Genomic DNA, 144,179 nt, shown 5'->3' with positions numbered 1-144,179 from the left:
CTGGGGCAAGGAATAGCAACTTTATTCAGAGAGCCAACAAACTGAGGAGGGAAAAGGGGAAGGGAGGCCGGAGGGCTTAAGATTAAAGGGTAAAGGTGGGTTGCAGGCTTCTTGGAGCCACCTGGCCTTCAAAGAAAGCATAACATTTCTTTGTCCTGCTTGTTCACGTGGGCGGGATCACAGGGCTCCTGCAAAACTCCGCATTGTTAGCTCTCATCAGTTGTTAGCAGCAGTTTTTACTTTACCTGTCTTCTCTCTGCTTATTTGCAAGGTTTCTAGGCTGAAAGAAACTTCTCTACAAGTAACAGAGCTAATCGGGGACTGCGGGATGGGAGCTTTCTTAAGGGAACTTAATGGGCTACTTAGGTACAAGCAACGTTTCTCTAGTGTTTAACTCTTGACCTGCAGGGCTAAAGTAGTAGAATATGAAGGCTGAAGAATGAGGGAGGCGCTTTCAAGAAGGTGTTAGTTGTCTTCTGTTCCAGTTCCCCGCTGTCACCACCGTTCCACAGTCTTGTGGGGAAAGGGGGCAACAGCCACTCGTGCTGAATGGGGTGGAGGAAGGGGTGACTGTGGAGTGGAATTGATCAACCTGAAATTGAAAGTGTTCTTTGTGTCTGGTGTTTGCAGGTAGAGGGACCCCCCCAAACCAAAAAAGCCCACCAAATGGGTAGACAAGGCTGCTTCCCAAATATGTGGGTTCTTGCCCGCAGAGTGAGAAAGAATTTTCAAATGAGGCAGAAAGACAAAGTGAAAAACAGCTGCTTTTATTGCTTGGAGAGGGAGAAAAACGAAACACTCGAGTCGGGAGCCGTCTGCCAAGTAGCCGGTCAGGACAGCTCCAGCTCCCGGCCGGGCTGCGGGGTCGTTTATTACAAGGTCCTTCACCATGTCTTCATCCTGGTGGTGGCAGTTTCGTTCTGCTAGTCTCCATCCTCCCTCAGCTCAGCCCTGAAACAAAAGGCACTTAGCAGAAACTTAGGCAGGAACAAAGGAGGGGATATTGGGGAGTGTCTTTGGGATCTAAGGAGCCTGTTGTGAGATGAGAGAAATCTCCTGTTCCTCATCAGCGGGGCACTTCTTTCCCCTTGTTAACTGTCCAGGGTCAGTGAGCCTGCCTAGTCTCTGTCAAACATCGTTGTCACGTTTGCACTGTGATCTGTGGTTTTTGAACGACATACCCGCACTTAATGACAACACTGAGTAGGAGTTAGACAAGAATAACAATTAGTAAGAGGGACAGGCCAAGCTTAAAATACCCAAAAACATTGACTGGACCCTTTGTGGGACCCAGGAAAACAATGCAGAAAACCAACCTGCCTGATGAGACCCATTTTGATGGTCTGAAGGCTATTGTAGCCAAACTCCTGTCGAATTCTGCCAATGTGAGTTCTACATCAGAGAAAGAACTCACACAGGTGCACCATTGGAGTTTGCTACCAAGAGGCCCCCTCCCTGCTCAGCAAGCATATAACCTAACGCATAGCAAGGACCCCTAATGGACAGCAGCTCCTGTCTGCTCTATTCCCTACGCAGTCATGTGCCCGTGGCATATTTTCCTGACAACACACACATCTGTGTCCTTCTGGGGCACAGGCTACAAAACCGTGGAAGAGAATATCTACACGGCTGTCTCTAAACCAGGGATCAGCGTGATTAGCGCAGATCAGTAATGTACTTTCTCCCTTTATACCTCGCTGAAAGCGGAAATCCTCCTCAGATTCTACATACTCAAAAGCATCTTTAATGAAATAAGGAAAAGAGAGTCACTAAATAAAAACACGGTTGTTTCACAGCATCATTTAGTAGATGTATCCACCAGACCCAATAGACTTTTCTTCGGGTGGTCTGGGGATTTCTAGACCAACACAGGGAGATACTGGAAAAATCATAAATGGGGTAAACTAGGGGGTTCCCATGATGACAAACAGAATGTGATTTGGGATGCCATATCCAGCTGTGAGATGGATTAGCAGAAGAGGCTACTGATGCAGGAAATTCTAAAAAGTATCTTTCCAAGCTGAGGGAAAGGAGGAAGTTCCCAGGAGGATAGTCAAAACACTTAGAGAATAACATGCTTTCCTTATGTACCTTTTTTTGTTTGTTTTTTTTTGAAGAGAAACTAAATCATTCAGAGGCTCTCGAGTCCTCTGCCTGTTAGTTTCCTCCACCCTAGAGGGCGCCCCTTGGCCCTCTGCTGTGGATGCTGCCTTTAACAGGTGTGGCGAAGCCACAGCTTAACCCCAGCTGCTTAACTGATGACTGTGCGGTCAGCAAGCCCTCATACGGCCCCCTCCGGTCCACTTCACAGCCAGCGGATGGTTGGGTCCTTGCTTTTTCCAGCTTTTAAGGAGGATGAGGTGCCTGGGTTAGTTGAAAAGGGTGCAGGGTGACTTCAGTTGGAGAGACAGACCTGTTGGAAGCAAAACGTATAAACAGAAGTTAGTATAGTGGCCATCGATTTGACATAGTTAGCACCAGCTAGGTCCTTTAAAGCATCAATGATTTCCCCGCCTGGGCAGACACCTGGAATGGCCTGCCGTCCAAAATTTCAAAGGGGCTTAAGTTTGTTCCTGGGAGCCACTCTGATCCTTAGCAGGGCAATTGGCAAGGTCTCATCCCACGCGAAACTAGTCTCTTGACTTTTTTTTAGCAATGCTCTTTTCATGGATGACTTCTTTTCTGTTTTCCCTGTTGATTGTGGTCTCCCAGGTGAATTAAGTTTCCAGTCAACACGCAATGCTTTAGACACTTGTTGGGTTATGCTGGAGACAAGCAGATCCGTTGTCACTTGGAAGGGGGCTCGGCAGTCCGATTGGGGGATGATTTCTGTAAGGAGGACTTTGCTTCAGAGACATTTTCTGCCCTGGTGGGATATGCCTCCACTCATCCCGAAAAAGTATCCATAAACACTAACAAGTATAAAGTTTACTGTGGCTCAGGGCATTTGACTGAAGTCTATGCGTCAGTCCTCAGCGGGGCACTGTGTTCAGCTCCCATCTGCGGGGCGTCTAGTGGCAGTCTTCGGGTTATTTTTAGATCGGATCGTGCAGTTCTGACTGAGTTGCTGGACGGTCTCTTGCAGGTTAGGCCCTCTGATACACTCTGAGTCCATTGTGAGGTGGCCTCCCTCCCGCGATGGGCACCGTCAGCAAAGTGTCGTTAACGCGGTGTTCAAAGGGGCGACAGGGATCAATACAATTCTTGTGCGTGACATTTCCAGCCGGGCGAGGTGTGATCAAAAGTGAGACCCCACCCTTTGGCCCTTTCTTTGGCCCTTCTGAATGTTCTGGCTGATATTTTGACAAACCAATTTGCGGGAGCAGCGGACTCATCATGGCTTGGTGGTCACCTTCCTCTGCCACCTTCTTTGCCGCTTGGTTAGCTAACTGACTGCGTTTTTTATGAGTCTCACCTCTTTGGCCCGGGCAATGTTTATGGCCACTTGTGAGTGCTTGTGGTCCACTTCTAGCAGTGATGGGATTTCAGAAGCATGTTTCATGGTCTTTATTATTTGAGGGAAAGAGGTCCCTCTCTTTTCCAGACTGCCTTGGGAGCACGTACTGCAGAGAATCCATCACAAGCCTGTCTATATATTTGCTCTCTTCCCATTGGTGAGTAGGAGGGTCCTTGTCGGAGCAATGATGTCTGCCTTCTGAGCTGAGTTCCCCGAGGGCAGGGCCTCAATTTCTTCTAAGTTACCCCCACATACCCAGTGTGTTGACTTCCTTGATCCGTGAACCTCCTCCCACTGATGACCAGTTCCAAAATTCAGCTCAGCCAGGGTTCATCTGTTAGGCCTGGTCTGCTGAAGTATGCAGTAGCTCGATGACAGGCAGGCAGTCAGCCATGCTCTGGGGATCATGCAGCATTCGTTGGGGCAATGTGGCTGGATTTAGAGCCAAAGTGACCTGCAGTCTTACACTGGGATAGTCTGGGAGAGTGGCTTGATACTTTCCATTCTCCCAGAAGTCAGCCAATAGCCCCTCTTTTGTTCTAGTAAAGAAAGGACATGGTGAGGGACAGACACTGTGGTGAGTTGTCCCAGGGGTTAATTCCTGGATTCCTGAAGTATGCCACGAGTGGCAGCCAAAGGCAAGAGGACCCTCCTTTAACTGTCTGATCTAGTTGTTTTGAGAAGTAGGCGACAGGTCGCAGGATGCGTCCCAGAGTTTGAGTTAATACCCCAAGACTTATGCCCTGTCTTTCATGGATGTATAATTTGAAAGGGTTTTTCAAATCTGGTAGCCTCAAAGCTGGGGCTGAGATGAACTTTTTTATGGTTTCAAAGGCTGTTTGGCACTCTTTTAGAGCCTGGTAGAGGGACTTTAGTATGAGCTTCTAATTCTGTTGGATTTAGATCCTGAATCCTGCCATTCCTTAAAAAAAAAAAAAACCCCTCCGTTGTCTGCGGCCTCGGGTACTCCTAAGTCTGCAGTCGCCTGTTTTGTGTCAGGCAAAAGACCTCGTTGTCTCTGGGAGAGAGCAAAACTCTGATAAGCGACCTGCTGCTTGACAAACCTGGGCCTTTTTCGAAGAGACTTTCCATCCACATTCAGCCGAACAGTTGAGAGTTTTAATGCTATTCTGTAGACGCTTTTCATGCGTGGCGCTCACTAGCAGCTCGTCATCCGCCCATCAGAGCAAGAGCCCTTCGTCTACTGTCAAGCTCCTGAGGTCCTTAGCCAGCACTGCTCCAAACTAAGGAGGAGAGTTTTGAAACCCTCAGACTATCCAGCCACACTGTTGCGTTCCCGGTGTTTCTGGGGCCTGCCATTCAGAGGCAAAAAGCTACTGTAACTCTTCTGCAGTAGAGATGCAGAAAAGAAAAAAAAAATCATCTTTCAGTCCCCAAACTGAGAGCCAGCTGCATTCTCCCAGAATAGTTGTGAGCAGGCTGTATCACAGGGTGCAGGTCTTGGACTAAATCATTAATGGCCCTCGAGTCTTGAACAAAGAGATACCCTGCTGCATTTGGCTTTTTAACCGGGAGGATGGGGGTGTTGTATGGGGACTTGCAAGATCTGATGAGTCCCATTTTAAAAAATCTCTCAAGAATTAGCTAGATTTCCTTTTCGTGTTTCAGAGGATATCTTAGGCTAGGAGTCCCAGCGTCCTTTCTCAATGGGATTTGTGTTGGCTTTGAGTTTTCAACCTTTCCTGAGGTACCGTCAGCCCACACTTCTGGTCTTACCTTTTTGCAGACCTCAGGGCAAAGAAGTCTGTCTCCTTTTCTGGGAGAGCCATCTGTAGGTTTAAAATGTGTTCTGGCAGGACCCATATATCAAGTTGTCCTGGTGAAAGTCTCACTTGTGCATTTAGCTTTACAAAGGAGATCTCGACCCAAGAGGGGACTAGGGCGATAAGATTTATACAAGAAACTGTTTAAATCTCAGGCCTCTTAATTGACATTGCAATGGTTGTAAAAATGATTGGCTCTGTGCTTCTCCAGATACCCCAGTGATGGGGGTGGAATGGGATGTTCTGTGTGCCGTTTTGGTATTTAGCATGAAATGAGTTTCACCCACGTCTGCTAGAAGGTCAATCAGTTTGCTCCCCACTGTCAGTTGTGCCTGGGGCTCCAGTGGGGATATTTGAATTGGGTGCTGCGCATCCTGGAGAGGCCCTGGGTTCCCTCATTAATGATCCAAGCGTTCCTCCCTCACTACCCTTTTCTCCTCCTCAGCCCTCTTTTCTTTCGTCTGGGACATTCCCTTTTCCAAGGTTCCTCCTCTCTACAGTCAGTGCACCTTTCCTTGCCTAGGGGGAACTTACCTTTCTTTTTGGGAATCCAATGCTGCAGTCAGAAGAGCGGCTTTTTTTTTTTTTTTTTTTTTTTTTGTACCTCATGTTTTCTGCTTCTGTTCTCTGCTGTAGAATATCTTAAGAGCAATATCCACCAACCCAGAAGGATTGATTCCAAAGGCACCATCCAGTTTCTGTCACTTTCTCCTGATATCTGGAGCACTTTGTCCAATAAATCCATGTTTACCATTCTAGTGTTTGGGGCCTCAGGGTCTGCTTAGTGTAACGCCTGGTAAATTTTCCCCGAAACTCGGAGGGGTCTTCACTTGTTTATTGCTGAATCTCTTGAAATTTTTTAGGCACTTTTGGCTGGGTACCCCTTCCCAGAGTCCTGCCAGGATGGACTTACAGTAGTGCGTGGGGCATCCCTTCATTAGGGTCCAGTGTGGTTCAACAGTGGGTCCTGCCAAGCAGGCTTCAGGTGTGCCGTTTGGATCCACTCGGTGGTGCTCGTGCGCTACCTCTAGCCTTATAGGTGACCATCATCTCATTGCCAGTAAGCATCATACTGAGACTATGAATGCCTGCCCATGAAGGGTGGTGGGTAGCGAAAACGAAAATAACAATTCTGTCCTTTGGAAAGGGTATTTTCTATAAGAAGTTCACGGTCCTTCCAGTTAAATAAATCAAAGGTTGAAAATGGACTGTGCTTCACAAAACCCAGCTGACTGGCTGTTCTTATTGAGGCTTTCTACAGGGTAATGGGAAATTGCCCTGCCCCAAAGGTGGCTCCCGGTCTGAACTGAGTGCCCTGATGGGTCTTAGATGATGACTGGATACCAGGTCCCTTTGCTCCAGGAAATAATGCAGGATTTTCTGATTGATGCCCATAAGGAGGGGGGAGCCAATCCTGCCACTTCCCATGCCTCAGTGTCGGGGGTTGGGCTTCAGGGACAAGAGGCGATGGAAGGGATGGATGTCAGTTGCACAGGGGTGGTGGGAGCAGCTGCAGGGACAGCTGGCACGGCCCGAGGGGGATGTAAGGTTTGCAGCGACATATCCTCACTCTTGCTCTTTTCCCTGCTCTGCTGTAGAAGAGATTTTCTTGGGTTTCTTTTCAGATCTTTCTACCATAAGATGGCAACTGTCTTTTTCTCATCCTGATGTTACAACATAAATGCTTGCACATAGGGAATTTTATCTTTCCCCCTACTCTTTCACAGAATAACTCTAATTGTAAGATTGTATCATAATTCAGAGAACCTTTCAGAGGCCACCATTCTTCAGATCCCAATGAATAATGTGGCCACACATTGTTACGGTAAAATACCATCTGTTCCTTAGTCTTTGGGTTCATAGCTATAATCAGCACAGTTTTCCAAAAAGCAACCTAGAGGGCTTTCCTTAGGGACAGATCAGCCGTTCCCCATCTTTTAAAAACAAAGTCAAGAAAAACAAAACAGTGCCCCCCCAAACCACACGCTAGCATCCAAAGAAACAAACAAACCAGATTGGGCAGAGTCCGACAGGGTACCCCCCCACACACACAAATGCAAAACCAGTGGGGCTTATTCTGGCGAGGAAAAAGGAAAAGCCCGGAGTGCAGGGGACGGGAGTTTCTGGCTGCGTACGTGGAAGCAACTTACCTTTCTGCATTCAGTCCTTCGACTCCCAAATGGCAAGTCTTTGCTCCAACTGCTGAGCACCGGGGTGGCCGGCCCTGCTCCAAGGACTTTTGAAGGAGGACCTGCAGCACAAGAGGTCCTGGAAGCTGCTGGGGGCTTGCCCAGCACGATTTCCCAGCCGGGGCCAGCTGGCCTCGAGCAGCAAGACTCCTGGCTGGCTTGTCAACGTTTGTTAATGAGTCAGGCTCTTACCGCTCGCTGCTCCACAGGCCAGTAAGTCAAGAGAGGTGTCGGGGCAAAGAGGAGCAACTTTGTTCAGAAAGCCAGCACGCTGAGAAGACGGCGGGCTAACGTCCTAAAGAACCACCTTAATGCGGGGTAGGAGTCAGGCTGCTTTTATTCCAAGGAAGAAGTGGGCCGAGGGGGCTTTCAGACTAAACGGCGAAGGCGGGTTGCGGGCTGCTCGGAGCCACCTGGCCCTCAAGGAAAGCAAAGCATGTCTTTGTTTTCTGCTTGCTATCCCAGGGCTCCCGCAAAACTTCCAGTTGTTAGCAGTTAGTTTCACTTGATCATTCTCATCCCTGCTTATTCTAAGGTTTCTGGGCTGACAGCAAACTCATCTACAACAGGTAATAGCCACTTGGGACCACGGGGTCTTTCCTGAGGAGACTTAGTCAACTATTTGGGCACAATCAACGTTTCTCTAATGTTCAGCCCTTGACGTGCCGAGCTAAAGCAATAAAACGCGTAGGCTGAGGAAGGGGGGCGGTTTCCAGGCGGTGGTAGTCCTCTTCCTCCGCTGCTGCAGGCCTGGAGCAGTACCTGGCAGCGAGGGGGTTAAACATGCTCTCCGTTCTTGTGTGACAAGAGCATCTGTGTGCTCCTCCTCCCGTGAGCAAACGTTACCATGACGAGGAAGGTGAACCCGTGAGCCAATCAGAGTGAAGCTCGGGCCTGGAATGTGGCAGCGCCGACAATCGGGCCAAAGTGCAGAGTCTGGGGAAGGAAGACACAAGGTGGCGGTGCCAGTGATTCAGAGCTCCGTTCTCAGTGTCCTCATCTGCCAAACCGGGGAGACGGTCTTGAATATCTCCAGGATCCTATCCTAGTGTCCATTCTAGCCGTGTGACAAATTCTGCCCATTAAGCCAAGGGGGAGCCACAGGGCTAAGTTCCTTTCCTCATTTGTCTGGGCTTGGAGCTGGAGGGAGACGCCCTTCCCACTATGGGCAGCCCGGTGATCTACTGGGTGGCCCTCTGTCTCCTTGGAGCAGGTGAGTCGTGGCTTCTGGGAGCAAATTCCTGCCCCATAAGGTGCTGAGCTCCAGATCTAAGCCTCTCCCCGACAGCAGCGGCCCTGAGACGCCCTCCGGGGCCTTGTTTCCAGAGCGGCTCCCTTTCTTCCACAGGCACCGTGGATGGTGGAATCACACAGACCCCAAAATACGTGCTCAAAGAGGAAGGACGAGATGTGACCCTGGAATGTGAACAGGATTTTAATTATGACACCATGTACTGGTACCGACAGGACCCAGGACAAAGGCCGAGACTAATCTACTTCTCACTGTCTGCAAAGGATGTTCAGAAAGGAGACATGGCCGAAGGCTACGGTGCCTCTCGGGAGAAGAAGCCGCTCTTTCCTCTCACTGTGACGTTGACACAGAAGAACCAGACGGCTGTTTATCTCTGTGCCAGCAGTATAGACACAGTGAAGCAAAGCCACCTCCTCTTTGCACATAAATGTGTCCCAAGCCCTGCGTCCCCACCAGGTGGCGGGGCTTTTCTGTTTTTGATCCCCTGATCAGAACGCTTTCTTCCTCCTCAACCAGGCATCCAAAGCAGCGGCTGCATCAACACGCTTTGTGCAATGGCACGATGCCTCGGAGAACCACTAAGCTGATTTTTAAATTACGTGTCTAAATCTGTCTACATCAGAAAGAGGGAGAGAGGAGAGGTTAATTTTACAATCCAGCTCTTTTTTACCAAATCGTGGAAAACAAAAATGAACACAAAATGGTCCCTTCCTTCGGAAAATTAATAAAAGCCCAGCGGGGAGAGAAACGTGTAGAAACACACTGTTACCGAGTATCATATACTGTGTGCATGCGTCAGAGGTGTGAGTGGAGTGTGCGAAATAGTACAGCCAGTTCTGCCCGGTGACATCAGGAAGGGCTTCAAAGAAAAGGCAGGATGTGAGATGAAACTCACACGGTGAGCAGGATTTCACGAGATGGACAAGCACGGACAGACTGACACGGGCTTAGGGAACCACGGCAGGAGAGAATCAGGAGATAAAAATCAGGAACAGATGATCACAGCCCCCACCCTGGAATATGGCAGTAGGAGAACATTTGGAAAAATGAGTGCAGCAACAACGTTGTTCAACAACATTGGGTTTCTAGCTCCGGTGGACCTTCCTTGGATGTGTGCAGAGAAACACTGAGGAGACTCATGTAACTGTACGCTTGGCACTTGGAAAAGAGTTGAGAGAGATATTTGCATGACTAATCAGCTGGCAGGTGGTCAGTTTTGTTTTGCAAACGGTCTCAGTGTCTTCTGTATATTTTCTCCCTCTGCGGTCTGCCACCCATCGAATTGCAAGACAAGTATTGTTAGTTCTTGGGACTTCATTTTTTCACAAATATTTATTTGATCGTATAATTCTGTTTCTAGCAATGAATGACAGACAGTCTATATTATTCAAACTGCATACAGAAGAAAATGCTGGACTAGTGTATTTTAAAATAATTCTTGGAGGCATCCACGAGCCCCAGTCTCTTTGGTGTGGCCCTATGTCTCTTGGGACCAGCAATTTCTGGGGAAATGGAGGGAGCCCCTGACCATTACATATAAGCCTTGGCTCCAGGCATTTTGTTTGGATTCCCTTCTGAACCTCGCGTTAGCTCTGGCTTTCTTCTCCCACGTATTCCCCCATATATTTATACAAAGACCGAAATGCTGAGAAACAGAAGCGGGAAAGAGACACTCACCGCTGAATAGGATCTAAAACACTGAAATATGGTAGGAGGAGGACTCCAAGGCCCCCCCCCCCGCCACCCCCTGCAGCCAGGGTTCTCTGAAATAGTAAGAAAGTTGTTGGAAATGAGATGGAACTAAAATGCTTTACTTTACCAGGGCATTGGCGTAAGATAGTCATGAAATAAATATTTCATTGAGAAGATGAGGAAGTGTCCTTATCAGTGTGAAGGAACACTGAGCTTCTAGCCTGGGATTTCCTATGCTCACCTTAGTTCTAGTGATTAGCCAAGACAACTCACGATTGTTATTTGAGGATATGTTACGGAAGGCAAGAATTACCTATGGTATCATTTAATATACACAAACACGCCCTCGTCCTTACAGAAGGCTAGGAAAGTTGTTTCAGTCACTTCAATGATCTAGGTCTCCGTTTATGTTCCTTAAAATTAGGAGTCAAATTAGAACATCTGAGACCCTTCCAGCAATGCTGGTATGGTTCTTTGATTGAAAGAGTGATGGGTCATTCTAAGTGAAGTAAGCCAGAAAGAGAAAGAAAAATACCATATGAGATCGCTCATATGTGGAATCTTAAAAAAAAAGAAAAGGAAAGAAAGACAAATGAACAAATACAAAACAGAAACAGACTCATAGACATAGAACACAAACTTGTTGCCGGGGGAGAGGGGTGGGAAGGGACAGACTGGGAGTTCAAAACTTGCAGATACTGACAGGTGTATACTTAGAACAGATAAACAAGTTTATACTGTACAGCACAGGGAAATGTATACAAGATCTTGTGGTAGCTCACGGTGAAAAAGCATGTGACAATGAATATATGCATGTTCACTTATAACTGAAAAATTGTGCTCTGCACTGCAAATTGACACAACATTGTAAACTGACTATAACTCAATAAAATAAAATGTTTTTAAAAAGTGATGGACCCTGCAGCATTGGCGACGATGACCACCAGGGGGCAGGATACAGCACCCTCAGGGTTAGGCCGGCTGTCATCCTTCCTCCTAGGGGTGGAGAAGGGAAGATTGAGGGGCAAGGTCAGACCTTTCTTCAGAGGCGTGGTGCGAGGCCGGCACCTGAAGATGCTGCTGTTCCTGCTGCTTCTGGGGCCTGGTATGAGCCTTATTATCTGAGGAGCTTGGGCGAGTGTGCACACGAGCTGGCTTGGGTGATCGGTAGCCAGACTCCGGGTTGTTGATGCTGATCAAGGTGGTGGGGGGAGGGGGGCAGCCATGCTGTCTGGAGGTGCAGAGGGTAAGGCGACAAGGCACCAGTCAGGGGAGATGGGGGATCATGATCCTAGGAAGTAGGACGGGAAGATTGCACACAACAAACAGGATTCCCTGGAAGCGGGGAGAAAGGTGAGGGCGCGAGGCTGTGATGTTCTGCCTGGCCCTGCTGGCCTCTCTCATCTCCTTGACCTCTGTTTCCGCAGGCTCTGGGCTTGGCGCTCAGGTCTCTCAACATCCGAGCAGGGCTATCCGTGAGAGGGGAGCCTCTGTGACGTTCCAGTGCCGTGCAGAGGACTTTCAGGCCACGATTATGTTTTGGTATCGTCAGTTCCCGGAACAGGGCCTCACGCTGATAGCAACTTCTAACCAGGGCTCCAATGCCACGTACGAACAAGGTTTTACCAAGGACAAGTTTCCCATCAACCATCCAAGCCTAACGTTTTCATCTCTGGCGGTGACGAGCGTGAGCCCTGCAGACAGCAGCCTCTACTTCTGCAGTGCTAGTGACACAGCGCTGGGCGGAGATCAGAGACCCAAACAAGAATCCTGCAACAGCCCCTCTCCCCGACCCCGCCGAATGCAGGGAGCCCTGTGGAAAGGGGGCGTGGGAGAGAAAAACCACAGGCTCTCTGACTGAGACATCTGTGAGCGTGAGCGTGTACAGAGAAAAAAACATATCTGGGTACGGAGTGTGGAGAAGGTTTGGTGTTTGAGAACCAGCAATATGGGAAAGGACCTGGGTCTATAAGTGGCTGACTGACATGGAATTTCCCTGGGCTGAAAATGATAAAGCCTGGGTTTTTTTCCCTGACTCTACCATATGGTAATCATATGTTCTTAGATAAATCAACACATAATCCTATGGGTAGATTTCAAAATGCTTCTGTAAAACACTGTGCATTTTTGTAATGAGTGTTGGCACTAGTCTCTCCAAGACAATTCAGCGTTGTCTTGTCAACATCCCAGGCCTGCAAGATAAACAGAATCATAAGGCAGCCAAGCAGAGATACTGACTCAGGAAAGAATTCAGTGATGTGCTATATATAGTGCTGTGGTTGATGAAGGGATGGGGTAAGGCCGGGTGGGGTGCACCCTCTACACCTCGGTACGGAGCATGCCAAAAACCTTCACAGAGAAGGTGTTGGTTGAGCTGTCGCCCAACGAAGGTGTCAGAGGGAAGAGAAGGCAGAGGGAGTAAATAAAAGACTTCAGACCTGTCTACAAAGCCAGCGATTTCTATCAGAAGCCTCAAGATAGTAAGAAGAGCGTTGAATGTAAAGCCGTCAGAAAAATCCTTTCCCAGGAAAAACCATACATTGATCACAACTCTTATATGACCCAAGAAAAATAAGCGAAAGATATTAACATATATTTAATTGAAGAATCATCTATGATCAATAAACACTTATCAATAAGTCAAATGAGATATTTGACTTCACTGGTGATCAGGAAAATGTGAAGCAAGACACAAAGATATGTTAAGTTTATATCCATTTGATTAGCAAAATATAAAAAGCTTAGAAATAAAACCTGTTAGAGAGGGTATGGTTCCACAAGATTACTGGTGGGAGCGTAAGTGATGCAAACAACTGGGAAGCCCTTTGGCATTATCTCACAGAGTTGATCGTTCCTTTGTTCCAGCAGCCAGCAGCTCCACTACATCTGACATATGCGCATCAGATGACATAAATGCAAAAGCATTCTAAGCAGTACTATTCATGATGGAACCAAGGCACACATGCATTGACAAGAAAGTGAAAGACTAAACAGTAGCACATCCATGTGATGGAAAACGATATACACCAGTCAAAACGAATGGTGAACAAAGTTATAGGTCATCTTAGCGATATAATATGAGGTGCAAAAACTCACCCTGATAAGATTTTGTAAAGCATGATGTATTTTATATAAAGCTAAAACCAACTAAATCAAGCAAATTATTTTCATGACCACAAATAGATCAGAACAAAATCATATTAAAAGAAAAGCAAGAAAATAGCTGTTGTTGCGTGAGCTGGCTTTTCCCAGCTCCCAGAAGCCGCTGGTGCACATCCTCCCGACTTCAGTGTCGGTGGCATCACGCTGATGGCTTGAAATCAGCCGTAGTGGGGCTGCGTGCAGCACAGCAATCCAGGGTTCTTGATTTACTCTCCTCCAGGGAGCTGGCTGTCAAATATTTGTCAACACACACTGGCAAGGAGGGTTGACCCGAGTTCAGAATGATGTTTGTTCCTGAATTATTTATTTTGGAGCGGGGGAAGAGGTAATTAGATTATTATTTACTTTTAATGGACGTACTGGGGATTGAACCCAGGACCTTGTGCCTGCTAGGCACACGCTCTACTGCTGAGCTCCACCTCCCCCACCCCCGGAATGATATTTAATACGGGGCTTGGACTGGGAGTGGCAGGAGCTGGGATGCGCTAAACTTCAGTATTGTCAAGGTCTACCTCGCACGTCATTGGACGAGTCAGGTAACTAGTATATTTAAATAAATAAAAGAATGTGCATGATAAACAGTGCCTCTGTGTTATTAGCCACGGCTTAAGATTAATCAAATCCTGTGCCTATGAGATCAAAAAGGAGAGAAAATTAACAACAGAAGAGATGAGAGTCCGTGGAAGGGGAGGATGGAGGGTATTGTGTCGTGAGAACCAGGGAGGTGGCTCATGGACACTAAGTGTGAACATGAAGGCGTGAACACTAGACCTTGACCCTGACCAGAGTGGAACTGAACGGAATCACTTGATCAGCTGCTTTACTGGGACTCCATTCTGGAACATGGAAAGCAACTGGACTACTTTTGAGGGACCAATAGTCAATTTCAAATAGTCTTCAAATATTTTAGTGGGTTTTTTAAAATCTGTAATTATCTCTGGTTCCTTTTTAAAAAAAAATAAGTTAAGATTCTTTGGTTTTCCTAACAAAAATGAACTCTGGCTAATTTACTACAGGTGACGAGAATTTGAAGCCTCTATTACAATATATTTAATGGTTATCGGACCTTTCGGAAAAGTATGAGAAAACACTAAATATTATTCTTAATGATTTACATCAAGATTTGTGTGTAATTTACAAAAACATTACTTTCTCCTCATAACAAGGGGCAAAAAACTCTTAAAGATTCTTAGAAAGATTTTAGTCTACATTAATTTTGAGGGATGTCGAAGAATGTGATATGGAATTTAACATAAAATTTAATAGGAGACATTGAGGTTCTTTTGTAGATAATTTGTTTTTAGAACAGTCTTAGGTTCAGCAAAATTCAGCACAAGGTACAGCCATTTCTCATTTTCTCATTTATCCCTTGCCCTGGGCTTGAGGTTTTAAGTACTTAACTTCTGTAGTAATTAATGTTTGTTCTTGCTCTGTGTGTGTACACTGCTTTTTTTTTTTTAAACCATCCTGGCTACATTTGTGAAAAAACATTGGACAGTGTGGAAAGGGCTGAGGCAGAGAACAGAGTCAGCCCCTGCAGTGACCCGGGCAGGCGAAGCTAAGACAATGGTGGCCGTGGTAATAGAAATACTGAAAAAGGAGAAATATAAAACAATTAGGAAATAAGGAAGAAAATCAAAGGACTTGGTAATTGATTAGACAAGAGAGGCAATAAATGGGGAGGATGGAGAGGACTATCACAGCCAGATGGACTAGGAGGGCTGAGGGGGAAGGTTTCATGATTTATTTGACACTGGGTGTTACTTTGAGACAGAAATCTGACCAGAAATATGCAGAAAGCAGTTGTATGTTCAAGACAGGGACTCAGTGGAACTGGATGAAGGTAAAAATCCGGGACAATTTCCATAACTGGAAGAATGAAAGCGCATTTGATCCTTTGATGATAGAATACACAGAGAAGAGAGCAGAGAACTTAGGACAGCGATCTAAGGAACCCTGTTCACCTTGAATGTGGCCAGAAGAGGTTGAGAAGCAAATTATACTGATGAGCCACCAATAATACTGGATTAATGATGAATTGCGTCCCTAATTACTAGTAACAGATCTCTGCAGGACCCCAGCAGGTCAACACGCCGATGGCTGGTTCTGCTCTGATACTTGGGGTGCCTGGCTGCTGCTGCTGCACAGTGTGGAACTGGCCACTGCCCACTCACCACAAAGGAGGTGAAGGCAGTGAGAGACCAGAGGGCATGGCATGAATGTGCCCCCTTGACCACTAGGGGGGGATGTGGGTCTCTGAAATACACCTGCGTGTCAGGAGCAAGCAAAGCCTTCCTCCACCTGAGATGAGTTGGTAGCGCCTTCGGGGCACTCAGGTCAGACACATTAGACACTGGCGGTGGAACCCTGCGTAATGACTAGTCAAATCCAGTTCACCTGCCTTCACTACTCAAGGGCACTTTAATTGTTGAATATATGTATGTTCATGTATGACGGAGGCATTGTGCTGTACACTAGAAATGGCCACAACATTGTAAACTGACTATACCTCAATTAAAAAAAAAATTAAGACTTGCTGTCCTCTAAGTGGCATGCAGCCAAAACAATAAGACATTTGCCCAAGTTATTTTCCAGGAATATGGCGTCATTTGCTTGCCGTTCAGCTGAGCCCAGAGTCAGCTGTGTCTAGTTGGAGCTGAACTGGTGAAGGCTGGTTAGAACCAGTGACCTTCCAACTGAGCACATTTCCTCTTCGTGACTTTTTGCCTCAGGACCAAAGAGTCCATGCTCATTTCATGCTAACCACCTCCGTTATGAACACGCAGAGGCGGGTGGCTTAGTCATGCCTGTGTAGAAAGACGATTCACACACTGCCTTCCAACCGCCTTTCCCCACCCTCCCCATGTGCCCTGTGTCTCAGACTATCCGGCTTCTGTATTCCTTGTCCCATAAATACTCCAAGCCCCTTGCCTTCGGGGAGGTGGATTGGAGATCTGTTCTCCCATCTCCTCACTCAGCTGCCTTTACAATAAACCCTATTTTAGCTGCAAACCTCGGCCTCTTAACATTTTGGCTCACTGTGCATAGGACAATATGACCCTGGTTCAGTAACAGATGGGAGAATGTTTGCAGATGTCCTGGGATGCCAGTAGACCCTTGAAATATCAGGATCTAATCTTGAAGTGTAACTCCCATACCATGTGCCACATATCCAGTACCTGTAGTTGTCCGGGTCAAACAAAATTGATAAGTATATAAATGCTACCACCATTTCTATTCAACATTGTGCTGAATTTTCAGCCTGTAGAATAAGAAAAAAAGGGGAGAATAAGAAAAGAAAGAAAAAAGATGACTAAAGGCAGATGACAAGTTTAGAAGACCCAAAGGAATCTAAAGAAGCATTGCATTACTTATAACAATATCTAATAAATTTACTGACTTTAACATAAATAAAGTCAGTTTATTTCTATATACTTGCAACAGTTAGATATATTTTTAAAGGGAGAGCATTTACCAACAGTAAAATTAAATATTAAAAAACCCAAATCTATTAAAGACAAGCAAGACTTTAATTGAGAAAATTACTCAGCTTCAGAGGAAGGCATTTTGAAAATCTGAAATAAGTGAAGATATATAGCATGATCATGAGTAAGTTAAAGCAATAGTAAAAGCATTCCGATTTTGCACTAACATCTGTGTATTCAGCACAACACTGATAAAAATCATAAAAGATGTCATGAAATTTGACAAAAGGAATCTGAAATTTAAGTGGAAAAGAGAGGGAAATTTAGAGCAGATAATACTAATGAAGTAAAAACTGAGGTGACTTTCCAATCATCAAATTATTTTATAATTTAAGATAATGAAAGACAAATGGACAAATGGGAACTAATGGATTTAAAATAGGCCCATGCATATACAGGCACTTAATATATGATGGAGCCATCACTGCATGTCTGTAGGGGAATAATGCCATATACAGTACGGTCTTCGGGACAAGGGGTTAGCCACAGAAAGATTAAGCCACGTTTCTGCAGCATAAGCAAAAATAAATGCTAAAAGCATTAAATGCAACATTCAATATGTTAACTGGTAAAATAAAAAATGGGAGTACATCTTTATGAACTTGGGCTATGGGAGCCTTGCTTATACAGAATTAAGATGCATAACCTCCCAAAAAATAATCATAGACTCTACCAAACCAGGAATATCAACAAAAAACATTACGAACAGTGAAAACACAAGCCACAAGTTGAAAAGGTATTAACAGCACATATAACTGACAAAGTTTGGTATCCAGAATATATAAGGAATTGTTACAAATAATTGCTAATCCTCCAAAAATGGGCAAAGGGCAATGTATAGAAAACACTAGTGGCCTATGAATATAAAAATGTGTCAGCCCCAAGGTGGGAAGGTGCAACTCAGTGGTAGAATGCGTGCCTAGTATGCACAAGGTCCTGGGTTCACTCCCCAGTACTTCCATCAAAATAAATAAATAAAAATCCCAATTTTCTCCCCCCCAAATAAGAAAAATATTGTTGCTGTTAATAGTGAGGTGTGTGCATTTTATTTAATTCTTATTTTGTGGTTTGCTTTATTCCTTTGATAACTATGTAAGTTTAAAAATCTAAAGCTCTAAACATTCTTCGAAACAATGAACAGTACATATTTGTGATGTTTTTTTAAATGTGCAGAAAAAAAGAATATTAAGTGTGCTTCAGTCCTAGAGGTGGAACACTAGAGAACACTCATGCATGTTGATGGGACTATTAATTCGGCTTAATTAATTTCGAAAGCATTTTGTCTTATTATGTAAAGCTGACATGGTGACCCTAATGCTTGATCTCAGCATTCCCAGGTACAGAGAAAATCTTGCACCTAAGTATGCAGAGAAATGTATAAGAATGCAGTCCTCTTTGCAGTAGCATTAAAAACTAGGAAAGAAAACTATGTGTATTAATTCAAAAATGGATAATAAGTTGTCCCAAAATAATACAATAGAATCCTAAATATTAGTGAAATAGAATTATCTCAAATTATATGCAACAAAGAATTAAAAAAAAGTCACAGAAAAAATATGAACAGAATGATTCCCCTTTGATAAATTAGACATACAATGGTAGATAATATCTAATTTGCAGATATTTACTTTTCATTACAGATTTTAGTATTTATGTAAGTGAATGAAAATAAACTTCAGGGTTATGGTTACCTGGACATGGTAGAAAAAAGAACAATAAAATCTACAAAAATAACCCAGGGGCTGAAAAATTCTTAGTGCTGACTTAAATACTAAGCTCATTGGTTCAGGCAAAACCAAATTGCTTCCCTAGACGCACTGCATAGTCATCATGAATATTCTTTGTATAGCTCAAAATGTAGTTTTTAACTTGAAGTAGCTGCTGTGTAATTTTTATAAGTGCAGTAGAAGCTGATAGATGTACAGCAAACTGGAGGGTTCACTGTCTAAGACGGGAGTAGGGAGGGGAGGAGACAAACTGACAGGTTAAAAAAGCAAATAAATTAAATGTGTATGGGTAAGTTGTTTTAGTTTTAAAAAAATAATGAAAAAGCAGAGTCAGGAAAAAGTCAATAAAAGCAGTTTGAAAGCCACACTAGTTGCATCAACAGCCCTCCCTGCCCTCGAGCCTATAAAATGTTTAGTTTCCTCTCCATGGGGACTCTGATGACATGGGAAGGGACCACGTCACAAGGACGTTGCTGATGGGGGATGAGGAGCCTTAGACAAAAAGCCACCTGCCCTGATTTTTCCTGAGCCAACCATGTGCCAAGGTCTCCTCTGCTGTCTGGCCCTTTTGTTCTGGGGAGCAGGTGAGTTCCTGCTGTGAACTTGTCAGATTCCAGATCCAGGAATTTCTCCTGTGGCTGCAGAATCAGGCTCCTCCTGGGCTTTGTCTCCACTTTCTGTCTCTTTCCCCCGCAGGCTCCATGGACACGGGGGTCACCCAGAGTCCTGGACATCTGGTCAGAGGAAAGGAACAGAGAGCAAAGATGGACTGTGTCCCCAAAGAAGGACATAATTACGTTTACTGGTATCGTAAGAAGCTGGAAGGAGCGTTCGAGTTTTTGGTTTACTTACGGAATGGAGGAGACATTGTGGAAGAGGCAGAAGGGTTTAAACAGCGATTTTCAGCTAAATGTCCCAAAAACTCACCCTGCAGCCTGGAAATCAACTCCACTCAGGCAGGGGACTCAGCGCGGTACTTCTGTGCCAGCAGTGAATCCACGGTGCTGAACGCTGGCTCTTCTTAGCACACAAACTCATCATGGGCCCAGCTCAGGAAATCAGTGGTGTATGAGGTGGGAAAGGAGTAACAGAAACCCAACTTGAAAGATACTAACCAGAAGGAGAAGCTGGTACATGGCAACTGTGGGTGAGCAGAAAGGGATGTTAGAACAGCTGATGGCACAGAAAGCCAGGGAAGGGGGAGGAAGCGGTAAAGGGGCTCAGATGCCCCAGCGTGCAGGGCGTCAGGCAGAGGAAAGACACAGGGTAGGAGCCTGATGGGTTTCTAACAATCTCTCTGAGAAATGTAGTTGTGTGGTTTTCCCCTCACAAAGCTGTGCCTTCAGGAAGCAGGATGACCAGCTGGTCAACTGTATTTCCTGGGGACCCTGATCCCCTGGCCCCGCACAATTCATGATCCAGACCCAGACTCTCCTTTGGGTTCATGACTGCTTCTCACAGCTGTCCCTGCCAGAGCAGCTGAGGGCGCTCTGCAACCCCCTCCCTCCTGAAGAGCAGAAATGTACAAGGGAAAAGCATCCTTCAGGTATAACATAAGGGCAATGGGACACACCCATTTTAAGTTTATATTTCACTAGATTTTGACAAATACCTTTACCCATTTAGCCAGCATGACAATCCAGACCCCGAACACTTCCCTCTCCCTGAAAAGTGCCCCATGCTGCTCTGTCAAGGTCTTTAAGTTCTCTCAGCATTGACTTGTGATTTAATTGAGCATATCCTGCACATATTTTGTTGATATTTTCCTAAATTTACTTTAAGAAATGCATTATGAATGTAATTTACAACTCATAAGGAATTTAATGATTAAAAGTATTTTCTGCCAAGACTTCACATTAGTCCACTTCAATTTAGTCTTTACATTTCTCAGCTGATGTCTGAGCCTCAGTATCTTATAGAAAAATACGATCTCCAGAGAGAGTGTCACCGGCAACCACACCTGGGTCACACCACCAGCCTCACTACCTGTGTGACCAACTGTTAATCTCTCTTTCTTTAATACAGACTATTAGTAATTCAATAGTGATAGAGTTAAAAGATGCCCCTTGCTTACGAAAATAAACCAGTCCATTAAGCACAGTAAGGAGCGTGTTTTACAGGGAGGCTCGTGGCCTGCAGTAAGGAATGCGGGTGTCCCAGCTGTGCCGCTCAAGTCTGTGAATTCACTTCTTGTTCCTCCCGTGGGCCAGTTCAAGAGTTAACATTGTTAAAAGGTATATTTTATCCAAAGCAATCTACAGACTTAAAGCAACCCCTATCATAAGACCCATGACATTTTCACAAAACCAGCACAAAGACTCCTAAGATGTATATGGAACCACAGAGGACCCCGGAGAGCCACAGCAATCATGAGGAAAAAGCCCAAAGCCGAAGGTGCCACGCTCCCTGACTTCTGCCCGCTGTACAAAGATATAATCATCAAAATAGCGTGGTACTGGCCCAGAAACCGAGGCACAGGTCGATGGAACAGAGTAGAGAGGCCAGAAGTAAGCCCACACAAATATGGTTGATTAATCTGTGACAAAATACGCAGGAACATAAAATTGGCAAAAGACACTTTCTTCAAAAAGTGGTGCTGGGAAAACTGGCCAGCCACGTGTGAAAGAAAGAGGTGAGAACAGTTTCTCACAGCCTATATGAAAATAGACACAAAATAGATTAATGACTTGCATGTAAGGCCAAAAATCATAAAACGTTGAAAGGAAAACTTAGGGTACCCTTTGGCATAAACTGCAGCAATATTTTTGTATCTGTCACCTCAGGCAAAGGACACAAATGCAAAAATAAACAAATGGGACTTAGGTAAGCTTGAGAGATTTTAATAGCAAAGGAAACCATACACAAAATGAAAAGCCAACTCACACAGTGGGAAAAGTGTATGCAAAGTGATGAGTGATAAGGGGCTAATATCCAAAATATATAAGCAGCTAATACTACTGAATATCCAAAAAAGTACCAATTGCAAAATGGGCAAGAGAGCTAATAGACACTTTTCCAAAGAAGACATACAGATGGCCAAGGGTCCCAGAGAAGGATGCTCAACACTGCTGTCATCACAGGGGCAAATCAAAGCCACAGTGAGATGTTACACCACACCTGTCAGATGGTATCATCAAAAACACCACAAAGAACAGAAACTCTCCTCCTATGTTCCTAAGCAGCAGAAGCTCGTAAGTCTTCTTTCTAAAAGCCAAAAAAAAGCCTCAGCAACCATTACCTTCTGTCTCTATGGTTCTGTTACAGTTTCAGACTCATGGGAAAAACTCTTTGAAGGGATCTGGCGTCTCTGGCCATGTTAGCCGGGCTCGGGCAGGGTATCGTGTGAACCCACTTATTACTCTCTGTGACACAGGGAGATCTGGTAGAATCACAGAGCAGCGCTTTAGAGCAAGTCATGTTTACAACGTCCTGCTAAAGATGAGCTGGGCTTCATTAGGCTCATGGAGAGGATTACCACAGCCAGATGGCTGAGAAGGACCAAGGGGAAAGACCATTTGGAACTTTGGCCACTAGGAGGGGATGTGGGTCTTTCTGTAAAAACACTTTTGGAGCTTAAAGAGCAAGCAGAGACCTCCCCTCACCTGAGGTGGGAAGTCCTCAGATACTTCAGGGAACTCAAGTGACATACTTCAGGTCCCAGCTGTGGAACCCTGGGTAACGATTAGTCAAATCCATTTCGCTTGCCTTCTCGAATCAAGGTCTTTTTAAGACTTGCGTGTTCTCCAAGCTTCAAGTAAATCTAAACAACATGTTTGTTTGAGGTATTTTTCTGGAACCTGGAGTCAGCTACATCCAGCTGGGAGGAGCCAGAGTAAGCTGTGTCTAGTTGGATGTCAGCTTGTTAAGACTGGTTAGAACCATGGACCCTCGACCTGGGTGTGCAAAATCAGAGGATCAAACCTCGACCCTCGAATCCTGCTCAGAGTCTTCCCTTATGACTCTTCAGGGCTTCTAGCTGAGTTATGCCTGCGCAGGATGAGAGTTACCACATCTTTTTCAAATCACCTCTCCTCAAGATCTCCACGCTCCCCACACCTAAGGCAGATTTACTTCTTTATTCTTTATCACATGCATACCCTGCGCCTCTTGCTTTCAGGGAGGTGGATCTGAGATCTGTTCTCGCATCACCTCGCTTGGCTGCCTTAGAGATAAATCTTTTCTCTGCTGCACACCTCAGCGTTTTGGCTTCTTGTTGGTCAGCTGAGATGAACCAGTTTCAGTAGCATCTGGGAGAATGATTTGCAAACATCCTGGGATGCCAATAGTTCCTTGAAATACCCAGGATCTAATCTTATCCTTTTAACCCCCATTGTGAGTAGCACGTATCCTGTACTTCTAGTTGTCCTGGTCACACGTAATTGATAAATGAGCAGAAGAACGCCACCACCACTTTTGTTCAGCATTGTGCTGAAATCCCAGCTAACAAAACAAGACAAAGTGTGAAATGAGAAAAGGGAAAGTCAGTGATTATAGACAGATGACAAATACAGAAGACGCAACGGAATGTAAAGAAGCATTGCATTACTTATCATATCATTTAATAAGTTAACTGAGTTTCATATAATATGAAAAGTCAACTTATTTCCATATACTAGCAACAGTGAAATATATATTTTCAAAAGGAGAGAGCAATTAAGAGTAACATACAGTATAAAATACAGAAACAAATATCATAGGATGAGTTAGACTTTAATTCAGAAAATTATTAAATTTTAGAGAACAGCATTTCAAAAATTTGAATTAAGTGAAGATATATGTCATGTCATGTAGAATTTAAACCAACAGGAAATGTATTCCAATTTCTGAACTATCATCTACGTGTTGAATGCAGCACTAATCAAAATTACAAGAGATATTTTCATGAAATTTGACAAAACCAATCTGATATTTAAATGGAGAAGAGAGAGAAGATTAGGGCAGATAATACTGAATTACCAAGTGAGGTGAATCCCCCTTTGTATCATCAAATTATTTTATGATTAAGGATACTGAAAAAGGCATAAATAAATGGACAAATGGAAAATAATAGATTTAAAATAGCACCAAACATAGAGAGGCACTTAATATATGCGAGAACCATCATGGCATGAATGCAGAGGAATGGCACAATATACAGTAAGATCTTCTGGGATGTGTGGTTATCCACAGAAAGACTAATTTTAAACAATATCTCCCTGTATAAGCAAAAATAAATTCTGAAAGGATTAAATGCTTAAATACAACACTTAAATTGTTCACTATTTGGTAAATCACATGGAAGTACACCTTTATGAAACTGCACTATGGGAGCATTTCTTATGAAGAATTAAAGAATGGATGCCCTCTCAAAAAAGAATGACAGATCTACTAAATTAGGAATGTCACCAAAAAACATAAAGAGTGTAAATTCAAGCCACAAATGGAAATATATTGGCAGCATATACAGCTAACAAAGTTATATATATTATTATATATTTTATATATATAAGTATATATTCTGGATATATAAGGAACTGTCATGAGTAAATAATAGCTAATCAACCAAAAGATACAGAGGCAAAGGGCCGTGTACACAAAACACCAGTAGCCTATAAATATAAAAAACACAGTTGGACAACTTTAGCAATCATAAAAATGCAAACTACAACTATAGCGAGGTACTATTTTAACCTAGAAGATGGGCAAATAAAAGAATATTAAGTGTGAATGACTCAGAGGTGGAACACAAGAAAACACGCATGCCCTGTTGATGGAACTATGTACTTGTCTTAATTTAGAAAGCATTTTGTCTAATTATGTAAAGTTGACATGGGGACCCTAAGGCTCAATTTTTATATCTCAGGGATAGATACATATTACACCAGGGTATCTAAAGGAATGTACAAGAAGATTGTCCTGTTTGCAGTAGCCCCAAAATCTAGGGGAAAATCCTCGTGTGCATTCACTGGAGAATGAATAATAAATCTGTCAAAGGAATAGAATGGAAGCCTACATGTTAGTGAAAATGAATTCTCTGAAAGCATATGCCACAACATGAATTAATATCATAGACATAGTGTTGAAAACAAAGAATATGACAGAAAACAGTATGAGCAAAATGAACTCCCTTAGACACATTTCAAAGACAAACAACATTGAATAATAGGTATAAAAAGATTCTTACATAAGTGCAAGAACTGTAAGGAAAAGCAAGGGAATGAAAATATAAACTTCAGGGTCATGCTTACCTGGACGTGGTAGAGAAAGAACAATGAAATCTAGAAAAATAACAGAGTGGATGAAAATTTCTCAGTGATCATCTGATTCCTAAATTGACGGTTTCAGGCAAGAGCATTGATTTTGTTGTTTCCCTAGACGCATTGTATACTCATCGCATATATTGTTTTGTATACTTCAACATGCAGTTTTTAAAATTTAAAGTAGATTCTATCTGAGTTGTAAGTGCAGGAGAAGTTATGATTGACATACACCAAGCTATATGGTTCATTGCCTGAGAAGCAAGAGTGGAGGAGAGGAGGGAAATTGACAAGTTAAGAGCAAATAAATTAATGATGTAAATGGTTTTATTTATTTATTTTTAATAATGAAAAAGCAGAGTCAGGAAAAAGGCAATAAAAAGCAGTTTGAAAGCCACACTAGTTGCATCACCAGCTTTCCCTGCCCTCCAGCCTATAAAATGTGTAGTTTCCTCTCCACGGGACTGTGATGACATGGGAAGGGACCACGTCACAAGGACGTTGCTGATGGGGGATGAGGAGCCTTAGACAAACAGCCACCTGCCCTGCCTTTCCCCTGAGCCAACCATGTGCTTCAGTCTCCTCTGCTGTGTGGCCCTTTTGCTCTGGGGAGCAGGTGAGTTCCTGCTGTGAACTTCTCAGATTCCAGATCCAGGACTTTCTCCTGTGGCTGCAGAATCAGGCTCCTCCTGGGCTTTGTCTCCACTTTGTCTCTTTCCCCCGCAGGCTCCGTGGACACGGGGGTCACCCAGAGTCCTGGACATCTGGTCAGAGGAAAGGAACAGAGAGCAAAGATGCACTGTGTCCCCATAAAAGGACATACTTTAGTTTTCTGGTATCGTAAGAAGCTGGAAGAAGCGTTCGAGTTTTTGGTTTACTTACGGAATGAAGACATTGTGGAAAAGATAGCAGGATTTGAACAGCGATATTCAGCTAAATGTCCCAAAAACTCACCCTGCAGCCTGGAAATCAACTCCACTCAGGCAGGGGACTCAGCGCGGTACTTCTGTGCCAGCAGTGAATCCACAGTGCTGAACGCTGGCTCTTCTTAGCACACAAACTTATCATGGGCCCAGCTCAGGAAATCAGTGGTGTATGAGGTGGGAAAGGAGTAACAGAAACCCAACTTGAAAGATATTAACCAGAAGGAGAAGCTGGTACATGGCAACTGGGGGTGAGCAGAAAGGGATGTTAGAACAGCTGATGGCACAGAAAGCCAGGGAAGGGGGAGGGAAGCTGTAAAGGGGCTCAGATTCCCCAGCGTGAGGGGCGTCAGGCAGAGGAAAGACACAGGGTAGGAGCCTGATGGGTTTCTAACAATCTCTCTGAGAAATGTAATTGTGTGGTTTTCCCCTCACAAAGCTGTACCTTCGGGAAGCTCGATGATCGGCAGGTGAACTTTCTTTCATGGGGACCCTGATCCCCTGGCCCCACACAATTCATGATCCAGACCCAGACTCTCCTTTGGGTTCATGACTGCTTCTCACAGCTGTCCCTGCCAGAGCAGCTGAAGGCGCTCTGCAACCCCCTCCCTCCCAAACGCTGGGGTTGTCTGAGGTTTCAAGCAACCTTCAAGCATAACATACCCACAATTAAATGCACCATTTTTAAAGTATATATTTCAATACTTTTTGCAGACTTTTACACTCATGTAACTAGCATGACAATCAAGACCCAGAACATTTCCCTCTCCCCTAATAGTGCCCTCATGCTGCTCTGTCAAGGTCTTTAATATCTCTCAACATTGCTTTGTGTTTTTATCATACATGTCTTGCACTTTTTGGATTTTAAGAAATGTATTATGATTTTATTTTAATGCTCATAAAGAATGTATTTATTTAAAGACTTTTCTGCCAAGACTTCACGTTAGTCCACTTCAATTTAGTCTTTGCATTTCTCAGCTGATAGCTGAGCCTCAGTATCTACAGAAAAATACCTTCTCCAGAAAAAGTGTTCACCAGCAACCACACCTGGGTCACACCACCAGCCTCACTACCTGTGTGACCAACTGCTAGTACTGCTCTGTGTTTTAGTAAAATAGACAATTCAAACATGTTGAAAAAGTTATGGAACTTTGGCAGTGTGCACTTAAAAAGTCTCACTGTTTCCTTATGAAAGTAAACCTTTGAGTTAAGAGTACCGAAGGGGGTTATTTGACAGTGAATCACATGACTTACAGAGATGAATTTCAGCGTCACAGCGCTGCTGGTCAATCTGCGAGTTCTCTTCTTGTTCCTCTTGTGGGCCATTTCATCAGGTTTCTAGCCCTACAAGACAGTCATCTTTCTCCTTACTCTGCTATCGAATAAATCCGCTGTCCCTTAGTTTTCAGTATCCAGATTGAAAATCTCCTCATTTTGACTGGGTCATTTTGACTGTGTCATTTTGAGTGCTTGTATTTAATATGGTTAGCAACATATTTGGATGAAAATGTCATTCTTGCTCTTTGCTCGACTTCTTTCTTCTACCCTGTTTCCTCCTTCCCTTTCTGGGTAATCATTTCTTTTTTTTTATTGATTTTTGGTTTATCCTTTCAGGGTTATTTCTGAAAATATACAAGCATTCCAGATATGAAATTATTGCATTAGAGGCATGGAAAGGGTGGAGGCTGTGAAATGTTTTGCAATACAGGAAACAGTGCTTAACAACATAACCTTTTTCGTTATTTACTCCTCGAGCTACCTCTGAAACATGACTCTCCTTAACAATGAATGCAATGAAGATCTTGAATCCACTAGAATTGTCTAAAATTCTGTCAACAAAAATAGCGCACATATAACTATTCACTGGGATCTGAAGTGTCTCAGAAATAGCACACATACCATCGTTGTAGGGGATGGTTTTAATGTATAGTCTCTGTCAATATTCTTACTGTTCCATTTGGGGGATGCTGTTTCTGATTACAGGGTTTCTCAGCACAAGCCTCTTTCTTTCACGCAAGTGTATCTCTGCCACGTCGTGTCCCTGTCACTTTCTATCCCAGTAGTGCCCCTCGAGAGTCGCACATACATCTTAATAACAAAGATGATATGGACAACAGGGATGGTGAAAGTAACTGACGGTAAAGATGGTGTATAGAAAGATGCATACAGATATTAAGTCACATTTCCAGGACTAGAATACAATCACAGTAAGTCCTGTTACTGTCATAATTTAGGTCTGTAAATCAGTCTAAAAAGAGTTTTTTTTAAATCAGGGCACCTTTAACAAATCTGAGGCAAAATATTTGAGGATACATCAACTTCCTAATCCTTCTTGTTCATGGATTTCAGTACAAAGAACATTCTGTTCTAAAGCAGAAATGTTTAACTTGGGACCCATGGACTTCCAAGGGGTGCAATAATAGAATTCAGGAATCCATAAATTTGATTGGAAAAAAATGTATCTTTATTTTCATTAATCTCTAACTAAAATACAGCATTTAGTTCATAATAGATGTCGTGAATACACCACAGCAGTGTTAGTAGAACCTGTGACAAAATCAATAATAGAAATCGCAGATATTTGCATAAATACATTTGCATATCATTCCATTTGGTGCACATTACAGTTGATATTGAAGTCCCAGGTATTTTCATATCACATTACATAGAGTAAATATCATTACTCTCATCACTTGCTGCTTGGAAATCATGGCAGTTTTCAGAATCACCAGGATATATTTTATTAAATGAACTTTAAAAATGTTTATGTATTAATATACTATACATTTTATTTAAAATGTCTTGGTAACTGCACTTCAAAATAATTGGTTTCCTTTGTAATACTACGTGTTCTATTTTGAGTTTAAAAGACTTTTTCTGAGAAGGGGTTTCTAGGATTTACCAAAATGCCAAAGGAGTCCAAGTGTGAGGAATGCGGTCCTCAAATTTGTAGACTGAGAACCTCAAGACTGGGACCACTGGTTGGAAGAGAGCTGCCAGCTGGCATTGTTTCTCAGAGTTCTACCCTGTGGCCACACTCTCTAAAGATTCCCATTCTAAATCATCTATCAGTTCCTTTCCCCTTTTCCTCTCTGGTCTCTGTCTCTGTCTCACACACGCCTTTATTCTAGACGGTGGCAGCAACAGTCAGCCACCGGTTTCCAACCAAGTTTCATCATTAAAGTATCTTTTCTTACAGATGACCCCAGAAATAAAAATAAAGCAAACATTTGTCTACCAAAATAACATTTGTTAAGAAATAATCTATGATCACATTTTTGTTTATCTAAGATTCTCGAGAATAAATGATATTCTGCAATGAATGTATACTCACTGTATACATTTCAGCTCAGCACTGGGAATAGTATTTTTGCTATCTTACACAATCCTATGTCAATAAATGTCTGAATTTCCATGACATGGTATAACTTCCTCAATCCTGTGGATCAGATAACAGCTCCAGAAAATAATCATAGCAAACACAAAGACGGTGCTTATTCTGTGTTAAGAACCCCTCTAAATTCTTTATATGATATTCACAAGTTTCGAAGTAGATGCTCATTCTACCCATTTTACAGATGAGAAAATCAAATCCAAGGGAGGTTAAGGGACTTGCTCAGGGTTACACAGCTGCTAACCGGCAGGGCCAGGACTCAAGCCCAGGTTGCCTCCCAATTCCCCGCTCTAATCCGCCGCCACTGGGGGAGGGTGGGTATAGGGATCTTTGCTATTGATTGCAGTCGTCTCTACTCCATCTCTTCTATGTCAAATATTTATTATAAATGCAGAGGGTGGAGAGCACTGACCCTATCTTACAGCACAACATCTGAATCTCTTCTTGTGTTTGGAGTTTCCCCACTAACAGTATTGGTGGGAACAGCAGTCGGTGGGCAGGCAATAGACTGAAAATTGTAGGTATTTCCTAGTTTTCATCACAGCAAGTACACAGGCACGTGACCCTCTGAGTGTGGCTCTGACCAGGAAGTGGGGGATTCAATCTTCTCACCATGTGGGCACCTGTCCATTTAGAAGGGATATAAAGCACTCCATAAGGCAGAAGAGACGATACAAACGTATTGATCTCTCTTAGTCTTATTTCTTCATCTGCAAAATCAGCTGTGACAGTCTCCTTATAGCAATGACCAATTCTGCGTCTTGAGCCAGGGGGAGCCCGAGATCCCAGCCCCTTCCCTTGGCCTCTCTCAGACTCTGTGTCTGGAGCTTCACAAAGAGCCAGCCCTTGCCATGTGCAGCTGGGCCCTGTGCTACGTGGTCCTCTGTCTCCTGGGAGCAGGTGAGCCCAACACGCATTCAGTACAATTCTACCCTGGATGTGCAGACCCTCACTCCGGCACTCTCTTCTCACCACATTGCCGGGCTCCCCTCTGGGCGTTATCCCCAGCCTCTGTATCTTTACCTTACAGGACCCACGGATGCTGAAATCTACCAGAGGAGATTCCTGCTTGCTGGAGCTGGACGGGATGTGACCCTGGAGTGCGAACAGAGTCTGAGATACAATGCCATGTACTGGTACCGGCAGGACCCGGGGCTAGGTCTGAGGCTGATTTATTACTCAAAGGTTGAAAAGGATGTTCAGAGAGGAGACATATCTGAAGGCTACAGTGTCTCTCGAGAGGAGAAAGGACTGTTTCCTCTCACTGTGAAGCTGGCCCACATCAACCAAACAGCCTTGTACGTCTGTTCTGGCAGCGCACCACGGTGGAACACGGCCACCGCCCACCGGTGCACAAACCCGCTCCAGCCCTGCGGCCCCCACTACAGCCTCTACCTAAAATGTTTTAAATGTCCCTCTGCTCAGCATCCTTCCCTTCACTCTGCATTCTGAATCAATGACTCATGGACCTAGAGATGATCATACTGAGTGAAGTAAGACACACAGAGAAAGACAAATATCATATGATATCACTTACATGTGGAGTCTAAAAAAAAAAAATACAAATTCTATTTACAAACCAAAGACAGACTCACAGACGTAGAAAGCAAACTATGGTTATCAAAGGGGAAAGGGTGGGGAGGGATGAATTAGGGGTTGAGGGTTAACAGACACCACATTATTATATATAAAATAAACAAGAACCTACTGTATAGCACAGGGAACTACATTCAATTTCTTGTAATAAGCTATAGTGGAAAAGAATCTGAAAAGAAAATATACATATTTATGTTTATACATACACATATGTATGTATATGTATAACTGAATCACTTTGCTGTACACCTGAAACTAACACTGTAAATCAACTACACTTCAAAAAAAATTTTTAAAAAAAACACAGGAGAATAGACCCAGAGGATACATTTCAGCACTTTGGGGCCTCTGGTCTTTTAATCGCTCCTTATACATTCACTTATATTTTCCCTTGACATTTTCCTGTGTCCCGCCAGTTTTCCAGATATAAAGGATAAAAAATTAAATAGAAAACAGATTCGTTCTCCAAGGAGCTACTAGTCTAGTAAGAAAGTAATTATCAATTTGAATATAAGTTAATACATTGTAATTTCATATATCACAACATGATACAATATAACACTGCAATCAGAAGCTTTTTGGTTGCTCTGGGGAAGATATGACAGTTCTGCCTGGTGGTGGATCAGATGAAGCTAAGAGAATGTGAGCTTCACCAGATGGATGTCATTGCGTGTAGAACATTCCTATTAAAGAGAGTCACACTTGGCAGAATTGAAAGATGAGAAAGTACATGATCAACTGATGTGAATTTTATCCAACTGAACAAATTTGAGAGAGTTGATGGAATGGAGTTTCGGAACAAGGTGACTTTCTGGTTTCATGGATGTGAGTATAGAAATCTCTTGTGGGCTAATGCTCAAAAGATGGAACTGAAAGGTGAGAGAAATATTCAGTTGTCATCAGCAGACAGGCGATCAACACAATTTTTCAATGGTCTCTAGAAGACTTTGGTTCCTTATAAAGGCACAAGTTCAATAAACGGGACCATGTTATCAGTAGCATTTCCCATCTGGATAGTAGAGTTTGAATTATTTATTGGATAATAAGATAAAAATTGGAAGTAGGCAGTTGTACATACAGATGTGAATAGAGCCTGGCTAGAGGTACAGGTTCTGTAGAACTCAGCACATCAAGAATTAAACTTTGGGGCCAGAAAAGTCCACCCAAAATACAGATTTCGGTTGAGATAAAATACTTGGAAACATAGATTATGGTATTGCGGTTCTTTAAGGAGATAAAAGAAGGCAGAAATGGACTATGTAGGGATTGATCAAGGTATAAAATCTTAAAACAAAAAAAAAGGAGGGAATTAAGAGAAAGTGTGAGCTTTGGGTTGTCTAACGTTGATATTTATAAGAAAATGAAAAAAGTTAAGGTGATCAAAGCAGAAAAAGCCACAAACACTTCTTGGGTAACTTGTAGGAATAAGGGAACGGTCATACATTAGCTTATTCTGGACAGTAAGAGATTTTACACTGTAGTTTCTTCAGGACATCTTTAGAAAGACATGAGGCAGAGGTGAGCTTCTGATGAACCACCAAAGCAGGCAGCGGGAAGCCTCTGTAAAAGGAGTGTGGATCTGTCTACCAATGGCTGATGCTAGAGGAGACTCTGAGGATGTGGAAGAAATAAAAGGTGTTGGAAAGAGGAGAGTGATGAGACACACAAATACTGTTCCCAACCAGGTATATTTCATGGGATATAGATATATAAATATATATATACATATATAAAGCTATATATATTATTCACATGTATATACAGATGTGAATGATATTCTAAACATAAACACCTGTATATCAGAAACAGATTTAGGAAATTAAATCAAACAAAGATATCAAATATACATACTTGGGAATAAATTGAGCAAAAGTAGTGAAAGTCCTCCACGAAAAGAAGAATATATATATGGCCTTATTAACACTATTAGAGAAGGCTTAAATAAGTGAAGAGATCCTATATTTACAGGCTGGGTAGATTTGACAAGTTTAAAATGTCCATTTTTCCAAATTGATCTGTATACCTAACAGAATTCAATCAAACTCCCAATATGTTTTCGATAGAACTTGATAGGCTAAATCTAACTTTGTATGATGCTGCAAGGGGCAGTGAGTAGCCAGGACACTCTTACAGTAGAAGATACAAGAGGGAGGACTGTAACAAGTGTTGAGAGTTATTGTAAAACCACACAAATGAAGATACAGTGTGGCATATGAACTGTGGGGTTTTCTCATGGATTTGTTTATCTAGGTACACATACACACAGAGATAGTACCACAGAAGACACAGAATAGATTTTCAACAAATGGGGGTGGGACTATTGGTTCTGTATGTATGAAGAAAGATGAAACTGGCCACTTACCTCACAACAGCCAAAATCAATTCCAGCTGTGTTCAAAGCATAAACGTAGTAAAATCGTGAAACTAATGAACAAATTGAGTGAAATGACTCTATCAAATTTAAGATATTTAATCCATCAAACTGAACTATGCAAGAGTGAACAAATAGCTCCATAGTGAGATATGATCATATTCCTATTTTTCTATCCATAGCCACACTTATACGTCCAAGATGTATATTATATTTATACATCTAAGAAAGGCCGGTGTATAGAATTTATAAAGGACACCTACAAATTACTATAATTTTTTCTATATATTAGTGAGAAAAACAATAATAGAAAAATGTATAAAAAACACAAACAAGCACCTCACAAAAGAAGAAATTTATTTAGCCATTAAACATGCAAACATTGGTAAATTTCATTATGACTGAGTCTGCAAAGTGATGACATCACAAGAAGGTTGTTGATGGGGATTACAAAACCTCATCCTTTTGCTATATTGTTTCCACCATGGGCACCTGGGTCCTCTGCTCTGTAGCCCTTGTCTTCTGGGAGCAGGTGAGTCCTAAGCACAAAAGAAAAATCTTGTCCTGGGTTTGCTAAGACCCAGACCCAAGTCTTGTCAGGATCCCTTTTTGTCTATAGCTTCTGCTTCCTTCTCTTACAGGCTCTGTAGATGCCAGTGTCCCCCAGACTCCAGGACCCTTGGGGCAAAGGACAGACAGCAAACATGGATTGTATTCCCCCAAAAGGACATACTTTTTTTAATTGGAATCAACAGATCCAGAAAAAAGAGTTGAAGTTTCTAATTTCTTTTCAGAACGAACGAGTTCTTGATCAAATCGAGTTAGTCAAGAAGCGAGTCTCAGCAGAATGCCCCCCAAACTCACCCTGCAGCCTGGAAATCCAGTCCTCTGAACCAGGAGACTCAGCACTGTATTTCTGTGCCAGGAGCCAACACACAGCGCCAAAAAGTTAGTTCCTCCTAGTGCACAAACTTATCAAGACCCAACTCAGGAAGCAGGTGATCTATTAGGTTGGAAGGACATAACAGGAGTTCCCTGGAGCTAGCTTAAGCCACAGTGCAATCTAATACAAGGCTAAAGGGTGCTTAGCAGAAGCCAAGGAGTGATGGACAGACAATGATGAGATATACTAGGTATTAGCCCCCTTTTTTATTTTAGACATTGAAATACCACCTTCCTATATGACGTCATCTGCATCCCAGACTCTAAAGAACAACTGGGCGTGGGGGAACCAGGGGTCTCTCTTCTCGAGCAGGCGCATGTTATTATCTCTGTTACATGAATCTCACCTTGTTTTCTCCCTTTCCCAGTCCCCTGGGCATCCAGACTGTGGCCTCCCCTATTATCACTCATGTCTTTGTGAAGAATAGAAAAGCTTTTCTATCATTGCTGGCCCCAAGACTACTCATCACTCCTCAACAGCCCCCTTTCATCTGAAAATGCTGAGAAAGTGCTTCATCCACTCAGCTGTGCTGTTTGCTCCCTGGAGTCAACTTGATTCAAACAAATTTCTTTCTCTCTCTTTTTTCTCAGTGGATTCTGCTGCACAGGGCAGCAAAAATTCACAAATTTTTTTTAAAGACTTAATATTTATCTGCACATTATCTACTTTTAGAGCCAAGTTCCATCCAGTACAATCATCGATTGTATTGCGCTCTTGATATGACAGCTAATTCATTTAAATTTCACCAGTGTGGCAGAACAACTCCCATTCACTGAGGCTTAAAAGGGCTGAGAAACTTTTGGGGGCGCAACACAGAATTTCAGTCTCTGGGAACAGAGGGAAGAGTAAACGAGCCATGAAAAATGTATTTCAAAGAATGTGTGTAGTTATGGCAAGTTATAGATTTTTTTAAATGAAAAATATGAGAATGTTATATGCTCTATGGGGAGTAATTATTCATTGGATAAATTAAAACAAATTCCTGAGAAATAACTTTAGGGAAACAAATTTTAAGCATTTACCATAAAGATGAAAATAATGATTTTAGAAAAGAACAAAACCAACAACTTTGTAGGAAATGAGAAAATGTGAATGGAAAAAATTTTTTTCATGTAAATTTGGAAAGGAATAATATTTGTGAGAAAGTGTTTAAGAACACTTTAAAAATGATTCAAGTTCTCCAGTTTGATAAAGAGCCCAGTCGGAGGGTTCCTTTTATAAACTACTTACAATGGTGTCAGTTTGACAATAGGAATCAAGAACCTTAAAAATGCAAAAGCATTATACTAATTCTATCGTTATAATAAGAAAAACTTGGAAAGTTGGCTTCAGGTCAAAATGGACAGTTGTTACTTACTTGCCCTACACACAGAAGCCACTATGAAACCTGACAACAGTCTTAAGGCAGCAGTGTCCAGATATTGGACAGCAGGCAGGGGAGGGCTGTCAGCACTGAGAAGCGGAGACATACAAGTCCCTGCCTTGGTACAGTTTCTGGACCGCAGCGCAAGGGCGTGGAGACCAAGCCGAGCACAGGGGCCTCGCTGAGACCCGAGTTCAGGGCTGTGGAGGTGGCTGACTTTGTAGGGGAGCGGAAGCTGCTATGGAGAAGGGAGCTGTGCACAAACAGAGCTCCCAGTATTGCATGGGGTCCTCTTTATTTATTTATTTTTCATGGAGTCCTCTGTCGTCTTTGGGCAAATGTTAACAGTAGACGTCTACCAGACAGAGCCCCCCCAAGGCCTGGCAGAGAGCAGTTCCTGGGGAGCTGTGAGAGGAATGGAGGTTCTGGGGGTCATACAATCCAGGCAGACGGAACTCCTGAGCAGCCAGAGTGGACAGACTTTGCTGACACCCTGAGAATACACTTGGCACCGCCAGGGGGAAGCAGTCACACGTCGGGAGATGGGCCACCCAGGTCCTAGAGTGACAGCCATGCCCTAACGATGCTCAGCAAGCCTCAAAGGGATCCAGCTGATTTGCCAATAAATTCACTGCCTTTTAGAGAAAAATACATCAGCACTCATTAAATAAAGCCAAAAAAAAATCTAGACTCTTAACAAGGTAGTATCCACAATTTGAATCACGCAACAACAAAGTGTTAGACTTGGGAATAAATGGGAAAATATGACCCAACGTAGGAAAAAATGGCAGCAGAAACCAACCATAAATAACACAGATGCTGGGAACTTCAGACAAGGATTTTCAAGGAGCTGTTACAAAAATATTCAAGGATTTAGAGGAAAATATGATCATAATTTGATTAATCGATAAAAGTGATAAACCCGGAACAGTCAAGACATAAAAGGAAAAAACACAAGTTACCATATCAATGATGCAAAGGAGATCATCTCCATAGATCCAGGAGACATTAAAATGGTAGAATATCTTAAGTATATGCCAATCAATTCTACAACTAGGTGAAGTGAAATTATTTGAAAAACGCAACTTATCAAACTGACTAGAGATGAAATTAGGAATGTGAAAAACCTTATATGAAGGAAATTTAATTCTTCATCAAAAACATTCTTTCAAAGAAAACTACAAACCTGAATTCCTTTCCTGGTGAATTTTTTCAAACATTTAAGGGGAAAAAATGCCAACTTTATCTAACTTTTCTTTTTTTTTAGAAAATAAGAGGTAGAAACAATTTATAACTCATTATATAAAACTAGCAAAACCCTAATGCCCAAATCTAAGATATTACAGAACGCTATCCTATATGACCATAGGTGAAAAGATTTTTCCCAGCATGTTAACAAATCCAGCCCAAATGCATTTGTGTGACGTATGCATGTGTGTATGCGTATGTATCTGTGCATGTGATAATGCATCAGGACCCAGTGAGTTTACTGCAAGAGGCACAATGAGTTAGCACTCAGAAATCAATGGGTGTCATCATGCTAGCAAAATAATGAAGAATAACCATTTCACCATCTCAATAGGTACTGAGAAAACAGTTGAAAAATCCAGTACTCTTTCAAAACGAACACTCTCAGCCCTGGTAATAGAAGAGAGCTTTCTCAATCTGATAGAGGCTATCAGTGAAAAATTTACAGCTACCACCCAGTGTAATGGTGAATATTGGACACATTCTTCCTATAATCAGGAACAAGGCATGACGTTTTCTCTCAATAGTTTCTTCAACATTATATTGGAAGACCTAAACCATGTCATAGGCCAACCAAAAATGAAATAAAAATTCTAAATACTGTAAAAGAAGAGGTGAAATTATCACTATTATCAGATTGTTTATAGTATATAATATTCATTATATTATATATGTTTATAAATTTTTGTGTATTTATAAATTACAAATAAATTTATATTTATATGGAATTATTTATATAGTTTTTATAAAAATAGATTATTTATATAGAAATCAGTGATTCACAACTAGAAACAATCAGTGACTTTAGAAAGATCACAAGATACCACATCAAAATTAAAAATCAGATGTTTCTAGACTAGTTGCAAACAACTGAAAAATAAACTTTAGGAAACAATTCCATATACAATAGTATCAATAAATTTAGCAAATGATGTTCAATCAAAAACTACAAAACATCACAAATGGAAACTAAAGAAAATACTAAAAATGAAAAGATATATCCTGTTTATGGATTGAAGATTTTAATGCATTGTAATAGCAACTTTCTCAACAAATAAGTTGAAACAAATGGATGATTACATGGGAAGGAATGGACTTTTCTGGTACCTCATCCCATGAACTAAAATCAATTTGAGATGGGTCATAGGACTAAGTGTCAAAGCTAAAACTACAAATCTTCTAGAAGAAAACACCCTTGTGAGTTGAAGGTAGACAAAATTTTCTTTTGACTGACTAGTGATAAAACATCATTTCTCCTTTGGCATCCTTTGTACCAGAGGACATTTGTTATATAAATTAACGATTCACAAATGAGAAGAGTGTTCTCAGCGTCCCTAAGATCACCTCTGAACACACAGCACATATGTGGCAAGGAGCATGGTATGTGGGTAAGACCGAGAGGTCTGTGCTCTGCCTGTGGTGGAAGGTAAGTCAGAGGAAAAGTGGATTATAGATAAGGTTTGAGAGCCATATGAGCCACCCAGAGTAGAGGGAATATTGGTCCATGCCAACAAGGACCTTCTTGGTTGCCCAGAAATTAGAATGTCTTTTTCAATTCCCTTCGCATCCGTTATGTATCTCTCCCATTCATTCCTCTGATAATAGTCTCTCACTCCTCCTCAGGCATAGATTCTGCTCCCAGAATGATTTCTGTGTCTCCGCTCCTTACCATGTGTCTACAGACTCCTCCTGTAGGACTCCACTGGACCTGACTCCTCTGTTCTCTCAACTGATGGGACCCCGCCCCCAATAACAGGTTATATTCAGCTCCCAAATCTCTCTTCACTCACATCATTGCCTTCAGCAGGGGGCAGCAAAAAAGCATGCTTAAGAATTGCAAATGAGGGCAATTACATTTTCCCATTAAGGACAAGACCAAACTGATGATTTTTATTATGATGACCTTGTTTGTGTTCATTGAACCCAAGGATATAAAATTTATTGGAACAAGTCCACATATCTAGCGGTATTATTAATGGAAAACTGTACTCAGAAAGAGAGACAAGGGAGGGAATGTGTCATATGGAATGATGCACTGGCTGTAAAATGTGCTTGGGTGCTCCAAATAAATCAGGCACTGTGCAAAATAACACAGGAGAGAGAGAAGCAAACAGGGAATAAACAAGAGATGCCATGTGTTGATGATTATTGAAGCCAGGTAATGTGGGAACATGGAAGCTCATTATACTATTGTATGTACTTGGTATGTGTTAGAACATTTCATAATTGAAAGAAAAAATATTAAAAAGGAGATTTTTCCAATGTTATGTGCAGCAGGATTGACTGGTGTGAGATGCCATGATGTATCCATGGACCGGGGGGAGCCAGGACAAGACCAGGCTGCCAACTTTGCCTGTTACGACCGTCACACAGGATTTCACACCATTGTTGTCTCACTGTGCTGTTATTTGTAATTTGTTGCACTGAAATATTGAACACTTTCCTCCTAAAATCAGGAACAATTTATGTTATGCCAAAAATATTTCTTTAAGGAACCATTTACAGTTCATTCAAAATATGAGTGAAGATGTTAAGTATTGGTTTGAAATCCCAAACCCTACCCACATTGAGTGAGTGCCTTCCTGCAATGAGCTAATACTTTTAGTGAAGATCTGCTTCTAGAAAATATTGACCAAAACAGCAGCAGCCCCTAAAGAGCAGTGGCAACTTGGAACAAAGTTATCGTGCTTCCCTTCTCTTTAAAAAAAAATCTCAACATTTATGATGAATATATTCAAATCACATAGATTACCTAGACCTGAGTTAGAAAAAATAAATGCAGAAAAAAAAAAAGAGAAATGTTACAGGGTCACAGCCTTCCAGTGAGACTAGACTCCTTTTATTTGAGAGGATTCTGACCTTTCTCTGTGCCCTATTCAGTTGGGATGGTGATGCTTCCTTGAACAACTGAAATAGAGAGGTTTTGAGAAGAGGGAGAGAGACTGCTTTCCGACAAATGGCAGAGAAGAACCAGGAAGCGGAAGGAGCAGGAGTTTCCGCATCCGCTGATAGGACACACACTAAGTAAGCCAAAGCACCACCCGCCAGACAAGTGCGGCACTGAAGGTTAGATCCTTGCGGGGTGTGGTGGGAAGGGGTGTGGTTGCAACTTTCTCTGAGACCCACTCAGTTGGGAGGGACAGTGACATCACCTACTGAATCCTTGCAGTTTCCTATTTCCATGTCCTGTTCCCCCAAACCTCAGAGCTGGAAACACCTCCATCCTGCCTCTCCCCACCATGGGCTCCATGCTTCTCTGCTGTGTGGCCTTTTGTCTCTTGGGAACAGGTGAGTTAGGGAAATATAAGGAATCCCTGCCTTAAATTTTCCGGGTCTGAAGCTTCTCCCTCGAGACTGTGGCAAGAGGAACCTGCACAGACTCCCTCCAGTTTCTGCCTTGTTTCCTCACAGGCTCCATGGATACTGGTGTTACTCAGACCCCACAGAATAGGATCACAAACACAGGAAACAGTGTTTTACTGGAATGTTTTCAGACTAAGGGTCACAATTATATGTACTGGTATCGACAAGACCCAGGACTGGGGCTCCGGCTGATCTACGCTTCCTACAATGTCAATGATACCAACAAAGGAGAGCTCTCCAATGGCTATAGGGTCTCTCGTGCAGAGAAGGCGAAATTCTTCTTGTTCCTGGAGACTCCTGTCCCCAACCAGACAGCCCTTTACTTCTGTGCCAGCAGTTATTTGCACAGTGCTTCCTGCCCACCTGCGCTCTGCACAGGAAGACCAGCACATTTGCTCAGGAGGGCTCAGAAGTCTTTCTGGAAGCGAGTTGTAGGATCCTTCAAGGTCATTCTGTGCCTGGGTGAGCCTCCATCTGAACTCAGGGCCACCTTGGGTTAGGGTTCCCAGGCCATGGGATGACTCCAAAAGCACAGGCTAGACTAGAGCTATCCTCTGACCCGTGTTACCTGTTCTGGTGGGGCTAGCCCAGTAGTGTCCTCCTAGGAGAATGAACCTGAGCATTCGGGAACACCATGATGACTTTCAATAAAAGCATCTCTTGTTGGCTCTTCTACAGTGTGGTTTTCAGTGGTCCTGTGGCACCTGTCTCCCTCTACCCACTCTGCAGCATCCCCACCCATTCTGTCCCTGCTGGTGGCTCCTCTACCCTGCCAGCCTTTCTCAGTCCTGGGCCCTCCAGATCCTGCTGTTTAGCTCTATACGTGGTTGCCTTGATACCGAGAACAGACAGACTAGCTTGTTTTCTAAAACTTCGTTCTAAGTAAATTTAATTACCGTTCAATTTGACTCAGAAGGTGGAGTTCAACTACCAGAGATAGTGATCTATAAAAATGATCTTTCATCTACTGCTCCATACTTGAATCTGTCCTGAGATTAATCTTAACCTGCAGGAGCAGAAAGACTTGTTTCATTTCCTGGATGTACTACTGAATTCAAAAAAATACGCCTACTGTCCAACATGGAGGCAAAGCTAGGAGCTTGGAGATTCCTCTTTCTCTCAAGGCATTGGAAAAAAAGACCCCGACTGCCCTGCAGGGCGAACCCTCTTAGGAGCCAGTGAACTGTGGGCACAAAGATACTCAATCAAGGACTGCCAAGCATGATGTAAGAGTCTGCCTGCGGACCAGGTTAAAGCCTTCCTAATGTGCTTTCTCTTCTTACCGTGGAAGCCTCAGTTATTTGAACAGAAGAATCCACAGGATCTGGTGATGTTCAGACACAAAGAACCAAATTGCTTTTGTTTTCTACCTCTTCTAACCTGGGCTGGGGGCGGGGGGGGTGGTCATACCTCTTTTCTGTTTTGCAGTGCCCTTCATGGGTTCTGTTTCATGTATTCCCTTGGAAAAAAAAGTAGTTTTCTCTGGAGTTTGGTTCCCAGCATTCTATACACACTTCACAAGCCATCTTACCTGTAATATAATTCTTCTCTCATGAGCTGTAACTGTTCATTTTACAGTCTACTGGACATTTTTACTAGATTTCCCTGGACTTTTCTTCTGCCTTTTTTCCCACTCAGTATAAAACTTTTCCCTTAACCTTCCCATCCATGGCCATGACAATTTCTTACATGAGTTCCTAAATGATAAATTCAGTCTTCTCCTCAACACTTTCAGCTGGATGGCCTACAATTCAAACTCAACTAATTTATTGCTGAATTTATTGCCTCCCCGCCCCTACATGCATCCACTCTGGCCCATGTACTGAACTTCTGTCTCAGTGAGTGGAATGATGGTTCTAAGTTCCTCTTTTCCATTAGTCCTCGCATTACATCCATTGATAAATCTATTACTTCTGTATTGCACATTGTCATCGATTCAGATTTCCTGGAAAATGGACTTTGCAAGGGACATTAGTGTTCAGGAAGATTATTAGAAAGTGCCCTTATGATCAACATGGGTAGAAGGGAAAAGAAGGAAGTTGCATGGGGCAGAGGAGAAGCTGGGCAGTCCTGCAGCCTCCACAAGGCCTAAGCTGAGTCCACAGGGAGCTTGGAGGCGGAGGTGGCTCCAGAATTACCCGAAGGGGAGGTGAGGCGGCCGGGTCTCATGCCCACATTCAGTGCAGCCACATTGGACACGATGGCCCTGAGAAGGGGGCTGCCCTCGGGGGAAGAGGGGTCCCTTTAGCCAAGACACCTCACAAGGAGGGCCACCAGCCAGCAGCACGCCTAGCCGGCGGGGGAGATGGCCTTCATGCCTAAAGGGACAGCCCGGAGACTCATCACGGTTTCCGACATGCACGCTTATCTGATTCAGCTGATCCTGTCCGTCTTCGTTGCTTCTACTTTACTGCAGGCCCTCATCACCTGTCACTTAGAAAAGATGCAGTGTTCTTCTCACTGGTCCGCCAGCCTCTTACTGCATCGGCTCTCCTCTGTCTTGGACAATCCCACCAGCCTGATTGAGTCCAACGTTCTCCACAAAGCCCTTCATGAAGAGATCTCTGTCTAAAAGTATGACCAAGTCTTCCAAATTCACTGCAGAACTTGAGAGTCCAGCTCTACTGACTGTTTCGTATTTCACTGAAGGGGACAAGCCGAAACACAGGGCCTCACCTTTGCAAAGGCTTCTCCTGTGTCTGAAGTGGGTCACTGCTGCTTGACCGCCTGGCTCATTCTTGCATGTCCTTACATTCTTAGCTGTGAGATTAGCTTCTCCATAAAGGCTTTTCTGACTCCTACAGACAGGGAAGACTCGGCTCCTATCCATTCTAAAACTACCACAGTTGGTGTATTCCTTCATAAATCACTTTATGTTCACCCTTCCTTAGACTGTGTTCTTTAGTTTGAGAGTGATGTCCCTCCAGTTTGACACCCCTAGAATTGAGAACATTGTTTGATTTAGTGAAGAAAAAGTAGAAGGATGGGACAGAGGACAGGAGAGGGAAATAGACTCAAACACATCTCAAGTAGTTCAGGATTTTCTTCCAAATAACATGTTTTCTGAGCTCTGGTGGGTGTTTGAGTCCTCCACACACCCCCGACCTGCAAGTCCTTTAAGCATAATTATATAAGAAGACAAAGAAGACTAGAAAATGAGACAGGGTGTTTTTACTGGACCAAAAATGCATACAGATGTATGTAACAATTATCTCTGATGATTCCTGTATCCCTAATTGTTGACATTTAAAAATTCTCGTCAGCTGCTCCAGAGACTTCCCTCGCTGGACCGGAAAGGTGGGCACGCATGAGTCATTCCTGCACAGGCAACAAGGGGCACGTGGTTTATCCCTGCCTTCAAGCATCCCTTCCTCTGAGCAGGACCTGAGCCTCTCTCATATCTAATCCCAACCCATGATCTTCCCCTCTCTATCTTCCTTCTTTCTTTAGCCATCTCTACCGCGAGATAAAGATTTTACACCCAGGCCCTGCTGAGAACTTTTATCGACTCATCACTCAATCCTAACATCTCCTCACACTTAGATCAACTGGAAGTCTCTCTCCTTCCTGTTTCTTTAAAATTCATCAGAAAGAATCTCTCCAGATCTCTCTCTAATCACCCATTCCACTTTTTTTTCCAGCAGGAGGCAGTAAAGCTTCATTGATTTTTCTCTTCCTGGCCACTTCCTATTAATGGAAGACCAGCTTTCATAGTAAAAGCAAAGACCAAATGTCACCAATGATTTTAATGATTACCTTTATCTTAAGAGAGCCCCTAATAAGAGTATTTCAGGGTCTGTAAGTCAGAAGCGTTATATTCGTTCAGGACACAGGCGAGAGCAAGAGTGAGCAGGGACCTACCGGTGTTAATACATCCAAGAAAACTGAAGAGGTGATCCTTAAACAGTGGAGCTGTAATAGCCAAAATCCAAAAGCCCAGGTCAGCAGCCTGCAAGCAGGAGTTTTATTGCGTGTGTATCCTAGTGAACTGGGGCAGAGGCAGCAGACAAAGGGGGAAGGAAACCTGGGATTCATCTTCGTGGCTCAAAGTCACAGCTAAAAACTTTTCTCAAGATGATACGAGGAAAGAGAAAGGAGAGAGAAGAGTGTTTGTTTTGGATTCTGTTCATAGCAGCAGCATCCAAAAATGTTTAGCCGATGTTACCCAAGTATGTATTGGAAAAAAGCTGCAGATCTGAATTTTCCATCCTGGCACGATTGGTAGTGCAATTAAAGAAAGATGAACCTTGTACCATGGAGCCTAAGTTGATGAAGTGAGTGAAATCTGAACACCGAAAAGTGAGAAGCGAGACGGGGAACGTTGTGTGATTATCACGCAATAATACTACATTTTCTGAGAACCCGGTGAATGCCAGTTACTGCTTTCAGCCCTTCATGCGTGTTACCTAAGGGGTTGCCCCACTTAATCCTCGCCAGATGGTCCCTGCACCCCGTCTGACTGAGCCGCGCTGCTCACCAAACGTTCTTCTCTCCCAGCTCTGCAGACTTCATTCCAGCCCGTTCCCCATAACTCACCTCGAGCATCACTGCCTCTGCCGACCTCCCTGATCAGGTCAAGTCCTCCTATTACGAGCTTTTGAAGCGTTACCATTCTCATCTTCGTTGCTTGTAATACAGGTGCAATTTTGTCAAAACAGAGACCTGAGTTAAGACCAGCAAAACATCTAGCCTTCTTTGGATGAGAGACGTGGACAAAAATATCAGTGCTCTGATGGGTAAAAGCGTCTAGACGACACTACGGTATCAACAGGACAGCTGCGGGGCCCAGAAGGACTACGTCATCGCAGTCTGAGCGACTTCATTAAGAGCCCATCCCACTTCCCCAGAGCCGGGAGACACCCTTCTCACCCCGACTGTGCCATGGCCATCAGGCTCCTCTGCTATGTGGCCCTTTCCCTTCTGGGTGCGGGTAAGTCATAGACACAGAATTCTCTAAAATCAGGAAGAAACATTTTTCTCTGTACTAGGTTTGCTTCTGGCTTCAGCATTCAGGCCCATCCTGGACTCAGCTGCCAATTTTATTCTGTATCTCTCAGGCCTCACAAATGCCGATGTTAACCAGACCCCAAGATACGCTGTCATAGGGACAGGAAAGAAGATTACTCTGGAATGTAATCAAGCCATGGACCACGAGAGCATGTACTGGTATCGACAAGACCCCGGAATGGAACCCCAGCTGATCCATTATTCACACGGGGTTAACACCACAGAGAAAGGAGATCGCCCCTCCGAGTCCACTGTCTCCAGAATAAGGAAGGACCAGTTTCCCCTGACGCTGGAGGCCACCAGCCCCTCACAGACATCTAGATACTTCTGTGCCAGCAGTGAATGCACAGCACTGCACAGGCACTTACAGACAGCACAAAAAAGGTCGTCGCAAAAGTGAGGAAGCCCCACCTTCATAAACCTCATCTCAAACTGCAGAAGCCACTGCAGGTGTCCACCGACTCCCCAGCCCTGAGCGGCCAGTGTGGTCTGAGCACCAAGCTGGGAAGAGGGCTGTGCCCAGGTCGGCCTCGACCAAGCCGGGGGATGGTCCAGCCGCGGTCGGACTGCCCCGTCCCCTGCGCCCTCCTGCACCGCCCTGCTGAGGCCGGCACCAGTTGTGTCCCGCAAGATAAGTGGGATGGTATTTGACGGTTGCCTCATGGCGACCTGCAGGGGAGGAAACAGGAAACGCTTCCTTTGATTTTCTCCACAGACCGTCATCTCTGGTTAACGGTTCCTTCCTCACGTAAAGCGTGTTACTTCACACACAGCGGCTCAAAAGCCTTTTCCTTTCCCACGCAGCCCCTCTTCTCAACCCTCGGGTCCTCACTCCGTGGCTTTGAACACTGAAATCACAGAAGGACGTGAACTGATGATTTTCACAATCCTACCTCGAAATGAACGGAGTTTTAACTAAATCTACATGAGACACAAGGAACAGAAATTGTAGTTGCAAAGAAAACCCTCCAAAAGCTTCCCTGTATTTAGCCCTGGACCCTTTGGAGACCGTCCTGGCCATTGGGAAGCTACTCCACAGATCAGTGCTTCTTGCTTGGACACACCAAATCTTGCAGAACTGGGCCTGCATCCACACAAGGCCAGACCCGGGACCGTGAATAACTCTGCTGTTACTCAGGCAGCGGATGAAAGTCCCGCTGTCGGCGCTGGGGCCCTCTGTCCCCTGAGAAGAAGTGGCTGCTGGCCCAGATGTGAACCCCCCGTCTTGAGGTTTCCGGAGAGCAAAGCCAGGCGGAGTCTTTGTCTTGGTCTCTTCTCCGAACGGGCTCAGCCTGTGAGAAAACGACCCATAGAACAAGATACGTATTTGATTGTAAAGGACACCGCTTGGTTATCTTTCTTTACGTTTGAACCCCACAGTACTGTCCACTCCTTTGCAGTCCTTCGTGTGGGCTCTTCCTCTTCTCTTCCTTATTTTATCCTGATTTCTGGACTTTTTATTCTTGTCTTCTCGATCTGCACGTGCATCTTGGATAATATTATCCAATCCACGATTCACATTGCATCTCTCGTTAGTTCCAAGCTAGTTCTGTGAACCATCTACTAGGTGTTCCCACATTCCTAATTTATAGGTTCCTCAGCTCAGCTTATTCCCCGCAGGGCTCATCACCCTCTGTTGTAGGCGCCCGAACCAGCGAAATCGGGGAGCCCTGTCTTCTACGGTCAGGTGTTTTGACGCGACGCCTGGAGGGTTACGAATCCTTCTGTATGTTCAAGATCTTGTAGTAACTTTCAATGAAAAAAATATGAAAATGAATATACATATGTATATGCATGGCTGGGACATTATGCCGTACAGCAGAAATTGACATGTTGTAATTGACTGTACTTCAATTTAAAAAGTTTAATTAATTTAATTTTTTTAAAAAAACGAACGCTTCTTCCCTGCCTCTTGTCCTCTTCCACCTTTTCCTCCTCATTGCCACTAGAGTGACATGCATAATACACAAATCTGATCATTCTCCCAGCCCCTTCACACATTCTCTATGCTCCTCTTTTACATTCATGGTAAAATTTAGATATCTTAACCTGACACAAAGGTATTTCACAGTCTGGACTCTGGAGATCTAGCTGGCCTTCAGTCCCCTCACCCCTGCTGGTTTTCATTCCAGCATCACTGAACCGATGCTCTCTGACCCCCTCTGAGCCTTTGCACGAGCTGTCTCTCCACCTTCCGTGGTCTACTCTTCTCATCTGCAGGGCTCACTCCTACAGTTCCAGTCATCACTGTCCTGACACAAGAAGTCTTCATCTGTTTCAGTCCAGCCCCGTGTTCCAAATAGCAGTATGGGAGGCTTCCCTCACCACTGTCTGTCTTATTTTCCCAAACAGAGTCTCTTTGGGCTACTGGTTTTCCTGATACATTTTGAATAAGAATGGTCACAGGGCATAAGTCAGACAGAAACAAAGCAGAGCAAAGTCTCAGAGGGTGGACGGATGTCTGTCCTGCTGGGTAGTGTTGGGGGTGATGCTGGATGCCGAGGCAGTAAAATCCTCGCTGTACTCAGGTAGGAGAAAGATCTAGTTTGGGTTCTGATGCCGATGATGGTGAGTGCTTCCTAAACAGATGCCGGGTGAGCTGCTGGATTCATGGCAAAGAAGTGAGTGAGATGTTCTGTGAGCAGCTACCACTTGTACACAGCCAACACCAAGCCTCCCTCTGCTACAAAAACAGCAGCTCCTGCTCCTCTTGCACACTTTCATTGAAGGGTAAAGAGGAGGAGGAGGAGAAACTTATCTTCCTTTGCAGCTATTCACGTCCTCCCTCAACTGTGCTTTCCAGCTGTACTGAACCTTTTCTAAACTCCAAAAATGTCATAAGCCCCTGGACTTTTCCTATGCTGGTCCCTCTGTCTAGTCTACCAGAGAATTATTTCTTTTCCTACAAATCTTACTTAAAACCACACCACTTCTGTGAAGTCCTCCCTACCTTCCCAGAAAGATAAATCATTCATTTTCTCTGTGGTCCTACATCAATTTAAAGAAACCCCAACTTTTGTCCTTATAATCCAGCTTGAAATGTTGGCCCCATCTCACTCCTCACAGGCAAGCACGGCCTTGGAGAGACTGGACTTCATATCCTTTTACGTTGTAACCCCAGGATCCAGGACTGTTGAGATATACTGGATGCAAAACTAGAAGCTTCATGAGAGCAGAGGCGTTTTTGGGTTCATGCTTGTATCCCAGTGTCTGATTGCAGCTCTGGCACATAGTAGCTGTTCAATAAAAATGTATTCAACAAACAAAAAAAGAGTCAAATATATTTTCCTGGAATTGACCCTGAATTTGTGCCCCACTGTTCTCTACTCACCCCCAAAATTATTCGTTGCTCCAGTCTCCCATGTCCCAGGTCTCATTCTCCTCCCTAATTGAGTGAACGAAAACCCTGTTGTAAAGCAGCTTAAAATGGGAGGCTGATGGAGACCCCTCAGTGGAGAGGGCTAAAAAAGAGGCATGGAATAAAGACAATATTTTATTCTGGTGATTTCAGTTTGAAGGGTGGATAACCCCAGAATTGGCCCACTTCTGTAAATGTCATACCTGCACAGGTTCAGGGATAGAATCTTCCAGCAGGGCACTCCACACTGATCCCTGGGCTCAGAGGAGGGCAGTTCTCCTAGGAGAATCCCCTCCCTGCCACTGGAGGGGCCATCAGAGTGGCAGGCATCAGCTTGGTGCTACTGTTGAATTTCAGGCAGTTGGGGGATAGCTTACTAAGTGTCATTTAGTTATAGAAGCTGGAGTAAATTGAAAAATAATTCCCATAGTAAGAAGTCTCCAGTCAAACTCTTTAAAAGAGAGAGAAAATAGAGAGGAATATACAGAGTAGAAAATCTTGAAAATTTCATCATTAACAGTTGAAAGTACGGGTTTTGGAATTAGACTATCCGGTTAATTTCTAGTTTTACCAAGTTACTTAACCTGTCTAAAGACAATTTCCTAGTCTAGAAAGTGGAGTGAATAATTCGGGGCTCCCAGGTTTTATTTAGTCAAGAAAATGAATGCAGATTGCCTAATATAATCCCCAGCACAAAATTAGACTCAATAATAAATGATGATGTTAGTAGCAGTACAACTCGTTACCAATTTGAAAGCTAAATTTGAAGGAGTGATTACTGTGTACGAGGCATTGTTATAACCACTTAACATATTAACTCATTTAATCCTTACAGCAACTCTATAAGGTACATACTTTTAATAAAACAAATTACAGATCATAAAATTGAGGCACAAACCAAGTCACTCGCTTCCCCAAGATGAGAGTAAGTAACAGAACCAGCATTCAGATCTAGGCAGTCTCCCTCTGGAACCTTCATGTTATCCACTTACTTTGCTGCAATGGTAGTTGTTAGGGCGTGTCATGGATGAAGAACTGAGTCTGAGTGAGAAACAATGCAAAGGAATAGCAAGTATTAACCGAAAAGAGTGATTGTTTTCCCCAATCTGAATTGGTCGGGAAAGTCGAATGCCTAGTGGCTCTCTGTGAAAGGCAGGGAAGACACCACCTGTGTAGATGTGGGACTGTGGGTGTGGGTGGAGACAGTGACATCACAGGCAAGCAACCGATGGGCTGTTGACAGCTGGAGGAAGACCTGTTCCTTCTCCTATCCTGCCACGAGGCTCAGGCTCTCAGTTTATCTCTTGGAAGTGGATGAGGTCTTGGAGCACAAGGGGAATTCAGACCCTAGGATTTCTAGGCACCAACACAGGGTTTTTGTTTGTTTTTGTCATGCTCAAAACACTGGGCTTCCTGATGGACACAGTTTGTACCTTCTGCATCCTTTTCCCACAGGTCACCTGGAGGTTAGAGTAATCCAGAACCTAGAGAAGAACAGGGGGGAAGCTTTTCTGGAATGTCTTTCAGACTTTGGTCATGACAGAATGTTCTAGAGCATCCACGACCCAGCGTTGGGGCTGCGGCTGACCCCCTGCTCACTTGTTGGGGGCAGCACTGAAAAAGGTTCCCTGCTGAGTGTCTCCCAGAAGAAGGAGGGTTTCTTCCAGGTCCTAGAGACATCCTCACACTTCTGTGCTAGCAGTTTATCTATAGTAATTCACTGCCACATCCTAGGTGACCTAGAATTTGTGGGAAAAAAACCTTCCTAGAAATAATGTTAAATTGCAGAAAGTCACATCAATGACATTTGGGCTTCAGTTCATCTGTGGTGATGAGCATCCCACAATTTCCCTAAAATGCTTTTTTTCCCAAAGCAAGCATTGTTCAGAGCAGTTGGGAGACAGCTGCTGAAAGTCCTTACATCAGCATTTGTCCATACCCACTTCCATCGGTGGAAGCTCTGCTAAGATGAGTTGCTACAGCATATGAAATCCTCTCTGAACGTGCTCTGGGCACCTACGAGATTTTCCTAAATTTGTGTACGTCTGGTTGCTTCGTTCCCTTCCCCACACCTTTTCACTCCCTTAAGCATCAGCCTAAAGGAAAAAGAGAGGACGTAGGATTATGTGCAAAGCACAGAGGTTGGAAAGCACATACAGTGTTTGTGGAAAAGAATAACATTAGGCTGGCTAAAGAGATGAGAGTACTTTTAGAGTGAAAGTCGAGGTTGAACATAAGGACAAAATGGAAAACAGTTCCAGAAGTGTTCCGAGAAAACACTCAAGGGTCCAGGGAACACACATCAATTTACCACAATAGTCCAGAGAAAATTCAAAAGATGCAAAACCCCCATATTACAAAAGATAAGGGAAATCAGAAAAGTCACAGAGGCAAATCCTGCCATGCTAATTCTTCAAGGGAAGGGCGTAAACAGTCATGTGACCTGGATAAATGAAATTATCACATTCAGTCAAGTCTAAGAGGCTTTGCGATGCTTTCTGAAGCAGTGAGGGAGGAGGGCGTGGTCTCGGGCCAGGAAGTGGGTGAAAAGTGTTGGCATCAGAGACTTAGTTCAGCCCAGGAGCAGACAGTGTTCTCCATCTGCTGCCACCATGAGCAACAGGCTCCTCTGCTGTGCTCTTATCTTTCTCATCAGAGCAGGTGAGTCCTGAGCAGAGGTCAGGAATCCTTGTCACTGGCTTCCCAGGCTCCGGCAGCAAAATGTTTCATCAAGAAGGTAGCACTCATCTCCGCTCCCCAGGCTGTTTCTATTTGATCGCTGCTTTGTCTCCCACAGGCCTCAAAGAAGCTGCAGTCACACAGTCCCCAAGACACAGAATCCTGAAGACAGAACAGAAATTAACTCTCCAGTGTTCACAGAGGATGAATCATTATTCAATGTACTGGTACCGCCAAGACCCAGGATTTGGGCTGCGGCTGATCTATTACTCAACTGGTACCAGAACTACTAAGCAAGGAGATGTCCCTGAGGGGTATCATGTCTCTCGAGAAGATGAGGCCGATTTCCCCCTGACCCTGCAGTCAGCCAGCACCAACCAGACATCTGTGTACTTCTGCGCCAGCAGTGAATCCACAGCGCTGCATGGCCACATCCTCTCCGCACAAAAAGAGAGGCAAACGGAGGAGTGAGGGGGTGCTGTCCTCAAGATTCCTGACCCCGACTAGAAGTTTCCTCAGAAGCCTGCACGGAAGCCCTGCCTTTGACCTTAATATTCTTTGCTTCCCTTTTCCCATTCTTGTCTAAATCACTCTCTCTATTCTAATCAAAGTCTTTGCCCTTCTTTGGTATTGTACTAGACTAAAGGATATTAACCCAATGTGAATATTTTCTAAGACCAACTTCAGTTTTCAGGTTCAGCTGTAAGAAAATTTTGATGAAACTGAATTCTGTTCAATTAAGTCAAGAAAGGAGAAAAAAAAAAGCCAAAGATTCTTCCATGAGTGTCTCAATGAGTAACCATGTTGGATGGGGAGATAGGGTACTGGGACTTCCTCAGACATGCAGTGGCCTGAGCATAAGTAAAAGCGGATGCAACGGTAGTGAAAAGTTGTCAGACAATGTGTGGGTTTAGGAAGAACTTGGTGTGTGTGTGAGAGGGAGCGGAGAGGGGTGAGAAAGAAATGAAATGTGTTTGTCTTCAGGGATTATCCGGGAGCAGAACTTTCACTGTACAGTCCCCAAGGGAGGATGCTGGGTGCCAGCCAGCTGTCTTAGTTTTCTATTGCTGGGTAAAAAATCACTGCAATTAGGCAGGTCAAAACATCACCCACTTATCATGTCATGGCTCTGTGTGTCGGAAGTCCTGGATGGGAGGGACTGGGTTCTCTGCTCAAGGTCTCATGAGATTAAAATCAAGGTGTCATCTGGCAGCATTCTCCCTGGAGCCCCGCTCCTCCACCCAGCTCATCCCTATGACTGGCAGGACTCAGCTCCTTGTGGTGCTGGGACTAGAGACCCGGTTCCCTTGTTGGCTGTCACTGGGGAATTGCTCCTACGTCTTGACTATTATAAATAGTGCTGCTATGAACATTGGGGTGCACGTATCTTTTCAACCTGGAGTTTCTTCTGGATATATGCCCAGGAGTGGGGCTGCTGGATCATATGGTAATTTCACTTATAGTTTTTTAAAGGACAGGGGATGACATTTTTAAAGGTAGATGCTACCAGTTTCTGTTCTTGACACGCTCCAGTTTTGCAAATGCCTCATCTCCACAGGTTTAGGATCAGAATGTTCCAGCAGGGAGCCCCGCAGTCATTGCTAGCCTCAGGGATGGACTATTCTGTTGGGAAGAGATCCTTCCTGTGATTTGACAGTCAATAGCCAACACGGTGTGCATGGTCACTGCTAAGGAGCACAGAGCCACCAGGGTGACCCAAGGAGTCACCCTCCAAATAGCAGGAGATTGGAATTTGTTCCTGCTACTGAGAATATCAAAGAAGTCCATTGGCTTTCCAGCTTTCTTTCCACTGTGAGGTGACCACACAAACACACTCAAGCACGCAGAGGGAAAGGTTGGGGTGGAGGGCGGATGGAGATGTGGAGAGACAGAGAAAGAAAAGAATGCTCTCCCCTTGATCCTTGAATCTTCTAGGTACACCAGAGTCCCTGTGCACCAGCAGTTTATCAACGCAGCCACATCCTCTGCACAAAAGTGGAAAACCCAAGACACGTAGTGACCCTGCCTTCCCCAGCTCCCCTCACCCACACAAGAACACCCAGAGCCCTGCCTGCCAGGTTATCATCCTTTCCTCTGCTTTTCCCGCCTTAGTTGCTTTCTTACCACATCTCCCCACTAATTTTTAGTGTTGGTGATTATAATTGTCTTCTGTTGCTGCTACAACAAGTAACCACATACTTAATGGCTTAAAACAATACAAATTTATTATCTTACAGTCCTGGAGGTCCGAATTCCAACATGGGTCTCACTCAACTAAAATCAGAAAATTGGCAAGGCTCCATTCTTCTCTGAAGGCTCTTGGACAGAATCAGATTTCCTTGCCCTGTGGTTCGCTTTCTCTAGCTTCAAAGTCAGCAATGTTCCTTCTCTGACTCTTCTTCCACGCTCCCGTCTCCCTCAACACAGCTGGGAAAGGTTCTCCGCTCTGAAGGACACACATGATTAGACTGGGCCTCCCTGGATAACCCACGCTACTGTCTACAGCTCAGGGTCAGCCGATAGGCAACCTCAACTGCATCCACAACCTTCCTTCCCTTTTGCAATCTAAACATTCACAGGTTGGGGGGATTAGGACTTGAGCATCTTTAAGGGGCCATTACTCGGCCTACTGCTGGGACAGTCCACTAGAGGGCGATAACATATTACTTAATATACACTTGCATTTCAGACACTGATAAGACAAGTGTACATAAAATTGGATACTATATGACCAATTAAAAGAAAACTCAGTACTAAAATCTCACAAGGTCTTTCGAAGGTTACTCATATAGTATAGAAAAATATACAGGATAGAATGACTTCCTCAGAAGCAAAAACGGCCTGAGGATAAGTAAAACAGGATTTGAAGTGTGGTGAAAATTCTATAGTCTGTGTCTGGGTTCAGGATCACCCACAGGAAAACAAATATGGCTGTATAATAAAAGGGACAGATGTGTCCTTCCTACAGGGGTTTTAAAGAAACGGTTCCTCAGTTGGATAAAGGCAGACATACTTACTGTTGCCAAGAGACTGTCATCCAAGAAGGATGGAGGAGAGACGCAGCAGGTGTACTGAGCAGTGTCTCAGAGGAGGAGGCTGAGAGCAGGCACTGAAGACCCGCAGGGTAAGACACACAGGGATGGACAGTGTAGAGCAGAATGCCTTACATCAATGTGCAAAATGTGGAGGAGACGTTTCAGAGCTCCTGGCCACCTGGAGGATTCTCTCTTCTTCCCAGTCCCTTTGTTCGGGACACAGGAGCCTGGCCCGCATTGGGGAAGTGAAGTTCCCCAAACTCTTGGCTGTGGTGGCCTTGGGAAGGAGAGATCAGAGGGAAGGGAAGTTTCCAGGAAAGAAGGGTGGGAAGATACAGCAACTGGCTTCTAAGTACAAACATACTGGGGACTCAGCTCAGCAGTATCACTTTAGGGTCTTGGTTGATGTTGAAGAAGAAAGAAGAGACCAGAGCAGCCTCACAGTCCATGGCATAGGGAGGCGAGAAGCAAGTGTCTGAGGAGAGGGAATTAGCCAGTGGGGGAGGGTAGGAATATAGAAGCAGCAGCCTCCTAAATCTTGGGTTAATCTAATATGGAAAATGCTTGGAATAAAGTACAAGTCTCTGAGTTGTAATTGTCCACCTCTACGATGTTGGAAGTACCACGGAACCTGGGAAAATCCAATGGACAGGAGCATAAATAGATCCTTCGGTTTTGTGGATGTGGGTAAGCTGTGAAAGATTTCTACAGATGCAGTTTGGGATGACAAGGTATTACTAGGTAATACAAAATTATTTAGTGAGGCAGCTTCTTGAGAATGAAAACTGCTGGGGGGGTGGTTTTCTTGAGAGTACCTGGACCCGTAGCTAGGGTATGGAGGACTGGCCAGGACAACATGAACACCTAGGATGGAAGTAGAACCAGGTTTGCTCCCTACAGCCTTTTCCAGAAAGGATTGGTGCAGAAATATAGAAAGAAAGAACTCTCCTCCTTAGAGTAGGGTTAATGTCACGACTCCCTCACTCCCATGGATTGTTAGAGCCAAATGTCCACCTGAAGGGGACTGGGGCCAGAAAGCCACCTCTGAGATTCGACGGCAGCCCAAGAACTGGGATGAGAACCCACTTCTTGTCTGGAGATAATAACGATTTAGCAAAATACAGAGGGGCTCGGTGAAGCTCTAGCTGTGGTGGGAAGCAATTAGGAGCACGGGGCAGTCTCCTTCCCTCTCCTCCTCCGCCCCTCTCAAGAATACTTCGATTCCAACATAGCCCAAGAAGAGCTCAAGGGAGTTAAAGGGGGGAAATATTCTGGGCAGCCCCAGGGAAGTTATCTCAATGCAGGAAGGGCACAGAGACCCAGAAAGTGGAGCCATCTGTGAGCTGCTGGAGGAGCTAAGATGATGCGGGGACACCCGAGTCACCGGCAGAGCTCCGCATGGCTGGGACCAGAGCAGAAAAGCACAGACTGGCTTAACGATTCTCCAGGGACAGAAACCCTCCCTGTGGAGCCCCGTCTGGAGACCACAAGCAAGCAAAGCCACACGCCCCAAGCAGCAAAGAAACTGAGTTTGCTGGTATAAATGTGAGGTTGCTGCAGAAGGCAGGTGTCGCCTCTGCCTCTCACAGCCCCTTTAAGAGGAGAGAGAGGAGGAAAGGGAAGAAAGATACATCCAACACCAGCCTTGAGGAAAGCAGTTATTCACATTCGTGACTAAGTTTAAGCTGCTAACGAGAAAAGAGCCCTGGGTCTAGGATCTTGAACTGGATACAGACCAATAAAATAATCCATGACGGGGATTTGGCTAAATTTTCACACAAGACTCTTTTAAAAGGTCGTGGCTGAAAAATATGTCCATGGCCATACAAAGACAGGAATATACTTGTAATTTTTCTGCGGAGTAGAAATGAGAGGTAGAAACCTAGAAAAAGTGTAGTTCTGATGATAGCATGTTTCACGTTCTCATATTTCTAAGTGATGATCAAATACGTTACACCAGTTTCCATCTTAGAGATCCAAAATATTTTTCAACTTTGACAAAAAAGGTGCTAATAAGAAGCTGTCAAATGCACAGAAACCAGCAGCCTCCCAGGAGGGCGAGGAAAATGGCAGGGATCACAAGCCTCACCAGCCCAGGCTGGCCAGGACAGTCACCTGGTTTACACTTCTGGTTTCCCTATAAGGAAAGGGGTGTGGCTTCTCTCGGGAAATTGAGGGCCAAGTAGCTGCAGAGAAAGAGACATCACAGAAACCAACTAGAGCCCCCAGCGCTGGCAGACGCCTGAGTGACACTGCCATGGGCCCCCGGCTCCTGGGCTGGGTCCTGCTTTGGCTCCTGGGAGCAGGTGAGACCCAGAGCCCGAGGGCAACCTCGCCTGTAGCTTGCAGGTCTTAGCTCGAGCCCTTTCCTAAGGGCTGCAGCATCAGGTGCCTCCTCGGCTGCCTCTAGCTCTGTCTCCTTCCCCCACAGGCCCCGTGGAAGCCGACGTGACCCAGAGCCCGACACACCGCATCACAGAGACCAGGAAGAAGCTGACAGTGACTTGTTCTCAGAATATGAACCACGATGCTATGTACTGGTATCGACAAGACCCAGGGCTGGGTCTCAGGCTGATCTACTTCTCACAGAATGTTAATTTTACTGAAAAGGGAGATATCCCTGATGGGTACACTGTTTCTCGGAAAGAGAAGAAGGATTTCTCCCTGACCCTGGAGTCGGCCAGCGTCACCCAGACCTCCTTGTACCTCTGCGCCAGCAGCGTATCCACAGCGCGGCGCAGCCAGCTGCTGTCTGCACAAGAAGGGCAGCCACAAGGGCAGGGAGGCCACACCCAACCAAAAGGAAAAACTTCCCCCGTCATCTGTGCCCACAGAAGTCCTTCCCTGACTCCCCAGCTGTGGGGACTCTGGGCAACGCAGCCCCTGTGCAACGGGCCCTCCGCTCATTTCTGGCGCCAACGAGCTTTTCAAAGCAGGCCCAGCTAACTGCGTTAAGTCTAGCACCAGGGGTAAGGCTTTCCTTTCCTAGAAAAAGACTTTTGCACACACTGCCATCCTTTCTCCTTACTGAGGATCATTGTTACCCCAACTGAACATTGTGTTTTCAGTTCACTCACTTAACAAAATTTCACCCCACATTTCAAGTCCTCTTCTTACAAGTCTTGTAGCTTGGAGGAACAGCACGTTCTGAGTTGTTTACTAAATCTGTTATCTCATTTTCCTCATCTCAGCAAATGGTCTGCCATCCCCCCAAATGCCCAAGCCAAAGGTGGAGAAGTCGTCCCCATCATCTCTTGGATACTCCCTTGCCACCCCTAATGTACCCTCCCTGCACACTTCTAAGTATTAAACTCCTTGCAAGTTTTACTAGCTTTTCTTAACCTCACTGATAACACTGTGGTCCAGCAAATGCTGCCTCTCTCCTGGATTCCTTAACCACCATCCAAATTGCTACCTGCCCCCACCCACAAAGTACTCTGGAGCTTAAAATTCATCAGCATCTTTCATTAACTTGGCTGACATCTGAAGTTTATGTTACTTTACAAGCCTCTCAACAACTCCACGATGCGGTCTTTGCACCTGTCTCCCTTCCTTAACGTGAACGTCCCTTTTCCTTCAGTTACACAGCTGCCTTCCGCTCTACAACCCTCCTTGGGACCTGAACATGTCCTACGCTGACTCACCCCTGGGTCTTCACCAAGAATGTTCCCTCTACCTGGACACCTAATTAATGATTTCTCTACATACCAATTCAGAGTCATTTCCTCCAGGAAGATTTCTTTGAATCCCTGACTGAATTAGTTCTTCTCTGTGCTCTAATGACAGCCTGAACATCAATCCTCACGGCAGTTAACATACTCGATTGTTTGCTGTTTAAAACGTACATGAATAAATGTTGGAGTTAATGAGAGCAGCGACTATGCTTATATTGGGTACTTTTTTTTAATCTCCATACTCACCAGAGTGCCTGAGGAGTGCGGGGCTAATGAATGAAGGATCAGTCATACCATCTTCCCAAAACCCCTCTGACTAGTCCAGGATCTGAGCCCCCTGCAGAGTCCTCACCCACCCATACTTTGGGGAGATTCCACGGGTTTTCACGTGGGAATGCAAACAAGATGAATCACGTACTCGAGTACTGTTTAATTCTTTCTCTACGCCAGCCCTGGTTTACTCTGTGCTATACATGGGGATTTTGGGGGCTCCTTACATAGAACTCAGTCTATGCAAATGTATTTAATCTATTTTTTTAAATATGTGTGTGTTATGCTGGTGTAAGTCACAGCAGGTTTCTTGCCTGTCTTGCTGCTCGGATGTAAGAGCGATCGTGACCATGCTTATGGCAACATCTTTACGTGCCTTTTTACCACAGGATAAACAAGTCTCCCTGATGGAAATACAAATAGTGAATCAAAATGCATTTACTCCAGCTGTGCAGGTTGCCCCCTGACAATGGTGGAAATGCGGATAATGAGTTTAAGTTAGCATAGATTGGTTTAGCAGAAATCTACTTCCAAGTATTTTTATCCTCATCTTTGGAAACTTCATTTGGTTGTAGCTACTGGGGTTGCTTTGGAAGGCTGAAATACTCTGGTATCAAGGCTTAAATGGGGGAAATGTCTTGGTGTCTTGATGTCTTTTTTGTTGTTGCTGCTAATGGCAGTACTGGGGATTGAGCCCAGGACCATGTGCATGCTAGGCACGTGCTCTGCCTCTGAGCTATACCACCCCCACCCCCCAAATACTTTTAAAAATCCCTTTTTAGAGTGGAATAGCCAGGTCAGTTTTTACAGATAAAGTCAGCTTTCCTTTATCCATTGTGTCTGATTTCTTAGTGTGAAAAGCACGGGTCAGCACTCTATACAGATGTGTGTCCGCCAGTCCTGGACATTTCTGACGTCACTTCCAGTTGTTGCAATAGGGCGCTGGCATTCTTAGTGAGGCTTATCGGGGCCCTGGTGTTGCGGTGGCCGGAGGGTTCTGGCTCTGGTAGGAGCAGAATGAGGAGCCAGATACATTTCTAAGCCCTAGCATCTCTCTCCTTCGCACAGATTTCCTCCAGCCAGTGTAGGAAGGCTGCTTGGAGGCACTTTTCTATCGGCCACAAGGAGGTATTCTGGTGTCACCGATGGACAAAAGTTATAGAGCATTTCCTAGTTACTCTCTGAAAAGTGGATATACATGGGGGGATTCCAGGGCTTGATGCCTGTATGAAGGTCAGGCTACTTTGCAGACATCAGTCATCCACCCGTGTTGGGGACAGCAAAACACAAAGTCACTATCACAACAGGTTTCTAAGTGAGCCTTCAGCAAAAATTGCTGATGCGATGAGGAACCTCGAAACTGCCTTATAGGATGAAGGAAACGAGGACTGAGCAGGGGAAGCCTGGATGGACCTGGGGCAAATAGAGGAACAGAGGCAAGTCAGGGACCACCACAGCGCTTCCTTCCTGACCCAGCTGAGCCCAGCGCCTCTGCCCAGCAGGAAGCCATGGACAGTGTCACAGCAAGCAGGGCCCTTGCCGTGCTGCAATCAACAGCAGCATCACAGGCGCATCTGCCTATGAGGGACCAGGGATGCAGTGAAGTCCCACCTCCCAGGCCAGAGACCAGAGTGCGGAACAGACAGATGCCTCAGTCCTGTTCTGGCCCTGCCATGGGTCCCAGGCTTCTCCACTGTGTGGCCCTTTGTGTCTTTGGAGCAGGTGAGTCCTGGTCAGAACGGACATCTCTGACTAACGCTATCTCGTCCCCAGCTCTGTGGCAGCAACGTTACTCTCCTTTACTGTCTCAGCATCTTCCTCCTCTCCTTGCAGGTCCCGTGGGTGCCATGGTCAAACAGACCCCAAGATACTCGGTGACCGGGACGGGAAAACCAGTGACCCTGAATTGTTCTCAGACTCTGAATCATGATACCATGTACTGGTACCAACAAAAGCCCAGCCAACCACCAAAACTGCTGCTTTACTACTACAATACACAGTTAAACAGGGAAACCGACACCTCTGACAATTTCCAGTCCAGGCAGTTCAACACCTCTTCCTGTTCTCTGGACATCCGCTCGGCAGGCGTGGGGGACTCGGCCGTGTATCTCTGTGCCAGCAGTAGAGACACAGAGCTGAAGGGTTCCCTCCCCTCTGTTCATAAACCTCTCTGTTTCCCAGATCCAAGGGTCTTGTGAAGACCTCCCTCCCTTCTTACAACCGCAGGAGGAAGTGGTTTATGACTGTCGTGATCGCCTTTGTAGACAGAAGTTGGGCATAAACCTACAGAAACCATCAACAGTTATGCCAAGAGTGGGAAAAGTGGTTCCTCTTACCCGACGTTCAGTTTGTGGTAATTTCCCGGGACACCTTAATCACCCGTTCGGTCCTCTTCAGTAGATAAATAGGAACTTTCTTCCTTTGGTTTTTGTTTGTTTGTTTGTTTAATCTAAGTTGGAGACTTAGAAACATGTTGACAGGCCCAGGTGAGAGGTTGCCCCACTCTCACGAATCCCTGCCTTTAGGGGAATAAACTGCCCTTGTAGGCATGCTAATGTGGTCTCAGAGTTTTCTCATCAAGTAGGGAAAATGAGAACTGCTAAAATTTGTGCCAGATTTGAAGACAAGTGACTCGCCTGGAGCATGCATTATTCACAATGTATTTAACTATCCTGCCGGATACAGATCTGTCTCTGAACCATTTAAGTGGAACCAATAGGACTTATATCAAAAGCTAGAAGCAGTGCTATGGAAGATATATTGAAATGACTAGAGTTTGCCCTCTGTTTTTCATGTTAATAAATAATATCAAATGCTGCAGCTCGTCTGGAAAAAAAAAAAAAAAAAAGACTCCTGCAATCGACCAGAACAACTTTCTAAAGGCCGATACGTGACTTACACCCTTTACTAGACTGAAACATTTATGATGGCTGATTGAATACATGGATGCAGGAGTGAGTACAGTTCACCCCTGGGAGAAGGAATTGGCATTGGTGAGCGATGCCGGACTCAGAAGATGAGGATGTGTGCCCGCTTTAATTTTGAGGAACACGTACATGGTCCGACTGTGCAGTAGTTATTCCGTCGCCACATATGCTCACGAGCAACACCACAAGCTTCCAAGTCTCTCATCAAGAGGCCGAGAGGTGCTGCCCAGCATCCAATTCTGGTGCTGTTAAGTGAAAACCAGGGCAGCTATAAACTGTCAGCTGGGCTACCGACCCTCTAACTTCAATGTCCTGCTTTCCACACATTTGCAACCCTTTGCCTACTAATGATTAAAGCTTGTGTCTCTTTATTCTTCTGCCTAGATTAAAGTTTTTTCTTCTATAAAATTAAGTATTCAGGCCAGGTTTCTCTGGGGTCTCTTCTCACTTACCCTATTTCCCGGATACAGCCTATGTATAAAACGGATGTATCTTGAGTGAATGGCCAAAGCATTCCACCAGGGGGCGGAGGAGCCCGCCCTCCGATTCTGTAAACACGCCACATCCTCACAAATACAAGGAGAGAAATGAAGAGCACAGACTCGTCTCTTTTCTGGTCCAGATGAAGGGAAGGCGACACCCGGGAAGGGAGACGCAGGCGCTCTTGCTGTTCCTGGCGCCCCGTCTGATCCTCATACGTGGACGGTTTTGGGAGATGTGATGGGGGAGGAGGAGAGGGAAAGGGGCTGCCGATGTGGTCGATATGGTTTGCTGTCGATAAGCAGAGTGGCAGGGAACTGTCTTGTCCTCCAGGGCGTGTGATGGTCACTAAAAATGTGAGGACACATTTAGGGAAGGAGGGAATGAAATTCTTGGGGGAATCTGATAGAAAAAATGGGAGGTTGTGATGTTGGATGCTCTGAGAGTTTGGAGACAGCAAAGGAGAAAGAATAAAATAAAAAAAAAATTTTATTGTGGTCAGAACACTTAACATGAGCCTTACTTTCCTCACAAAACTGTAAGTACAATATGGTGTATACATACAGCTGAAGGGAAGGAAATGCTGCAATTCAAGACAACACAGATAAACTTTGAGGACATCACGCTGAGCGATAAGCCAGTCACAGAAGGACAGGCGCTACGTGATTCCATTTATCCAGGGGTCAGTGGTTTCTTCTGCGGTTCTGAGTCATCCCACGTTTGGCCTCCTCTGCCTTCTCTCATTTACATTCAGCAATGTCATTTCCCAGCAGTCAAACCAGGGCATCTTGGAAGAGAGAGCTTCTGTGCAGATCCAGTGCCATCAGATGGGCTTACAGGAACCAACTATTTTCTGGACTATTATTTTATTTGTTACGAATATCTGTTATTTCAGCGGAGTTTAATACTGATGGCCCTTAAGAAAGCTGCCTTAGTTCAAGTCCTCTAAGAAGCTGATACCAAGCTTGGGTTAGTCTTGCAAGGGATTTATTAGAGAAAATGGCTGTGGGAGAAAATGGGAGGTGGCTGGGAGATGGAGATCTGTGACCCTGACGGGAAGGAGTGAGGTAGGAAAAGGAGGCAAAGGGAGGAAGGAAGGAAAGCAGGTCTTAGGCTGCAGCACAGTTCTAAGAAATGGCAGCAAAGCTGAGCAGATCCTTAAGGCAAACTAGAGCTATGAAGCTCTGTGTCCTTGTGGCCCGCCTCCCGCCCTAGCCCGCTGCTTCAGGTCCAGGGCAGAGACAGTGATGCACTTCCCTTGAAATAATACCCCTGCTCTCTGAGTGGGTCCCTGGGTGGGGTAGGATGCCCTGGTCTTCTTGACTTGCCCCTCCCAGCGTGGACTCTCCATGCTATGAGCAAGCCAGGAAGAGGAAGGCTGGGGACTCGTCTTCTTGGCCCACTGTTCCTGGAGTAGAGAGTTCACGCTATGAGTGGGTGCTGGGTGGAAGAAGGGACCCCAGACCTCGGGGCTGTAATGGCCAGAAGCAGAATTTCTACACTGCAGGGCTGGTGGGGATGAGAGGGCCTGGCAGCCTGTCCCTCCCTGGGGAGAACCTGGGGGATCCCTGAGTTCTGGACCACATCCACGTGGGTTAGAGCTCCTGCCACAGAGCTTGGGCTGGTGGAGGCGGGGAGTCATGGCTCAGAAGCCACCGACTCTCACTGCTCTTCCTGAGATTCAGTAGATTGTCTTGAGTGACTGTTTCTCCATTTGCTGTATGCTCGTAGGATAATTTTCAGAGGTTTTAAATGCTTTTTCCTAAATTTTCAGGTTACGGTTTTTTCTCTGGAAATCAGATACTTAAAGCTCCTCCTGCTGCCATCTTGGAAGTGACTCTCAGCCCAGTACAACCGTCTACGTAAAAGGCGGCCAGACCCCGGGCTGTGACTTGCCCACTCCTGCTCTAGCCTCATTTTGTCCCACTACTAAAGGGTGACCATTCTGGGGATCCTGCTGAAGCTTTAAGCTTTTCTGCAGTCTCCCTCTATGTTTTTAAAGTTCCATCTACACAGACACAGCTTATTGCTGAGACAAAAATTGGTTTTGATCCCTGTGAAGATTTTCGGCGTTCTGCTGTGGCTCCTTCCTCTCTGGCGGTCTTCCTCACAGCTTCTAGCTGCCTTTGTTCCAACTTTTCACTTCTGTCTCATCAACTCAGAACATTTACAGGCTCCGTTTTTCCCTCCTCATTGTGTGTAGACACTGCCCCCATTTGTTTCTGACTTTAGACGAATCAGAGCCCTGTGCTGCCTGTTTTCCAGTGACTGAGTTGTGTCGTATATTCCATTTGGTTTTCACTTGTGCAGAGCAGGATTCTAAACTTAATGGATAGATTTCAGTTCTGGGAACTGCAAATAAAAAATATTAAAAATCAAAGAATAAAATAAAACTAAAGACAGGACAGGAAATGAGAAATGTAGTTGGAAATGATGTGAATGAAGCTGAAGGAAGAGAAATTTCCAGGACTTAGCACATAGTCGATAGTCAATACTGTCAAACGCTTCCAAGAGAAGCAGGCAGAGAAGCGAACGTGAGTTCCTTCCCCGGTAAGTATACAATGTTAATCTTTAGGGAAATAACTTCCTAAGAGTATAAGGAATGGAAGTATTCCATGAACAAGTTGAAGGCGGCATCTGAAGGAGTGATTTCTCTGTGACAAAAGCAAGTGTGCCTTTATATAAAGACTGCTCGGTTCTAGGAAGTGGGCACGTCACAGAGAAGCTGCTCACCGGGAAGAAAGAACCTCGGAGAAAGCCACATGCCTCTGCTCTTTTCCTGATTCTGCCATGTGCCAAACGGTCCTCGGCCTCATGGTCCTTTGTCTCCTGGGTGCAGGTAAGTTCCTGTCCTGATCTTGTCAGCCCCCTGCTCGTAGCCTGCTGTCCATGTCAGTCGACTCCCTCAGGGACGAAGGCTCCAACTTCTGTGTGCTTTCTTCACAGGCTTCCTTGAAGCAGAAGTCACCCAGACTCCCGGGCACCTGGTCAAAGGGACAGGACAGAAAGCGGAAATGTACTGTGTCCCAAGAAAGGGACACAATTATGTTTGCTGGTATCAACAGATCCCAGCAAAAGAGTTCAAGTTCTTGATTTCCTTCCAAAATAATAATGAACTTGATAAAACAGGGATGCCCAAGGAGAGGTTTTCAGCTGTGTGCTACCAAAACTCATCCTGTACCCTGAAGATCCAGCCTGCGGCGCTGCAGGATTCAGCCGTGTATCTCTGTGCCAGCAGTGAATCCACAGTGGTAAGTATTAGCTGATCTTAATGCACAAACTCATCCTGGCCCAGCTCAGGAAGCAGGTGGTGTAGCAGGTTGAAAGAGGAAATAACAGAAACTAACTAGAGCTGTCTTAAGCCATATGGAAATTTCTTGCAAGGCTAAAGCATATCCTATGAAACCCCAAAACAAGAACATAGGATTTTCTCTGGAACAAACCAGACTGAAGTCCTGAACCTGTGACATGGCACATTCGACAGCTCATTTCTTTTCCCACCGTGTTGGCTCCGTTTGTTCTCCCTTATTATAGACCGCCTCCTTCATTTCTTAAATCGTGTAGTGATGAGATGATTATAGATTCAGACGTCAGCCTTCCAGCCACATTGAGAAGGATCAGCCTTCTCTCATGCTAGATTACAAATCCAGAAAATAGGAAAAAAAAAAAAAAGATTCTGTTTTGCTAAAAACTGTGCTTCTAGAAAACTCAACATTAGCCAAATGAGTTGAGTTATTTTGAACAACATGGCAGCTGAGAGTCTGTGACTTTGACCTTATGCATCAAGAATTCCAAAGAGTGGAGTTCAGTTCTCTAATTAGGGGCCAGGACACCCAAGAGATATCCACCACGTGGGAGGGGTGAAGGATAACTTGCATTTGCTGGATACAAAAAACCTAGGAAAAGAGAAAGGATCAGAGGAGCGACCAAATCCTTAGTTTTTAGAATAATATCAGACCAAGTGAAGACTCTGGTTAATTTCTTTTTTAGGAGTTAAATCCAAGTCACACAAAAAGCGTGCTAATTTTAAGTGTGATAATGTCAGACCCCTCCTCCCCCCGGTCACTAATTAGCTTCTATGGAGTTGAGGAAGGAGACAGATGAATATGTATGTACTCAGTGGAAACACATCTGATGTGCAACTGCAAATTGATATGCAGACAGTTGAAAAGCCCTCAGGTGTGTGGTCCAAACTGTAGTGAGACAATAATTCCACATGAGTGTAGGTGAAAGCAGGCGTTGTGGCTTTACCCCTACCTAGGGAGATCCGTGCAATTCTGTAGAGCAGATAAAGGATTCAAAACACCTCCTCTAAAATTTGATCATCTCTTTACAAAACTGGTTATTTCTACGCCACCCACCACTCATCTCTAGAAAAGTTTGTATACTCTTCCCAGTCACATCTGCTCTTATTTCAGTGTAAGCTGAACCCACTTGTCTTACTCCCAGAAGTCCAAATATACTTTTGTCCCAGGCAAAACTTCATTCGGACCCCTTGAAACAGCAGCTCAAAAGTGAATGTTCCTTACTGTCCATCTTTGCTCTTCTCCAAATCCAAGTCTTACTCAGTAACTAACCCCTTTGCTTTTGTCACAGAGGAGTCAGTGCTTTGAATGCCGTCTTCTGCTTTGGGGGGACTACTTCCATTCTTATGAAACTATTCTTCTGAGGACTAAAATTATATGCTTGCTGGGACAAAGACTTATTTCTGTTTCTCTGACTGGTGTGATCGCTTTGAAGCATTTGCCAATACTGACTATACCCTAAGCCCTGGGAAATTCTCCTCCCTCAGCTTCATTCACATTGTTTTCAATTTGGTTTCTTATTTCCTGTTGATTCTTTTTTTAAATGCAATTTCTAGGACCTAAATCTATCCATTAAATATTCCCTTTCCCAGGAACATTCTTCTTGTTCTACTTAAATTTTAACATGTAATTTAATAAAGCGGTCTCTCTCTTTTTTTTTTTTTTTTTATTAGTTTAGCCTATTAAGAATCTCTAAGCAAAAAAAAAAAAAAAAAAAGTGAGGTCTGAGACCACTTGCCTCACTGAGGGTTAGGGTAAGCAGGTAAATTCTAGGACAGAGTCAGAATTTCAGAGTCAGACTTTCTGGAGGTGAGTTATAGGAGTACATATTATTTTTCCAAGCCCCTGGTGAATTTTGTTTATATTAAAGTTTGAGACCTTTTGCCAAGAGAAATTTGTAAGATTGATAAAATTACAATCCTAGTGTATGGCTCTACAATTTTCTTCTTGCTCTTACTTATTTTAAGTTTTTTTGTTTTGCTTTTTTTAACTGGCGTATAGTTGATTTACAATGTTCCGTTAGTTTCTGGCTCTCACGCTCCTGAAGCGTACATTTGTGTCAGGTTTTAGTCCTTCCCTTCCAGCTTTTCCCTCCTGTCCTATCCCTAACCACTCTCCTCTTTTCCCTTTTTCCTTTTTCATATGATTTCCTCAAACTTCAACTTCCCTAAGAACCCTCAAGTGAGACTGGAGCCTGTTTACAACCTCCATGTTACTAAATAAACAAGAGGTCCAACATTTGGACCAAGGAGTCCCCCTCTCCTGTAGGAGGTGCCCCCGAGGCTGGGGGTGTTGCCGAGAGAGCCCAGAACTTCCATTCCTCTTCGCTGCTGAGCATCAGACACCATTGCTGGAAAGTTCATCGTGCCGCTGATCTTGCCTTGGACATCAGGCTCCTCTGGGTAACCCCCTGCCTCCTGGGGGAGGTGACATGTTTGATTAGTTCAATCAGCCATAAAGCTTTTTGTGGGATGAAGATGGAAAGAGGGGAGGCTTGGCACGTCCCAGCCCAAGCTCAGGAACTAAGGCTCTGTCGCTGGAAAACAGTAGAGATTTTTGAAAAACTGGACAAAATTTGTCATGTTAAATATTTATTGGTGCACACTTCTACTTCGTGCTCTGTAAGTCCTCTATTGTCTGCTTTAAATACAGAACTTTACTTAATCACCAAGACAAGCAAAGGAAACACTTTATTTTCAGCATAAGAAAACATGGTACCAGGAGTTCATTTCTTTTCTTAAACTAAAAAAAAAAAAAAAAAAAAAGAGGGATGAAGAAAGAGAGAACCCACTTCTGTCTCTGTCCGGCCAAAAGGGCTGTGATGTTTACACCATGCTATGCTGATTCTTATTCCTTCTGGAATAATCTTGGCTTTGTCCTCTGCCTAGTGCCCATGCAGGCAGGTACGGATGCCAGGACTGAAGACTCCAGCTATAGGATATTGCAGAGACGGTGGAAATAGAGTTGGATAAATTGGTCTGGAATTTGAGAGATAGATCTGGTCCCCAACTATTGTTCATTAGAAACATCACCTCAAATGTTTATCTCAGTGAACTTTTTTTTATTGAAGTATATTCAGTCTACAATGTTGTGTCAATTAGTGAATTTTTTTTTTTTAATTCTCATCACAGAACAAATGCTGGGCACCTACAGAACACTGTTTATCATCATTTTCTTTGATGAAACAATTTCAGAAAATCAAAAGCTGACAGATGCAGGAAAGTCATTTCAGATTCATGTGTACCAAGAAGTCCACCCGCACCAGGATGGAGTAGAAACCATGTGACTACAGCATTTTCTGCCTTTTGATTTTTACAAATTATTTCAAGCACTCCAGTCCCTCCCCTCCCCACCCAGGATGAGGACCAGACAAACTGCTACGAAGATGCAGGAGGGGCAGTGACAGGGGCAAGGGGTTGGTGGTTAGAGGGTGTTGGAGGGACCACCAGATGAACCCCAGATCAGACCTGAGCGGGACTGCAGGAAGAAGCTTTCAAAGCATGCACACTCCTTTAAAAGCACCTGGCACGTGTTTTAGAGCGATCCTCTTCCGAATGTGCAGCTTCTGAGGGAACAAAAGTAAATAAGTTAGGAAGAAGGCTCCTCTGGCACATGAGTAGTGGGAAGGAAAAAAGAAGAAAAGGGGAGGGGGGACTTACAGAGTCCTGCAAAACAGAAGAGAGTCACAAAGTAAGAGGACTCACAACCCCCATCATGAAAAGCAACCAGCAAAGCTACAAAAGTGTCTCCACTTGCTCCAACAGTGGAAAAGGATACCTTTAAGTTGAGCGTAGTGTGAAACACCCAGCATCACAAAAATGAAGAGGAAAGTAAAATCCATGGACTAGAGGAAAATTCACACCTTTTACCCCCTCCCCCCACCCCAAATAATCACGAGTCAGAAAAAAATTCCAAGTCTACACACCCAACAGAATTAAATACACTCAACAAGTAAAACCATGGGTTAAATCCACTCCACCTGCCTTCACTAATAACGGTCACCTTAACACTTGCATGTTCTCTAAGCAGCCTGTAGTCTGAACAGTAAGATGTTGGCCTGACTTAGTTCCCAGGAACTTGGAGTCTCAGCTGCGTCTACTTCAGCTGAGCTGGTTAAGGTGGGATGGGACCGGCCACCCTCCCGCTGGGCATGCGCGGGGCGCCCCGTGACCTTTGACACACGCAGAGGCCGGCAGCTTAGTTATGCCTGCGCAGAATGGTGCTCCCGCACCTGCCAATCACCTTTCCCCGCGCTCCCCACGCCCCACAGCGGCCTGCTGCTTTAGGCCTCATCCCATAAATACCGCAGCCCCAAGCTGTGCGGGGGGAGGCGGTGAGGTTTTTTTTTCTTGCGTGCTCTCTCTTTGTCTATCTTAAGAAGAAACTCTGCCTCAAGTCTTGGCGTCTCTGTTTTCTGTGCCTCGAGCAAGACAAAGCTAGTTCAGTAACAGGATAACCCAAGTATAACCAGAAGCTCAAAAATTAAGAACAGAAAGGGGGAAAGCAGGGAGACATTTTTTTAAAGGTTGATTGAACTCAGGAACTAGATCTTTCCTTTCTTTTCTTTCTTTTTCTTTAAAAGACAACTCTCTAAAGAAGTGAAGGAAGAACTAAACTAAAACGTGAAACTTAGGGATTGAAGGAAGGCAGGGAAACACCTAAGAGAATGAAAATGACAAGTAAAACCAGCCAGTGAGAAGGTGGTAAAATGAAAGGGGAGCCTTGGTGTGAAAGCAAGATGGGTCTGTACTAGTCCTTGCCTGTCCGCTCGCTGCGTCACAGGCCAATACCCAGCCTTGTTGAGAGACAAGGTACTGGGGCAAGGAATAGCAACTTTATTCAGAGAGCCAACAAACTGAGGAGGGAAAAGGGGAAGGGAGGCCGGAGGGCTTAAGATTAAAGGGTAAAGGTGGGTTGCAGGCTTCTTGGAGCCACCTGGCCTTCAAAGAAAGCATAACATTTCTTTGTCCTGCTTGTTCACGTGGGCAGGATCACAGGGCTCCTGCAAAACTCCGCATTGTTAGCTCTCATCAGTTGTTACCAGCAGTTTTTACTTTACCTGTCTTCTCTCTGCTTATTTGCAAGGTTTCTAGGCTGAAAGAAACTTCTCTACAAGTAACAGAGCTAATCGGGGACTGCGGGATGCGAGCTTTCTTAAGGGAACTTAATGGGCTACTTAGGTACAAGCAACGTTTCTCTAGTGTTTAACTCTTGACCTGCAGGGCTAAAGTAGTAGAATATGAAGGCTGAAGAATGAGGGAGGCGCTTTCAAGAAGGTGTTAGTTGTCTTCTGTTCCAGTTCCCCGCTGTCACCACCGTTCCACAGTCTTGTGGGGAAAGGGGGCAACAGCCACTCGTGCTGAATGGGGTGGAGGAAGGGGTGACTGTGGAGTGGAATTGATCAACCTGAAATTGAAAGTGTTCTTTGTGTCTGGTGTTTGCAGGTAGAGGGACCCCCCCAAACCAAAAAAGCCCACCAAATGGGTAGACAAGGCTGCTTCCCAAATATGTGGGTTCTTGCCCGCAGAGTGAGAAAGAATTTTCAAATGAGGCAGAAAGACAAAGTGAAAAACAGCTGCTTTTATTGCTTGGAGAGGGGGAAAAACGAAACACTCGAGTCGGGAGCCGTCTGCCAAGTAGCCGGTCAGGACAGCTCCAGCTCCCGGCCGGGCTGCGGGGTCGTTTATTACAAGGTCCTTCACCATGTCTTCATCCTGGTGGTGGCAGTTTCGTTCTGCTAGTCTCCATCCTCCCTCAGCTCAGCCCTGAAACAAAAGGCAATTAGCAGAAACTTAGGCGGGAACAAAGGAGGGGATATTGGGGAGTGTCTTTGGGATCTAAGGAGCCTGTTGTGAGATGAGAGAAATCTCCTGTTCCTCATCAGCGGGGCACTTCTTTCCCCTTGTTAACTGTCCAGGGTCAGTGAGCCTGCCTAGTCTCTGTCAAACATCGTTGTCACGTTTGCACTGTGATCTGTGGTTTTTGAACGACATACCCGCACTTAATGACAACACTGAGTAGGAGTTAGACAAGAATAACAATTAGTAAGAGGGACAGGCCAAGCTTAAAATACCCAAAAACATTGACTGGACCCTTTGTGGGACCCAGGAAAACAATGCAGAAAACCAGTCTGCCTGTTGAGACCCATTTTGATGGTCTGAAGGCTATTGTAGCCAAACTCCTGTCGAATTCTGCCAATGTGAGTTCTACATCAGAGAAAGAACTCACACAGGTGCACCATGTGGAGTTTGCTACCAAGAGGCCCCCTCCCTGCTCAGCAAGCATATAACCTAACGCATAGCAAGGACCCCTAATGGACAGCAGCTCCTGTCTGCTCTGTTCCCTACGCAGTCATGTGCCCGTGGCATATTTTCCTGACAACACACACATCTGTGTCCTTCTGGGGCACAGGCTACAAAACCGTGGAAGAGAATATCTACACGGCTGTCTCGAAACCAGGGATCAGCGTGATTAGCGCAGATCAGTAATGTACTTTCTCCCTTTATACCTCGCAGAAAGCGGAAATCCTCCTCACATTCTACATACTCAAAAGCATCTTTAATGAAATAAGGAAAAGAGAGTCACTAAATAAAAACACGGTGGTTTCACAGCATCATTTAGTAGATGTATCCACCAGACCCAATAGACTTTTCTTCGGGTGGTCTGGGGATTTCTAGACCAACACAGGGAGATACTGGAAAAATCATAAATGGGGTAAACTAGGGGGTTCCCATGATGACAAACAGAATGTGATTTGGGATGCCATATCCAGCTGTGAGATGGATTAGCGGAAGAGGCTACTGATGCAGGAAATTCTAAAAAGTATCTTTCCAAGCTGAGGGAAAGGAGGAAGTTCCCAGGAGGATAGTCAAAACACTTAGAGAATAACATGCTTTCCTTATGTACCTTTTTTTGTTTGTTTTTTTTTTGAAGAGAAACTCTAAATCATTCAGAGGCTCTCGAGTCCTCTGCCTGTTAGTTTCCTCCACCCTAGAGGGCGCCCCTTGGCCCTCTGCTGTGGATGCTGCCTTTAACAGGTGTGGCGAAGCCACAGCTTAACCCCAGCTGCTTAACTGATGACTGTGCGGTCAGCAAGCCCTCATACGGCCCCCTCCGGTCCACTTCACAGCCAGCGGATGGTTGGGTCCTTGCTTTTTCCAGCTTTTAAGGAGGATGAGGTGCCTGGGTTAGTTGAAAAGGGTGCAGGGTGACTTCAGTTGGAGAGACAGACCTGTTGGAAGCAAAACGTATAAACAGAAGTTAGTATAGTGGCCATCGATTTGACATAGTTAGCACCAGCTAGGTCCTTTAAAGCATCAATGATTTCCCCGCCTGGGCAGACACCTGGAATGGCCTGCCGTCCAAAATTTCAAAGGGGCTTAAGTTTGTTCCTGGGAGCCACTCTGATCCTTAACAGGGCAATTGGCAAGGTCTCATCCCACGCGAAACTAGTCTCTTGACTTTTTTTTAGCAATGCTCTTTTCATGGATGACTTCTTTTCTGTTTTCCCTGTTGATTGTGGTCTCCCAGGTGAATTAAGTTTCCAGTCAACACGCAATGCTTTAGACACTTGTTGGGTTATGCTGGAGACAAGCAGATCCGTTGTCACTTGGAAGGGGGCTCGGCAGTCCGATTGGGGGATGATTTCTGTAAGGAGGACTTTGCTTCAGAGACATTTTCTGCCCTGGTGGGATATGCCTCCACTCATCCCGAAAAAGTATCCATAAACACTAACAAGTATAAAGTTTACTGTGGCTCAGGGCATTTGACTGAAGTCTATGCGTCAGTCCTCAGCGGGGCACTGTGTCCAGCTCCCATCTGCGGGGCGTCTAGTGGCAGTCTTCGGGTTATTTTTAGATCGGATCGTGCAGTTCTGACTGAGTTGCTGGACGGTCTCTTGCAGGTTAGGCCCTCTGATACACTCTGAGTCCATTGTGAGGTGGCCTCCCTCCCGCGATGGGCACCGTCAGCAAAGTGTCGTTAACGCGGTGTTCAAAGGGGCGTCAGGGATCAAAACAATTCTTGTGCGTGACATTTCCAGCCGGGCGAGGTGTGATCAAAAGTGAGACCCCACCCTTTGGCCCTTTCTTTGGCCCTTCTGAATGTTCTGGCTGATATTTTGACAAACCAATTTGCGGGAGCAGCGGACTCATCATGGCTTGGTGGTCACCTTCCTCTGCCACCTTCTTTGCCGCTTGGTTAGCTAACTGACTGCGTTTTTTATGAGTCTCACCTCTTTGGCCCGGGCAATGTTTATGGCCACTTGTGAGTGCTTGTGGTCCACTTCTAGCAGTGATGGGATTTCAGAAGCATGTTTCATGGTCTTTATTATTTGAGGGAAAGAGGCCCCTCTCTTTTCCAGACTGCCTTGGGAGCACGTACTACAGAGAATCCATCACAAGCCTGTCTATATATTTGCTCTCTTCCCATTGGTGAGTAGGAGGGTCCTTGTCGGAGCAATGATGTCTGCCTTCTGAGCTGAGTTCCCCGTGGGCAGGGCCTCAATTTCTTCTAAGTTACCCCCACATACCCAGTGTGTTGACTTCCTTGATCCGTGAACCTCCTCCCACTGATGACCAGTTCCAAAATTCAGCTCAGCCAGGGTTCATCTGTTAGGCCTGGTCTGCTGAAGTATGCAGTAGCTCGATGACAGGCAGGCAGTCAGCCATGCTCTGGGGATCATGCAGCATTCGTTGGGGCAATGTGGCTGGATTTAGAGCCAAAGTGACCTGCAGTCTTACACTGGGATAGTCTGGGAGAGTGGCTTGATACTTTCCATTCTCCCAGAAGTCAGCCAATAGCCCCTCTTTTGTTCTAGTAAAGAAAGGACATGGTGAGGGACAGACACTGTGGTGAGTTGTTCCAGGGGTTAATTCCTGGATTCCTGAAGTATGCCACGAGTGGCAGCCAAAGGCAAGAGGACCCTCCTTTAACTGTCTGATCTAGTTGTTTTGAGAAGTAGGCGACAGGTCGCAGGATGCGTCCCAGAGTTTGAGTTAATACCCCAAGACTTATGCCCTGTCTTTCATGGATGTATAATTTGAAAGGGTTTTTCAAATCTGGTAGCCTCAAAGCTGGGGCTGAGATGAACTTTTTTATGGTTTCAAAGGCTGTTTGGCACTCTTTTAGAGCCTGGTAGAGGGACTTTAGTATGAGCTTCTAATTCTGTTGGATTTAGATCCTGAATCCTGCCATTCCTTAAAAAAAAAAAAACCCCTCCGTTGTCTGCGGCCTCGGGTACGCCTAAGTCTGCAGTCGCCTGTTTTCTGTCAGGCAAAAGACCTTGTTGTCTCTGGGAGAGAGCAAAACTCTGATAAGTGACCTGCTGCTTGACAAACCTGGGCCTTTTTCGAAGAGACTTTCCATCCACATTCAGCCGAACAGTTGAGAGTTTTAATGCTATTCTGTAGACGCTTTTCATGCGTGGCGCTCACTAGCAGCACGTCATCCGCCCATCAGAGCAAGAGCCCTTCGTCTACTGTCAAGCTCCGGAGGTCCTTAGCCCGCACTGCTCCAAACTAAGGAGAATTTTGAAACCCTGAGACTATCCAGCCACACTGTTGCGTTACCGGTGTTTCTGGGGCCTGCCATTCAGAGGCAAAAAGCTACTGTAACTCTTCTGCAGTAGAGATGCAGAAAAAAAAAAAAAATCATCTTTCAGTCCCCAAACTGAGAGCCAGCTGCATTCTCCCAGAATAGTTGTGAGCAGGCTGTATCACAGGGTGCAGGTCTTGGACTAAATCATGAATGGCCCTCAAGTCTTGAACAAAGAGATACCCTGCTGCATTTGGCCTTTTAACCGGGAGGATGGGGGTGTTGTATGGGGACTTGCAAGATCTGATGAGTCCCATTTTAAAAAATCTCTCAAGAATTAGCTAGATTTCCTTTTCGTGTTTCAGAGGATAGCTTAGGCTAGGAGTCCCAGCGTCCTTTCTCAATGGGATTTGTGTTGGCTTTGAGTTTTCAACCTTTCCTGAGGTACCGTCAGCCCACACTTCTGGTCTTACCTTTTTGCAGACCTCAAGGCAAAGAAGTCTGTCTCCTTTTCTGGGAGAGCCATCTGTAGGTTTAAAATGTGTTCTGGCAGGACCCATATATCAAGTTGTCCTGGTGAAAGTGTCACTTGTGCATTTAGCTTTACAAAGGAGATCTCGAACCAAGAGGGGACTAGGGCGTTCAGACGTATACAAGAAACTGTGTTTAAATGTCAGGTCTCTTAATTAACATTGCAATGGTTGTAAAAATGATAGGCTCTGTGCTTCTCCAGATTCCCCAGTGATGGGGGTGGACTGGGATGTTCTGTGTACCATTTTGGTATTTAGCATGAAATGGGTTTCACCCACGTCTGCTAGAAGGTCAATCAGTTTGCTCCCCACTGTCAGTTGTGCCTGGGGCTCCAGTGGGGATATTTGAATTGGGTGCTGCGCATCCTGGAGAGGCCCTGGGTTCCCTCATTTATGATCCAAGCGTTCCTCCCTCACTACCCTTTTCTCCTCCTCAGCCCTCTTTTCTTTCGTCTGGGACATTCCCTTTTCCAAGGTTCCTCCTCTCTACAGTCAGTGCACCTTTCCTTGCCTAGGGGGAACTTACCTTTCTTTTTGGGAATCCAATGCTGCAGTCAGAAAAGCGGCTCTTTTTTTTTTTTTTTTTTTTACCTTATGTTTTCTGCTTCTGTTCTCTGCTGTTGAATATCTTAAGAGCAATATCCACCAACCCAGAAGGATTGATTCCAAAGGCACCATCCAGTTTCTGTCACTTTCTCCTGATATCTGGAGCACTTTGTCCGATAAATCCATGTTTACCATTCTAGTGTTTGGGGCCTCAGGGTCTGCTTAGTGTAACGCCTGGTAAATTTTCCCCGAAACTCGGAGGGGTCTTCACTTGTTTATTGCTGAATCTCTTGAAATTTTTTAGGCACTTTTGGCTGGGTACCCCTTCCCAGAGTCCTGCCAGGATGGACTTACAGTAGTGCGTGGGGCATCCCTTCATTAGGGTCCAGTGTGGTTCAACAGTGGGTCCTGCCAAGCAGGCTTCAGGTGTGCCGTTTGGATCCACTCGGTGGCGCTCGTGCGCTACCTCTAGCCTTGTAGGTGACCATCATCTCATTGCCAGTAAGCATCATACTGAGACTATGAATGCCTGCCCATGAAGGGTGGTGGGTAGCGAAAACGAAAATAACAATTCTGTCCTTTGGAAAGGGTATTTTCTATAAGAAGTTCACGGTCCTTCCAGTTAAATAAATCAAAGGTTGGAAATGGACTGTGCTTCACAAAACCCAGCTGACTGGCTGTTCTTATTGAGGCTTTCTACAGGGTAATGGGAAATTGCCCTGCCCCAAAGGTGGCTCCCGGTCTGAACTGAGTGCCCTGATGGGTCTTAGATGATGACTGGAGACCAGGTCCCTTTGCTCCAGGAAATAATGCAGGATTTTCTGATTGATGCCCATAAGGAGGGGGGAGCCAATCCTGCCACTTCCCATGCCTCAGTGTCGGGGGTTGGGCTTCAGGGACAAGAGGCGATGGAAGGGATGGATGTCAGTTGCACAGGGGTGGTGGGAGCAGCTGCAGGGACAGCTGGCACGGCCCGAGGGGGATGTAAGGTTTGCAGCGACATATCCTCACTCTTGCTCTTTTCCCTGCCCTGCTGTAGAAGAGATTTTCTTGGGTTTCTTTTCAGATCTTTCTACCATAAGATGGCAACTGTCTTTTTCTCATCCTGATGTTACAACATAAATGCTTGCACATAGGGAATTTTATCTTTCCCCCTACTCTTTCACAGAATAACTCTAATTGTAAGATTGTATCATAATTCAGAGAACCTTTCAGAGGCCACCATTCTTCAGATCCCAATGAATAATGTGGCCACACATTGTTACAGTAAAATACCATCTGTTCCTTAGTCTTTGGGTTCATAGCTATAATCAGCACATTTTTCCAAAAAGCGACCTAGAGGGCTTTCCTTAGGGACAGATCAGACGTTCCCCATCTTTTAAAAACAAAGTCAAGAAAAACAAAACAGTGCCCCCCCAAACCACATGCTAGCATCGAAAGAAACAAACAAACCAGATTGGGCAGAGTCCGACAGGGTACCCCCCCACACACAAATGCAAAACCAGTGGGGCTTATTCTGGCGAGGAGAAAGGAAAAGCCCGGAGTGCAGGGGACGGGAGTTTCTGGCTGCGTACGTGGAAGCAACTTACCTTTCTGCATTCAGTCCTTCGACTCCCAAATGGCAAGTCTTTGCTCCAACTGCTGAGCACCGGGGTGGCCGGCCCTGCTCCAAGGACTTTTGAAGGAGGACCTGCAGCACAAGAGGTCCTGGAAGCTGCTGGGGGCTTGCCCAGCACGATTTCCCAGCCGGGGCCAGCTGGCCTCGAGCAGCAAGACTCCTGGCTGGCTTGTCAACGTTTGTTAATGAGTCAGGCTCTTACCGCTCGCTGCTCCACAGGCCAGTAAGTCAAGAGAGGTGTCGGGGCAAAGAGGAGCAACTTTGTTCAGAAAGCCAGCACGCTGAGAAGACGGCGGGCTAACGTCCTAAAGAACCACCTTAATGCGGGGTAGGAGTCAGGCTGCTTTTATTCCAAGGAAGAAGTGGGCCGAGGGGGCTTTCAGACTAAACGGCGAAGGCGGGTTGCGGGCTGCTCGGAGCCACCTGGCCCTCAAGGAAAGCAAAGCATGTCTTTGTTTTCTGCTTGCTATCCCAGGGCTCCCGCAAAACTTCCAGTTGTTAGCAGTTAGTTTCACTTGATCATTCTCATCCCTGCTTATTCTAAGGTTTCTGGGCTGACAGCAAACTCATCTACAACAGGTAATAGCCACTTGGGACCACGGGGTCTTTCCTGAGGGGACTTAGTCAACTATTTGGGCACAATCAACGTTTCTCTAATGTTCAACCCTTGACGTGCCGAGCTAAAGCAATAAAACGCGTAGGCTGAGGAAGGGGGGCGGTTTCCAGGCGGTGGTAGTCCTCTTCCTCCGCTGCTGCAGGCCTGGAGCAGTACCTGGCAGCGAGGGGGTTAAACATGCTCTCCGTTCTTGTGTGACAAGAGCATCTGTGTGCTCCTCCTCCAGTGAGCAAACGTTACCATGACGAGGAAGGTGAACCCGTGAGCCAATCAGAGTGAAGCTCGGGCCTGGAATGTGGCAGCGCCGACAATCGGGCCAAAGTGCAGAGTCTGGGGAAGGAAGACACAAGGTGGCGGTGCCAGTGATTCAGAGCTCCGTTCTCAGTCTCCTCATCTGCCAAACCGGGGAGACGGTCTTGAATATCTCCAGGATCCTATCCAAGTGTCCATTCTAGCCGTGTGCCAAATTCTGCCCATTAAGCCAAGGGGGAGCCCCAGGGCTAAGTTCCTTTCCTCATTTGTCTGGGCTTGGAGCTGGAGGGAGACGCCCTTCCCACTATGGGCAGCTCGGTGATCTATTGGGTGGCCCTCTGTCTCATCGGAGCAGGTGAGTCGTGGCTTCAGGGAGCAAATTCCTGCCCCATAAGGTGCTGAGCTCCAGATCTAAGCCTCTCCCCGACAGCAGCGGCCCTGAGACGCCCTCCGGGGCCTTGTTTCCAGAGCGGCTCCCTTTCTTCCACAGGCACCGTGGATGGTGGAATCACACAGACCCCAAGATACATGCTCAAAGAGGAAGGACGAGATGTGACCCTGGAATGTGAACAGGATTTTAATTATGACACCATGTACTGGTACCGACAGGACCCAGGACAAAGGCCGAGACTAATCTACTTCTCACTGTCTGCAAAGGATGTTCAGAAAGGAGACATGGCCGAAGGCTACAGTGCCTCTCGGGAGAAGAAGCTGCTCTTTCACTGTGACGTTGACACAGAAGAACCAGACGGCTGTTTATCTCTGTGCCAGCAGTATAGACACAGTGAAGCAAAGCCACCTCCTCTTTGCACATAAATGTGTCCCAAGCCCTGCGTCCCCACCAGGTGGCGGGGCTTTTCTGTTTTTGATCCCCTGATCAGAACGCTTTCTTCCTCCTCAACCAGGCATCCAAAGCAGCGGCTGCATCAACACGCTTTGTGCAATGGCACGATGCCTCGGAGAACCACTAAGCTGATTTTTAAATTACGTGTCTAAATCTGTCTACATCAGAAAGAGGGAGAGAGGAGAGGTTAATTTTACAATTCAGCTCTTTTTTACCAAATCGTGGAAAACAAAAATGAACACAAAATGGTCCCTTCCTTCGGAAAATTAATAAAAGCCCAGCGGGGGGAGAAACGTGTAGAAACACACTGTTACCGAGTATCATATACTGTGTGCATGCGTCAGAGGTGTGAGTGGAGTGTGCGAAATAGTACAGCCAGTTCTGCCCGGTGACATCAGGAAGGGCTTCAAAGAAAAGGCAGGATGTGAGATGAAACTCACACGGTGAGCAGGATTTCACGAGATGGACAAGCACGGACAGACTGACACGGGCTTAGGGAACCACGGCAGGAGAGAATCAGGAGATAAAAATCAGGAACAGATGATCACAGCCCCCACCCTGGAATATGGCAGTAGGAGAACATTTGGAAAAATGAGTGCAGCAACAACGTTGTTCAACAACATTGGGTTTCTAGCTCCGGTGGACCTTCCTTGGATGTGTGCAGAGAAACACCGAGGAGACTCATGTAACTGTACGCTTGGCACTTGGAAAAGAGTTGAGAGAGATATTTGCATGACTAATCAGCTGGCAGGTGGTCAGTTTTGTTTTGCAAACGGTCTCAGTGTCTTCTGTATATTTTCTCCCTCTGCGGTCTGCCACCCATCGAATTGCAAGACAAGTATTGTTAGTTCTTGGGACTTCATTTTTTCACAAATATTTATTTGATCGTATAATTCTGTTTCTAGCAATGAATGACAGACAGTCTATATTATTCAAACTGCATACAGAAGAAAATGCTGGACTAGTGTATTTTAAAATAATTCTTGGAGGCATCCACGAGCCCCTGTCTCTTTGGTGTGGCCCTATATCTCTTGGGACCAGCAATTTCTGGGGAAATGGAGGGAGCCCCTGACCATTACATATAAGCCTTGGCTCCAGGCATTTTGTTTGGATTCCCTTCTGAACCTCGCGTTAGCTCTGGCTTTCTTCTCCCACGTATTCCCCCATATATTTATACAAAGACCGAAATGCTGAGAAACAGAAGCGGGAAAGAGACACTCACCGCTGAATAGGATCTAAAACACTGAAATATGGTAGGAGGAGGACTCCAAGGCCCCCCCCCCGCCACCCCCTGCAGCCAGGGTTCTCTGAAATAGTAAGAAAGTTGTTGGAAATGAGATGGAACTAAAATGCTTTACTTTACCAGGGCATTGGCGTAAGATAGTCATGAAATAAATATTTCATTGAGAAGATGAGGAAGTGTCCTTATCAGTGTGAAGGAACACTGAGCTTCTAGCCTGGGATTTCCTATGCTCACCTTAGTTCTAGTGATTAGCCAAGACAACTCACGATTGTTATTTGAGGATATGTTACGGAAGGCAAGAATTACCTATGGTATCATTTAATATACACAAACACGCCCTCGTCCTTACAGAAGGCTAGGAAAGTTGTTTCAGTCACTTCAATGATCTAGGTCTCCGTTTATGTTCCTTAAAATTAGGAGTCAAATTAGAACATCTGAGACCCTTCCAGCAATGCTGGTATGGTTCTTTGATTGAAAGAGTGATGGGTCATTCTAAGTGAAGTAAGCCAGAAAGAGAAAGAAAAATACCATATGAGATCGCTCATATGTGGAATCTTAAAAAAAAAGAAAAGGAAAGAAAGACAAATGAACAAATACAAAACAGAAACAGACTCATAGACATAGAACACAAACTTGTTGCCGGGGGAGAGGGGTGGGAAGGGACAGACTGGGAGTTCAAAACTTGCAGATACTGACAGGTGTATACTTAGAACAGATAAACAAGTTTATACTGTACAGCACAGGGAAATGTATACAAGATCTTGTGGTAGCTCACGGTGAAAAAGCATGTGACAATGAATATATGCATGTTCACTTATAACTGAAAAATTGTGCTCTGCACTGGAAATTGACACAACATTGTAAACTGACTATAACTCAATAAAATAAAATGTTTTTAAAAAGTGATGGACCCTGCAGCATTGGCGACGATGACCACCAGGGGGCAGGATACAGCACCCTCAGGGTTAGGCCGGCTGTCATCCTTCCTCCTAGGGGTGGAGAAGGGAAGATTGAGGGGCAAGGTCAGACCTTTCTTCAGAGGCGTGGTGCGAGGCCGGCACCTGAAGATGCTGCTGTTCCTGCTGCTTCTGGGGCCTGGTATGAGCCTTATTATCTGAGGAGCTTGGGCGAGTGTGCACACGAGCTGGCTTGGGTGATCGGTAGCCAGACTCCGGGTTGTTGATGCTGATCAAGGTGGTGGGGGGAGGGGGGCAGCCATGCTGTCTGGAGGTGCAGAGGGTAAGGCGACAAGGCACCAGTCAGGGGAGATGGGGGATCATGATCCTAGGAAGTAGGACGGGAAGATTGCACACAACAAACAGGATTCCCTGGAAGCGGGGAGAAAGGTGAGGGCGCGAGGCTGTGATGTTCTGCCTGGCCCTGCTGGCCTCTCTCATCTCCTTGACCTCTGTTTCCGCAGGCTCTGGGCTTGGCGCTCAGGTCTCTCAACATCCGAGCAGGGCTATCCGTGAGAGGGGAGCCTCTGTGACGTTCCAGTGCCGTGCAGAGGACTTTCAGGCCACGATTATGTTTTGGTATCGTCAGTTCCCGGAACAGGGCCTCACGCTGATAGCAACTTCTAACCAGGGCTCCAATGCCACGTACGAACAAGGTTTTACCAAGGACAAGTTTCCCATCAACCATCCAAGCCTAACGTTTTCATCTCTGGCGGTGACGAGCGTGAGCCCTGCAGACAGCAGCCTCTACTTCTGCAGTGCTAGTGACACAGCGCTGGGCGGAGATCAGAGACCCAAACAAGAATCCTGCAACAGCCCCTCTCCCCGACCCCGCCGAATGCAGGGAGCCCTGTGGAAAGGGGGCGTGGGAGAGAAAAACCACAGGCTCTCTGACTGAGACATCTGTGAGCGTGAGCGTGTACAGAGAAAAAAACATATCTGGGTACGGAGTGTGGAGAAGGTTTGGTGTTTGAGAACCAGCAATATGGGAAAGGACCTGGGTCTATAAGTGGCTGACTGACATGGAATTTCCCTGGGCTGAAAATGATAAAGCCTGGGTTTTTTTCCCTGACTCTACCATATGGTAATCATATGTTCTTAGATAAATCAACACATAATCCTATGGGTAGATTTCAAAATGCTTCTGTAAAACACTGTGCATTTTTGTAATGAGTGTTGGCACTAGTCTCTCCAAGACAATTCAGCGTTGTCTTGTCAACATCCCAGGCCTGCAAGATAAACAGAATCATAAGGCAGCCAAGCAGAGATACTGACTCAGGAAAGAATTCAGTGATGTGCTATATATAGTGCTGTGGTTGATGAAGGGATGGGTTAAGGCCGGGTGGGGTGCACCCTCTATACCTCGGTACGGAGCATGCCAAAAACCTTCACAGAGAAGGTGTTGGTTGAGCTGTCGCCCAACGAAGGTGTCAGAGGGAAGAGAAGGCAGAGGGAGTAAATAAAAGACTTCAGACCTGTCTACAAAGCCAGCGATTTCTATCAGAAGCCACAAGATAGTAAGAAGAGCATTGAATGTAAAGCCCTCAGAAAAATCCTTTCCCAGGAAAAACCATACATTGATCACAACTCTTATATGACCCAAGAAAAATAAGCGAAAGATATTAACATATATTTAATTGAAGAATCATCTATGATCAATAAACACATGAGATATTTGACTTCACTGGTGATCAGGAAAATGTGAAGCAAGACACAAAGATATGTTAAGTTTATATCCATTTGATTAGCAAAATATAAAAAGCTTAGAAATAAAACCTGTTAGAGAGGGTATGGTTCCACAAGATTACTGGTGGGAGCGTAAGTGATGCAAACAACTGGGAAGCCCTTTGGCATTATCTCACAGAGTTGATCGTTCCTTTGTTCCAGCAGCCAGCAGCTCCACTACATCTGACATACGCGCATCAGATGACATAAATGCAAAAGCATTCTAAGCAGTACTATTCATGATGGAACCAAGGCACACATGCATTGACAAGAAAGTGAAAGACTAAACAGTAGCACATCCATGTGATGGAAAACGATATACACCAGTCAAAACGAATGGTGAACAAAGTTATAGGTCATCTTAGCGATATAATATGAGGTGCAAAAACTCACCCTGATAAGATTTTGTAAAGCATGATGCATTTTATATAAAGCTAAAACCAACTAAATCAAGCAAATTATTTTCATGACCACAAATAGATCAGAACAAAATCATATTAAAAGAAAAGCAAGAAATAGCTGTTGTTGCGTGAGCTGGCTTTTCCCAGCTCCCAGAAGCCGCTGGTGCACATCCTCCCGACTTCAGTGTCGGTGGCATCACGCTGATGGCTTGAAATCAGCCGTAGTGGGGCTGCGTGCAGCACAGCAATCCAGGGTTCTTGATTTACTCTCCTCCAGGGAGCTGGCTGTCAAATATTTGTCAACACACACTGGCAAGGAGGGTTGACCCGAGTTCAGAATGATGTTTGTTCCTGAATTATTTATTTTGGAGCGGGGGAAGAGGTAATTAGATTATTATTTCCTTTTAATGGACGTACTGGGGATTGAACCCAGGACCTTGTGCCTGCTAGGCACACGCTCTACTGCTGAGCTCCACCTCCCCCACCCCCGGAATGATATTTAATACGGGGCTTGGACTGGGAGTGGCAGGAGCTGGGATGCGCTAAGCTTCAGTATTGTCAAGGTCTACCTCGCACGTCACTGGACGAGTCAGGTAACTAGTATATTTAAATAAATAAAAGAATGTGCATGATAAACAGTGCCTCTGTGTTATTAGCCACGGCTTAAGATTAATCAAATCCTGTGCCTATGAGATCAAAAAGGAGAGAAAATTAACAACAGAAGAGATGAGAGTCCGTGGAAGGGGAGGATGGAGGGTATTGTGTCGTGAGAACCAGGGAGGTGGCTCGTGGACACTAAGTGTGAACATGAAGGCATGAACACTAGACCTTGACCCTGACCAGAGTGGAACTGAACGGAATGACTTGATCAGCTGCTTTACTGGGACTCCATTCTGGAACATGGAAAGCAACTGGACTACTTTTGAGTGACAAATAGTCAATTTCAAATAGTCTTCAAATATTTTAGTGGTTTTTTAAAATCTGTAATTATCTCTGGTTCCTTTTTAAAAAAAACTTAAGATTCTTTGGTTTTCCTAACAAAAATGAACTGTGGCTAACTTACTACAGGTGGTGAGAATTGAAGCCTCTATTACCATATATTTAATGGTTATCGGACCTTTGGGAAAAGTATGAGAAAACACTAAATATTATTCTTAATGATTTACATCAAGATTTGTGTGTAATTTACAAAAACATTACTTTCTCCTCATAACAAGGGGCAAAAAACTCTTAAAGATTCTTAGAAAGATTTTAGTCTACATTAATTTTGAGGGATGTCGAAGAATGTGATATGGAATTTAACATAAAATTTAATAGGAGACATTGAGGTTCTTTTGTAGATAATTTGTTTTTAGAACAGTCTTAGGTTCAGCAAAATTCAGCACAAGGTACAGCCATTTCTCATTTTCTCATTTATCCCTTGCCCTGGGCTTGAGGTTTTAAGTACTTAACTTCTGTAGTAATTAATGTTTGTTCTTGCTGTGTGTGTGTACACTGCTTTTTTTTTTTTTAAACCATCCTGGCTACATTTGTGAAAAAACATTGGACAGTGTGGAAAGGGCTGAGGCAGAGAACAGAGTCAGCCCCTGCAGTGACCCGGGCAGGCGAAGCTAAGACAGTGGTGGCTGTGGTAATAGAAATACTGAAAAATGAGAAATTTAAAACAATTAGGAAATAAGGAAGAAAATCAAATGACTTGGTAATTGATTAGACACGAGAGGCAATAAATGGGGAGGACGGAGAGGACCGTCACAGCCAGATGGACTAGGAGGATCGAGGGGGAAGGTTTCATGATTTATTTAACACTGGGCGTTACTTTGAGACAGAAATCTGACCAGAAATATGCAGAAAGCAGTTGTATGTTCAAGACAGGGACTCAGTGGAACTGGATGAAGGTAAAAATCCGGGACAATTTCCATAACTGGAAGAATGAAAGCGCATTTGATCCTTTGATGATAGAATACACAGAGAAGAGAGCAGAGAACTTAGGACAGCGATCTAAGGAACCATGTTCACCTTGAATGTGGCCAGAAGAGGTTGAGAAGCAAATTATACTGATGAGCCACCAATAATACTGGATTAATGACGAAGTGCGTCCCTAATTACTAGTAACAGATCTCTGCAGGACCCCAGCAGGTCAACACGCCGATGGCTGGTTCTGCTCTGATACTTGGGGTGCCTGGCTGCTGCTGCTGCACAGTGTGGAACTGGCCACTGCCCACTCACCACAAAGGAGGTGAAGGCAGTGAGAGACCAGAGGGCATGGCATGAATGTGCCCCCTTGACCACTAGGGGGGGATGTGGGTCTCTGAAATACACCTGCGTGTCAGGAGCAAGCAAAGCCTTCCTCCACCTGAGATGAGTTGGTAGCGCCTTCGGGGCACTCAGGTCAGACACATTAGACACTGGCGGTGGAACCCTGCGTAATGACCAGTCAAATCCAGTTCACCTGCCTTCACTACTCAAGGGCACTTTAATTGTTGAATATATGTATGTTCATGTATGACGGAGGCATTGTGCTGTACACTAGAAATGGCCACAACATTGTAAACTGACTATACCTCAATTAAAAAAAAACTTAAGACTTGCTGTCCTCTAAGTGGCATGCAGCCAAAACAATAAGACATTTGCCCAAGTTATTTTCCAGGAATATGGCGTCATTTGCTTGCCGTTCAGCTGAGCCCAGAGTCAGCTGTGTCTAGTTGGAGCTGAACTGGTGAAGGCTGGTTAGAACCAGTGACCTTCCAAGTGGGCACATTTCCCCTTCGTGACCTTTTGCCTCAGGACCAAAGAGTCCATGCTCATTTCATGCTAACCACCTCCGTTATGAACACGCAGAGGCAGGTGGCTTAGTCATGCCTGTGTAGAAAGACGATTCACACACTGTTTTCCAACCGCCTTTCCCCACCCTCCCCATGTGCCCTGTGTCTCAGACTATCCGGCTTCTTTATTCCTTGTCCCATAAATACTCCAAGCCCCTTGCCTTCGGGGAGGTGGATTGGAGATCTGTTCTCCCATCTCCTCACTCGGCTGCCTTGACAATAAACCCTATTTTAGCTGCAAACCTCGGCCTCTTAACATTTTGGCTCACTGTGCATAGGACAATATGACCCTGGTTCAGTAACAGATGGGAGAATGTTTGCAGATGTCCTGGGATGCCAGTAGACCCTTGAAATATCAGGATCTAATCTTGAAGTGTACCTCCCATACCATGTGCCACATATCCAGTACCTGTAGTTGTCTGGGTCAAACAAAATTGATAAGTATATAAATGCTACCACCATTTCTATTCAACATTGTGCTGAATTTTCAGCCCGTAGAATAAGAAAAAAAGGGGAGAATAAGAAAAGAAAGAAAAAAGATGACTAAAGGCAGATGACAAGTTTAGAAGACCCAAAGGAATCTAAAGAAGCATTGCATTACTTATAACAACATCTAATAAATTTACTGACTTTAACATAAATAAGGTCAGTTTATTTCTATATACTTGCAACAGTTAGATATATTTTTAAAGGGAGAGCATTTACCAACAGTAAAATTAAATATTAAAAAACCCAAATCTATCAAAGACAAGCAAGACTTTAATTGAGAAAATTACTCAACTTCAGAGGAAGGCATTTTGAAAATCTGAAATAAGTGAAGATATATAGCATGATCATGAGTAAGTTAAAGCAATAGTAAAAGCATTCCGATTTTGCACTAACATCTGTGTATTCAGCGCAACACTGATCAAAATCATAAAAGATGTCATGAAATTTGATAAAAGGAATCTGAAATTTAAGTGGAAAAGAGAGGGAAGTTTAGAGCAGATAATACTAATGAAGTAAAAACTGAGGTGACTTTCCAATCATCAAATTATTTTATAATTTAAGATAATGAAAGACAAATGGACAAATGGAAACTAATGGATTTAAAATAGGCCCATGCATATACAGGCACTTAATATATGATGGAGCCATCACTGCATGTCTGTAGGGGAATAATGCCATATACAGTACGGTCTTCGGGACAAGGGGTTAGCCACAGAAAGATTAAGCCACGTCTCTGCAGCATAAGCAAAAATAAATGCTAAAAGCATTAAATGCAACATTCAATATGTTAACTGGTAAAATAAAAAATGAGAGTACATCTTTATGAACTTGGGCTATGGGAGCCTTGCTTATAAAGAATTAAGATGCATAACCTCCCAAAAAATAATCATAGACTCTACCAAACCAGGAATATCAACAAAAAACATTACGAACAGTGAAAACACAAGCCACAAGTTGAAAAGGTATTAACAGCACATATAACTGACAAAGTTTGGTATCCAGAATATATAAGGAATTGTTACAAATAATTGCTAATCCTCCAAAAATGGGCAAAAGGCAATGTATAGAAAACACTAGTGGCCTATGAATATAAAAATGTGTCAGCCCCAAGGTGGGAAGGTGCAACTCAGTGGTAGAACACGTGCCTAGCATGCACAAAGTCCTGGGTTCACTCCCCAGTACTTCCATCAAAATAAATAAATAAAAATCCCAATTTTCTCCCCCCCAAATAAGAAAAATATTGTTGCTGTTAATAGTGAGGTGTGTGCATTTTATTTAATTCTTATTTTGTGGTTTGCTTTATTCCTTTGATAACTATGTAAGTTTAAAAATCTAAAGCTCTAAACATTCTTCGAGACAATGAACAGTACATATTTGTGATTTTTTTTTAAATGTGCAGAAAAAAAGAATATTAAGTGTGCTTGAGTCCTAGAGGTGGAACACTAGGGAACACTCATGCATGTTGATGGGACTATCAATTCGGCTTAATTAATTTGGAAAGCATTTTGTCTTATTATGTAAAGCTGACATGGTGACCCTAATGCTTGATCTCAGCATTCCCAGGTACAGAGAAAATCTTGCACCTAAGTATGCAGAGAAATGTATAAGAATGCAGTCCTCTTTGCAGTAGCATTAAAAACTAGGAAAGAAAACTATGCGTATTTATTCAAAAATGGATAATAAGTTGCCCAAAATAATACAATAGAATCCTAAATATTAGTGAAATAGAATTATCTCAAATTATATGCAACAAAGAATTAAAAAAAAGTCACAGAAAAAATATGAACAGAATGATTCCCCTTAGATAAATTAGACATCCAACGGTAAATAATATCTAATTTGCAGATATTTACTTTTCATTACAGATTTTAGTATTTATGTAAGTGAATGAAAATAAACTTCAGGGTTATGGTTACCTGGACATGGTAGAAAAAAGAACAATAAAATCTACAAAAATAACCCAGGGGCTGAAAAATTCTTAGTGCTGACTTAAATACTAAGCTCATTGGTTCAGGCAAAACCAAATTGCTTCCCTAGACGCACTGCATAGTCATCATAAATATTGTTTGTATAGCTCAAAATGTAGTTTTTAACTTGAAGTAGCTGCTGTGTAATTTTTATAAGTGCAGTAGAAGCTGATAGATGTACAGCAAACTGGAGGGTTCACTGTCTAAGAGGGGAGTAGGGAGGGGAGGAGACAAACTGACAGGTTAAAAAAGCAAATAAATTAAATGTGTACGGGTAAGTTGTTTTAGTTTTAAAAAAATAATGAAAAAGCAGAGTCAGGAAAAAGTCAATAAAAGCAGTTTGAAAGCCACACTAGTTGCATCACCAGCCCTCCCTGCCCTCGAGCCTATAAAATGTTTAGTTTCCTCTCCATGGGAACTCTGATGACATGGGAAGGGACCACGTCACAAGGACGTTGCTGATGAGGGATGAGGAGCCTTAGACAAAAAGCCACCTGCCCTGATTTTTCCTGAGCCAACCATGTGCCACGGTCTCCTCTGCTGTCTGGCCCTTTTGTTCTGGGGAGCAGGTGAGTTCCTGCTGTGAACTTGTCAGATTCCAGATCAGGAATTTCTCCTGTGGCTGCAGAATCAGGCTCCTCCTGGGCTTTGTCTCCACTTTCTGTCTCTTTCCCCCGCAGGCTCCATGGACACGGGGGTCACCCAGAGTCCTGGACATCTGGTCAGAGAAAAGGAACAGAGAGCAAAGATGGACTGTGTCCCCAAAGAAGGACATAATTACGTTTACTGGTATCGTAAGAAGCTAGAAGAAGCGTTCGAGTTTTTGGTTTACTTACGGAATGGAGGAGACATTATGGAAGAGGCAGAAGGGTTTAAACAGCGATTTTCAGCTAAATGTCCCAAAAACTCACCCTGCAGCCTGGAAATCAACTCCACTCAGGCAGGGGACTCAGCGCGGTACTTCTGTGCCAGCAGTGAATCCACGGTGCTGAACGCTGGCTCTTCTTAGCACACAAACTCATCATGGGCCCAGCTCAGGAAATCAGTGGTGTATGAGGTGGGAAAGGAGTAACAGAAACCCAACTTGAAAGATATTAACCAGAAGGAGAAGCGGGTACATGGCAACTGTGGGTGAGCAGAAAGGGATGTTAGAACAGCTGATGGCACAGAAAGCCAGGGAAGGGGGAGGAAGCGGTAAAGGGGCTCAGATGCCCCAGCGTGCGGGGCATCAGGCAGAGGAAAGACACAGGGTATGAGCCTGATGGGTTTCTAACAATCTCTCTGAGAAATGTAACTGTGTGGTTTTCCCCTCACAAAGCTGTACCTTCGGGAAGCTCAATGATCGGCAGGTGAACTTTCTTTCCTGGGGACCCTGATCCCCTGGCCCCGCACAATTCATGATCCAGACCCAGACTCTCCTTTGGGTTCATGACTGCTTCTCACAGCTGTCCCTGCCAGAGCAGCTGAGGGCGCTCTGCAACCCCCTCCCTCCTTAAGAGCAGAAATGTACAAGGGAAAAGCATCCTTCAGGTATAACATAAGGGCAATGGGACACACCCATTTTAAGTTCATGTTTCACTAGATTTTGACAAATACTTTTACCCATGTAGCCAGCATGACAATCCAGACCCCGAACACTTCCCTCTCCCTGAAATGTGCCCCATGCTGCTCTGTCAAGGTCTTTAAGTTCTCTCAGCATTGACTTGTGATGTAATTGAACATGTCCTGCACATATTTTGTTGATATTTTCCTAAATTTACTTTAAGAAATGCATTCTGAATGTATTTTACTACTCATAAGGAATTTAATGATTAAAAGTATTTTCTGCCAAGACTTCACGTTAGTCCACTTCAATTTAGTCTTTACATTTCTCAGCTGATGTCTGAGCCTCAGTATCTTATGGAAAAATACCTTCTCCAGAAAGAGTGTCACCGGCCACCACACCTGGGTCACACCACCAGCCTCACTACCTGTGTGACCAACTGTTAGTCACTCTTTAATACAGACTATTAGTAATTCAATAGTGATAGAGTTAAAAGATGCCCCTTGCTTACGAAAATAAACCAGTCCATTAAGCACAGTAAGGAGCGTGTTTTACAGGGAGGCTCGTGGCCTGCAGTAAGGAATGCGGGTGTCCCAGCTGTGCCGGTCAAGTCTGTGAATTCACTTCTTGTTCCTCCCGTGGGCCAGTTCAAGAGGTAATATTGTTAAAAGGTATATTTTATCCAAAGCAATCTACAGACTTCAAGCAACCCCTATCATAAGACCCATGACATTTTCACAAAACCAGCACAAAGACTCCTAAGATGTATATGGAACCACAGAGGACCCCGGAGAGCCACAGCAATCATGAGGAAAAAGCCCAAAGCCGAAGGTGCCACGCTCCCTGACTTCTGCCCGCTGTACAAAGATATAATCATCAAAATAGCGTGGTACTGGCCCAGAAACCGAGGCACAGGTCGATGGAACAGAGCAGAGAGGCCAGAAGTAAGCCCACACAAATATGGTTGATTAATCTGTGACAAAATATGCAGGAACATAAAATTGGCAAAAGACACTTTCTTCAAAAAGTGGTGCTGGGAAAACTGGCCAGCCACGTGTGAAAGAAAGAGGTGAGAACAGTTTCTCACAGCTTATATGAAAATAGACACAAAATAGATTAATGACTTACATGTAAGGCCAAAAATCATAAAACGCTGAAAGGAAAACTTAGGGTACCCTTTGGCATAAATTGCAGCAATATTTTTGTATCTGTCGCCTCAGGCAAAGGACACAAAAGCAAAAATAAACAAATGGGACTTAGCTAAGCTTGAGAGGTTTTAATAACAAAGGAAACCATACACAAAATGAAAAGCCAACTCACACAGCGGGAAAAGTGTATGCAAAGTGATGACTGATAAGGGGTTAATATCCAAAATATATAAGCAGCTAATATTACTGAATATCCAAAAAATACCAATTGCAAAATGGGCAAGAGAGCTAATAGACATTTTTCCAAAGAAGACATACAGATGGCCAAGGGTCACAGAGAAGGATGCTCAACACTGCTGTCATCACAGGGGCAAATCAAAACCGCAATGAGATGTTATATCACACCTGTCAGATGGTATCATCAAAAATACCAAGAACAGAAACCCTCCTCCTATGTTCCTAAGCAGCAGAAGCTCGTAAGTCTTCTTTCTAAAAGCCAAAAAAGCCTCAGCAACCATTACCTTCTGTCTCTATGGTTCTGTTACAGTTTCAGACTCATGGGAAAACTCTTTGAAGGGATCTGGCGTCTCTGGCCATGTTAGCCGGGCTCGGGCAGGGTATCGTGTGAACCCACTTATTACTCTCTGTGACACAGGGAGATCTGGTAGAATCACAGAGCAGCGTTTTAGAGCAAGTCATGTTTACAACGTCCTGCTAAAGATGAGCTGGGCTTCATTAGGCTCATGGAGAGGATTACCACAGCCAGATGGCTGAGAAGGACCAAGGGGAAAGACCATTTGGAACTTTGGCCACTAGGAGGGGATGTGGGTCTTTCTGTAAAAACACTTTTGGAGCTTAAAGAGCAAGCAGAGACCTCCCCTCACCTGAGGTGGGAAGTCCTCAGATACTTCAGGGAACTCAAGTGACATACTTCAGGTCCCGGCTGTGGAACCCTGGGTAACGATTAGTCAAATCCATTTCGCTTGCCTTCTCGAATCAAGGTCTTTTTAAGACTTGCGTGTTCTCCAAGCTTCAAGTAAATCTAAACAACATGTTTGTTTGAGGTATTTTCCTGGAACCTGGAGTCAGCTACATCCAGCTGGGAGGAGCCAGAGTAAGCTGTTTCTAGTTGGATGTCAGATTGTTAAGACTGGTTAGAACCATGGACCCTCGACCTGGGTGTGCAAAATCAGAGGATCAAACCTCGACCCTCGAATCCTGCTCAGAGTCTTCCGTTATGACTCTGCAGGGCTTCTAGCTCAGTTATGCCTGCGCAGGATGAGAGTTACCACATCTTTTTCAAATCACCTCTCCTCAAGATCTCCACGCTCCCCACACCTAAGGCAGATTTACTTCTTTATTCTTTATCACATGCATACCCTGCGCCTCTTGCTTTCAGGGAGGTGGATCTGAGATCTGTTCTCGCATCACCTCGCTTGGCTGCCTTAGAGATAAATCTTTTCTCTGCTGCACACCTCAGCGTTTTGGCTTCTTGTTGGTCAGCTGAGATGAACCAGGTTCAGTAGCATCTGGGAGAATGATTTGCAAACATCCTGGGATGCCAATAGTTCCTTGAAATACCCAGGATCTAATCTTATCCTTTTAACCCCCATTGTGAGTAGCACGTATCCTGTACTTCTAGTTGTCCTGGTCACACGTAATTGATAAATGAGCAGAAGAACGCCACCACCACTTTTGTTCAGCATTGTGCTGAAATCCCAGCTAACAAAACAAGACAAAGTGTGAAATGAGAAAAGGGAAAGTCAGTGATTATAGACAGATGACAAATACAGAAGACGCAAAGGAATCTAAAGAAGCATTGCATTACTTATCATATCATTTAATAAGTTAACTGAGTTTCATATAATATGAAAAGTCAACTTATTTCCATATACTAGCAACAGTGAAATATATATTTTCAAAAGGAGAGAGCAATTAAGAGTAACATACAGTATAAAATACAGAAACAAATATCATAGGATGAGTTAGACTTTAATTCAGAAAATTATTAAATTTTAGAGAACAGCATTTCAAAAATTTGAATTAAGTGAAGATATATGTCATGTCATGTAGAATTTAAACTAACAGGAAATGTATTCCAATTTCTGAACTATCATCTATGTGTTGAATGCAGCACTAATCAAAATTACAAGAGATATTTTCATGAAATTTGACAAAACCAATCTGATATTTAAATGGAGAAGAGAGAGAAGATTAGGGCAGATAATACTGAATTACCAAGTGAGGTGAATCCCCCTTTGTATCATCAAATTATTTTATGCTTAAGGATACTGAAAAAGGCATAAATAAATGGACAAATGGAAAATAATAGATTTAAAATAGCACCAAACATAGAGAGGCACTTAATATATGCGAGAACCATCATGGCATGAATGCAGAGGAATGGCACAATATACAGTAAGATCTTCTGGGATGTGTGGTTATCCACAGAAAGACTAATTTTAAACAATATCTCCCTGTATAAGCAAAAATAAATTCTGAAAGGATTAAATGCTTAAATACAACACTTAAATTGTTCACTATTTGGTAAATCACATGGAAGTACACCTTTATGAAACTGCACTATGGGAGCATTTCTTATGAAGAATTAAAGAATGGATGCCCTCTCAAAAAAGAATGACAGATCTACTAAATTAGGAATGTCACCAAAAAACATAAAGAGTGTAAATTCAAGCCACAAATGGAAATATATTGGCAGCATATACAGCTAACAAAGTTATATATATTATTATATATTTTATATATATAAGTATATATTCTGGATATATAAGGAACTGTCATGAGTAAATAATAGCTAATCAACCAAAAGATACAGAGGCAAAGGGCCGTGTACACAAAACACCAGTAGCCTATAAATATAAAAAACACAGTTGGACAACTTTAGCAATCATAAAAATGCAAACTACAACTATAGCGAGGTACTATTTTAACCTAGAAGATGGGCAAATAAAAGAATATTAAGTGTGAATGACTCAGAGGTGGAACACAAGAAAACACGCATGCCCTGTTGATGGAACTATGTACTTGTCTTAATTTAGAAAGCATTTTGTCTAATTATGTAAAGTTGACATGGGGACCCTAAGGCTCAATTTTTATATCTCAGGGATAGATACATATTACACCAGGGTATCTAAAGGAATGTACAAGAAGATTGTCCTGTTTGCAGTAGCCCCAAAATCTAGGGGAAAATCGTCGTGTGCATTCACTGGAGAATGAATAATAAATCTGTCAAAGGAATAGAATGGAAGCCTACATGTTAGTGAAAATGAATTCTCTGAAAGCATATGCCACAACATGAATTAATATCATAGACATAGTGTTGAAAACAAAGAATATGACAGAAAACAGTATGAGCAAAATGAACTCCCTTAGACACATTTCAAAGACAAACAACATTGAATAATAGGTATAAAAAGATTCTTACATAAGTGCAAGAACTGTAAGGAAAAGCAAGGGAATGAAAATATAAACTTCAGGGTCATGCTTACCTGGACGTGGTAGAGAAAGAACAATGAAATCTAGAAAAATAACAGAGTGGATGAAAATTTCTCAGTGATCATCTGATTCCTAAATTGACGGTTTCAGGCAAGAGCATTGATTTTGTTGTTTCCCTAGACGCATTGTACACTCATCGCATATATTGTTTTGTATACTTCAACATGCAGTTTTTAAAATTTAAATTAGATTCTATCTGAGTTGTAAGTGCAGGAGAAGTTATGATTGACATACACCAAGCTGTATGGATCATTGCCTGAGAAGCAAGAGTGGAGGAGAGGAGGGAAATTGACAAGTTAAGAGCAAATAAATTAATGATGTAAATGGTTTTATTTATTTATTTTTAATAATGAAAAAGCAGAGTCAGAAAAAAGGCAATAAAAAGCAGTTTGAAAGCCACACTAGTTGCATCACCAGCTTTCCCTGCCCTCCAGCCTATAAAATGTGTAGTTTCCTCTCCACGGGGACTGTGATGACATGGGAAGGGACCACGTCACAAGGACGTTGCTGATGGGGGATGAGGAGCCTTAGACAAAAAGCCACCTGCCCTGATTTTTTCCTGAGCCAACCATGTACCACGGTCTCCTCTGCTGTGTGGCCCTTTTGTTCTGGGGAGCAGGTGAGTTCCTGCTGTGAACTTGTCAGATTCCAGATCAGGAATTTCTCCTGTGGCTGCAGAATCAGGCTCCTCCTGGGCTTTGTCTCCACTTTCTGTCTCTTTCCCCCGCAGGCTCCATGGACACGGGGGTCACCCAGAGTCCTGGACATCTGGTCAGAGGAAAGGAACAGAGAGCAAAGATGGACTGTGTCCCCATAAAAGGACATACTTTCGTTTACTGGTATCGTAAGAAGCTGGAAGAAGCGTTCGAGTTTTTGGTTTACTTACGGAATGGAGGAGACATTGTGGAAAAGATAGCAGGATTTGAACAGCGATATTCAGCTAAATGTCCCAAAAACTCACCCTGCAGCCTGGAAATCAACTCCACTCAGGCAGGGGACTCAGCGCGGTACTTCTGTGCCAGCAGTGAATCCACGGTGCTGAACGCTGGCTCTTCTTAGCACACAAACTCATCATGGGCCCAGCTCAGGAAATCAGTGGTGTATGAGGTGGGAAAGGAGTAACAGAAACCCAACTTGAAAGATACTAACCAGAAGGAGAAGCTGGTACATGGCAACTGTGGGTGAGCAGAAAGGGATGTTAGAACAGCTGATGGCACAGAAAGCCAGGGAAGGGGGAGGAAGCGGTAAAGGGGCTCAGATGCCCCAGCGTGCAGGGCGTCAGGCAGAGGAAAGACACAGGGTAGGAGCCTGATGGGTTTCTAACAATCTCTCTGAGAAATGTAGTTGTGTGGTTTTCCCCTCACAAAGCTGTGCCTTCAGGAAGCAGGATGACCAGCTGGTCAACTGTATTTCCTGGGGACCCTGATCCCCTGGCCCCGCACAATTCATGATCCAGACCCAGACTCTCCTTTGGGTTCATGACTGCTTCTCACAGCTGTCCCTGCCAGAGCAGCTGAGGGCGCTCTGCAACCCCCTCCCTCCTGAAGAGCAGAAATGTACAAGGGAAAAGCATCCTTCAGGTATAACATAAGGGCAATGGCACACACCCATTTTAAGTTTATATTTCACTAGATTTTGACAAATACCTTTACCCATTTAGCCAGCATGACAATCCAGACCCCGAACACTTCCCTCTCCCTGAAAAGTGCCCCATGCTGCTCTGTCAAGGTCTTTAAGTTCTCTCAGCATTGACTTGTGATTTAATTGAGCATATCCTGCACATATTTTGTTGATATTTTCCTAAATTTACTTTAAGAAATGCATTATGAATGTAATTTACAACTCATAAGGAATTTAATGATTAAAAGTATTTTCTGCCAAGACTTCACATTAGTCCACTTCAATTTAGTCTTTACATTTCTCAGCTGATGTCTGAGCCTCAGTATCTTATAGAAAAATACGATCTCCAGAGAGAGTGTCACCGGCAACCACACCTGGGTCACACCACCAGCCTCACTACCTGTGTGACCAACTGTTAATCTCTCTTTCTTTAATACAGACTATTAGTAATTCAATAGTGATAGAGTTAAAAGATGCCCCTTGCTTACGAAAATAAACCAGTCCATTAAGCACAGTAAGGAGCGTGTTTTACAGGGAGGCTCGTGGCCTGCAGTAAGGAATGCGGGTGTCCCAGCTGTGCCGGTCAAGTCTGTGAATTCACTTCTTGTTCCTCCCGTGGGCCAGTTCAAGAGTTAATATTGTTAAAAGGTATATTTTATCCAAAGCAATCTACAGACTTAAAGCAACCCCTATCATAAGACCCATGACATTTTCACAAAACCAGCACAAAGACTCCTAAGATGTATATGGATCCACAGAGGACCCCGGAGAGCCACAGCAATCATGAGGAAAAAGCCCAAAGCCGAAGGTGCCACGCTCCCTGACTTCTGCCCGCTGTACAAAGATATAATCATCAAAATAGCGTGGTACTGGCGCAGAAACCGAGGCACAGGTTGATGGAACAGAGTAGAGAGGCCAGAAGTAAGCCCACACAAATATGGTTGATTAATCTGTGACAAAATATGCAGGAACATAAAATTGGCAAAAGACACTTTCTTCAAAAAGTGGTGCTGGGAAAACTGGCCAGCCACGTGTGAAAGAAAGAGGTGAGAACAGTTTCTCACAGCTTATGTGAAAATAGACACAAAATAGATTAATGACTTGCATGTAAGGCCAAAAATCATAAAACGTTGAAAGGAAAACTTAGGGTACCCTTTGGCATAAACTGCAGCAATATTTTTGTATCTGTCACCTCAGGCAAAGGACACAAATGCAAAAATAAACAAATGGGACTTAGTTAAGCTTGAGAGATTTTAATAGCAAAGGAAACCATACACAAAATGAAAAGCCAACTCACACAGTGGGAAAAGTGTATGCAAAGTGATGAGTGATAAGGGGTTAATATCCAAAATATATAAGCAGCTAATACTACTGAATATCCAAAAAAGTACCAATTGCAAAATGGGCAAGAGAGCTAATAGACACTTTTCCAAAGAAGACATACAGATGGCCAAGGGTCCCAGAGAAGGATGCTCAACACTGCTGTCATCACAGGGGCAAATCAAAGCCACAGTGAGATGTTACACCACACCTGTCAGATGGTATCATCAAAAACACCACAAAGAACAGAAACCCTCCTCCTATGTTCCTAAGCAGCAGAAGCTCGTAAGTCTTCTTTCTAAAAGCCAAAAAAGCCTCAGCAACCATTACCTTCTGTCTCTATGGTTCTGTTACAGTTTCAGACTCATGGGAAAAACTCTTTGAAGGGATCTGGCGTCTCTGGCCATGTTAGCCGGGCTCGGGCAGGGTATCGTGTGAACCCACTTATTACTCTCTGTGACCCAGGGAGATCTGGTAGAATCACAGAGCAGTGCTTTAGAGCAAGTCATGTTTACAACGTCCTGCTAAAGATGAGCTGGGCTTCATTAGGCTCATGGAGAGGATTACCACAGCCAGATGGCTGAGAAGGACCAAGGGGAAAGACCATTTGGAACTTTGGCCACTAGGAGGGGATGTGGGTCTTTCTGTAAAAACACTTTTGGAGCTTAAAGAGCAAGCAGAGACCTCCCCTCACCTGAGGTGGGAAGTCCTCAGATACTTCAGGGAACTCAAGTGACATACTTCAGGTCCCGGCTGTGGAACCCTGGGTAACGATTAGTCAAATCCATTTCGCTTGCCTTCTCGAATCAAGGTCTTTTTAAGACTTGCGTGTTCTCCAAGCTTCAAGTAAATCTAAACAACATGTTTGTTTGAGGTATTTTCCTGGAACCTGGAGTCAGCTACATCCAGCTGGGAGGAGCCAGAGTAAGCTGTTTCTAGTTGGATGTCAGCTTGTTAAGACTGGTTAGAACCATGGACCCTCGACCTGGGTGTGCAAAATCAGAGGATCAAACCTCGACCCTCGAATCCTGCTCAGAGTCTTCCGTTATGACTCTGCAGGGCTTCTAGCTCAGTTATGCCTGCGCAGGATGAGAGTTACCACATCTTTTTCAAATCACCTCTCCTCAAGATCTCCACGCTCCCCACACCTAAGGCAGATTTACTTCTTTATTCTTTATCACATGCATACCCTGCGCCTCTTGCTTTCAGGGAGGTGGATCTGAGATCTGTTCTCGCATCACCTCGCTTGGCTGCCTTAGAGATAAATCTTTTCTCTGCTGCACACCTCAGCGTTTTGGCTTCTTGTTGGTCAGCTGAGATGAACCAGGTTCAGTAGCATCTGGGAGAATGATTTGCAAACATCCTGGGATGCCAATAGTTCCTTGAAATACCCAGGATCTAATCTTATCCTTTTAACCCCCATTGTGAGTAGCACGTATCCTGTACTTCTAGTTGTCCTGGTCACACGTAATTGATAAATGAGCAGAAGAACGCCACCACCACTTTTGTTCAGCATTGTGCTGAAATCCCAGCTAACAAAACAAGAGAAAGTGTGAAATGAGAAAAGGGAAAGTCAGTGATTATAGACAGATGACAAATACAGAAGACGCAAAGGAATCTAAAGAAGCATTGCATTACTTATCATATCATTTAATAAGTTAACTGAGTTTCATATAATATGAAAAGTCAACTTATTTCCATATACTAGCAACAGTGAAATATATATTTTCAAAAGGAGAGAGCAATTAAGAGTAACATACAGTATAAAATACAGAAACAAATATCATAGGATGAGTTAGACTTTAATTCAGAAAATTATTAAATTTTAGAGAACAGCATTTCAAAAATTTGAATTAAGTGAAGATATATGTCATGTCATGTAGAATTTAAACTAACAGGAAATGTATTCCAATTTCTGAACTATCATCTATGTGTTGAATGCAGCACTAATCAAAATTACAAGAGATATTTTCATGAAATTTGACAAAACCAATCTGATATTTAAATGGAGAAGAGAGAGAAGATTAGGGCAGATAATACTGAATTACCAAGTGAGGTGAATCCCCCTTTGTATCATCAAATTATTTTATGCTTAAGGATACTGAAAAAGGCATAAATAAATGGACAAATGGAAAATAATAGATTTAAAATAGCACCAAACATAGAGAGGCACTTAATATATGCGAGAACCATCATGGCATGAATGCAGAGGAATGGCACAATATACAGTAAGATCTTCTGGGATGTGTGGTTATCCACAGAAAGACTAATTTTAAACAATATCTCCCTGTATAAGCAAAAATAAATTCTGAAAGGATTAAATGCTTAAATACAACACTTAAATTGTTCACTATTTGGTAAATCACATGGAAGTACACCTTTATGAAACTGCACTATGGGAGCATTTCTTATGAAGAATTAAAGAATGGATGCCCTCTCAAAAAAGAATGACAGATCTACTAAATTAGGAATGTCACCAAAAAACATAAAGAGTGTAAATTCAAGCCACAAATGGAAATATATTGGCAGCATATACAGCTAACAAAGTTATATATATTATTATATATTTTATATATATAAGTATATATTCTGGATATATAAGGAACTGTCATGAGTAAATAATAGCTAATCAACCAAAAGATACAGAGGCAAAGGGCCGTGTACACAAAACACCAGTAGCCTATAAATATAAAAAACACAGTTGGACAACTTTAGCAATCATAAAAATGCAAACTACAACTATAGCGAGGTACTATTTTAACCTAGAAGATGGGCAAATAAAAGAATATTAAGTGTGAATGACTCAGAGGTGGAACACAAGAAAACACGCATGCCCTGTTGATGGAACTATGTACTTGTCTTAATTTAGAAAGCATTTTGTCTAATTATGTAAAGTTGACATGGGGACCCTAAGGCTCAATTTTTATATCTCAGGGATAGATACATATTACACCAGGGTATCTAAAGGAATGTACAAGAAGATTGTCCTGTTTGCAGTAGCCCCAAAATCTAGGGGAAAATCGTCGTGTGCATTCACTGGAGAATGAATAATAAATCTGTCAAAGGAATAGAATGGAAGCCTACATGTTAGTGAAAATGAATTCTCTGAAAGCATATGCCACAACATGAATTAATATCATAGACATAGTGTTGAAAACAAAGAATATGACAGAAAACAGTATGAGCAAAATGAACTCCCTTAGACACATTTCAAAGACAAACAACATTGAATAATAGGTATAAAAAGATTCTTACATAAGTGCAAGAACTGTAAGGAAAAGCAAGGGAATGAAAATATAAACTTCAGGGTCATGCTTACCTGGACGTGGTAGAGAAAGAACAATGAAATCTAGAAAAATAACAGAGTGGATGAAAATTTCTCAGTGATCATCTGATTCCTAAATTGACGGTTTCAGGCAAGAGCATTGATTTTGTTGTTTCCCTAGACGCATTGTACACTCATCGCATATATTGTTTTGTATACTTCAACATGCAGTTTTTAAAATTTAAAGTAGATTCTATCTGAGTTGTAAGTGCAAGAGAAGTTATGATTGACATACACCAAGCTGTATGGTTCATTGCCTGAGAAGCAAGAGTGGAGGAGAGGAGGGAAATTGACAAGTTAAGAGCAAATAAATTAATGATGTAAATGGTTTTATTTATTTATTTTTAATAATGAAAAAGCAGAGTCAGGAAAAAGGCAATAAAAAGCAGTTTGAAAGCCACACTAGTTGCATCACCAGCTTTCCCTGCCCTCCAGCCTATAAAATGTGTAGTTTCCTCTCCACGGGGACTGTGATGACATGGGAAGGGACCACGTCACAAGGACGTTGCTGATGGGGGATGAGGAGCCTTAGACAAACAGCCACCTGCCCTGCTTTTCCCCTGAGCCAACCATGTGCTTCAGTCTCCTCTGCTGTGTGGCCCTTTTGCTCTGGGGAGCAGGTGAGTTCCTGCTGTGAACTTCTCAGATTCCAGATCCAGGACTTTCTCCTGTGGCTGCAGAATCAGCCTCCTCCTGGGCTTTGTCTCCACTTTGTCTCTTTCTCCCGCAGGCTCCGTGGACACGGGGGTCACCCAGAGTCCTGGACATCTGGTCAGAGGAAAGGAACAGAGAGCAAAGATGCACTGTGTCCCCATAAAAGGACATACTTTCGTTTTCTGGTATCGTAAGAAGCTGGAAGAAGCGTTCGAGTTTTTGGTTTACTTACGGAATGAAGACATTGTGGAAAAGATAGCAGGATTTGAACAGCGATATTCAGCTAAATGTCCCAAAAACTCACCCTGCAGCCTGGAAATCAACTCCACTCAGGCAGGGGACTCAGCGCGGTACTTCTGTGCCAGCAGTGAATCCACAGTGCTGAACGCTGGCTCTTCTTAGCACACAAACTCATCATGGGCCCAGCTCAGGAAATCAGTGGTGTATGAGGTGGGAAAGGAGTAACAGAAACCCAACTTGAAAGATATTAACCAGAAGGAGAAGCTGGTACATGGCAACTGTGGGTGAGCAGAAAGGGATGTTAGAACAGCTGATGGCACCGAAAGCCAGGGAAGTGGGAGTGAAGCTGTAAAGGGGCTCAGATTCCCCAGCGTGCTGGGCGTCAGGCAGAGTAAAGACACAGGGTAGGAGCCTGATGGGTTTCTAACAATCTCTCTGAGAAATGTAATTGTGTGGTTTTCCCCTCACAAAGCTGTACCTTCGGGAAGCTCGATGATCGGCAGGTGAACTTTCTTTCCTGGGGACCCTGATCCCCTGGCCCCGCACAATTCATGATCCAGACCCAGACTCTCCTTTGGGTTCATGACTGCTTCTCACAGCTGTCCCTGCCAGAGCAGCTGAGGGCGCTCTGCAACCCCCTCCCTCCCAAATGCTGGGGTTGTCTGAGGTTTCAAGCAACCTTCAAGCATAACATACCCACAATTAAATGCACCATTTTTAAAGTATATATTTCAATACTTTTTGCAGACTTTTACACTCATGTAACTAGCATGACAATCAAGACCCAGAACATTTCCCTCTCCCCTAATAGTGCCCTCATGCTGCTCTGTCAAGGTCTTTAATATCTCTCAACATTGCTTTGTGTTTTTATCATACATGTCTTGCACTTTTTGGATTATAAGAAATGTATTATGATTTTATTTTAATGCTCATAAAGAATGTATTTATTTAAAGACTTTTCTGCCAAGACTTCACGTTAGTCCACTTCAATTTAGTCTTTGCATTTCTCAGCTGATAGCTGAGCCTCAGTATCTACAGAAAAATACCTTCTCCAGAAAAAGTGTTCACCAGCAACCACACCTGGGTCACACCACCAGCCTCACTACCTGTGTGACCAACTGCTAGTACTGCTCTGTGTTTTAGTAAAATAGACAATTCAAACATGTTGAAAAAGTTATGGAACTTTGGCAGTGTGCACTTAAAAAGTCTCACTGTTTCCTTATGAAAGTAAACCTTTGAGTTAAGAGTACCGAAGGGGGTTATTTGACAGTGAATCACATGACTTACAGAGATGAATTTCAGTGTCACAGCGCTGCTGGTCAATCTGCGAGTTCTCTTCTTGTTCCTCTTGTGGGCCATTTCATCAGGTTTCTAGCCCTACAAGACAGTCATCTTTCTCCTTACTCTGCTATCGAATAAATCCGCTGTCCCTTAGTTTTCAGTATCCAGATTGAAAATCTCCTCATTTTGACTGGGTCATTTTGAGTGCTTGTATTTAATATGGTTAGCAACATATTTGGATGAAAATGTCATTCTTGCTCTTTGCTCGACTTCTTTCTTCTACCCTGTTTCCTCCTTCCCTTTCTGGGTAATCATTTTTTTTTTTTTATTGATTTTTGGTTTATCCTTTCAGGGTTATTTCTGAAAATATACAAGCATTCCAGATATGAAATTATTGCATTAGAGGCATGGAAAGGGTGGAGGCTGTGAAATATTTTGCAATACAGGAAACAGTGCTTAACAACATAACCTTTTTCGTTATTTACTCCTCGAGCTACCTCTGAAACATGACTCTCCTTAACAATGAATGCAATGAAGATCTTGAATCCACTAGAATTGTCTAAAATTCTGTCAACAAAAATAGCGCACATATAACTATTCACTGGGATCTGAAGTGTCTCAGAAATAGCACACATACCATCGTTGTAGGGGATGGTTTTAATGTATAGTCTCTGTCAATATTCTTACTGTTCCATTTGGGGGATGCTGTTTCTGATTACAGGGTTTCTCAGCACAAGCCTCATTCTTTCACGCAAGTGTATCTCTGCCACGTCGTGTCCCTGTCACTTTCTATCCCAGTAGTGCCCCTCGAGAGTCGCACATACATCTTAATAACAAAGATGATATGGACAACAGGGATGGTGAAAGTAACTGACGGTAAAGATGGTGTATAGAAAGATGCATACAGATATTAAGTCACATTTCCAGGACTAGAATACAATCATAGTAAGTCCTGTTACTGTCATAATTTAGGTCTGTAAATCAGTCTAAAAAGAGTTTTTTTTAAATCAGGGCACCTTTAACAAATCTGAGGCAAAATATTTGAGGATACATCAACTTCCTAATCCTTCTTGTTCATGGATTTCAGTACAAAGAACATTCTGTTCTAAAGCAGAAATGTTTAACTTGGGACCCATGGACTTCCAAGGGGTGCAATAATAGAATTCAGGAATCCATAAATTTGATTGGAAAAAAATGTATCTTTATTTTCATTAATCTCTAACTAAAATACAGCATTTAGTTCATAATAGATGTCGTGAATACACCACAGCAGTGTTAGTAGAACCTGTGACAAAATCAATAATAGAAATCGCAGATATTTGCATAAATACATTTGCATATCATTCCGTTTGGTGCACATTACAGTTGATATTGAAGTCCCAGGTATTTTCATATCACATTACATAGAGTAAATATCATTACTCTCATCACTTGCTGCTTGGAAATCATGGCAGTTTTCAGAATCACCAGGATATATTTTATTAAATGAACTTTAAAAATGTTTATGTATTAATATATTATACATTTTATTTAAAATGTCTTGGTAACTGCACTTCAAAATAATTGGTTTCCTTTGTAATACTACGTGTTCTATTTTGAGTTTAAAAGACTTTTTCTGAGAAGGGGTTTCTAGGATTTACCAAAATGCCAAAGGAGTCCAAGTGTGAGGAATGCGGTCCTCAACTTTGTAGACTGAGAACCTCAAGACTGGGACCACTGGTTGGAAGAGAGCTGCCAGCTGGCATTGTTTCTCAGAGTTCTACCCTGTGGCCACACTCTCTAAAGATTCCCATTCTAAATCATCTATCAGTTCCTTTCCCCTTTTCCTCTCTGGTCTCTGTCTCTGTCTCACACACGCCTTTATTCTAGACGGTGGCAGCAACAGTCAGCCACCGGTTTCCAACCAAGTTTCATCATTAAAGTATCTTTTCTTACAGATGACCCCAGAAATAAAAATAAAGCAAACATTTGTCTACCAAAATAACATTTGATAAGAAATAATCTATGATCACATTTTTGTTTATCTAAGATTCTCGAGAATAAATGATATTCTGCAATGAATGTATACTCACTGTATACATTTCAGCTCAGCACTGGGAATAGTATTTTTGCTATCTTACACAATCCTATGTCAATAAATGTCTGAATTTCCATGACATGGTATAACTTCCTCAATCCTGTGGATCAGATAACAGCTCCAGAAAATAATCATAGCAAACACAAAGACGGTGCTTATTCTGTGTTAAGAACCCCTCTAAATTCTTTATATGATATTCACAAGTTTCGAAGTAGATGCTCATTCTACCCATTTTACAGATGAGAAAATCAAATCCAAGGGAGGTTAAGGGACTTGCTCAGGGTTACACAGCTGCTAACCGGCAGGGCCAGGACTCAAGCCCAGGTTGCCTCCCAATTCCCCGCTCTAATCCGCCGCCACTGGGGGAGGGTGGGTATAGGGATCTTTGCTATTGACTGCAGTCGTCTCTACTCCATCTCTTCTATGTCAATTATTTATTATAAATGCAGAGGGTGGAGAGCACTGACCCTATCTTACAGCACAACATCTGAATCTCTTCTTGTGTTCGGAGTTTCCCCACTAACAGTATTGGTGGGAACAGCAGTCGGTGAGCAGGCAATAGACTGAAAATTGTAGGTATTTCCTAGTTTTCATCACAGCAAGTACACAGGCACGTGACCCTCTGAGTGTGGCTCTGACCAGGAAGTGGGGGATTCAATCTTCTCACCATGTGGGCACCTGTCCATTTAGAAGGGATATAAAGCGCTCCATAAGGCAGAAGAGACGATACAAACGTATTGATCTCTCTTAGTCTTATTTCTTCATCTGCAAAATCAGCTGTGACAGTCACCTTATAGCAATGACCAATTCTGCGTCTTGAGCCAGGGGGAGCCCGAGATCCCAGCCCCTTCCCTTGGCCTCTCTCAGACTCTGTGTCTGGAGCTTCACAAAGAGCCAGCCCTTGCCATGTGCAGCTGGGCCCTGTGCTACGTGGCCCTCTGTCTCCTGGGAGCAGGTGAGCCCAACACGCATTCAGTACAATTCTACCCTGGATGTGCAGACCCTCACTCCGGCACTCTCTTCTCACCACATTGCCGGGCTCCCCTCTGGGCGTTATCTCCAGCCTCTGTATCTTTACCGTACAGGACCCACGGATGCTGAAATCTACCAGAGGAGATTCCTGCTTGCTGGAGCTGGACGGGATGTGACCCTGGAGTGCGAACAGAGTCTGAGATACAATGCCATGTACTGGTACCGGCAGGACCCGGGGCTAGGTCTGAGGCTGATTTATTACTCAATGGTTGAAAAGGATGTTCAGAGAGGAGACATATCTGAAGGCTACAGTGTCTCTCGAGAGGAGAAAGGACTGTTTCCTCTCACTGTGAAGCTGGCCCACATCAACCAAACAGCCTTGTACGTCTGTTCTGGCAGCGCACCACGGTGGAACACGGCCACCGCCCACCGGTGCACAAACCCGCTCCAGCCCTGCGGCCCCCACTACAGCCTCTACCTAAAATGTTTTAAATGTCCCTCTGCTCAGCATCCTTCCCTGCACTCTGCGTTCTGAATCAATGACTCATGGACCTAGAGATGATCATACTGAGTGAAGTAAGTCAGACAAAGACAAATATCATATGATATCACTTACATGTGGAATCTAAAAAAAAATACAAATTCTATTTACAAACCAAAGACAGACTCCCAGACGTAGAAAGCAAACTATGGTTATCAAAGGGGAAAGGGTGGGGAGGGATGAATTAGGGGTTGAGGGTTAACAGACACCACATTATTATATATAAAATAAACAAGAACCTACTGTATAGCACAGGGAACTACATTCAATTTCTTGTAATAAGCTATAGTGGAAAAGAATCTGAAAAGAAAATATACATATTTATATTTATACATACACATATGTATGTATATGTATAACTGAATCACTTTGCTGTACACCTGAAACTAACACTGTAAATCAACTACACTTCAAAAAAAATTTTTTAAAAAAACACAGGAGAATAGACCCAGAGGATACATTTCAGCACTTTGGGCCCTCTGGTCTTTTAATCGCTCCTTATACATTCACTTATATTTTTCCTTGACATTTTCCTGTGTCCTGCCACTTTTCCAGATATAAAGGATAAAAAATTAAATAGAAAACAGATTCGTTCTCCAAGGAGCTACTAGTCTAGTAAGAAAGTAATTATCAATTTGAATATAATTTAATACATTGTAATTTCATATATCGCAACATGATACAATATAACACTGCAATCAGAAGCTTTTTGGTTGCTCTGGGGAAGATATGACAGTTCTGCCTGGTGGTGGATCAGATGAAGCTAAGAGAATGTGAGCTTCACCAGATGGATGTCATTGCGTGTAGAACATTCCTATTAAAGAGAGTCACACTTGGCAGAATTGAAAGATGAGAAAGTACATGATCAACTGATGTGAATTTTATCCAACTGAACAAATTTGAGAGAGTTGATGGAATGGAGTTTCGGAACAAGGTGACTTTCTGGTTTCATGGATGTGAGTATAGAAATCTCTTGTGGGCTAATGCTCAAAAGATGGAACTGAAACATGAGAGAAATATTCAGTTGTCATCAGCAGACAGGCGATCAACACAATTTTTCAATGGTCTCTAGAAGACTTTGGTTCCTTATAAAGGCACAAGTTCAATAAACGGGACCATGTTATCAGTAGCATTTCCCATCTGGATAGTAGAGTTTGAATTATTTATTGGATAATAAGATAAAAATTGGAAGTAGGCAGTTGTACATACAGATGTGAATAGAGCCTGGCTAGAGGTACAGGTTCTGTAGAACTCAGCACATCAAGAATTAAACTTTGGGGCCAGAAAAGTCCACCCAAAATACAGATTTCGGTTGAGATAAAATACTTGGAAACATAGATTATGGTATTGCGGTTCTTTAAGGAGATAAAAGAAGGCAGAAATGGACTATGTAGGGATTGATCAAGGTATAAAATCTTAAAAACAAAAAAAAAAGGAGGGAATTAAGAGAAAGTGTGAGCTTTGTGTTGTCTAACGTTGATATTTATAAGAAAATGAAAAAACTAAAGGTGATCAAAGCAGAAAATGCCACAAACACTTCTTGGGTAACTTGTAGGAATAAGGGAACGGTCATATATTAGCTTATTCTGGACAGTAAGAGATTTTACACTGTAGTTTCTTCAGGACATCTTTAGAAAGACATGAGGCAGAGGTGAGCTTCTGATGAACCACCAAAGCAGGCAGCGGGAAGCCTCTGTAAAAGGAGTGTGGGTCTGTCTACCAATGGCTGATGCCAGAGGAGACTCTGAGGATGTGGAAGAAATAAAAGGTGTTGGAAAGAGGAGAGTGATGAGACACACAAATACTGTTCCCAACCAGGTATATTTCATGGGATATAGATATATAAATATATATATACATATATAAAGCTATATATATTATTCACATGTATATACAGATGTGAATGATATTCTAAACATAAACACCTGTATATCAGAAACAGATTTAGGAAATTAAATCAAACAAAGATATCAAATATACATACTTGGGAATAAATTGAGCAAAAGTAGTGAAAGTCCTCCACGAAAAGAAGAATATATATATGGCCTTATTAACACCATTAGAGAAGGCTTAAATAAGTGAAGAGATCCTATATTTACAGGTTGGATAGATTTGACAAGTTTAAAATGTCCATTTTTCCAAATTGATTTGTATACTTAACAGAATTCAATCAAACTCCCAATATGTTTTCGATAGAACTTGATAGGCTAAATCTAACTTTATATGATGCTGCAAGGGGCAGTGAGTAGCCAGGACACTCTTACAGTAGAAGATACAAGAGGGAGGACTGTAACAAGTGTTGAGAGTTATTGTAAAACCACACAAATAAAGGTACAGTGTGGCATGGGAACTGTGGGGTTTTCTCATGGATTTGTTTATATAGGTACACATACACACAGAGATAGTACCACAGAAGACACAGAATAGATTTTCAACAAATGGGGGTGGGACTATTGGTTCTGTATGTATGAAGAAAGATGAAACTGGCCACTTACCTCACAACAGCCAAAATCAATTCCAGCTGTGTTCAAAGCATAAACGTAGTAAAATCGTGAAACTAATGAACAAATTGACTGAAATAATTCTATCAAATTTAAGATATTTAATCCATCAAACTGAACTATGCAAGAGTGAACAAATAGCTCCATAGTGAGATATGATGATATTACTAGTTTTCTATCCATAGCCACACTTATATGTCCAAGATGTATATTACATTTATATGTCCAAGAAAGGCCGGTGTATAGAATTTATAAAGGACACCTACAAATTACTATAATTTTTTCTATATATTAGTGAGAAAAACAATAATAGAAAAATGTATAAAAAACACAAACAAGCACCTCACAAAAGAAGAAATTTATTTAGCCATTAAACATGTAAACATTGGTAAATTTCATTATGACTGAGTCTGCAAAGTGATGACATCACAAGAAGGTTGTTGATGGGGATTACAAAACCTCATCCTTTTGCTATATTGTTTCCACCATGGGCACCTGGTTCCTCTGCTCTGTAGCCCTTTGTCTTCTGGGAGCAGGTGAGTCCTAAGCACAAAAGAAAAATCTTGTCCTGGGTTTGCTAAGACCCAGACCCAAGTCTTGTCAGGTTCCCTTTCTGTCTATAGCTTCTGCTTCCTTCTCTTACAGGCTCTGTAGATGCCAGTGTCCCCCAGACTCCAGGACACTTGGTGTAAAGCAAAGGACAGACAGCAAACATGGATTGTGTTCCCCCAAAAGGACATACTTTTTTTAATTGGTATCAACAGATCCAGAAAAAAGAGTTGAAGTTTCTAATTTCCTTTCAGAACGAACGAGTTCTTGATCAAATCGAGTTAGTCAAGAAGCGAGTCTCAGCAGAATGCCCCCGAAACTCACCCTGCAGCCTGGAAATCCAGTCCTCTGAACCAGGAGACTCAGCACTGTATTTCTGTGCCAGTAGCCAACCCACAGCGCCAAAATGTTAGTTCCTCCTAGTGCACAAACTTATCAAGACCCAACTCAGGAAGCAGGTGATCTATTAGGTTGGAAGGACGTAACAGGAGTTCCCTGGAGCTAGCTTAAGCCACAGTGCAATCTAATACAAGGCTAAAGGGTGCTGAGCGGGAGCCAAGGAGTGATGGACAGACAATGATGAGATATACTAGGTATTAGCCCGCTTTTTTATTTTGAGCATTCAAATACCACCTTCCTATATGACGTCATCTGCATCCCAGACTCCAAAGAACCACTGGGCGTGGGGGAACCGGGGGTCTGTCTTCTCGAGCAGGCGCATGTTATTATCTCTGTTACATGAATCTCACCTTGTTTTCTCCCTTTCCCAGTCCCCTGGGCATCCAGACTGTGGCCTCCCCTATTATCACTCATGTCTTTGTGAAGAATAGAAAAGCTTTTCTATCATTGCTGGCCCCAAGGCTACTCATCACTCCTCAACAGCCCCCTTTCATCTGAAAATGCTGAGAAAGTGCTTCATCCACTCAGCTGTGCTGTTTGCTCCCTGGAGTCAACTTGATTCAAACAAATTTCTTTCTCTCTCTTTTTTCTAAGTGGATTCTGCTGCACAGGGCAGCAAAAATTCACAAATTTTTCTTAAAGACTTTATATTTATCCACGTTATCTACTTTTAGAGCCAAGTTCCATCCAGTACAATCATCGATTCTATTGCGCTCTTGATATGACAGCTAATTCTTTTAAATTTCACCAGTGTGGCAGAACAACTCCCATTCAATGAGGCTTAAAAGGGCTGAGAAACTTCTGGGTGCGCAACACGAAATTTCAGTCTCTGGGAACAGAGGGAAGGAAGAGTAAACGAGCCATGAAAAATGTATTTCAAAGAATGCGTGTAGTTATGGCAAGTTATAGATTTTTTTAAATGAAAAATATGAGAATGTTATATGCTCTATGGGGAGTAATTATTCATTGGATAAATTAAAACAAATTCCTGAGAAATAACTTTAGGGAAACAAATTTTAAGCATTTACCATAAAGATGAAAATAATGATTTTAGAAAAGAACAAAACCAACAACTTTGTAGGAAATGAGAAAATGTGAATAGAAAATTTTTTTTCGTGTAAATTTGGAAAGGAATAATATTTGTGAGAAAGTGTTTAAGAACACTTTAAAAATGATTCAAGTTGTCCAGTTTGATAAAGAGCCCAGTCGGAGGGTTCCTTTTATAAACTACTTACAATGGTGTCAGTTTGACAATAGGAATCAAGAACCTTAAAAATGCAAAAGCATTATAATAATTCTATCGTTATAATAAGAAAAACTTGGAAAGTTGGCTTCAGGTCAAAATGGACAGTTGTTACTTACTTGCCCTACACACAGAAGCCACTATGAAACCTGACAACAGTCTTAAGGCAGCAGTGTCCAGATATTGGACAGCAGGCAGGGGAGGGCTGTCAGCACTGAGAAGCGGAGACATACAAGTCCCTGCCTTGGTACAGTTCCTGGACCGCAGCGCAAGGGCGTGGAGACCAAGCCGAGCACAGGGGCCTCGCTGAGACCCGAGTTCAGGGCTGTGGAGGTGGCTGACTTTGTAGGGGAGGGGAAGCTGCTATGGAGAAGGGAGCTGTGCACAAACAGAGCTCCCAGTATTGCATGGGGTCCTCTTTATTATTTATTTATTTTTCATGGAGTCCTCTGTAGTCTTTGGGCAAATGGTAACAGTAGACGTCTACCAGACAGAGCCCCCCCAAGGCCTGGCAGAGAGCAGTTGCTGGGGAGCTGTGAGAGGAATGGAGGTTGTGGGGGTCATACAATCCAGGCAGACGGAACTCCTGAGCAGCCAGAGTGGACAGACTTTGCTGACACCCTGAGAATACACTTGGCACCGCCAGGGGGAAGCAGTCACACGTCGGGAGACGGGCCACCCAGGTCCTAGAGTGACAGCCATGCCAGAACTGCCCTAACGATGCTCAGCAAGCCTCAAAGGGATCCAGCTGATTTGCCAATAAATTCACTGCCTTTTAGAGAAAAATACATCAGCACTCATTAAATAAAGCCAAAAAAAAATCTAGACTCTTAACAAGGTAGTATCCACAATTTGAATCACGCAACAACAAAGTGTTAGACTTGGGAATAAATGGGAAAATATGACCCAACGTAGGAAAAAATGGCAGCAGAAACCAACCATAAATAACACAGATGCTGGGAACTTCAGACAAGGATTTTCAAGGAGCTGTTACAAAAATATTCAAGGATTTAGAGGAAAATATGATCATAATTTGATTAATCGATAAAACTGATAAACCCGGAATAGTCAAGACAAAAAAGGAAAAAACACAAGTTACCATATCAATGATGCAAAGGAGATCATCTCCATAGATCCAGCAGACATTAAAATGGTAGAATATCTTAAGTATATGCCAATCAATTCTACAACTAGGTGAAGTGAAATTATTTGAAAAACGCAACTTATCATACTGACTAGAGATGAAATTAGGAATGTGAAGAACCTTATATGAAGGAAATTTAATTCTTCATCAAAAACATTCTTTCAAAGGAAACTAAAAACCTGAATTCCTTTCCTGGTGAATTTTTTCAAACATTTCAGGGGAAAAAATGCCAGCTTTACCTAACGTTTTTTCTTTTTAGAAAACAAGAAGTAGAAACAATTCATAACTCATTATATAAAACTAGCAAAACCCTAATGCCCAAATCTAAGATATTACAGAACGCTATCATATATGACCATAGGTGAAAAGATTTTTCCCAACACGTTAACAAATCCAGCCCAAATGCATTTGTGTGACGTATGCATGTGTGTATGCGTATGTATCTGTGCATGTGATAATGCATCAGGACCCAGTGAGTTTACTGCAAGAGGCACAATGAGTTAGCGCTCAGAAATCAATGGGTGTCATCATGCTAGCAAAATAATGAAGAATAACCATTTCACCATCTCAATAGGTACTGAGAAAACAGTTGAAAAATCCAGTACTCTTTCAAAACGAACACTCTCAGCCCTGGTAATAGAAGAGAGCTTTCTCAATCTGATAGAGGCTATCAGTGAAAAATTTACAGCTACCACCCAGTGTAATGGTGAATATTGGACACATTCTTCCTATAATCAGGAACAAGGCATGACGTTTTCTCTCATTAGTTTTCTTCAACATTATATTGGAAGACATACACCATATCATAGACCAACCAAAAATGAAATAAAAATCCTAAATACTGTAAAAGAAGAGGTGAAATTATCACTATTTTCAGATTGTTTATAGTATGTAATATTCATTATATTATATATGTTTATAAATTTTTGTGTATTTATAAATTACAAATAAATTTATATTTATATGGAATTATTTATATAGTTTTTATAAAAATAGATTATTTATATAGAAGTCAGTGATTCACAACTAGAAACAATCAGTGACTTTAGAAAGATCACAAGATACCACATCAAAATTAAAAATCAGATGTTTCTAGACTAGTTGCAAACAACTGAAAAATAAACTTTAGGAAACAATTCCATATACAATAGAATCAATAAATTTAGCAAATGATGTTCAATGAAAAACTACAAAACATCACAAATGGAAACTAAAGAAAATACTAAAAATGAAAAGATATATCCTGTTTATGGATTGAAGATTTTAAAGCATTACGATAGCAACTTTCTCAACAAATAATATTGAAACAAATGGATGATTACATGGGAAGGAATGGACTTTTCTGGTACCTAATCCCATGAACTAAAATCAATTTGAGATGGGTCATAGGACTAAGTGTCAAAGCTAAAACTACAAATCTTCTAGAAGAAAACACCCTTGTGAGTTGAAGGTAGACAAAATTTTCTTTTGACTGACTAGTGATAAAACATCATTTCTCCTTTGGCATCCTTTGTACCAGAGGACATTTGTTATATAGATTAACGATTCACAAATGAGAAGAGTGTTCTCATTGTCCCTAAGATCACCTCTGAACACACAGCACATATGTGGCAAGGAGCATGGTATGTGGGTAAGACCGAGAGGTCTGTGCTCTGCCTGTGGTGGAAGGTAAGTCAGAGGAAAAGTGGATTATAGATAAGGTTTGAGAGCCATATGAGCCACTCAGAGTAGAGGGAATATTGGTCCATGCCAACAAGGACCTTCTTGGTTGCCCAGAAATTAGAATGTCTTTTTCAATTCCCTTCGCATCCGTTATGTATCTCTCCCATTCATTCCTCTGATAATAGTCTCTCACTCCTCCTCAGGCATAGATTCTGCTCCCAGAATGATTTCTGCGTCTCCGCTCCTTGCCATGTGTCTACAGACTCCTCCTGTAGGACTCCACCGGACCTGACTCCTCTGTTCTCTCAACTGATGGGACCCCGCCCCCAATAACAGGTTATATTCAGCTCCCAAATCTCTCTTCACTCACATCATTGCCTTCAGCAGGGGGCAGCAAAAAAGCGTGCTTAAGAATTGCAAATGAGGGCAATTACATTTTCCCATTAAGGACAAGACCAAACTGATGATTTTTATTATAATGACCTTGTTTGTGTTCATTGAACCCAAGGATATAAAATTTATTGGAACATGTCCACATATCTAGCGGTATTATTAATGGAAAACTGTACTCAGAAAGAGAGACAAGGGAGGGAATGTGTCATATGGAAAGATGCACTGGCTGTAAAATGTGCTTGGGTGCTCCAACTAAATCAGGCACTGTGCAAAATAACACAGGAGAGAGAGAAGCAAACAGGGAATAAACAAGAGATGCCATGTGTTGATGATTATTGAAGCCAGGTAATGTGGGAACATGGAAGCTCATTATACTATTGTATGTACTCGGTATGTGTTAGAACATTTCATAATTGAAAGAAAAAATATTAAAAAGGAGATTTTTCCAATGTTATGTGCAGCAGGATTGACTGGTGTGAGATGCCATGATGTATCCATAGACCAGGGGGAGCCAGGACAAGACCAGGCTGCCAACTTTGCCTGTTACGACCGTCACACAGGATTTCACACCATTGTTGTCTCACTGTGCTGTTATTTGTAATTTGTTGCACTGAAATATTGAACACTTTCCTCCTAAAATCAGGAACAATTTATGTTATGCCAAAAATATTTCTTTAAGGAACCATTTATAGTTCATTCAAAATATCAGTGAAGATGTTAAGTATTGGTTTGAAATCCCAAACCCTACCCACATTGAGTGAGTGCCTTCCTGCAATGAGCTAATACTTTTAGTGAAGATCTGCTTCTAGAAAATATTGACCAAAACAGCAGCAGCCCCTAAAGAGCAGTGGCAACTTGGAACAAAGTTATCGTGCTTCCCTTCTCTTTAAAAAAAAATCTCAACATTTATGATGAATATATTCAAATCACATAGATTACCTAGACCTGAGTTAGAAAAAATAAATGCAGAAAAAAAAAAGAGAAATGTTACAGGGTCACAGCCTTCCAGTGAGACTAGACTCCTTTTATTTGAGAGGATTCTGACCTTTCTCTGTGCCCTATTCAGTTGGGATGGTGATGCTTCCTTGAACAACTGAAATAGAGAGGTTTTGAGAAGAGGGAGAGAGACTGCTTTCCGACAGATGGCAGAGAAGAACCAGGAAGCGGAAGGAGCAGGAGTTTCCGCATCCGCTGATAGGACACACACTAAGTAAGCCAAAGCACCACCCGCCAGACAAGTGCGGCACTGAAGGTTAGATCCTTGCGGGGTGTGGTGGGAAGGGGTGTGGTTGCATCTTTCTCTGAGACCCACTCAGTTGGGAGGGACAGTGACATCACCTACTGAATCCTTGCAGTTTCCTATTTCCATGTCCTGTTCCCCCAAACCTCAGAGCTGGAAACACCTCCATCCTGCCTCTCCCCACCATGGGCTCCATGCTTCTCTGCTGTGTGGCCTTTTGTCTCTTGGGAACAGGTGAGTTAGGGAAATATAAGGAATCCCTGCCTTAAATTTTCCGGGTCTGAAGCTTCTCCCTCGAGACTGTGGCAAGAGGAACCTGCACAGACTCCCTCCAGTTTCTGCCTTGTTTCCTCACAGGCTCCATGGATACTGGTGTTACTCAGACCCCACAGAATAGGATCACAAACACAGGAAACAGTGTTTTACTGGAATGTTTTCAGACTAAGGGTCACAATTATATGTACTGGTATCGACAAGACCCAGGACTGGGGCTCCGGCTGATCTACGCTTCTTAAATGTCAATGATACCAACAAAGGAGAGCTCTCCAATGGCTATAGGGTCTCTCGTGCGGAGAAGGCGAAATTCTTCTTGTTCCTGGAGACTCCTGTCCCCAACCAGACAGCCCTTTACTTCTGTGCCAGCAGTTATTTGCACAGTGCTTCCTGCCCACCTGCGCTCTGCACAGGAAGACCAGCACATTTGCTCAGGAGGGCTCAGAAGTCTTTCTGGAAGCGAGTTGTAGGATCCTTCAAGGTCATTCTGTGCCTGGGTGAGCCTCCATCTGAACTCAGGGCCACCTTGGGTTAGGGTTCCCAGGCCATGGGATGACTCCAAAAGCACAGGCTAGACTAGAGCTATCCTCTGACCCGCATTACCTGTTCTGGTGGGGCTAGCCCAGTAGTGTCCTCCTAGGAGAATGAACCTGAGCATTCGGGAACACCATGATGACTTTCAATAAAAGCATCTCTTGTTGGCTCTTCTACAGTGTGGTTTTCAGTGGTCCTGTGGCACCTGTCTCCCTCTACCCACTCTGCAGCATCCCCACCCATTCTGTCCCTGCTGGTGGCTCCTCTACCCTGCCAGCCTTTCTCAGTCCTGGGCCCTCCAGATCCTGCTGTTTAGCTCTATACGTGGTTGCCTTGATACCGAGAACAGACAGACTAGCTTGTTTTCTAAAACTTCGTTCTAAGTAAATTTAATTACCGTTCAATTTGACTCAGAAGGTGGAGTTCAACTACCAGAGATAGTGATCTATAAAAATGATCTTTCATCTACTGCTCCATACTTGAATCTGTCCTGAGATTAATCTTAACCTGCAGGAGCAGAAAGACTTGTTTCATTTCCTGGATGTACTACTGAATTCAAAAAAATACGCCTACTGTCCAACATGGAGGCAAAGCTAGGAGCTTGGAGATTCCTCTTTCTCTCAAGGCATTGGAAAAAAAGACCCCGACTGCCCTGCAGGGCGAACCCTCTTCGGAGCCAGTGAACTGTGGGCACAAAGATACTCAATCAAGGACTGCCAAGCATGATGTAAGAGTCTGCCTGCGGACCAGGTTAAAGCCTTCCTAATGTGCTTTCTCTTCTTACCGTGGAAGCCTCAGTTATTTGAACAGAAGAATCCACAGGATCTGGTGATGTTCAGACACAAAGAACCAAATTGCTTTTGTTTTCTACCTCTTCTAACCTGGGCTGGGGGCGGGGGGGGGGGGGTGGTCATACCTCTTTTCTGTTTTGCAGTGCCCTTCATGGGTTCTGTTTCATGTATTCCCTTGGAAAAAAAAGTAGTTTTCTCTGGAGTTTGGTTCCCAGCATTCTATACACACTTCACAAGCCATCTTACCTGTAATATAATTCTTCTCTCATGAGCTGTAACTGTTCATTTTACAGTCTACTGGACATTTTTACTAGATTTCCCTGGACTTTTCTTCTGCCTTTTTTCCCACTCAGTATAAATCTTTTCCCTTAACCTTCCCATCCATGGCCATGACAATTTCTTACATGAGTTCCTAAATGATAAATTCAGTCTTCTCCTCAACACTTTCAGCTGGATGGCCTACAATTCAAACTCAACTAATTTATTGCTGAATTTATTGCCTCCCCGCCCCTACATGCATCCACTCTGGCCCATGTACTGAACTTCTGTCTCAGTGAGTGGAATGATGGTTCTAAGTTCCTCTTTTCCATTAGTCCTCGCATTACATCCATTGATAAATCTATTACTTCTGTATTGCACATTGTCATCGATTCAGATTTCCTGGAAAATGGACTTTGCAAGGGACATTAGTGTTCAGGAAGATTATTAGAAAGTGCCCTTATGATCAACATGGGTAGAAGGGAAAAGAAGGAAGTTGCATGGGGCAGAGGAGAAGCTGGGCAGTCCTGCAGCCTCCACAAGGCCTAAGCTGAGTCCACAGGGAGCTTGGAGGCGGAGGTGGCTCCAGAATTACCCGAAGGGGAGGTGAGGCGGCCGGGTCTCATGCCCACATTCAGTGCAGCCACATTGGACACGATGGCCCTGAGAAGGGGGCTGCCCTCGGGGGAAGAGGGGTCCCTTTAGCCAAGACACCTCACAAGGAGGGCCGCCAGCCAGCAGCACGCCTAGCCGGCGGGGGAGATGGCCTTCATGCCTAAAGGGACAGCCCGGAGACTCATCACGGTTTCCGACATGCACGCTTATCTGATTCAGCTGATCCTGTCCGTCTTCGTTGCTTCTACTTTACTGCAGGCCCTCATCACCTGTCACTTAGAAAAGATGCAGTGTTCTTCTCACTGGTCCGCCAGCCTCTTACTGCATCGGCTCTCCTCTGTCTTGGACAATCCCACCAGCCTGATTGAGTCCAACGTTCTCCACAAAGCCCTTCATGAAGAGATCTCTGTCTAAAAGTATGACCAAGTCTTCCAAATTCACTGCAGAACTTGAGAGTCCAGCTCTACTGACTGTTTCGTATTTCACTGAAGGGGACAAGCCGAAACACAGGGCCTCACCTTTGCAAAGGCTTCTCCTGTGTCTGAAGTGGGTCACTGCTGCTTGACCGCCTGGCTCACTCTTGCATGTCCTTACATTCTTAGCTGTGAGATTAGCTTCTCCATAAAGGCTTTTCTGACTCCTACAGACAGGGAAGACTCGGCTCCTATCCATTCTAAAACTACCACAGTTGGTGTATTCCTTCATAAATCACTTTATGTTCACCCTTCCTTAGACTGTGTTCTTTAGTTTGAGAGTGATGTCCCTCCAGTTTGACACCCCTAGAACTGAGAACTTTGTTTGATTTAGTGAAGAAAAAGTAGAAGGATGGGACAGAGGACAGGAGAGGGAAATAGACTCAAACACGTCTCAAGTAGTTCAGGATTTTCTTCCAAATAACATGTTTTCTGAGCTCTGGTGGGTGTTTGAGTCCTCCACACACCCCCGACCTGCAAGTCCTTTAAGCATAATTATATAAGAAGACAAAGAAGACTAGAAAATGAGACAGGGTGTTTTTACTGGACCAAAAATGCATACAGATGTATGTAACAATTATCTCTGATGATTCCTGTATCCCTAATTGTTGACATTTAAAAATTCTCATCAGCTGCTCCAGAGACTTCCCTCGCTGGACCGGAAAGGTGGGCACGCATGAGTCATTCCTGCACAGGCAACAAGGGGCACGTGGTTTATCCCTGCCTTCAAGCATCCCTTCCTCTGAGCAGGACCTGAGCCTCTCTCATATCTAATCCCAACCCAAGATCTACCCCTCTCTATCTTCCTTCTTTCTTTAGCCATCTCTACCGCGAGATAAAGATTTTACACCCAGGCCCTGCTGAGAACTTTTATCGACTCATCACTCAATCCTAACATCTCCTCACACTTAGATCAACTGGAAGTCTCTCTCCTTCCCGTTTCTTTAAAATTCATCAGAAAGAATCTCTCCAGATCTCTCTCTAATCACCCATTCCACTTTTTTTTCCAGCAGGAGGCAGTAAAGCTTCATTGATTTTTCTCTTCCTGGCCACTTCCTATTAATGGAAGACCAGCTTTCATAGTAAAAGCAAAGACCAAATGTCACCAATGATTTTAATGATTACCTTTATCTTAAGAGAGCCCCTAATAAGAGTATTTCAGGGTCTGTAAGTCAGAAGCGTTATATTCGTTCAGGACACAGGCGAGAGCAAGAGTGAGCAGGGACCTACCGGTGTTAATACATCCAAGAAAGCTGAAGAGGTGATCCTTAAACAGTGGAGCTGTAATAGCCAACATCCAAAAGCCCAGGTCAGCAGCCTGCAAGCAGGAGTTTTATTGGGTGTGTGTCCTAGTGAACTGGGGCAGAGGCAGCAGAAAAAGGGGGAAGGAAACCTGGGATTCATCTTCGTGGCTCAAAGTCACAGCTAAAAACTTTTCTCAAGATGACACGAGGAAAGAGAAAGGAGAGAGAAGAGTGTTTGTTTTGGATTCTGTTCATAGCAGCAGCATCCAAAAATGTTTAGCCGATGTTACCCAAGTATGTATTGGAAAAAAGCTGCAGATCTGAATTTTCCATCCTGGCACGATTGGTAGTGCAGTTAAAGAAAGATGAACCTTGTACCATGGAACCTAAGTTGATGAAGTGAGTGAAATCTGAACACCGAAAACTGAGAAGCGAGACGGGGAACGTTGTGTGATTATCACGCAATAATACTACATTTTCTGAGAACCCGGTGAATGCCAGTTACTGCTTTCAGCCCTTCACGCGTGTTACCTAAGGGGTTGCCCCACTTAATCCTCGCCAGATGGTCCCTGCACCCCGTCTGACTGAGCCGCGCTGCTCACCAAACGTTCTTCTCTCCCAGCTCTGCAGACTTCATTCCAGCCCGTTCCCCAGAACTCACCTCGAGCATCACTGCCTCTGCCGACCTCCCTGATCAGGTCAAGTCCTCCTATTACGAGCTTTTGAAGCGTTACCGTTCTCATCTTCGTTGCTTGTAATACAGGTGCAATTTTGTCAAAACAGAGACCTGAGTTAAGACCAGCAAAACATCTAGCCTTCTTTGGATGAGAGACGTGGACAAAAATATCAGTGCTCTGATGGGTAAAAGCGTCTAGACGACACTACGGTATCAACAGGACAGCTGCGGGGCCCAGAAGGACTACGTCATCGCAGTCTGAGCGACTTCATTAAGAGCCCGTCCCACTTCCCCAGAGCCGGGAGACACCCTTCTCACCCCGACTGTGCCATGGCCATCAGGCTCCTCTGCTATGTGGCCCTTTCCCTTCTGGGTGCGGGTAAGTCATAGACACAGAATTCTCTAAAATCAGGAAGAAACATTTTTCTCTGTACTAGGTTTGCTTCTGGCTTCAGCATTCAGGCCCATCCTGGACTCAGCTGCCAATTTTATTCTGTATCTCTCAGGCCTCACAAATGCCGATGTTAACCAGACCCCAAGATACGCTGTCATAGGGACAGGAAAGAAGATTACTCTGGAATGTAATCAAGCCATGGACCACGAGAGCATGTACTGGTATCGACAAGACCCCGGAATGGAACCCCAGCTGATCCATTATTCACACGGGGTTAACACCACAGAGAAAGGAGATCGCCCCTCCGAGTCCACTGTCTCCAGAATAAGGAAGGACCAGTTTCCCCTGACGCTGGAGGCCACCAGCCCCTCACAGACATCTAGATACTTCTGTACCAGCAGTGAATGCACAGCACTGCACAGGCACTTACAGACAGCACAAAAAAGGTCGTCGCAAAAGTGAGGAAGCCCCACCTTCATAAACCTCATCTCAAACTGCAGAAGCCACTGCAGGTGTCCACCGACTCCCCAGCCCTGAGTGGCCAGTGTGGTCTGAGCACCAAGCTGGGAAGAGGGCTGTGCCCAGGTCGGCCTCGACCAAGCCGGGGGATGGTCCAGCCACGGTCGGACTGCCCCGTCCCCTGCGCCCTCCTGCACCGCCCTGCTGAGGCCGGCACCAGTTGTGTCCAGCAAGATAAGTGGGATGGTATTTGACGGTTGCCTCATGGCGACCTGCAGGGGAGGAAACAGGAAACGCTTCCTTTGATTTTCTCCACAGACCGTCATCTCTGGTTAACGGTTCCTTCCTCACGTAAAGCGTGTTACTTCACACACAGCGGCTCAAAAGCCTTTTCCTTTCCCACGCAGCCCCTCTTCTCAACCCTCGGGTCCTCACTCCATGGCTTTGAACACTGAAATCACAGAAGGACGTGAACTGATGATTTTCACAATCCTACCTCGAAATGAACGGAGTTTTAACTAAATCTACATGAGACACAAGGAACAGAAATTGTAGTTGCAAAGAAAACCCTCCAAAAGCTTCCCTGTATTTAGCCCTGGACCCTTTGGAGACCGTCCTGGCCATTGGGAAGCTACTCCACAGATCAGTGCTTCTTGCTTGGACACACCAAATCTTGCAGAACTGGGCCTGCATCCACACAAGGCCAGACCCGGGACCGTGAATAACTCTGCTGTTACTCAGGCAGCGGATGAAAGTCCCGCTGTCGGCGCTGGGGCCCTCTGTCCCCTGAGAAGAAGTGGCTGCTGGCCCAGATGTGAACCCCCCGTCTTGAGGTTTCCGGAGAGCAAAGCCAGGCGGAGTCTTTGTCTTGGTCTCTTCTCCGAACGGGCTCAGCCTGTGAGAAAACGACCCATAGAACAAGATACGTACTTGATTGTAAAGGACACCGCTTGGTTATCTTTCTTTACGTTTGAACCCCACAGTACTGTCCACTCCTTTGCAGTCCTTCGTGTGGGCTCTTCCTCTTCTCTTCCTTATTTTATCCTGATTTCTGGACTTTTTATTCTTGTCTTCTCGATCTGCACGTGCATCTTGGATAATATTATCCAATCCACGATTCACATTGCATCTCTCGTTAGTTCCAAGCTAGTTCTGTGAACCATCTACTAGGTGTTCCCACATTCCTAATTTATAGGTTCCTCAGCTCAGCTTATTCCCCGCAGGGCTCATCACCCTCTGTTGTAGGCGCCCGAACCAGCGAAATCGGGGAGCCCTGTCTTCTACGGTCAGGTGTTTTGACGCGACGCCTGGAGGGTTACGAATCCTTCTGTATGTTCAAGATCTTGTAGTAACTTTCAATGAAAAAAATATGAAAATGAATATACATATGTATATGCATGGCTGGGACATTATGCCGTACAGCAGAAATTGACATGTTGTAATTGACTGTACTTCAATTTAAAAAGTTTAATTAATTTAATTTTTTTAAAAAAACGAACGCTTCTTCCCTGCCTCTTGTCCTCTTCCACCTTTTCCTCCTCATTGCCACTAGAGTGACATGCATAATACACAAATCTGATCATTCTCCCAGCCCCTTCACACATTCTCTATGCTCCTCTTTTACATTCATGGTAAAATTTAGATATCTTAACCTGACACAAAGGTATTTCACAGTCTGGACTCTGGAGATCTAGCTGGCCTTCAGTCCCCTCACCCCTGCTGGTTTTCATTCCAGCATCACTGAACCGATGCTCTCTGACCCCCTCTGAGCCTTTGCACGAGCTGTCTCTCCACCTTCCGTGGTCTACTCTTCTCATCTGCAGGGCTCACTCCTACAGTTCCAGTCATCACTGTCCTGACACAAGAAGTCTTCATCTGTTTCAGTCCTGCCCCGTGTTCCAAATAGCAGTATGGGAGGCTTCCCTCACCACTGTCTGTCTTATTTTCCCAAACAGAGTCTCTTTGGGCTACTGGTTTTCCTGATACATTTTGAATAAGAATGGTCACAGGGCATAAGTCAGACAGAAACAAAGCAGAGCAAAGTCTCAGAGGGTGGACGGATGTCTGTCCTGCTGGGTAGTGTTGGGGGTGATGCTGGATACCGAGGCAGTAAAATCCTCGCTGTACTCAGGTAGGAGAAAGATCTAGTTTGGGTTCTGATGCCGATGATGGTGAGTGCTTCCTAAACAGATGCCGGGTGAGCTGCTGGATTCATGGCAAAGAAGTGAGTGAGATGTTCTGTGAGCAGCTACCACTTGTACACAGCCAACACCAAGCCTCCCTCTGTTCCAAAAACAGCAGCTCCTGCTCCTCTTGCACACTTTCATTGAAGGGTAAAGAGGAGGAGGAGGAGAAACTTATCTTCCTTTGCAGCTATTCACGTCCTCCCTCAACTGTGCTTTCCAGCTGTACTGAACCTTTTCTAAACTCCAAAAATGTCATAAGCCCCTGGACTTTTCCTATGCTGGTCCCTCTGTCTAGTCTACCAGAGAATTATTTCTTTTCCTACAAATCTTACTTAAAACCACACCACTTCTGTGAAGTCCTCCCTTCCTTCCCAGAAAGATAAATCATTCATTTTCTCTGTGGTCCTACATCAATTTAAAGAAACCCCAACTTTTGTCCTTATAATCCAGCTTGAAATGTTGGCCCCATCTCACTCCTCACAGGCAAGCATGGCCTTGGAGAGACTGGACTTCATATCCTTTTACGTTGTAACCCCAGGATCCAGGACTGTTGAGATATACTGGATGCAAAACTAGAAGCTTCATGAGAGCAGAGGCGTTTTTGGGTTCATGCTTGTATCCCAGTGTCTGATTGCAGCTCTGGCACGTAGTAGCTGTTCAATAAAAATGTATTCGACAAACAAAAAAAGAGTCAAATATATTTTCCTGGAATTGACCCTGAATTTGTGCCCCACTGTTCTCTACTCACCCCCAAAATTATTCGTTGCTCCAGTCTCCCATGTCCCAGGTCTCATTCTCCTCCCTAATTGAGTGAACGAAAACCCTGTTGTAAAGCAGCTTAAAATGGGAGGCTGATGGAGACCCCTCAGTGGAGAGGGCTAAAAAAGAGGCATGGAATAAAGACAATATTTTATTCTGGTGATTTCAGTTTGAAGGGTGGATAACCCCAGAATTGGCCCACTTCTGTAAATGTCATACCTGCACAGGTTCAGGGATAGAATCTTCCAGCAGGGCACTCCACACTGATCCCTGGGCTCAGAGGAGGGCAGTTCTCCTAGGAGAATCCCCTCCCTGCCACTGGAGGGGCCATCAGAGTGGCAGGCATCAGCTTGGTGCTACTGTTGAATTTCAGGCAGTTGGGGGATAGCTTACTAAGTGTCATTTAGTTATAGAAGCTGGAGTAAATTGAAAAATAATTCCCATAGTAAGAAGTCTCCAGTCAAACTCTTTAAAAGAGAGGGAAGATAGAGAGGAATATACGAGTAGAAAATCTTGAAAATTTCATCATTAACAGTTGAAAGTACGGGTTTTGGAATTAGACTATCCGGTTAATTTCTAGTTTTACCAAGTTACTTAACCTGTCTAAAGACAATTTCCTAGTCTAGAAAGTGGAGTGAATAATTCGGGGCTCCCAGGTTTTATTTAGTCAAGAAAATGAATGCAGATTGCCTAATATAATCCCCAGCACAAAATTAGACTCAATGATAAATGATGATGTTAGTAGCAGCACAACTCGTTACCAATTTGAAAGCTAAATTTGAAGGAGTGATTACTGTGTACGAGGCATTGTTATAACCACTTAACATATTAACTCATTTAATCCTTACAGCAACTCTATAAGGTACATACTTTTAATAAACTAATTACAGATCATAAAATTGAGGCACAAACCAAGTCACTCGCTTCCCCAAGATGAGAGTAAGTAACAGAACCAGCATTCAGATCTAGGCAGTCTCCCTCTGGAACCTTCATGTTATCCACGTACTTTGCTGCAATGGTAGTTGTTAGGGCGTGTCATGGATGAAGAACTGAGTCTGCGTGAGAAAGAATGCAAAGTAATAGCAAGTATTAACCGAAAAGAGTGATTGTTTTCCCCAATCTGAATTGGTCGGGAAAGTCGAATGCCTAGTGGTGCTCTGTGAAAGGCAGGGAAGACACCACCTCTGTAGATGTGGGGCTGTGGGTGTGGGCGGAGACAGTGACATCACAGGCAAGCAACCGATGGGCTGTTGACAGCTAGAGGAAGACCTGTTCCTTCTCCTATCCTGCCACGAGGCTCAGGCTCTCAGTTTATCTCTTGGAAGTGGATGAGTTCTTGGAGCACAAGGGGAATTCAGACCCTAGGATTTCTAGGCACCAGCACAGGGTTTTTGTTTGTTTTTGTCATGCTCAAAACATTGGGCTTCCTGATGGACACAGTTTGTACCTTCTGCATCCTTTTCCCACAGGTCACCTGGAGGTTAGAGTAATCCAGAACCTAGAGAAGAACAGGGGGGAAGCTTTTCTGGAATGTCTTTCAGACTTTGGTCATGACAGAACGTTCTAGTGCATCCACGACCCAGCGTTGGGGCTGCGGCTGACCCCCTGCTCACTTGTTGGGGGCAGCACTGAAAAAGGTTCCCTGATGAGTGTCTCCCAGAAGAAGGAGGGTTTCTTCCAGGTCCTAGAGACATCCTCACACTTCTGTGCTAGCAGTTTATCTATAGTAATTCACTGCCACATCCTAGGTGACCTAGAATTTGTGGGGAAAAAACCTTCCTAGATATAATGTTAAATTGCAGAAAGTCACATCAATGACATTTGGGCTTCAGTTCATCTGTGGTGATGAGCATCCCACAATTTCCCTAAAATGCTTTTTTTCCCAAAGCAAGCATTGTTCAGAGCAGTTGGGAGACAGCTGCTGAAAGTCCTTACATCAGCATTTGTCCATACCCACTTCCATCGGTGGAAGCTCTGCTAAGATGAGTTGCTACAGCATATGAAATCCTCTCTGAACATGCTCTGGGCACCTAAGAGATTTTCCTAAATTTGTGTACGTCTGGTTGCTTCGTTCCCTTCCCCACACCTTTTCACTCCCTTAAGCATCAGCCTAAAGGAAAAAGAGAGGACGTAGGATTATGTGCAAAGCACAGAGGTTGGAAAGCACATACAGTGTTTGTGGAAAAGAATAACATTAGGCTGGCTAAAGAGACGAGAGTACTTTTAGAGTGAAAGTCGAGGTTGGACATAAAGATAAAATGGAAAAGAGTTCCAGAAGTGTTCCGAGAAAACACTCAAGGGTCCAGGGAACACACATCAATTTACCACAATAGTCCAGAGAAAATTCAAAAGATGCAAAACCCCCATATTACAAAAGATAAGGGAAATCAGAAAAGTCACAGAGGCAAATCCTGCCATGCTAATTCTTCAAGGGAAGGGCGTAAACAGTCATGTGACCTGGATAAATGAAATTATCACATTCAGTCAAGTCTAAGAGGCTTTGCGATGCTTTCTGAAGCAGTGAGGGAGGAGGGCGTGGTCTCGGGCCAGGAAGTGGGTGAAAAGTGTTGGCATCAGAGACTTAGTTCAGCCCAGGAGCAGACAGTGTTCTCCATCTGCTGCCACCATGAGCAACAGGCTCCTCTGCTGTGCTCTTATCTTTCTCATCAGAGCAGGTGAGTCCTGAGCAGAGGTCAGGAATCCTTGTCACTGGCTTCCCAGGCTCCGGCAGCAAAATGTTTCATCAAGAAGGTAGCACTCATCTCCGCTCCCCAGGCTGTTTCTATTTGATCCCTGCTTTGTCTCCCACAGGCCTCAAAGAAGCTGCAGTCACACAGTCCCCAAGACACAGAATCCTGAAGACAGAACAGAAATTAACTCTCCAGTGTTCACAGAGGATGAATCATTATTCAATGTACTGGTACCGCCAAGACCCAGGATTTGGGCTGCGGCTGATCTATTACTCAACTGGTACCAGAACTACTAAGCAAGGAGATGTCCCTGAGGGGTATCATGTCTCTCGAGAAGATCAGGCCGATTTCCCCCTGACCCTGCAGTCAGCCAGCACCAACCAGACATCTGTGTACTTCTGCGCCAGCAGTGAATCCACAGCGCTGCACGGCCACATCCTCTCCGCACAAAAAGAGAGGCAAACGGAGGAGTGAGGGGGTGCTGTCCTCAAGATTCCTGACCCCGACTAGAAGTTTCCTCAGAAGCCTGCACTGAAGCCCTGCCTTTGACCTTAATATTCTTTGCTTCCCTTTTCCCATTCTTGTCTAAATCACTCTCTCTATTCTAATCAAAGTCTTTGCCCTTCTTTGGTATTCTACTAGACGAAAGGATATTAACCCAATGTGAATATTTTCTAAGACCAACTTCAGTTTTCAGGTTCAGCTGTAAGAAAATTTTGATGAAACTGAATTCTGTTCAATTAAGTCAAGAAAGGAGAAAAAAAAAAGCCAAAGATTCTTCCATGAGTGTCTCAATGAGTAACCATGTTGGATGGGGAGATAGGGTACTGGGACTTCCTCAGACATGCAGTGGCCTGAGCATAAGTAAAAGCGGATGCAACGGTAGTGAAAAGTTGTCAGACAATGTGTGGGTTTAGGAAGAACTTAGTGTGTGTGTGAGAGGGAGCGGAGAGGGGTGAGAAAGAAATGAAATGTGTTTGTCTTCAGGGATTATCCGGGAGCAGAACTTTCACTGTACAGTCCCCAAGGGAGGATGCTGGGTGCCAGCCAGCTGTCTTAGTTTTCTATTGCTGGGTAAAAAATCACTGCAATTAGGCAGGTCAAAACATCACCCACTTATCATGTCATGGCTCTGTGTGTCGGAAGTCCTGGATGGGAGGGACTGGGTTCTCTGCTCAAGGTCTCATGAGATTAAAATCAAGGTGTCATCTGGCAGCATTCTCCCTGGAGCCCCGCTCCTCCACCCAGCTCATCCCTATGACTGGCAGGACTCAGCTCCTTGTGGTGCTGGGACTAGAGACCCGGTTTCCTTGTTGGCTGTCACTGGGGAATTGCTCCTACATCTTGACTATTATAAATAGTGCTGCTATGAACATTGGGGTGCATGTATCTTTTCAACCTGGAGTTTCTTCTGGATATATGCCCAGGAGTGGGGCTGCTGGATCATATGGTAATTTCACTTATAGTTTTTTAAAGGACAGGGGATGCCATTTTTAAAGGTAGATGCTACCAGTTTCTGTTCTTGACACACTCCAGTTTTGCAAATGCCTCATCTCCACAGGTTTAGGATCAGAATGTTCCAGCAGGGAGCCCCGCAGTCATTGCTAGCCTCAGGGATGGACTATTCTGTTGGGAAGAGATCCTTCCTGTGATTTGACAGTCAATAGCCAACACGGTGTGCATGGTCACTGCTAAGGAGCACAGAGCCACCAGGGTGACCCAAGAAGTCACCCTCCAAATAGCAGGAGATTGGAATTTGTTCCTGCTACTGAGAATATCAAAGAAGTCCATTGGCTTTCCAGCTTTCTTTCCACTGTGAGGTGACCACACAAACACACTCAAGCACGCAGAGGGAAAGGTTGGGGTGGAGGGCGGATGGAGATGTGGAGAGACAGAGAAAGAAAAGAAAAGATCTCCCCTTGATCCTTGAATCTTCTAGGTACACCAGAGTCCCTGTGCACCAGCAGTTTATCAACGCAGCCACATCCTCTGCACAAAAGTGGAAAACCCAAGACACGTAGTGACCCTGCCTTCCCCAGCTCCCCTCACCCACACAAGAACACCCAGAGCCCTGCCTGCCAGGTTATCATCCTTTCCTCTGCTTTTCCCGCCTTAGTTGCTTTCTTACCACATCTCCCCACTAATTTTTAGTGTTGGTGATTATAATTGTCTTCTGTTGCTGCTACAACAAGTAACCACATACTTAATGGCTTAAAACAATACAAATTTATTATCTTACAGTCCTGGAGGTCCGAATTCCAACATGGGTCTCACTCAACTAAAATCAGAAAATTGGCAAGGCTCCATTCTTCTCTGAAGGCTCTTGGACAGAATCAGACTTCCTTGCCTTGTGGTTCGCTTCCTCTAGCTTCAAAGTCAGCAATGTTCCTTCTCTGACTCTTCTTCCACGCTCCTGTCTCCCTCAACACAGCTGGGAAAGGTTCTCCGCTCTGAAGGACACACATATTAGACTGGGCCTCCCTGGATAACCCACGCTACTGTCTACAGCTCAAGGTCAGCCGATAGGCAACCTCAACTGCATCCACAACCTTCCTTCCCTTTTGCAATCTAAACATTCACAGGTTGGGGGGATTAGGACTTGAGCATCTTTAAGGGGCCATTAGTCTGCCTACTGCTGGGATAGTCCACTAGAGGGCGTTAACATATTACTTAATATACACTTGCATTTCAGACACTGATAAGACAAGTGTACATAAAATTGGATACTATATGACCAATTAAAAGAAAACTCAGTACTAAAATCTCACAAGGTCTTTCGAAGGTTACTCATATAGTATAGAAAAATATACAGGATAGAATGACTTCCTCAGAAGCAAAAACGGCCTGAGGATAAGTAAAACAGGATTTGAAGTGTGGTGAAAATTCTATAGTCTGTGTCTGGGTTCAGGATCACCCACAGGAAAACAAATATGGCTGTATAATTAAAGGGACAGATGTGTCCTTCCTACAGGGGTTTTAAAGAAACGGTTCCTCAGTTGGATAAAGGCAGACATACTTACTGTTGCCAAGAGACTGTCATCCAAGAAGGATGGAGGAGAGACGCAGCAGGTGTACTGAGCAGTGTCTCAGAGGAGGAGGCTGAGAGCAGGCACTGAAGACCCGCAGGGTAAGACACACGGGGATGGACAGTGTAGAGCAGAATGCCTTACATCAATGTGCAAAATGTGGAGGAGACGTTTCAGAGCTCCTGGCCACCTGGAGGATTCTCTCTTCTTCCCAGTCCCTTTGTTCGGAACACAGGAGCCTGGCCCGCATTGGGGAAGTGAAGTTGCCCAAACTCTTGGCTGTGGTGGCCTTGGGAAGGAGAGATCAGAGGGAAGGGAAGTTTCCAGGAAAGAAGGGTGGGAAGATACAGCAACTGGCTTCTAAGTACAAACATACTGGGGACTCAGCTCAGCAGTATCACTTTAGGGTCTTGGTTGATGTTGAAGAAGAAAGAAGAGACCAGAGCAGCCTCACAGTCCATGGCATAGGGAGGCGAGAAGCAGGTGTCTGAGGAGAGGGAATTAGCCAGTGGGGGATGGTAGGAATATAGAAGCAGCAGCCTCCTAAATCTTGGGTTAATCTAATATGGAAAATGCTTGGGATAAAGTACAAGTCTCTGAGTTGTAATTGTCCACCTCTACGATGTTGGAAGTACCACGGAACCTGGGAAAATCCAATGGACAGGAGCATAAATAGATCCTTCGGTTTTGTGGATGTGGGTAAGCTGTGAAAGATTTCTACAGATGCAGTTTGGGATGACAAGGTATTACTAGGTAATACAAAATTATTTACTGAGGCAGCTTCTTGAGAATGAAAACTGCTGGGGGGGGTTTTCTTGAGAGTACCTGGACCCGTAGCTAGGGTATGGAGGACTGGCCAGGACAACATGAACACCTAGGATGGAAGTAGAACCAGGTTTGCTCCCTACAGCCTTTTCCAGAAAGGATTGGTGCAGAAATATAGAAAGAAAGAACTCTCCTCCTTAGAGTAGGGTTAATGTCACGACTCCCTCACTCCCATGGATTGTTAGAGCCAAATGTCCACCTGAAGGGGACTGGGGCCAGAAAGCCACCTCTGAGATTCGACGGCAGCCCAAGAACTGGGATGAGAACCCACTTCTTGTCTGGAGATAATAACGATTTAGCAAAATACAGAGGGGCTCGGTGAAGCTCTAGCTGTGGTGGGAAGCAATTAGGAGCACGGGGCAGTCTCCTTCCCTCTCCTCCTCCGCCCCTCTCAAGAATACTTCGATTCCAACATAGCCCAAGAAGAGCTCAAGGGAGTTAAAGGGGGGAAATATTCTGGGCAGCCCCAGGGAAGTTATCTCAATGCAGGAAGGGCACAGAGACCCAGAAAGTGGAGCCATCTGTGAGCTGCTGGAGGAGCTAAGATGATGCGGGGACACCCGAGTCACCGGCAGAGCTCCGCATGGCTGGGACCAGAGCAGAAAAGCACAGACTGGCTTAACGATTCTCCAGGGACAGAAACCCTCCCTGTGGAGCCCCGTCTGGAGACCACAAGCAAGCGAAGCCACACGCCCCAAGCAGCAAAGAAACTGAGTTTGCTGGTATAAATGTGAGGTTGCTGCAGAAGGCAGGTGTCGCCTCTGCCTCTCACAGCCCCTTTAAGAGGAGAGAGAGGAGGAAAGGGAAGAAAGATACATCCAACACCAGCCTTGAGGAAAGCAGTTATTCACATTCGTGACTAAGTTTAAGCTGCTAACGAGAAAAGAGCCCTGGGTCTAGGATCTTGAACTGGATACAGACCAATAAAATAATCCATGACGGGGATTTGGCTAAATTTTCACACAAGACTCTTTTAAAAGGTCGTGGCTGAAAAATATGTCCATGGCCATACAAAGACAGGAATATACTTGTAATTTTTCTGCGGAGTAGAAATGAGAGGTAGAAACCTAGAAAAAGTGTAGTTCTGATGATAGCATGTTTCACGTTCTCATATTTCTAAGTGATGATCAAATACGTTACACCAGTTTCCATCTTAGAGATCCAAAATATTTTTCAACTTTAACAAAAAAGGTGCTAATAAGAAGCTGTCAAATGCACAGAAACCAGCAGCCTCCCAGGAGGGCGAGGAAAATGGCAGGGATCACAAGCCTCACCAGCCCAGGCTGGCCAGGACAGTCACCTGGTTTACACTTCTGGTTTCCCTATAAGGAAAGGGGTGTGGCTTCTCTCGGGAAATTGAGGGCCAAGTAGCTGCAGAGAAAGAGACATCACAGAAACCAACTAGAGCCCCCAGCGCTGGCAGACGCCTGAGTGACACTGCCATGGGCCCCCGGCTCCTGGGCTGGGTCCTGCTTTGGCTCCTGGGAGCAGGTGAGACCCAGAGCCCGAGGGCAACCTCGCCTGTAGCTTGCAGGTCTTAGCTCGAGCCCTTTCCTAAGGGCTGCAGCATCAGGTGCCTCCTCGGCTGCCTCTAGCTCTGTCTCCTTCCCCCACAGGCCCCGTAGAAGCCGACGTGACCCAGAGCCCGACACACCGCATCACAGAGACCAGGAAGAAGCTGACAGTGACTTGTTCTCAGAATATGAACCACGATGCTATGTACTGGTATCGACAAGACCCAGGGCTGGGTCTCAGGCTGATCTACTTCTCACAGAATGTTAATTTTACTGAAAAGGGAGATATCCCTGATGGGTACACTGTTTCTCGGAAAGAGAAGAAGGATTTCTCCCTGACCCTGGAGTCGGCCAGCATCACCCAGACCTCCTTGTACCTCTGCGCCAGCAGCGTATCCACAGCGTGGCGCAGCCAGCTGCTGTCTGCACAAGAAGGGCAGCCACAAGGGCAGGGAGGCGCCTCCCGTGGGAGGCCCCACCCAACCAAAAGGAAAAACTTCCCCCGTCATCTGTGCCCACAGAAGTCCTTCCCTGACTCCCCAGCTGTGGGGACTCTGAGCAACGCAGCCCCTGTGCAACGTGCCCTCCGCTCATTTCTGGCGCCAACGAGCTTTTCAAAGCAGGCCCAGCTAACTGCGTTAAGTCTAGCACCAGGGGTAAGGCTTTCCTTTCCTAGAAAAAGACTTTTGCACACACTGCCATCCTTTCTCCTTACTGAGGATCGTTGTTACCCCAACTGAACATTGTGTTTTCAGTTCACTCACTTAACAAAATTTCACCCCACATTTCAAGTCCTCTTCTTACAAGTCTTGTAGCTTGGAGGAACAGCACGTTCTGAGTTGTTTACTAAATCTGTTATCTCATTTTCCTCATCTCAGCAAATGGTCTGCCATCCCCCCAAATGCCCAAGCCAAAGGTGGAGAAGTCGTCCCCATCATCTCTTGGATACTCCCTTGCCACCCCTAATGTACCCTCCCGGCACACTTCTAAGTATTAAACTCCTTGCAAGTTTTACTAGCTTTTCTTAACCTCACTGATAATACTGTGGTCCAGCAAATGCTGCCTCTCTCCTGGATTCCTTAACCACCATCCAAATTGCTACCTGCCCCCACCCACAAAGTACTCTGGAGCTTAAAATTCATCAGCATCTTTCATTAACTTGGCTGACATCTGAAGTTTATGTTACTTTACAAGCCTCTCAACAACTCCACGATGCGGTCTTTGCACCTGTCTCCCTTCCTTAACGTGAACGTCCCTTTTCCTTCAGTTACACAGCTGCCTTCCGCTCTACAACCCTCCTTGGGACCTGAACATGTCCTACGCTGACTCACCCCTGGGTCTTCACCAAGAATGTTCCCTCTACCTGGACACCTAATTAATGATTTCTCTACATACCAATTCAGAGTCATTTCCTCCAGAAAGATTTCTTTGAATCCCTGACTGAATTAGTTCTTCTCTGTGCTCTAATGACAGCCTGAACATCAATCCTCAGGGCAGTTAACATACTCGATTGTTTGCTGTTTAAAACGTACATGAATAAATGTTGGAGTTAATGAGAGCAGCGACTATGCTTATATTGGGTACTTTTTTTTAATCTCCATACTCACCAGAGTGCCTGAGGAGTGCGGGGCTAATGAATGAAGGATCAGTCATACCATCTTCCCAAAACCCCTCTGACTAGTCCAGGATCTGAGCCCCCTGCAGAGTCCTCACCCACCCATACTTTGGGGAGATTCCACGGGTTTTCACGTGGGAATGCAAACAAGATGAATCACGTACTCGAGTAGTGTTTAATTCTTTCTCTACGCCAGCCCTGGTTTACTCTGTGCTATACATGGGGATTTTGGGGGCTCCTTACATAGAACTCAGTCTATGCAAATGTATTTAATCTATTTTTTTAAATATGTGTGTGTTATGCTGGTGTAAGTCACAGCAGGTTTCTTGCCTGTCTTGCTGCTCGGATGTAAGAGCGATCGTGACCATGCTTATGGCAACATCTTTACGTGCCTTTTTACCACAGGATAAACAAGTCTCCCTGATGGAAATACAAATAGTGAATCAAAATGCATTTACTCCAGCTGTGCAGGTTGCCCCCTGACAATGGTGGAAATGCGGATAATGAGTTTAAGTTAGCATAGATTGGTTTAGCAGAAATCTACTTCCAAGTATTTTTATCCTCATCTTTGGAAACTTCATTTGGTTGTAGCTACTGGGGTTGCTTTGGAAGGCTGAAATACTCTGGTATCAAGGCTTAAATGGGGGAAATGTCTTGGTGTCTTGATGTCTTTTTTGTTGTTGCTGCTAATGGCAGTACTGGGGATTGAGCCCAGGACCATGTGCATGCTAGGCACGTGCTCTGCCTCTGAGCTATACCACCCCCACCCCCCAAATACTTTTAAAAATCCCTTTTTAGAGTGGAATAGCCAGGTCAGTTTTTACAGATAAAGTCAGCTTTCCTTTATCCATTGTGTCTGATTTCTTAGTGTGAAAAGCACGGGTCAGCACTCTATACAGATGTGTGTCCGCCAGTCCTGGACATTTCTGACGTCACTTCCAGTTGTTGCAATAGGGCGCTGGCATTCTTAGTGAGGCTTATCGGGGCCCTGGTGTTGCGGTGGCCGGAGGGTTCTGGCTCTGGTAGGAGCAGAATGAGGAGCCAGATACATTTCTAAGCCCTAGCATCTCTCTCCTTCGCACAGATTTCCTCCAGCCAGTGTAGGAAGGCTGCTTGGAGGCACTTTTCAATCGGCCACAAGGAGGTATTCTGGTGTCACTGATGGACAAAAGTTATAGAGCATTTCCTAGTTACTCTCTGAAAAGTGGATATACATGGGGGGATTCCAGGGCTTGATGCCTGTATGAAGGTCAGGCTACTTTGCAGACATCAGTCATCCACCCGTGTTGGGGACAGCAAAACACAAAGTCACTATCACAACAGGTTTCTAAGTGAGCCTTCAGCAAAAATTGCTGATGCGATGAGGAACCTCGAAACTGCCTTATAGGATGAAGGAAACGAGGACTGAGCAGGGGAAGCCTGGATGGACCTGGGGCAAACAGAGGAACAGAGGCAAGTCAGGGACCACCACAGCACTTCCTTCCTGACCCAGCTGAGCCCAGCGCCTCTGCCCAGCAGGAAGCCATGGACAGTGTCACACCAAGCAGGGCCCTTGCTGTGCTGCAATCAACAGCAGCATCACAGGCGCATCCGCCTATGAGGGACCAGGGATGCAGTGAAGTCCCACCTCCCAGGCCAGAGACCAGAGTGCTGAACAGACAGATGCCTCAGTCCTGTTCTGGCCCTGCCATGGGTCCCAGGCTTCTCCACTGTGTGGCCCTTTGTCTCTTTGGAGCAGGTGAGTCCTGGTCAGAACGGACATCTCTGACTAACGCTATCTCGTCCCCAGCTCTGTGGCAGCAACGTTACTCTCCTTTACTGTCTCAGCATCTTCCTCCTCTCCTTGCAGGTCCCGTGGGTGCCATGGTCAACCAGACCCCAAGATACTGGGTGACCGGGACGGGAAAACCAGTGACCCTGAATTGTTCTCAGACTCTGAATCATGATACCATGTACTGGTACCAACAAAAGCCCAGCCAAGCACCAAAACTGCTGCTTTACTACTACATTACACAGTTAAACAGGGAAACCGACACCTCTGACAATTTCCAGTCCAGGCAGTTCAACACCTCTTCCTGTTCTCTGGACATCCGCTCGGCAGGCGTGGGGGACTCGGCCATGTATCTCTGTGCCAGCAGTAGAGACACAGAGCTGAAGGGTTCCCTCCCCTCTGTTCATAAACCTCTCTGTTTCCCAGATCCAAGGGTCTTGTGAAGACCTCCCTCCCTTCTTACAACCACAGGAGGAAGTGGGTTTGTGACTGTCGTGATCGCCTTTGTAGACAGAAGTTGGGCATAAACCTACAGAAACCATCAACAGTTATGCCAAGAGTGGGAAAAGTGGTTCCTCTTACCCGACGTTCAGTTTGTGGTAATTTCCTGGGACGCCTTAATCACCTGTTCGGTTCTCTTCAGTAGATAAATAGGAACTTTCTTCCTTTGGTTTTTGTTTGTTTGTTTGTTTGTTTAATCTAAGTTGGAGACTTAGAAACATGTTGACAGGCCCAGGTGAGAGGTTGCCCCACTCTCACAAAACCCTGCCTTTAGGGGAAGAAACTGCCCTCGTAGGCATGCTAATGTGGCCTCAGAGTTTTCTCATCAAGTAGGGGAAATGAGAACTGCTAAAAATTTGTGCCAGATTTGAAAACCAGTGACTCACCTGGAGCATGCATTATTCACAATGTATTTAACTATCCTGCCGGATACAGATCTGTCTCTGAACCATTTAAGTGGAACCAATAGGACTTATATCAAAAGCTAGAAGCAGTGCTATGGAAGATATATTGAAATGACTAGAGTTTGCCCTCTGTTTTTCATGTTAATAAATACTATCAAATGCTGCAGCTCGTCTGGAAAAAAAAAAAAAAAAAAGACTCCTGCAATCGACCAGAACAACTTTCTAAAGGCCGATACGTGACTTACACCCTTTACTAGACTGAAACATTTATGATGGCTGATTGAATACATGGATGCAGGAGTGAGTACAGTTCACCCCTGGGAGAAGGAATTGGCATTGGTGAGCGATGCCGGACTCAGAAGATGAGGATGTGTGCCCGCTTTAATTTTGAGGAACACGTACATGGTCCGACTGTGTAGTAGTTATTCCGTCGCCACATATGCTCACGAGCAACGCCACAAGCTTCCAAGTCTCTCATCAAGAGGCCGAGAGGTGCTGCCCAGCATCCAATTCTGGTGCTGTTAAGTGAAAACCAGGGCAGCTATAAACTCTCAGCTGGGCTACCGACCCTCTAACTTCAATGTTCTGCTTTCCACACATTTGCAACCCTTTGCCTACTAACGATTAAAGCTTGTGTCTCTTTATTCTTCTGCCTAGATTAAAATTTTTTCTTCTATAAAATTAAGTATTCAGGCCAGGTTTCTCTGGGGTCTCTTCTCACTTACCCTATTTCCAGGATACAGCCTATGTATAAAAGGGATGTATCTTGAGTGAATGGCCAAAGCCTTCCACCAGGGGGCGGAGGAGCCCGCCCTCCGATTCTGTAAACACGCCACATCCTCGCAAATACAAGGAGAGAAATGAAGAGCACGGACTCGTCTCTTTTCTGGTCTAGATGAAGGGAAGGTGAGACCCGGGACTGGAGATACAGATGCTCTTGCTGTTCCGGGTGCCCCGTCTGATCCTCATACGTGGTCGGCTTCGGGAGATGTGATGGCGGAGGAGGAGCGGGAAAGGGGCTGCCGATGTGGTCGATGTGGTTTGCTGTCGATAAGCAGAGTGGCAGGGAACTGTCTTGTCCTCCAGGGCGTGTGACGGTCACTAAAAATGTGAGGACACATTTAGGGAAGGAGGGAATGAAATTCTTGGGGGAATCTGATAGAAAAACTTGGAGGTTGTGATGTTGGATGCTCTGAGATTTTGGAGACAGTAAAGGGGAAAGAATAAAAAAAAATTTTTTATTCTGGTCAGAACACTTAACATGAGCTTTACCTTCCTCACAAAACTGTAAGTACAATATGGTATATACATACAGCTCAAGGGAAGGAAATGCTGCAATTCAAGACAACACAGATAAACCTTGAGGACATCAAGCTGAGCGATAAGCCAGTCACGGAAGGGCAGGCGCTACGTGATTCCATTTATCCAGGGGTCAGTGGTTTCTTCTGCGGTTCTGAGTCATCCCACGTTTGGCCTCCTCTGCCTTCTCTCATTTACATTCAGCAATGTCATTTCCCAGCAGTGAAACCAGGGCATCTTGGAAGAGAGAGCTTCTGTGCAGATCCAGTGCCATCAGATGGGCTTACAGGAACCAACTATTTTCTGGACTATTATTTCATTTGTTACGAATATCTGTTATTTCAGCGGAGTTTAATACTGATGGCCCTTAAGAAAGCTGCCTTAATTCAAGTCCTCTAAGAAGCTGATACCAAGCTTGGGTTAGTCTTGCGAGGGATTTATTAGAGAAAATGGCTGTGGGAGAAAATGGGAGGCGGCTGGGAGATGGAGATCTGTGACCCTGACGGGAAGGAGTGAGGTAGGAAAAGGAGGCAAAGGGAGGAAGGAAGGAAAGCAGGTCTTAGGCTGCAGCACAGTTCTAAGAAATGGCAGCAAAGCTGGGCAGATCCTTAAGGCAAAGTAGAGCTATGAAGCTCTGTGTCCTTGTGGCCCGCCTCCCGCCCTAGCCCGCTGCTTCAGGGCCAGGGCAGAGACAGGGATGCACTTCCCTTGAAATGATACCCCTGCTCTCTGAGTGGGTCCCTGGGTGGGGTAGGATGCCTTGGTCCTCTTGACTTGCCCCTCCCAGCGTGGACTCTCCATGCTATGAGCAAGCCAGGAAGAGGAAGGCTGGGGCCTCGTCTTCTTGGCCCACTGTTCCTGGAGTAGAGAGTCCACGCTATGACTGGGTGCTGGGTGGAAGAAGGGACCCCAGACCTCGGGGCTGTAATGGCCAGAAGCAGAATTTCTACACTGCAGGGCTGGTGGGGATGAGAGGGCCTGGCAGCCTGTCCCTCCCTGGGGAGAACCTGGGGGATCCCTGAGTTCTGGACCACATCCACGTGGGTTAGAGCTCCTGCCACAGAGCTTGGGCTGGTGGAGGCGGGGAGTCATGGCTCAGAAGCCACCGACTCTCACTGCTCTTCCTGAGATTCAGTAGATTGTCTTGAGTGACTGTTTCTCCATTTGCTGTATGCTCGTAGGATAATTTTCAGAGGTTTTAAATGCTTTTTCCTAAATTTTCAGGTTATGTTTTTTTCTCTGGAAATCAGATACTTAAAGCTCCTCCTGCTGCCATCTTGGAAGTGACTCTCAGCCCAGTACAACCGTCTACGTAAAAGGCGGCCAGACCCCGGGCTGTGACTTGCCCACTCCTGCTCTAGCCTCATTTTGTCCCACTACTAAAGGGTGACCATTCTGGGGATCCTGCTGAAGCTTTAAGCTTTTCTGCAGTCTCCCTCTATGTTTTTAAAGTTCCATCTACACAGACACAGCTTATTGCTGAGACAAAAATTGGTTTTGATCCCTGTGAAGATTTTCGGCGTTCTGCTGTGGCTCCTTCCTCTCTGGCGGTCTTCCTCACAGCTTCTAGCTGCCTTTGTTCCAACTTTTCACTTCTGTCTCATCAACTCAGAACATTTACAGGCTCCGTTTTTCCCTCCTCATTGTGTGTAGACACTGCCCCCATTTGTTTCTGACTTGAGACGAATCAGAGCCCTGTGCTGCCTGTTTTCCAGTGACTGAGTTGTGTCGTATATTCCATTTGGTTTTCACTTGTGCAGAGCAGGATTCTAAATTTAATGGATAGATTTCAGTTCTGGGAACTGCAAATAAAAAATATTAAAAATCAAAGAATAAAATAAAACTAAAGACAGGACAGGAAATGAGAAATGTAGTTGGAAATGATGTGAATGAAGCTGAAGGAAGAGAAATTTCCAGGACTTAGCACATAGTCGATAGTCAATACTGTCAAACGCTTCCAAGAGAAGCAGGCAGAGAAGCGAACGTGAGTTCCTTCCCCGGTAAGTATACAATGTTAATCTTTAGGGAAATAACTTCCTAAGAGTATAAGGAATGGAAGTATTCCATGAACAAGTTGAAGGCGGCATCTGAAGGAGTGATTTCTCTGTGACAAAAGCAAGTGTGCCTTTATATAAAGACTGCTCGGTTCTAGGAAGTGGGCACGTCACAGAGAAGCTGCTCACCGGGAAGAAAGAACCTCGGAGAAAGCCACATGCCTCTGCTCTTTTCCTGATTCTGCCATGTGCCAAACGGTCCTCGGCCTCATGGTCCTTTGTCTCCTGGGTGCAGGTAAGTTCCTGTCCTGATCTTGTCAGCCCCCTGCTCGTAGCCTGCTGTCCATGTCAGTCGACTCCCTCAGGGACGAAGGCTCCAACTTCTGTGTGCTTTCTTCACAGGCTTCCTTGAAGCAGAAGTCACCCAGACTCCCGGGCACCTGGTCAAAGGGACAGGACAGAAAGCGGAAATGTACTGTGTCCCAAGAAAGGGACACAATTATGTTTGCTGGTATCAACAGATCCCAGCAAAAGAGTTCAAGTTCTTGATTTCCTTCCAAAATAATAATGAACTTGATAAAACAGGGATGCCCAAGGAGAGGTTTTCAGCTGTGTGCTACCAAAACTCATCCTGTACCCTGAAGATCCAGCCTGCGGCGCTGCAGGATTCAGCCGTGTATCTCTGTGCCAGCAGTGAATCCACAGTGGTAAGTATTAGCTGATCTTAATGCACAAACTCATCCTGGCCCAGCTCAGGAAGCAGGTGGTGTAGCAGGTTGAAAGAGGAAATAACAGAAACTAACTAGAGCTGTCTTAAGCCATATGGAAATTTCTTGCAAGGCTAAAGCATATCCTATGAAACCCCAAAACAAGAACATAGGATTTTCTCTGGAACAAACCAGACTGAAGTCCTGAACCTGTGACATGGCACATTCGACAGCTCATTTCTTTTCCCACCGTGTTGGCTCCGTTTGTTCTCCCTTATTATAGACCGCCTCCTTCATTTCTTAAATCGTGTAGTGATGAGATGATTATAGATTCAGACGTCAGCCTTCCAGCCACATTGAGAAGGATCAGCCTTCTCTCATGCTAGATTACAAATCCAGAAAATAGGAAAAAAAAAAAAAAGATTCTGTTTTGCTAAAAACTGTGCTTCTAGAAAACTCAACATTAGCCAAATGGGTTGAGTTATTTTGAACAACATGGCAGCTGAGAGTCTGTGACTTTGACCTTATGCATCAAGAATTCCAAAGAGTGGAGTTCAGTTCTCTAATTAGGGGCCAGGACACCCAAGAGATATCCACCACGTGGGAGGGGTGAAGGATAACTTGCATTTGCTGGATACAAAAAACCTAGGAAAAGAGAAAGGATCAGAGGAGCGACCAAATCCTTAGTTTTTAGAATAATATCAGACCAAGTGAAGACTCTGGTTAATTTCTTTTTTAGGAGTTAAATCCAAGTCACACAAAAAGCGTGCTAATTTTAAGTGTGATAATGTCAGACCCCTCCTCCCCCCGGTCACTAATTAGCTTCTATGGAGTTGAGGAAGGAGACAGATGAATATGTATGTACTCAGTGGAAACACATCTGATGTGCAACTGCAAATTGATATGCAGACAGTTGAAAAGCCCTCAGGTGTGTGGTCCAAACTGTAGTGAGACAATAATTCCACATGAGTGTAGGTGAAAGCAGGCGTTGTGGCTTTACCCCTACCTAGGGAGATCCGTGCAATTCTGTAGAGCAGATAAAGGATTCAAAACACCTCCTCTAAAATTTGATCATCTCTTTACAAAACTGGTTATTTCTACGCCACCCACCACTCATCTCTAGAAAAGTTTGTATACTCTTCCCAGTCACATCTGCTCTTATTTCAGTGTAAGCTGAACCCACTTGTCTTACTCCCAGAAGTCCAAATATACTTTTGTCCCAGGCAAAACTTCATTCGGACCCCTTGAAACAGCAGCTCAAAAGTGAATGTTCCTTACTGTCCATCTTTGCTCTTCTCCAAATCCAAGTCTTACTCAGTAACTAACCCCTTTGCTTTTGTCACAGAGGAGTCAGTGCTTTGAATGCCGTCTTCTGCTTTGGGGGGACTACTTCCATTCTTATGAAACTATTCTTCTGAGGACTAAAATTATATGCTTGCTGGGACAAAGACTTATTTCTGTTTCTCTGACTGGTGTGATCGCTTTGAAGCATTTGCCAATACTGACTATACCCTAAGCCCTGGGAAATTCTCCTCCCTCAGCTTCATTCACATTGTTTTCAATTTGGTTTCTTATTTCCTGTTGATTCTTTTTTTAAATGCAATTTCTAGGACCTAAATCTATCCATTAAATATTCCCTTTCCCAGGAACATTCTTCTTGTTCTACTTAAATTTTAACATGTAATTTAATAAAGCGGTCTCTCTCTTTTTTTTTTTTTTTTTATTAGTTTAGCCTATTAAGAATCTCTAAGCAAAAAAAAAAAAAAAAAAGTGAGGTCTGAGACCACTTGCCTCACTGAGGGTTAGGGTAAGCAGGTAAATTCTAGGACAGAGTCAGAATTTCAGAGTCAGACTTTCTGGAGGTGAGTTATAGGAGTACATATTATTTTTCCAAGCCCCTGGTGAATTTTGTTTATATTAAAGTTTGAGACCTTTTGCCAAGAGAAATTTGTAAGATTGATAAAATTACAATCCTAGTGTATGGCTCTACAATTTTCTTCTTGCTCTTACTTATTTTAAGTTTTTTTGTTTTGCTTTTTTTAACTGGCGTATAGTTGATTTACAATGTTCCGTTAGTTTCTGGCTCTCACGCTCCTGAAGCGTACATTTGTGTCAGGTTTTAGTCCTTCCCTTCCAGCTTTTCCCTCCTGTCCTATCCCTAACCACTCTCCTCTTTTCCCTTTTTCCTTTTTCATATGATTTCCTCAAACTTCAACTTCCCTAAGAACCCTCAAGTGAGACTGGAGCCTGTTTACAACCTCCATGTTACTAAATAAACAAGAGGTCCAACATTTGGACCAAGGAGTCCCCCTCTCCTGTAGGAGGTGCCCCCGAGGCTGGGGGTGTTGCCGAGAGAGCCCAGAACTTCCATTCCTCTTCGCTGCTGAGCATCAGACACCATTGCTGGAAAGTTCATCGTGCCGCTGATCTTGCCTTGGACATCAGGCTCCTCTGGGTAACCCCCTGCCTCCTGGGGGAGGTGACATGTTTGATTAGTTCAATCAGCCATAAAGCTTTTTGTGGGATGAAGATGGAAAGAGGGGAGGCTTGGCACGTCCCAGCCCAAGCTCAGGAACTAAGGCTCTGTCGCTGGAAAACAGTAGAGATTTTTGAAAAACTGGACAAAATTTGTCATGTTAAATATTTATTGGTGCACACTTCTACTTCGTGCTCTGTAAGTCCTCTATTGTCTGCTTTAAATACAGAACTTTACTTAATCACCAAGACAAGCAAAGGAAACACTTTATTTTCAGCATAAGAAAACATGGTACCAGGAGTTCATTTCTTTTCTTAAACTAAAAAAAAAAAAAAAAAAAAAAGAGGGATGAAGAAAGAGAGAACCCACTTCTGTCTCTGTCCGGCCAAAAGGGCTGTGATGTTTACACCATGCTATGCTGATTCTTATTCCTTCTGGAATAATCTTGGCTTTGTCCTCTGCCTAGTGCCCATGCAGGCAGGTACGGATGCCAGGACTGAAGACTCCAGCTATAGGATATTGCAGAGACGGTGGAAATAGAGTTGGATAAATTGGTCTGGAATTTGAGAGATAGATCTGGTCCCCAACTATTGTTCATTAGAAACATCACCTCAAATGTTTATCTCAGTGAACTTTTTTTTATTGAAGTATATTCAGTCTACAATGTTGTGTCAATTAGTGAATTTTTTTTTTTTAATTCTCATCACAGAACAAATGCTGGGCACCTACAGAACACTGTTTATCATCATTTTCTTTGATGAAACAATTTCAGAAAATCAAAAGCTGACAGATGCAGGAAAGTCATTTCAGATTCATGTGTACCAAGAAGTCCACCCGCACCAGGATGGAGTAGAAACCATGTGA

General features: G+C 44.2%; 5 long non-coding RNA genes and 4 gene segments (V, D, J or C); 6 read left to right on the top strand and 3 right to left on the bottom strand.

Moving 5' to 3' along the window:
* Positions 1–785: 785 nt before the first annotated feature.
* On the bottom strand, positions 786–7,941 carry LOC135321654 (uncharacterized). The gene is made up of 3 exons (XR_010381570.1): positions 7,392–7,941; positions 2,257–2,413; positions 786–951 (listed from the first exon to the last, which is right to left on the bottom strand). It is a non-coding gene; the product is annotated as an uncharacterized LOC135321654 (long non-coding RNA).
* Positions 7,942–8,594: 653 nt separating this feature from the next.
* Positions 8,595–9,264, top strand: LOC135321765 (T cell receptor beta variable 19-like). The segment is given in 3 exon segments: positions 8,595–8,643; positions 8,779–9,077; positions 9,199–9,264. Coding segments are annotated over 3 exon segments (414 nt in total).
* Positions 9,265–56,521: 47,257 nt separating this feature from the next.
* On the top strand, positions 56,522–57,952 carry LOC135321763 (T cell receptor beta variable 27-like). The segment is given in 3 exon segments: positions 56,522–56,570; positions 56,696–56,985; positions 57,845–57,952. Coding segments are annotated over 3 exon segments (447 nt in total).
* Positions 57,953–64,031: 6,079 nt separating this feature from the next.
* Positions 64,032–64,701, top strand: LOC135321649 (uncharacterized). Its single transcript, XR_010381557.1, has 3 exons — positions 64,032–64,165; positions 64,318–64,454; positions 64,562–64,701. It is a non-coding gene; the product is annotated as an uncharacterized LOC135321649 (long non-coding RNA).
* A 5,783-nt stretch (positions 64,702–70,484) lies between these two features.
* LOC116154097 (uncharacterized) lies at positions 70,485–89,579 on the bottom strand. The gene is made up of 4 exons (XR_004137958.2): positions 89,375–89,579; positions 77,120–78,574; positions 71,827–72,151; positions 70,485–70,685 (listed from the first exon to the last, which is right to left on the bottom strand). It is a non-coding gene; the product is annotated as an uncharacterized LOC116154097 (long non-coding RNA).
* An 11,640-nt stretch (positions 89,580–101,219) lies between these two features.
* LOC116154096 (uncharacterized) lies at positions 101,220–121,024 on the bottom strand. Of its 2 annotated transcripts, none has more exons than XR_010381566.1 (3): positions 120,681–121,022; positions 103,117–103,206; positions 101,220–102,107 (listed from the first exon to the last, which is right to left on the bottom strand). It is a non-coding gene; the product is annotated as an uncharacterized LOC116154096 (long non-coding RNA). The 2 variants fall into 2 exon arrangements; XR_004137957.2 differs by lacking the exons at positions 101,220–102,107; positions 103,117–103,206 and adding exons at positions 119,301–119,462; positions 120,006–120,093 and having other exon boundaries at positions 120,681–121,024.
* Positions 121,025–127,119: 6,095 nt separating this feature from the next.
* On the top strand, positions 127,120–127,657 carry LOC135321762 (T cell receptor beta variable 6-1-like). The segment is given in 2 exon segments: positions 127,120–127,168; positions 127,305–127,657. Coding segments are annotated over 2 exon segments (402 nt in total).
* A 4,819-nt stretch (positions 127,658–132,476) lies between these two features.
* LOC135321761 (T cell receptor beta variable 27-like) lies at positions 132,477–133,923 on the top strand. The segment is given in 3 exon segments: positions 132,477–132,525; positions 132,651–132,940; positions 133,816–133,923. Coding segments are annotated over 3 exon segments (447 nt in total).
* A 5,884-nt stretch (positions 133,924–139,807) lies between these two features.
* LOC135321648 (uncharacterized) lies at positions 139,808–140,674 on the top strand. Its single transcript, XR_010381556.1, has 3 exons — positions 139,808–140,138; positions 140,291–140,427; positions 140,535–140,674. It is a non-coding gene; the product is annotated as an uncharacterized LOC135321648 (long non-coding RNA).
* The last annotated feature ends 3,505 nt before the right edge of the window (positions 140,675–144,179 follow it).

The sequence above is a fragment of the Camelus dromedarius genome, chromosome 7 (assembly GCF_036321535.1).
Source record: "Camelus dromedarius isolate mCamDro1 chromosome 7, mCamDro1.pat, whole genome shotgun sequence".
NCBI classification, from domain to species: Eukaryota; Metazoa; Chordata; class Mammalia; order Artiodactyla; family Camelidae; genus Camelus; species Camelus dromedarius.
The sequence above is the reverse complement of the archived record's forward strand: the minus strand, read 5'-3'. Positions and strand labels throughout refer to the sequence as shown.